The sequence below is a fragment of the Lynx rufus genome, unplaced genomic scaffold (assembly GCF_022079265.1).
Source record: "Lynx rufus isolate CCGP_SWC_20201006 ecotype Redwood Valley unplaced genomic scaffold, mLynRuf1.p SCAF_18, whole genome shotgun sequence".
NCBI lineage: Eukaryota > Metazoa > Chordata > Mammalia > Carnivora > Felidae > Lynx > Lynx rufus.
The window spans coordinates 23218362-23354786 of NW_025814832.1; the positions used below are offsets into that span (position 1 = coordinate 23218362).

Sequence of the window (136425 nt, forward strand, 5' to 3'; positions counted from 1 at the left end):
CTCCTGAAGTCGTAAATGTCGTGGGCTTTTTAGCACCGGAGCCTGGGGAAGGGGGAGGGCCCCCAGGCTTAGGTTTCTCAGCGGGGGCCCGGTCCAGGATCTGGGGCCCCCAGGGCCAGGGTCCGCCCCCCCCCCACCTCAGCTCCCTCTGCTGGTCCTGGCAGGCAGCCTCCTTCCCCCACCCACGCAAGCTTCCCCTTCTCCCCCAGGGCTCTCCCCTGGCCAAAAACGCTCCCCCCCAACGCAGCCCTTCTTTGCCGCTGACCAGTCCATCCGCGTGGCCTCCCCTCGGCCTCCCCCCGCCTCCCCCGTCACCCCTGGGAGGATGCCCAGCGCTCTTTGTCTCCGTGCTGTCCTCCATGTGGGGCCTGCTTCTGCCATCAGAAGGGGAGGTGACCAGAGACCAGAATCATGCCTTTCCCATCAGTCTGGGGGCTTCTTAGCGGTTGCTCTACACGGTTGGAAAATCTTCTCTAAAGGACAGAAGACGCTGAGGTTGGGTCTAAGGCAGGAGGGAGCGTGCAGAGCTTTGCTGTGCTGTTTGCACTGGGATGGCTCAGAGTGTGGGACAGACTGGAACCTCGGGCCCAGACCCCTGGGCAGCCTTCCCCGGGCATCTGGGTCCTCTCCACAGAACCAGGGCAGCAAGCGAATGGGGAGAGGTTGAGGTTTGCTGTAAAACCAAGAGACAGGCTCCCCCGGTCGGTGGTGAGTGACCTCGCTCGGGTCCTTCTAAGCTAGGAGGTCAGTTGAGCCCTGGGGTGCATGCTGGCGAGGGCAGGCGCATGCAGAAGGAGCCGGCTTCTGCCCCCAGAATCCTCCAGAACGTGTTGAGCTTCGTGGGTCTGTGGGTAGAAACGTCTTGCCCTGGAGATCCCTGCCCCAAGGGGATTGTGACAAGAGTCACGAGACAAGTCGAAAGGGGTTCCCACCTCTGCTGTATCTCCATGGTGTGACCTTGCGAGAGTCGCTCTACCTCCTGGAGCCTCAGTTTCCTCATCCGTACAGTGGGGCGGTTGTGCTAATGGTTGTCCATCAGGCACAGCGCTGGGTGTGGGGGACTAATCAGTAAGAGCCAGACCCTTGTTCCTGAGCTTACGGTTCGGGTGAAAGGCAGAAGGGACTTTACCAGAAGTCTAAGAGGGGTTGTGTGGGGGGATAGATGGAGGACAGCAGCCCAGAAAGCAGACAGGTGTCTGATGCATTAGTCTCCGGTCCCGTGTCAGCTGCGGCCAAACTCAGCCATCGTCCCCCTGACTTTCCTCCCCCCACCCCCCCCACCCACAGCCTTCCTTCCAGCTCCCGTCCGGAGGGCCAGGCTATGTCTGTCTTGCAGGCTGGTGTCTGTGGGTGGCTTCTCCTTCTCCACATCGTCAGCCAAGAACGGGGGAAGGCGAAAGCTGCCGGCCTGGCTGGAGCCAGAGGGACGACGGTGAATGGCTTTTGCCAAACCGTGTCAAGCTGGATTAAATCACAGGGCTGGCCTGCGTTAATCCGTTTCTCTTCCCCCCCCCCCCGCCCCCCGCCCCAAGCGCCATTCGGGTTTTCCCTGGAGTGGCAGTGTCCTCGCTGGGTGGTGTGAAGTCTCCATGTGGAAGTGCAGACCGGAGGGAGATGGGCTGGGCTCCCTCCAGGGAAAAGGGAGGCGATCAGCCTCCCACGGGCTTTTGAGAACCTAGTGGTCGCCCAGGTGCTGGAGACAGGGGAACATGGTAAGGATGGGAAAGGGTTGCAGAGAGGAATCAGCTTAGAATCTCATAGAAGAGTTCTTCGAAGCTATCAAGATAAAAATCTAATAAAAGATGTGAAGTGAGGACCCCCCCCCCCCAAGCGGAGTAGAGCCCTTTCTATGCAACGTGAGAGGCCGATCTGGGAGGGCTTCCTGGAGGAGCTGGAAAAGGGACGAGGCTACAGACGGGGCCCCACAGGCCGCAGGTGCAGCCGGAAAGACCTCAAATGGGGAGTCTGGCCTGTCCTCAGCAAACGCAAGCCACATCGTCTGGCTGCAGGGGGAGAGGCTGGAAAGGCAGGGCGGGGTTCCTATGGGATCTCCGATGCCAGGGTGGGGGTGACGACCACTCAGATATCCACCGTGACCCAGGGGTGTGCCAGCTCTAGCCTCCCATGTGTTAACTTTACGTTTCACAGCACACCTTCCGGGGAGCTTTGTCGATTCCCATTTTACAGCTGAGAAACAAAGGCTCGCCGGGCCTGAGACCCCAGAGCTAGGAAGCAGCAAGGCTGGGGTTTGAACCGAGCACGGCGTGACTCTAAACCTTACGCTCTCTCTACTTGCGTCCCTTGGGGGATGGAGGCGAAACACCCAGCAGGAAGGGTGGGAGGAGTGTTCTGGCAGGGCCGTGGAGCCTTCATTTTAGGGGTCCAGGGACGGTCCCCGTGGGGCTGCCCAGGGGGATCCAGCAAGAGCCCAGGGTAGACGGAGGACCGGGGTGTCTTGAAACGGCAGACTTAGCTGAACCCCAGATTGAGGTCTCGGACGGGCAGAGTGGTGGGCAGCTGAGGACGCGCAGAGGGGTCCGGGCACAGGGTTGCAGGCTGGCCACGGTGGTCTTCTTGCCCCCTCCACCAGGCCTGGCCTATGTGGCTCTGTGCCAGGCTCCCCGTGGCGCCAGCCTCCTGCCGCCTGGGTTGGGGGCTGGGAGCAGAGGGGAGGGGGGTGGCGGTGGCGGCATCGAGGTTAAGACACCGGGCTCTGAACTGGGATCCCCTTTCTTCTTCCCCTGGTGGGTTCCAGCTGTCCCTGCCACTCTGCGGGAGGGGGGCAGGGGATTCTAGAAGGGGAACGAGACTTCGAGACTTCGGAAGCATTTGAATGGGGTCGTCTTATTTTCACCCTCCATCCTTTTGTCTGAATTCCAGTCCCCGCTTCCGGCTCCCTGCCTCCCCAGCCCTGCCCCTTGCCCCAGCCCTTCCTCGACGGAGACTCTGCTGACGGAGGGTTGCCGGGCATCGGGGCACCCGCTCCGAGTGCGGGTCCGTCTGAAACGGCTTCCGTGCCAGTCTGCCGTGCCGGCTTGCCTGCTGTTAAGGGAAGCATGCTCCCAGATTGGGAGCTAAGCCCCCACCCCTGGCACCCTCCCTGCCCCCCTCGTCCCTTGAGCAGACTGCACCTGGTATTGTGGGCGGGGTGGGGGTGGGGGTGCCACAATCTGGCCTGGAGGCAGCCTTCCCACCCCAGGCCCCCGCCTCGCCTGAGTCACTGTTCGGGGGTTTGTCTTGCCCCGGGGTTTCTGGCGGCCTCCTTCGAGAGGCGTGAGGCAGGTCTCAGCCTGATAGGCGTGTGGCACTCTGTGGGCACGTGCTCAGCCCGTGTGTGGCCCCAGGAAGAGGCGGAACTTGGTGCCCAGAGCTGTCCAGGTGGCTTCTGCATGAATCTGACGTGATCCTGGAGCAGGTGGGGGACGAGAAGGGGAGGGCCCCGAGGACCCAAGCGCAGTCCCCTTTGCTGGCCTGGACTGTCGAGGGTGTGGAATATCACACAGAGGGGCTGGGCTGATGGAGCCGGGCCCAAGAGGGAGTCCAAGAGGAGAGGGATGGCTCAAGGTCCGCCCTCCTTGACCACGGAGATCCCCTCCTTCCTCCAGGCAAACCCCATCTCCTTCCCCTCCCAGCAAAGCTTCTAGGAGACTTACACGCGGGCTCCCTCATCTCACCTGCCACCTTTTCCTTGGGCCACTGCCATCTGTCTCCTGCACCCCCTCCTCCAGCCCAGAGGCTCATCCCAGCCCCCTCCCTCCCAGGCGTCCCCGTAGTTCTGGCATCGGGGATCACCTGTTCCTCCCGCACACTTAACAGTGAGTGAAAGCCCGCTCCTCCTCCAGGGCTCCCGACTCTACGAACGGCACCATCATGCCCTTGGCTGTCACAGCCGGAGACCGGGAGTCGTGTAGACTCCTCTCCGCTGTGCCGTTTCCCATCTGATCCGGTGCCAGAGCCGGCTCATTCCCCCCTCCTTAATATTTCCCGAGTTGCTTCCCTCTCTTCCTCCCCACTGCTAGTTTTCTTGCCTGAAGCACCAGCCTCCCAGCTGGGCTTCCTGCCTCTCCTTCCAGAACACTCTCCTGCTTAGATAGCTCCCCGGTCAGTCCAAATTCCTCAGCCCGGCATTGGGGTCCCCGCTAGACCCGGGACGATTTTCACCTTATTGCCACTGTTAATTCATGCCGGTCAAAGGGGACTCCTCCCTGTCCTTCATTCTTTTGTCTTTGTTCCACCCGGTTCCTCTGCCTGGAACATTCTTCCCACCTTTTTTCCCCCATCCCCCACGATCCGAATCCTGACCATGGTTCAAGGCTTGGGTCTCTGCAGGGGATCCTCCTCGGGTTCCTGCAGCCACGAGGACTCCCTCCATCTTCAGAACCCCAGTGCCTCTTGGTTGCCCTCGAATCTTGGCGCCCGTGGTGTTTCACGGCGATTCTTACTAGAAAGAACCACTTGGGTCTGGGGGTGCGGTCTCGCTCGGGTTACCTGGTGAGGAGGAAGGAACTCAAATGGTGGTCTAGGATGGGGGCTACGTTTGTCCTTTCGGGCCCCCTTTGGGTAACTGTACCTCAATGTCCCTCACTCTCGGTCCCCATGCTTCAAGTGGGGCGACCCTCCTGCCTCGGGGGTGGGGCGTGTGACCTCCACCGTAGCCCGTCAGTGGTGGCCACTCCACGGCCACAGGGATAGGCCAGTTAGAACCAAGGATGCCTGGAGACTTTCACAGAGCTTCTAGAACGGAGGCGTGTTCTCATTGCCACAGACCTGAAGCTGTGCAGCCATCGTCTCACCACCAGGGAATCGTCTGGGGAAGGAAGTCAAGGCAAGAGATAGAGACAGAGAAGCTAGGCCCTGGGATGCCATTGGAGCCTCTGAATCAAGCTGTGCCTAGAGCCGGCCCTACCCCAGGACCTTTGACTTCGGATGGACAGTGCATTCCCTTAAACCACCCGGGGCTGGGTTTTTGCCCTCTTGCAACACAGAGAATCTGAACCGGTACCCGGGGTGAGGAGAGGGGAGATCCCAGGTGGCTGGCTTCCCGGCCGTCAGCACCACTTTCCAGGAGGTCATCGTGTGACCTCCCTCGGCTCCGAGGTTGACCAATGGAAGCGTGGCTGCTCCGTGCCCCTGGCCCGCACATCCGGCGCGGACTGCTGCCATCCCAAGGTCCGTAGGAGTAGAATGAGAACCATCTGGACTGTCGATGGAAGCCTTAGGCCTCGGGGTAGGGCTGGGCCCCTGGAATGTGGACACTGAGCCCCAAGCCCAGGCCAGAGAACGTTGCGGACTTCTCAGGGGGGCGTCAGGCAGAAGGACGACCGGCTTCTATGAGTCACTAAAATATGGGAGGGGGGTGGGAGTATTCCCAGACTTTTCCAAAGAGAGCATCAGAGCAGGGAGGAGACCCGATTCTACCTTTCCCAGGAGCCCTTTGGGAATGTTGCCGGAAGCAGCCGGGAGCAGGGATTGCCGGGAAGGAAGCACAGGGATTGGGATGTGCCCAGATGCTGTGGGAAGAGGGCTGGACGCACGCAGTGCCCTGGGAGGGCTGGGGGGTGAGGGTTGGACTGTTCCTGAGTATTCTTCCATCAAAGAGCCCTAGGAGAACGTTCCTGGCATCCTCTAACACGGTTGGGGGACTGGAGCAGATAGCATTGGGGTGTGGAAGTGGGGAGTCCTGTGCAAAGCCCTAACTTTCAGTGGGGCCTGGGAGGACTCCCCCTGCCCGCAGGGACGCAGAGAGCCTCTCAGCGTCTCCCCCAGGGGGACAACCGGGTGCCTATATGATGAAGGCGCTGCCCCAGAGACTGGCCTGGGCATGTGCTGACAACTAGGGGGCTTTGCTGGAGGCTGGGGCAGGGCCGGGCAGGCAGATTGCTGCAGGGAGTCTGGTGTAGCTGGGAGGGTCGGCAGGAGGGCAGGGGTGTTGGGGGGAGTCAGAAAAGAGGGGGCAGGTCCCCCTCTTGCCTCTGTTCTTCTATGCCCCAGAAGCCCGGGGGGCTCAGTCTTGTCCCCTGGCCTTCTGCCCACCAGCTGCCACCAAGCTGGAGAGGAATCTGCTTTGCGTTATCAGAGGAGCCGCCTCCCCCAGGCATATGGTCAGCAGAACCCCCCCCCCAGCCTGGAGCATTATGGGAAATGTCTTCTCCTGACCCCAGCTCTGGCCCAGCCCCCTGGAGCACTGGGCTATGGGCTCTGTGGCCCCACCACACCCCTCCCCACTGGATGAAGAGGCCTTTCACATGGTTCTAATCTGATCTCAGCTTCGTGGAAAAGAGAGGAAGGAGGCACTGGGGGAAGACAAGGGGCCCCGATGGGTGGGCAAAGATGAAGGGTCTCATCCTCCAGCCCAGAGAATGAAAGAGATAAAGGGAGGTTTCCCAGCCTGAGCAGAGAACAGAGAGGCCGTGGGGATGGGCAGCGGGGGTGGGAGGGGGGAGCCCTAGGCTTCAGGCCTAAGGATACTGATGACACAAGAAGCAGCATCCATCTGTCCCCTGAGCCCACTGGGGGTTCCAAACGCATCCCTACTCTGGGGGGTATGACTCTCTAAAGCTGAGCTGCCCAACGTAATAACCACTAGCCACATACAGCTACGAGCACTTGAAATGGGACTAGTCCAAACTGAGGTATGCTGTAAGAAGAAAATACACACCGAATTTTGAAAACCACGTAAGGGGAAAAAAAAATGTATCCTGCTTCATTAATAATTAAAAAATATTGATTATATGGTGAAATAATGCTTTGGTTATATTGGGCTAAAGTTCATTTCACCCGGTCCTTTTCGCTCTTGTAATGTGGCTACTAGAAAATGTTTAAAAATCACATATGTTCCAATATTTCTATTGGACAGGGCTGTTTTAGAGCACATTCATTCATTCATTTATTCAACACATTTTTATTGGGTGCCAGCTATATGCCAGGCGAGGTGCTGAAGATTAGAAGGTGAGCAAAACCAGACCCTGTCTCTGGATTCCTGGCATTTACAACAATCAAAAAATCACTCAGGTGGTGCCCGATCGCAAAGAATTCTGAAGAAAAGGAGTGGAAGACGATGTCCTCTGGACGTGGAATCAAGAAACCTGATTTGTGTCCAGAGTACTTGAGAGCTTCCCCAGGGAAGCACTGGACTGCGAAGTAACTTAGGAAAGGAGAAAGGGTTCCAGACAGCAAGGACAGCATGTGCAAAGGCCCTGTGGCTAAAGGGAACATTGAAGCTTGAAGAATTGTAAAAAGGCTGGTTTGGGAGAACACAGAAGGCAGTGAATCTGGGGGAGTCGGCAGAGGCTTCACACAGCCCTCTGAGGGCGACATTAAAGATGGGAAGGTGATGAAGCATTTTTACCCTTGCGGTGGGGGGGGGGGGATTAGAGAAGGAGGGATGGAGATTAGGCGGAGGGCAGAGAGGGTTTCTCCACGATTGCTGAGGGAGAGGGTGCAAATGTCTGGTATGATGTCTGTAAGGCTCCCTGCTCCTATACCCAGGGAGCCTGGGCCAGCTTCCTCCCCACTCCCCAATCCTATGTGCTCTGGGCCTTGGCTGAGCTGCGTCCCTCTGCCAGGAATACTCTCCGCCCCCAGCTTGTTGACTCCACGCAAGGTCGCTTCAATGTCCCTTTTCTGGCAAGTCTTCCCTAACCCCTGGTAGGGGTGGGTCTGGGCTGGGGCGCCCCCACTCACGGCTCTGCACATCACGCAAGGCCTGTCTGCTGTCTCCCTTGTTCCCGCGGGCAGCATCTGGCTCTCCCCCCACCAAATTAGAGGCATTCCCCCCCCTCCTCCCCCCCCCCGCCCCGCCGCTGTCAGAATGGGGCTCTGTTAGGACAGGAATTGTGCCTCCCTCATCAGATTAGAGGCACCCAAAGTCCTGGACTGTGTTCTCTCCAGCAGACGAGAAGAGGCTCCCTTGAGACAGAGACGGTCTCCCCCCATCACCCTGGGGGTTATCCAAGCACCGGGACCATCCCTCTTACCTACTCCGAGCCACCCCTTTCCACATGCCCTCCCCACGGCCCTCACAGGCTGGGGGTGGGAATGGAAGACGGCCTCCCCCCCCCCCCCACACCCCTCTACTCGGCTGCCCCAGCCAGGATCTCGAGACCAGGAAGGCTTGTTTGCTGTCCTTTCTGGGAACAGCAAGCCTCCCGTGGCCCTCCCCAGCAACCACAAGCCAGCCCCGCCGGAAGACCTGGCCAAGTGACCAGCAGAGGCCAAGCAGCTCTGACCTGTTCCCGGGCCAGCCTCGGCGAGGAGCGCAGGCCCTGCAGCTCCTGGGCCAGGCACAGCTCGGAGCCAGGCTGCCAGGAGCCGAGGTTAGGACCTGCCCCGGAGAGCCGCCAAGGGAGGGGTCTGCCTAACTGCAGGCCATCTGGAGCCAGACCCTGTGTATGTGCATGTGTGTGGGTGTGAGTGTGTGTCTCCCAGGCCACGTGGGTGGCTGGGAGCTGCGGGGTGGTGACCCCGCCCGCTCCCCCCCCCCACCCCCCCGCAAGCCTCTGGCTCCCTTGTGGTCACTTTCACTTCTGACATCTGGTCAAGTTCACAGCGGTCGAGCTTCCTGCGTGGCTGTTTTCACTTTTCCTCTCCCAAATCTGGGGGCAAAGGGCCCCCACTCCTTCCCTGTCCCACTTAAATTTACTCCGTGGCTACCCAAGTGAATTTGCTTGATTTCTGCGAAAACTCCCCGTTTCGGGGGGGGGGGGGTGGTGGCGGGAACAATAGGACAGGAGTTCACGCAATTAGAAAAGGATACCCGGGTCCCCGCCGCACATGCAGCCCCCACTGGCTCAGATCACGTGCGTTTCCAGAAAAATCTCTTGGCGCGGTTTTTCTTTCTTTGCTATTTAATGCTCATCATTTATGTTTTATGTGTAGGTTTAGGAAGGCCCAAGAAATGATTACACAGGATGCAAGGGGGACAGGACAGGGAGTCTGGAGCTCACAGCCCCCAGCTGGTGGCGGAGGTTGGCGGGGGGGGGGGGGGGGCGCGGAGAAGGGCAAAAGGGTTTCATCTCAGCCCAAAGGGAGGCAGGAGGGGCCCCAGAACCAAACACATGCTAAAACATACTTGCGGTACCCCAACCCCCTCCCCAGCTGCTGGGGAGGAAAATAAATACACTCAGATTCTGTCCCGCTCTCCAGGTGCACAGGTGAGGGGCCAGCAGGTGAGTTTCCTCCTCCCATCAGGTTGAGGTCGGAGAAATGCCATCTACTTACAATGCCCCCAGTCCCTTACGCGGAGTCGGGAGAACCCTGGGCGGCAGAGGGGTGCCTGTCAGCGCACACCCTGCCTGGGGCTCGGGGATGGGTGGTGGGGGCTCGTTCATGCTAAATAGAGGGGGCGCCACACTCATTCCAACATCAAGCAAAACAGAACAGGCCAGGAGGGACCTCAGGAGACCTCATGGCCCCTTTCTGGCACCAAGCTAGGGAACAAACAGTCCTTTGCAGGGTCCTTTGAACTCGGGAGAGGCCCTGTGCGGGGCCACAGGCGACCTCTGTTCCCTTTTGCTGCATTCCCACCCGGGTCCACTCTTCTCCACTGCAACCTTCGGAGCCCAGCCAAACCCACACTTGCAGGAAAGGGGAGGATGGGGGTGCATTCCTCCACGTGCAGGCCCTCGGAAGGCAGACGCCAGCTCGGGCCTCAGCCGTCTTTGGCCCGCCAGAGCAGGGGCGAGGGAACGGAGCAAGCTGACTCCCAATTCCCCTCTCCCTGTGCTTCTGTGGCAGCTGCCCTGGGCAGGAGCTGGCCCCGGCCCAAGGGAAAGAACTTGTGGAGAAAAGCGGGATTTCTCATCCTCTCTGTGTCTCTGTATCTGTTTGTTGCAGGTGGGGGGGGTCCTTAGTCCCTGGCCCCCGGGGCCGGCTCTAGAAGACACTGCCTCCTTTGGCTTTGGTCTGTGCCCGCATGGAGGGCACCCGGCAGGCTGGGCCGCACCACGGGTGCCACACGGACGTGCCTGAGCGGGGGATCAGCAAAGGGAAGCACAAACCCCAAAGCACGCTCGATCAAATCCATCACTGATCGAGACGGATCAACGGGCCAGGCCTTGGGCACAGCATCCCATCTCCACGGGGGTTGGACGGGCCTGGAGATGGTGGAGGGCAGGCTGGATTTGGCTTTGAGACATTTCCCAGAGGGTCGCCTGCCCCCGGCTCTCAGGCTCACATAAACCTGAGGGCCACACCCCCTAATTCAGAGAGTGGGGTGGGGGGGCAGCCCACATTTGGCCTCTCCATTGCTGGGGCGCTTTGGACAAGCCACTCCCTCTCTGGGCCCGACTGTCCTGTATAAAAAACAAGGGGTGGGGGCGGACCAGATTTCAAAACCCCCCTTCCAGCTCTAACAAGCCTCTGACCATCTTCGTCTTGGGCCAGAGAGGGGAGTGAGGGGGCTGAGGGAGGATGTAGGCCACAATGATGGTCCCTCATTCCCCAAGTTCACAGTGTAGAGCCCATGGCTCTGGTTCCTCAGTCTCTCCCTTTGAGTCTCTGGGGCTTTGTCATCACCCCCAACACCGTCCTTGGTGTCAGCCCCCCAGGCCCGACACCTGCTGAGGTCGAGGTCAGGGGCGGCGGGGCAGCGGGGGGGGGGGGGGGACTGGCCCACCTATAGAAGTGCCAGGAGAAGAAGGGAGCAGAAGGTTTGAGAGGTGATGAGCAGGGGCAGGGCAGGAGAGGCGGCAGGGGCACTTCTGGCACTGGAGAGAGTGAGCAGAAGCGAGGGGGGCCCCACGGGAGCAAGGACAGGGCTGTGGTGGAGGGGTCCGGGCTCCGAGGCCCTGCCCAGAGGAGCTCAGCTCTGACGCTGGCCCGTGGGGGTTGGCTGGAGCATCAGTCGTCGGAATGTGGGGGCAGGGCGGGGGGGCTCCGGGTCGGCTCACACCGGGGACGTGGCCGTGGACTCGCTGCACAGGCTCTCGACGATGTCGGCCCGCTGGATGCGGCGCAGGGCGGCCAGGAGGGCGTCGAGCGTCGCGCTGTCCTGGGCGGCCCAGCTGGCGAGCAGGGCCCGGGCTGGGCAGGCCTCGCGGGTGAAGGAGTCTATGTGCTCAGGCTGGTAGCCCAGCTCGCCCGCCAGGTGCCGCCACGTGTCCCCCGCAGAGCCGTTGAGCAGTTTCTCTACCTCCTCCCGCTTGGCTGATGGCAGGCTGCTGTAGAGACCTCCGTCCCCCTTGAGGGCTGCCGAGAACCCGGGGTAGGGGTGGGGGTAGGGGGGGGAGTCAGGGGCTACCCTCCAGACCCCCTTTTCCCCAGTGGGCATGGGGGGCCTGGAGTAAGACCCAAGAAGGGCTGAGGCATTTCTCCTCCCAATGTAGGGAAGCCCCAAGGGCCCAGAGGCAGAGGAGTCCAAGATGAGGTCCTGGATGGAGGGGGGTGGGGCAGGGCTGCGGAGGGGCCCGGGGGTGCGGACTCACATCCCCTGTCGCCCCACAGCTTCGGCACCAACCCCACCGTGTAACCCCGTCCCTGCCCCTCGACGATGAGCTGGGACAGGGCTTAGCCCCAGACTCGACTGCAGCAAATATCTTGGAGCTGGGCTCTGGGCCACTAATTAGGGTCCATAATTAACTACGTGTTCCCCAGAAGTCCGGAGCAGGAGGCTAATTGCAGCCACTTTGGGGAGTAATTAGCCCTAGGAGGGACAATTAGCTTGATGAGTCTGCATGCTTAGTCTGTCAAAGCTCCCATCTCCCACATCTCTCCGCTGGAACGACCTCTCTTACCCGCGTCTCCCGTCCTCCGCAGAGGCCCTGCTCCCTGGGAACCAGCCCCTCGGGCGGTCCTTCCTGCGGTCTAACCTTCCTCCCGGCCTCACCCCGCCCAGCCTCACTGCTCACCCTGGCCGGCGGCCGTCTGCGTGTGGGACTGCTGGTCATGCAGGCTCTGGCTGTCCACAGAGATGCCACTGTCACTGTGGAGCTTTTCTCCCTCGGGCGGGGGCGTCTGGTTCGCGGGCCGGCTGTTGGCGCCTTGCTTGTCCTGCTTGCAGCTGTTCCACCTGCAGCCAGAGGACGGGCCCAGTGTCAGCGGGTGAGGGGCCACGCTGGCCGGGCGGCTAAGGGATCTGTGCTCTGATGCGTGGGGCGGGGGCCACGGTAGGTACCCAACTACAACCCCCCCCCACCATGGTACCTAAGGTTCTCCTTTCTCTCGATGTTCGCCCCCCACCCCCAACCTCCCCGCCCCCACCGGCCTCGCACTGAAAGCGCCAACGTCCAATGCACGTTCATGGAGGGGCACCTGGGCGGCTCAGTCGGTCGAGCGTCCGACTTCAGCTCAGGTCATGGGCTCGCAGTTCATGGCTTCGAGCCCTGCCTCAGGCTCTGGGCTGGCAGCTGGGAGCCTGGAGCCTACTTCGGATTCTGTGTCTCCCTCTCCCTCTGCCCCTCCCCCACTTGCGCTCTGTCTCTCTCTCTCTCTCTCTCTCTCTCAAAAACAAATAAACATTAGAAAAATTTAAAGAACGTTCATGGAATGGATGGTGGATCAATAGAAGACTGTTCCACTAAATTATGATCCACGCATATACCGAATGAGTGGTTACAAGCAATCAGATAATCCCTATGTCCTGTGAAAAGCTCTCCCAAGGGAGATTAAGTGAAAACGTAAGTTGTGGTGCATGTATAGTGTGATCCCGCTGATCCCTAAAAAAACAAAAAAAAAACCCCAAAAAACCCTCTGCGTGTTTACACATAACTATAAAAAGTTTCCCGTACGTGTGTTTACAAAGGCACACAAAACGGTTGGAAAGGATCCATTCCAAACAGATTCCAATGAGGAGAGAGGTGGGACTTGAGGAGATAAAAGAAGGCTTTTACTTTTTTCCTTTACAAGACCTTGGCCTTGTATTGCATTTACCCAAACAAGCATGTATTCCTTGGATGATTTTTTTTTTTTTCCACGAATGGAAAATGCACTTAAACATTTCAAGCACTTTCCAGAAGTGCTCGCACATCCTGAATTTCTGGGTGTGGGTGCCACAACTTCCCAGGTGTGCCATGGGAAGGAAGAGACACAGGCACACACAGGTGACTGTGGGTAAATGGGGTTTGAGGGATGAGGCACAGGTGGCTGGTGAAGAAAACTCTGTGTGCAGCGGGGGCCTGGGGAGTCAGGGAGGGGAGCGCCATGGGAGGGGGGGTGGGGCTGGTGGCAGAACAGGTCAGAGACCGTCCCCTGCCTGCGTCCTGCTGACCTGCCACACCCTGGCGTGGGGCAGCTGCTGGTGACGATGACCATGGTTTGGGGTTGAGTTTAAAAAGGGGATGAGGGGCGCCTGGGTGGCTCAGTCGGTTGAGCGTCCGACTTCAGCTCAGGTCATGATCTCGCAGCTCGTGAGTTCGAGACCTGCGTCGGGCTTGTGCTGACAGCTCAGAGCCTGGAGCCTGTTTCAGATTCGTCTCCCTCTCTCTCTGTCCCAACCCATTCGCATTCTGTCTGTCTCTCTCAAAAATAAATAGACATTAAAAAAAATTAAAAAAAAAATAAAAAAAATAAAAAGGGGATGAATTTTCAGGTCAAGGTCACAGTTAAGCCCTACTTGAGAGCAAAGACCCGGCTCTTTGTCCCCCATCCCCTCTCTCACCTCTTGAAGGCAATGTAGGCCACCAGGCCCACAACCACAGCGGCCAGGATGGAACAATAGACAGGGATGAGGTTGTCGGCGGTGCCTCGGGTCACCACGGGCTGAGAGCTGCCCATCACTGTGGTCACCACATCTGCCACCGTGCTGGCTATGAGGTCTTGCTCTGGAGGTACCTCTGGCTCCTCCGTGCTGGGGGCGGTGCTGTCCGCGCCCTCCGAAGGTGTAGACCGAGTAATCCAACGGCCAGGGATCTCTGGGAGAAGGAACTACAGAAGTGAGGGCCTGCCCCCCCCACCCAAACCCCTCCCCTCCACTTCTTCCCCAGCCCCGGCCGGCCTCCAGGTGCTAGGGTGCCCAGCTGCACACAGGGGTGAGAGCTGACATCGTGCGGATGAGTCATGACGGTGGAGAAGACGGACCGGGGTCCCCTTCAGCTCTGTCACTGACTTACTATGGGACTCTGCACACACCGCTCAGGACCTCAATTCCCCCATCTCTAGAAGGGGGATATTAAGAGAGATGGTCTCTAGGCGCCCGTCCATCTGAGCTGTAGCCGCGGTCCTAGGAATCTATTTTGCCTGCCCTGGGTACCCAAAAGCCTGGCAGGGAGGTAAACACACAAAGAAGAGAGAGTGAGCGCCAGGAAGCTTCTAGCGGGAAGCCCCGCTGGGGAAATGTTGGAACGTCTCCGGTCCCAGTTGGTCCCAGTGCCCCAGTCATCCCGGTCCTTGGGAAGGATGAAGATACCCAGGCCTGGACAGAGAGATACCTCCCTGCAAACCACCTCCCCAGGAGCTGGCACTCAGCCTCCCTCCCGGTCTCTGATGTCCTAGCTCTCAGCTTGGGCAGGGGAGGGGGTGCCCAGCTGGCTTGCTCCCCTCCAGCCAGTCCTTAAACCGCCCAGTGGCTAGCCTCCGTTTCCTGCCCTGTGCGGCCCCCAAACCAAACCTTCTGATCTCGCCACCCAGAGAAGATGGTATTGGGTAGCCCACCCCTTCCCTGGGCAGAAGCAGACTGTTGGCGGAGAAAAGACCTACAAAGAAGATACTGCCCGCTGCCGGGGGCGGGGGGGGGCACCTTACCCCCCACCTGGCCCGAACATGCCAGCAGGGCACTGCCAGCCTCCCTGACAGGGGACTTGGCACCTCCGGGCACTAGTGGGTGGGAGTTTCCATTCTGCCACCCAGCCAGGGCCAGGACCGGGGGCTGTGGGCTCCAGACCGCCCGGGGGGTACCTGTCTGGGCAGAGTTGCCTACCCTATCCGTCCTCGCTTCCTACGCCTGGGGCACGGAGGGAAACCAGACGGAACATGCCAGTGGGGTGAAGGAGAGGCACTTCGCTCCCTGGCTCTGGCTCTGCCCCCCCCAGCCCCCAGTTTGCCCACCCAAGTCGGAGCTGAGGCTGCCCACTGGTCCCTTGGGCCTCTTTGGCTCAAGATGTGGACGGTTCAAAGGCCCCCATTTTCAGCACCTTCTGAGGGGTAAGGCCCCCAGATGTGAATCTGGAATCCATCTGGCTGGCATTAGGGAGGGGGTTGCCATCTGTTGCCCCATCGTCCCCCTCCCCTAGCTCGGTCCGGGGAGGGGGGAGGGCGGGAAGTGGAAGAGACACGGCAGCCCCAGACAGGGTGTTGGGACTGGGGAGGGTCTTCTCTTGCCCTGCGAGGAGACTGGGCAAACTGGCGGGGCAGCCTGAGCCCTGAGGCTGAGATACAACTTGGCTAGGACCGACCCCACCCCAGAGGCTGAAGGTTTTGGCAGGGGGGGGGGGTGGGGGGGGGTGGTGAATCAGGCCATCACAGAGATTCGAGAAATCTCAAATGGGACCGGTTGATAGTGGCATTAAGGGGACAGACCGGGCTAAGACGGGGCTGTCCAGGGCACTTTCTCCTCATCTCTCTGATCCCCTCTAGCGGGGGTGGGGGGAGGACAGCAGGATCAAATCCAGATGTGGCCATGTCCACCAGCATTCCAACCCGCTAAGCCCCTGGCAAGTCCTGACAGCCATTTCCGGAATGGGAGCTGTCAGACTTGGGGGTGGAAAGAGGGAGCAGGTTACTCCTAAATCCAAATTTCACTGGAACAAGGGGGTGAAGGGGGGGTGTGTCCTTCTGCCCCAAGGCTGAGTGAGTCACCATGTTGACACCTGAAATGTATATGCAAGAAAGTACAATGCACTGGGGGGGGGGGGTGACCAAACCACAATCCGATTCCATTTCCTGAAATGTTCCTTCTGTTCCAAGCTGACACTTAACCCTTCAGAAACTCAGAGAAGGGAAGAGGGGCAGGGATAAACACAGCTCTCAGGGGCACCCTCTTCCTTCAGGCTGGCTGGGAAAGTAGGGTGGTATCTGGGAGGAATGCGTGAACGCCTCGGAAGGGAGAGCTTACCCCTCCCACAGCCACCACCTCTCTTTGCTGTCACCGCACCCCTAAGTCCCCCCACCGGCTGGTCCAGACTTGCCCCTGAATCGTGCTGCCCGCCTGCCTGCTGCCCGCTGCTGGAACCCCCTCCCTGCTCTGCCCTGTGCCTGACGCCACTTGCCTGTCTCCTGGCCGAGGGCAATCGCCACCGGAATCGCTCTGTTCTGCGCCCCACTCCTCCCCCCCCAACACCCCCTCCCAACCCCAGTGCGTGAAGCTTCACACACATACCTGGCCTCAGCCCATGTTTAACCACCCTCCCCACCGTGTGCTCCCCGAGCCAGGGATGACAGGATGTGGAAGGCAGGCGTGCTCCCCACGAGCAGGGGAATCTATCCCCCCCCCCACAAATGACTGGGGGCTGACTGAAGGCAGGGGCTGTGCTGCCTCCCCCAGAATGGGGGGGGGCTTCCTGGGAACTAAATCGTGGGACCCTATCTGTCCCATCGGAATGGGGCAAAGGCTGTCTCTCCCCCGTGAGACCTGGGGCTCCCCGAAGGAGGCTGTTCAGGGGAGAGCAGCCAAAGGCAAGTAGCTAACGAGGTACCCAGCCACAGGGCAATGGACGGAAAGGAAAGGCACTGACAACCTCTCCCCGGAGATGGATGTCACCAACCAGCAACCAAAATGGGTCTGCCCTGGCTGCCACAGCGCTTCCTCCTCCCATCCCGGGAACTGTCTCATCTCCACGGGGCGCCATGCCTGACCAAGGTGGGTGCACCCAGTTCCCAGCCACCCTGGAGACCCACAGCCCTCCGGGAGCGCTCTGTCTTGTCCCTGGGCCCCTGAGCCCCAGAGCTGCTTCCTCTGCTCCCACCACCTCCTTAGTGTCCCCTCAGTCCAACGTCCTCCTCGGCTAACGGTAACAATGACTGTTGACCCCTCCCCCAGACACCGCAAGTTAAAGAGGGCCAGCCACCTTCCCTAACCCACAGCATCCCTGGAAGCTGTATGACCAATGAGGAAACTGAGGTCCAGAGACAAGGGTGACCTCCCTACTGTCACTCCAAGAGCGACAGCGAAGATTCCATCCCCCAAGGCTATAAACCACTCTGGACTGAGACCAGGCCTCAGAGCCAAAGGGCCCCAACTCCTGAGGGTCCTCAAGCCCCTCGTCCAGGCCAGAGAGGCTGCTCAAGGACCAAACATGTCCCGCACTGGGCTCTGACCCACAGGCCATCTTTGAGTTGCTTGTCTGTTGCCCATCCGGTCCCACAGATGAATAAGCCGCGGGAACTGAGTTCCAGGGTAGTAGCTGCGGCCTCGGGGCCAGACGAGGGCTTTCTAAGCACTCAGCCCAAGGAAGGAAATAGTGGGAGGGGGTCCTTTGGGCCTGGGGGTTTCAGGGAGGGTGGCGGCGGCGGGCTCAAGGCCACCGAGCAGGCCCGGCCCGTCTCGACCCCCAGGGGGCGCCCTTGCCCGCGGCGCGCTCACCCTCGCACTCGGCGTCGGCCCAGCGCGTGCACTCGCGCAGCTGGCGCTCGGTGTCCTCGCACACGGTGCAGGGCAGGCACGGGTCCACGTGGTTGGCCTCGTCCGAGTACGTGCCGTCGGGACACTCCTCGCACACGGTGTTCTGCCGGTCCTGGCACGAGAACACCAGGCCGGAGCCCGCCTCGCACACGCGGCACGCCTCGCAGCGGCCCGTCGTCTCGTCCTGGTAGTAGCCGTAGGCGCAGCGACACACGGCGTCGTCGGCCTCCACGCACGGCGCCGACATGCTCTGCAGGCCCACGCACTCGGTGCACGGCTTGCACGGCTCCGTGGCGCTCACCACGTCCGAGAAGGTCACGCCTGAGGGCAGATGGAAGGGCAGGGTGGGGGCGGGTTGGGGGTGGGCACGGAAGTTCGGCACCTGCCCTCTGGGCGTCCGGGACGTGGGGGCTGGAGGCGCTCCCTCCCTCCCGTATCCTCCCGCAGGAGCCCCTCCCTGAGCCCCACCCTCCTCCTCGAGGGTCCCAGGCCTCCTGGGAAGGGCCCCTCCCCACCCCCCCCAGCCCAGTGCCCCAGGGCCGGAAGCACGGACCCCCCGAGGCTAGGCGGGGTAACCGCCTGGAGCCGGTAAATTTCTTGTTAAATTCTCTTAGAGAGTTCCCGGCCCAGGACCCTTGTTCCCAGCATGATTAAGGAATAATCTGAGCGTGGTTCCCATCCAGCCCTCCCCGCGGGCCAGAGCTGGACTGCGAACCCAACCCAGGCACGGGCGGGCCTTCGCTTAGGGAGCCTCCCGCCCCCGCTGCCCTTCCATTCCTCTGCGCGCAGATGGGGGCCCAGGTGTGGCCTGACTAGGGTGAGACCGCAGAATGTCCACCCGTGGCGCTACCCCACGCTGCTTAAGGGCTGGGCTCTTGAGGGTGGGGATGGTCTCCCTGACAAGGCAACAATAGGAGGGATTGACGCTAGACAGCAAGAAGGACTTGCCCGTAGAGTCCTCTCCTAATGGATGTGAGCTCTGATCACATAAGGGGAGGGACGCCAGGGGATGCCAGGGTCCTCTCCTCCGTGTGCGAGGAGCGGGGAAGGCACACATCCTTCACCCCTGCTCGCCCAGGTGCAGAACTCTGTGCCAGTCCGAATCCGAGAGGATTCATCCTGGCTTCAAGGGCAGAAAGAGCAGAATTTAGGAACCGCGAACCAGGGAAGGAGGGGGTGTTCAGAATGTGGAGGCGGAAGTAAAGTAGGGTTTCCCCACTGGGGGGAAATCGAGGCCTGCAATTCTGAGCTTAACCTTGTCTAAAGGAATCCAGAGTCCAGATGGAGCACAGGGTCACGATCTTTGGCAGAAGCAAAGAAAGAAAAGCAGAGCCGAATGAAAGGGAGAGAAACTGAGGGGGGAAGACAACACAGAAGACAAGACAAGCCTGAAAGGAGACCAGTGTCAAGTCTGTTCTGGCAGAGGAACTCCTGTGTTTCTCTTCCCGGGGATCAGGCAGACCTGGACCCAAAACCTGCGTCTGTCACTTATTAGCTGTGTGACTCCGGGTGTTTTACTTAACCTCTCTGAGCTTTTTTCTTTCTCTGTCAAATGGAGAATAATATCTCCGCTCACAGGGTTGTGGTGAGGAATACATGCAATTCTACCATAAAGCACTAGCCACACAGCAGGGACCCTGCAAAGGTTGGGCCCCCTGGGGTGGGCAGTGGTAAGCCCCGTGAACTTCAGTAGCAAGGATATAGTCAGCAGAAGGGACTTCCAAACATACACAGTCAAGCAGGATGTCCAGTTTATGCAAACAGAAGGATCCTGTCTGGTTGGCATGTGGCAGGGGGCGTGGGTTTCAATCACACTGGAGGGGGGAGGGGAAGGGGGGCCCTGCCCATGGGAAAATACAGAAAACGAGTAGTAGAAAACTCCTGGGAGGGGGTTTTAAGGGGTGGGGAAAATGTGGCCTTTTTTGGCAGAGAATGAAGGCGGGAGCTTAATGGGTTTCCTTGTGGAAACGTTTTGAGGACAGAGGGAAAGTCCGCTGGGGTCTCCATCCCATAAAGTGAGCTTATAAAGGCGGCCTGTTAACACAGCTGGAGCGGTGGGGGAGGGGGGGGAGGGGAACAGAGGAAGCAGACGTGAGGGAGGGACTCCTCCTGCCACCACCTCCTGGCTGGGCTCTGCTCCTGTCTCCCCTTCCCTGCAGATGCCAGAGCCTCCCTCTCTCCTAGGCTCCTCTCCCCTACCTCCTGCTCTGACTGAAGGGGGTAGGGTCCCATCCTGGGAGACTTAGGGTCCAGGGAGGAGAGGCACTAGGCAGGGGTCTAGGAAACGAGAGAGGCAAACTCGGGAGGTTCCAGGTAACCAATGGTTGGCCAACCCCCCCCCCACCCTGGGATGGAAACCCCGTTAGGCCAGGGCCAGTGGCCAGAAGGCAAGGTGGCAAAAGGCATTACAGCGTGCGTAGCCTCTCCACCTGAGGTCCAGGCATCTCTCTGCTGCAGGATAGAATTACAGGATCCACAGGCACAGAGAGAGGAAAACTGTATTTTGGGACACCAAGGAGTTGGTGTTGCCGATCGGCTGTGTGTGTGCACGCGCACGCGCTCGTGTGTGTGTGTGTGTGTGTGTGTGTGTGTGTGCACCTGCGTGGTGGTGGTGGAGAGGCATCCAGAGGTCAGACTAGGCGGGTGGGTTCAGGGTTCCCGGTTCCTATACTCTTGTTTCCATCACGATTGAAGAATAATCTGAGGGCACCTCGGTGGCTCAGTTGGTTAAGCCAACTCTGGATTTCGGCTCAGGTCATGGTCTCACAGTTCGTGAGATCGAGCCCCGTTGTTGGACTCCACGCTGACAGTGCAGAGCCTGTTGGGACTCTCTCTCCCTCTCTCTGCCTTCCTCTGCTCGCTCGCTCGCTCTCTCTCTCAAAATAAATACACTTTTTTTTAAAAGCCTAATCTAGGATGGTTCCCACCGGCCCTCCAGGCGGGCAGTGAGTGCCAGGTAGAAGGCAGGATGTGAATCTAGGCAGAGAGGAAAGGTTTCTGGGCAGGGAGAGAGCACTGAGCCCATGGCCTGAGGCAGCAACTGAGGCCGGGGGCATCCCGCAGGGACAGAGACTCCTGGGTCAAAAGCACCCAGAATTCAGACCCCAGACCTGCCATCCTTCTGTATCCCCTATCCAGCAGCCCTGGAAAATGGGGTTCTCCCCTCTCCCCAAGGAAATCCCGGGTAGGACAGGCCACAGCAGCCCTCTCCCTTCTGACACCAGCCCACAGCGAGGAGGACATCCTGACATTGATTCAGCCCCCATTCCCGCCCCCTCTGGAAAGCTACGCTTCCTTGGTCAGAGCTGGAGAACAGTTGGCCTGGGGGGGGAAGGGTAGCCACACCTTCCCAGGATCCCCCAAGGTCAGTTTCCAGGGCAGCCAGGATGTGATCCTCCCCCACTCCCCCCCCAAACCCGGTGAGGGTAAGTGGCAGCCATTGATTTTGCAGTGCGAATGATATTTTTAGCTGGTCTTAGCATCAGCTACTCCTCCCACCTGGCCACATTCTTCTACCAGGCCTCTCTGCCTGGGGGCTGGGAAGGGGCACCCCCTGGGGATCCCTCATCAGGTCCTCCACATACTTCCCCGCATCCCTTCTCCGCTTCCCCCCTGGCTTCCTCTATGGGGTCAGCCCCATGCCGGTGTCCATACGGAGGTGGGCCGGAGACCCTGCCTGGAGGCAGAAACGCGCATGAGGCTTCTAGCGGGCATGTTCCTCCCGGCCGATGTGCCCTTCCGCCCCTCCCCCTCCCCGCCACCCTGTACTCACTGTCCAGGCAGGGCTCACACACGGTCTGGTTGGCTCCGCAAGGCTGGGCTACGCCCTCTCCCAGGTTGCAGGCTTTACAGCACTCGCCGCTGTGGGTGAACAGGCCCGTGGGACATGCCTCCTTGGCACCTCCAAGGGACACCTGGGTGGGGGGAGATCAGAAGGTCAGACTGGCAAGAGAAGGGAGAGAGAGAGGGTCTTCCGGGGGATCCAACACCCCCCTCCTAGAGCCTTCTATTGGAACCACCTGGGCTGGGGATGAGCTCACCACGGAGGCATCAGGCACATCAAAGCTGGCGGGGAAGCAAGGCGGTGGGGGGGACAGTGCGCCCCTGCCGGCTGCTGGGGGTGTGAGGTCAGAGCCCCGGAGGCTGACTTTGTGCAGAGTTCATCTTGGGGTTACGGCAGCTTCTGGAATCCCAAGGATGCGCCACCTGGGGAAGGCGGCCTGAGACCCAGCAGCGGGCCTTTGGGCAGGTACAGGTTGCAGCTGGCACAGGGCTCCCAGCCAACGGGGCAACTGGAAGCTAAAATCTAGCCCACATGCCACTTGCTAAAGCTGTGCACCTGCACCCCATCTACCCAGAGGGGAGCCCTTTTCTAACAAAGGCTAGCAGAGCCCTGCTCCAGGGCCTTAATTCTACCTTTCCACATCCTGAATATTAGATGGGAGGTGTCTGTACCCAAGAACAGAAGGCAGAGGGGGTAGGGTCTTGGGTTCGAATCCTGACTCTGCACTGGAGTTCTGACCATCTCTGCCTTCCCTCTCGGAGTCTGCCTCTCCTCGTGGATGGCAACAGAGACCACTCAGGGCCAGAGCAGAGAACGGGCCAATTAGCAAGAGTCTGGAGCCAAGAAGGGAGAAAGGGACGCCTGTTATCAATGATGAAAACGGGGCTGCTCTCACCATCCGGCCACCCTGCTCCACCAGGGTTTGATTTCCAGCCACCAGCCCTCCCCTCTCCCTGCCCCCCATGCAGACAGTGGGAACGGCGCTGGAACCGGGGGAAAGGGGAGTCAGATTCCTGCCACGGAGGCATCTTTGCTCTTTGCTCATGGATGGAACGATTTAGCACCAGATTCCCTGGGGTGGGGGGAGGGGGGAGTGCTGGCCGCTTGCTTTATGTTTCTATTCCTTACCAAAAAAAAAAAAAAAATTCTTCATGTCTAATAAAACTCAAAGCCTGTTTCCCTGGCCTCAGACCATGCAGCCCTCCTTTGATGCCAAGAGGAAGTATGGGCTCTGGGGTCATGGGACCAGAGGGGAGTGTTAAAGGTCATTTTGGATATCCCTCTGCTTCCACACTGGCCAGATCAGAGCCAAGAATACTCCCTTTCCCTCCAGCCCTTTAAAATATTCTGAGGTCTAGGGGTGCCTGGGTGGCTCGGGCGGCTGAGCGGCCAACTCTTGATTTCCGCTCAGGTCATGATCTCCCGGTGCGTGAGTTCGAGTCCTTCATCGGGCTCGGTGCTGACAGTGCCTGGAATTCTCTGTCTCCCCCTCTCTCGGCCCCACCCCACTCGCTCGCTCTCAAACATAAATAAATAAAATACTCTGAGGTCTCCCTAGGGTTTGGTGGATGGAGGGGGATGGACAGGTGGGATCAGTCTGGGAGGGGGCTCGTGGTCCTCAAGTGACCAGCAGGGAGGGTGCAGGCAGCACAGGAGGGGGGCCTTGGGTATTGCCACCATCCCCTCCCAGGTGGTAGGAACACCGACCTGGGAACATCTCTGCAGACCGGAAGCCATGAGGGGTGGGAGTGGGTGGTGTCCCAGATGCAGGCTTTCCCCCAGGAGGAGAGCAAGATTCCAGAAAGGTCTGTTTGGATTTCTTTTCATCCTCTAGGGCTCTGCTTAAATGTCACTTCTTCAAGGAAGTGGTCCTGTGGCCCCCACCCCTCTCAGATCAGGTGGAGGTGCCCTGTTACAGTTCTCCCTGGTCACTGCTCTTGTCCGCAGAGTCCCCTACTGGACGGTCAGCTACCCGGGGGCAGCGCTGTGGTTGCCCCTGCACCTGGTACATAGTAGGGACTCAAAACATGTATGTTTATGGAATTTAAGAACATGAAAATACAGTATGAACTAGAGGATTTGCCGCTCTAATGCTTTTCGTTGTAAAGCATCATGGTTGCGCCCTTCTGACTCCAGAACATGCCTGCCCAGTTTCCCCAGGACTCAGGGACTCAGTGCTGAACCCCAGTGATTATTCTGGGCTGCCGTGCAGTGAAGCCCTTGTGTCTTTACCCCAAACTATCACACTCTTGTGTCTGAGTTCTTCTGTCAGCCCTTTTGTTTTTTTTTTTAAAGTGTTTCTGCCTCCCTCCTTCCTGTCAAGATATCAGTTGTCAATTTCGCTGCTACCAGAGTGTGACCTGAGCAGCCCCTCCCCCACCGCCCTAACTTATGAGACCTAATTGAATCTGTAGAAAGCATGTAACTAGCCTGGGTAGGGAGGGATAAAACGTGAGTGTAGGTAGGATCTGAACCAGGAGGGGGCCATTCTCCGGGGAAAAGGGGCAAGCTACACTGCCTTCCTCCTCAGAGGTGTCCATTGCTCTGAATCCTGGCTCATCACTTAGAGCTGGGTGACCTGGGCCAGGCTGAAGTGTCTCTGGGCTTCAGTTTCTTCATCTTTTGGTGATGGTGACATTACCTGTCTCATAACATTGCTGTAGGCATTAAGCGAAGAAGGTGTTTATACACTTCAAGATCCCTCTTCCCCCCCCCACCCCCCCCCCACCAAGGTCTTTCCTGCTGCTTTTGTGGCTTTTGGCTGGCTTCCAGTTGGTTGAGGTCAGCAGAGAGCTGGGCCCGCTGAGGGGGTCTGTCGATGGCAGTTGGGCATCCCGTACAAGCCCCCTCTTCCTCGAGGCCTGCCCTCCCTGCGATCCTCTCTCTTCTCCCAAGTCTTGCATTTGGACACCAGGCCACATAATTAGTACCCAGGCATTTCCTGTGCTTGTTTTATGTGTCCTATTTCAAAACACCCCAGATCTGCTACTTAACAGTATGCTACTCTGGGAACAAGCCGCAGTCTCTCTGAGCCCTCCATTTTCCCACCTAAAAGTCTGGCTTCGTAATATTTACGGCTCAGGGTCGCCATGAAAATTACAGGAAATAATTTATGCGAGTCCGTCCGGTGTGTAGAAGGAGTTCAATAGATGTTGGTCGTCAGAGAAGTGTCTTGTCTGAGGCTGAGCTGCTGAGCCCAAGTGGGAGGGGAGAGTTGTAGTCAGCCCCAGAGAGAGGAAACTATCTAAGAGGAGGGGGCGGGATAGGCACGAAGATAGACTTACCCACCAGGAAGAGTCTGAAGAGGGCACAGGGACCAAAGGAGGATGGGAGTTGTTCTCCTTACAGATAACTGATTAATTAACAACTATTCGCTAGTCAACAACTATTTACTGAGCGCTAAACTAAGAGTTTCCAATGTGACATGGTCACTGACCCCTGGGGGAAGTCACAGTCCCTTGAGGGAGAGAAAATACCACTCCAAACAGTGACATCAGAAGCCAAGATGCTGAAGGGGAAAGACTTGAGGGACTGCCTTCATCTCCTCTCTGACAGGTGGGGAAACTGAGGCTCACAGAGGCCGTTCTGCCAAGTGGCTTGACTCATGGCCTGTGTCACACCTTTGCTCGGTCCAAAGTGGGGCAATATCGGGAAGCAAGGAGGGATGACCAGGATTCAGGCTTCTTGCTCCAAAATGATCAATTTACCAAAATGATAGCCACATTGGCCTGAAATGTACATCGGCCTGAAATGTACATCTATTACACTCATTCACTTCCAACTTAATGGAGTGATTTCATCCCATGTTTTGAGAATGTTTTGCAATCTTGTCGCCATCTCAAGGCTTTCAAAAAACTAAGGTGGACCCATCCTCAGATGAACAGGCTTTTTAAAACGTTTTTTTTTTAATTGGACAAACTAGAAAACACACTAAATAGGTGAAAGAATTTGAAACTATATGACTGCTTCAGTGGGATGAGCCCTAACCATTCACAACAGTCTCCGCAAAGGGGTCCTTAGGTGAATGGAGCCATTAACCACCGCCAGGGGGCTGGAGAGTTTTCAAATACGTGGAGGGTCTTTTGAGGTCGATGCAAACCCAGGAGAGACACTGCCACATGCGCGCCACTCCTTTAGAGAGAGGTTGAATTTAGGGTAGGAGACAAGAGCTAATTACTGAGGATGATGCTGCATGAAGGCTACGGGAGGGGGCGGGAGGGGGAGACCATGGGTGGGGGGCAGGGGCTCAGTTCCAGATTTGTGGCGCCAAGGACATAGGACATAGATCTAATATTGAGGGCTAGTGATGGTCAAGGACCTCGTGTCCCTCCGTGATCTAGAAGGCTAGCGGGGGCGGGGGGGGGGGGCGGGGAGTGGGGTGGTGATGGCACACGGAGGACAGAATAAACTCGAAGCCAAGCATCCCGGGTTCCAACAGGGGCGCCACCCCTTCCGAACTGGGGGAGCCTGGTTTCATGCCTGAAAGTCTGGGAGGTTCAACTCCCTCAACGGTATGAGGGGATAACTAGATTTACTCTGCGGGGATTTTATAAGGATTAAATGACACAGTAGAAATTACCCAGGGCAGTGCGTGGCACACAGTAGGCACTCGCCCGATTTTATTATTCCCACCTCCCCACCCCACCCCCCACCCCCAGGGCGGAATCTAGGCGTGTGAATGGACCCCGGCGGGTACAGGGGAGAGGGGACCCCTTCCATCCCCGAGCCGCCTCCCCCGCCGCCCTGTCCTCTCATTTGCTGCGCTCGTTGCATCCCTATTAGGCGCATTAGCCAGCCCGGCGGCTCCGGTTACAGACGTCTGAATGACAAAGTGCCTCCATTACCGGCGCGGCCGGCCAGCCGAGCCGCCGGGACGCGCTCTGGTTTCAGCACTCTCTCGCCGCGGCCCAGGAAGAACCTCGGACCGCCGCGGCGCGCAGAGCGAGCGCATAGACAGCAGCCCCGCGGCGAGGCGGAGGCCAGAGCCGCAGGCGCTTGGGGGCCGCGTTCTGCGCGGGGTCCACCTTCCCGAGCTCCCAGGCGCTCCGCGCCCAGCTCCCCTCCTTCCTCGCCCCTTCTCTACTGGGGTGGTGGGGGGAGGACTCTCTCCAGCCTTGGTCTGGAGCCCACGCCCTCGCCCCTCTGAGCTCTGCACTCCTGGCCACCCCAGTCCCACCCCCCGAGTCAAGATGCCTCTCTAAGCCGCCGCGTTAGTCAGCAACCATGCCCACGGTCACTCCCAGATCTCCGGCGAAGCCACAGGTGCTGACAGCTCCAAGGGGCTGAGCTTCGGGGATGGGGCCAGTGCCCGGAGAGGGTCTCTGCCCACCCTGGCCCCCACATTCCACCGCCCGCCCACTCTGGGCATGGCCTCAAGCCCGCCCCCGCGGAGAAACGAGCTGGGACGCCGCGCTGCCTCCTTCCGAGGTATGGGGAGTACCGAGCTGGGAATCAGGTGAGGGACGGCCTAGCAAGCACTGGGGAGTTAACTTGCTTGTGAGATCTTGGCCAAGTCGTTTACACTCCCAGAGCCTCTGTCTCCCTTCCTGTAAGATGGGGGTTGGGGATGCAGTGGTCAGATGAGAGATGAAAATGGCAGGGAGAGTGATGACACCTCTTCCGTGCCGTTCAGGGGCCCCCACAGGTCACATCTCCTGAGTATCTTGGGACTACCGGACGGACTTAGATGCTCAAGAGGACCCGCAATCCTAGGCGGAGGCAGGATCCGAGGCACCTGAGCGCCTCCGTCTGGTTCGGTGCCCAGCGTCTTCCACCGAAAGCTGGGCGGGGCACGGGCGGTATCCAGACCCGCTTGGGCGCTGGAGCCCAGCGAACCGCGGGTGCGGCGCTCGGGTTGCTTAACTTGACGGGGTCGGAATGCGGGCGCGGCGCGCAGCCCTAGGCGCGCCCGAAGCTGCGGGTGGCACAGCCGTCGCATCTCAGCGCCCCCTGCCGGCCGCCTCGGCCAGCGCGACCCGGGGCTGCGCGCCGCCGGGACCTTCCCAGCTTTGCGAGTCCCAGCGCTCTGCGTCCTGAGACTTGGCTGTGGCCAGACCTGGTCGCGCGGTGTCTGCTCCATCCCTGTCGGTCCTAGGCGCTGCTTCAAACCGCGAACATCAGCGCGTCGGAGGAGCCCGCGGGTCGCGGGGGAACCAGGGAACGGGTTCGCCCCGGCGAAGTGGGCGCTCCCTTCCCAGCCTCGGATCCCCAGCCTCATTTCCCAGACTGGGCGAGGCCGCGAGAAAGAGCACGCGATAGGCGCGGGAAACGTCCGTCCCTCCGCTGTCTGCTGGTCCCACTGTCCCTCGGCGAGAAGGCGGGGCCCCGACCACTTCAGGGTCCGCTCTCCCTTCTCCGTCCTCTTTCAATTTGCTTGCATCTATCTCCCTCGCCGTCGTCCTTTTTCTGCCCTCCCTAGCCCACTTCTCTCTCTGCAACCGACCCCCGCTCCCCGAAGCTCTCCCTCCCACGCCCCTCCCCCCCATTGTCTGCCTGGCCCTCATTGTCCGATGCCCGGTCCCCTCTGCCTCCAATCCCTCCAACCTCCTCCCCCATTGTTCTATCTCCTCGTCTCCGGTTCCCCGCCCCAGCCCCGCTTGTCCCTCATATCTCCAATCCCCGTCCCATTCCTCTTCCTTCCGTCCCACGACCCTCCAGAGATCAAGATGCTCAGGGGGAAAGTCGCCTCGAGATCCCAGCATCCAAGCGTCCTCTTCAGAAGAACCCAGGCATCCGAGAGAGCCCCTCTCGGCTCTGCCGTACACACCCTCCGCGGTACCCGAGGACCCGCATCCCCGCGCCCCTGTCTCGCGCATCTCTATCCTCGGTCTCAGGGTCGCCTCTGCGCTCTGAGAACCCTAGACGCTCCTCCGTGGATCCTGGCATCGGAACTCCCCGCCCGCCATCCACCCCCAGCATCTGGGACCCCCTCGCTCTGTTCTGTTTTCCCTTGGCGGAACCTGAGCCCATTGGGGCTCCCGTCCGGGGAGAGGGCGCGGGCTCCCCTCCGGCTAGCACTCACCCCCAGGAGCAGCGGCAACAGCAGCAGCAGCGGGCGCGGCCCGTCCATGGCGCAGCCCGCGGCACCTGCCCCCATCGCCCGCCTCCCGCGGCAGCGCTCGGCTTCCAGTTGAGTCCGCTCCGCGGACGGATAGGGCTGCGCGGCGCTGCGCTCCAGCGCCCGCCCCCCAGAGCTGGCCGCGGCTCCGCTCGCTCTGGCTGCGGGCGGGAGGGGCCGGGAGAAGCCAGTGCGGCGGCCCCGCCTCCTCCCCGCCCAGCCCGCCCACCCCCGGAACCGCGCCCGCCCGCCCCGCCGCCTCCGGGAGGGGAGAGGAGGGGAAGGGAGGGCTTGCGGGGGGCTGCGCGCCCGCGCGCCCCGCGGCCGCTTTTCCGCGCCCGGGCCCTCAGAACCTCTCCCGACTCCGCCCCGGTACCCAGTGCCCGGTCCGCGCTACGGCGTGTCGCTCCCGGACGCTGTGGGCTCAGGGACCGGGGCGTCCCCACCGCGGCTCCCATTCCTCTGGGCTGCAGACCCCGCCGGGTTCACTCTCTAACCCGTCTTCCTCTGCCTCCAGCTTCGGCTTCTTTCCCCGGGGCTCTGCTCCCTTCCCAGCCGTTCTCAGCAGGAAGGCCCGCCCGGCCCCTCACCTCCTGGTCCACACCCGATCCCTACCTCTGTCCCTTCCCGGGGCAAAGGCGTAGGGGAAGGGGAGGGGAGGGGTAGCAAGGTGGTCTGAGCCCAACAGCGTGCAGCAGGGGCATTCAAGGTGGAGTCCATCCTGATGTTTCTGAATTCGCAAAAGATGGGTGGGGGGGGGTATCAGGTGTGCACACAAGATCACAGGAATACACACACCCTCAAGCTCACGTATACACGTGCTTATGCACGTGTCCACACCACCCTCCGGCACTCGTGTAAACCTGCGCATTCTACACATGCATGTGCACCTACCCACTCGTGCGCGGTGCACACTCATTGCACTTGTGGTCATAACGTGCAAACACACATGCTCACCTGCACACTCACACTTCCATGCAAGTCACCACACCAGCCCTCGCAGGTGCAGTCTTCCAGCTGGGTGCTCACACATTCATGAACACACATGCACACCCATACGCAAGCACACGTGTATCCTCACTACACTGTGAGTGTTTCCATTAGCTTATGAGCTGCCTGCCGGCGGGGACTTCGGTTTCTTATCTGAATGCCTGGTTCAGGAAAGGTCTGTAGAAGGGTTTGCAAGGAAAGGGGGTTGGATACGCTCACACCTACATACCACGGACTATGTAAGCAACCCCAGGACCACACTCACTGTGCCCTACAAACCATAGCGGGTCCCAATCGCAGCCCCCACCCCCAGCAACCCAGGGAGGGTGCCACCAGTCTTTTGAGGGGAAGCACCCCACCTCAATGCCTACTCCTTGCTTGTCCCCACGCATTCCTGATTCCCAGACAAGGAGGCCACCGAACAGAGAGCCTGTAAGGAGCAAATCTACAAAGCCCGTCCCCACACCCTGATCTTGGCCATGTGTCGACCTCAGTTTTGACTCAGAAAAAAAAAAAAAAATAGTTCTGCCCTCCCACATGACAGGAAGAGGGGGGAAGATCAAGTACACTTGGGAAGAGAGTATCTAAGCTGTTGGTAGGTGACTCCCTAGATCAGCTGAAGCTAATTTCTTCATCGGGGGGCTGAGGGGGGGCATCTGCCCTGGGAGCATCTTTCCCGTGTATCCAACAAAGTCCAGGGGACAGCCTCAGAAAGAACAGGTGGGCATCCCTGGGTCCTTGAGCACGAGTGTGGATAAGCCACCACCTCCATGGCTGGGCAGGAGAGGCCAGGCGGTTAGCCCATCTCCAGAGATCCCTGAGGAATCCCTCCTCCCCAACAGGGACCACCTCCAAACTGTCTCCTCCCGCTGGCAGCTTTTCACAGCCCTGCCTCTCCTTTCCAAGTTCATGGAAGGCAGGAAGGGGCCTGGATGCAGGAAGGGGCATCGAGCTGCTTGCTACCAAGGGTATCGACAATGTGGCATTAATTTAAATACTCCTGTTATTAATTTATGATCCCGGTTACTACTATTGCTAAGGTTATCCATCTCAACACGATTTAATATGACCCACACTACCATGGCTGGGCCCTGGGTTATTAATAATTTCCATGGTCTTGATCATTTAAGCCTTACTCGAACAATTACACACAGCAATTGTTACTATTATTAGCGGCATTTCTATGATTAAGCCTGAGCGCAAGACCGCAATGCAGTGCTGAGAACCCGCGGGGGGAGGGGCCGCAAAGTATGTAGATGGAAGAGCACTGAACTGAGAGTCAGGTAGGCCTGGCTGTACGCGCCTACGCACCCTATCCCATCCCCACCACACACTGCCGGGTGTCTTAGGTGGGTTATGTCATCTCTCTCGGCCTCAGTTTCCTCACCTATCAAGTGGGATTTTTTTTTTCTTTTTTTTTTTGTAAGTAGGCTTCATGCCCAGTGCGGAACCCAATGCGGGGCTTGAACTCATGACCCTGAGATCAAGAACTGAGCTGAGCTCAAGAGTCGGTTGCTTGGGGCGCCTGGGTGGCGCAGTCGGTTAAGCGTCCGACTTCAGCCAGGTCACGATCTCGCGGTCCGTGAGTTCGAGCCCCGCGTCGGGCTCTGGGCTGATGGCTCAGAGCCTGGAGCCTGTTTCCGATTCTGTGTCTCCCTCTCTCTCTGCCCCTCCCCCGTTCATGCTCTGTCTCTCTCTGTTCCAAAAATAAATAAACGTTGAAAAAAAAATTAAAAAAAAAAAAAAGAGTCGGTTGCTTAACCGACTGAGCCACCCAGGCACCCCTCAAGTGGGAATTTTTTTAAAAGCTCCGTGGGGGGCACCTGGGTGGTTCAGTCGGTTGAGCGTCGGACTTCGGCTCAGGTCATGATCTCGCGGTCCGTGAGTTCGAGCCCCGCGTCGGGCTCTGTGCTGACAGCTCAGAGCCTGGAGCCTGTTTCAGATTCTGTGTCTCCCTCTCTCTCTGCCCCTCCCCCACTCGCTCTCTCTCTCAAAAATAAACAAACATTAAAAAAATTTTTTTTTTAATAAAAATAAAAAAATAAAAAGCTCCGTGGGTGAGGGGGCTGGGGTGGCTCAGTCAGTTAAGCATCTGACTCTTGATTTCGCCTCAGGTCATGATGGTGTGTGTGGCTCATGAAATGGAGCTCTGCATGGGGCTCTGAGCTGAAGGCACAGAGCCTGCTTGAGATGCTCTCTCTCCATCTCTCTCTGCTCCTGCTCTGCTCAGGTTCTCTCTCTCTCTCTCTCTCTCTCTCTCTCTCTCTCTCTCAAAATGAATAAACACTTAAAAAAAGTCTGAAATGGGCTTGGTGAAGAATAAATGAGGTAATACAGTGTCCACCACAAGGAAAGACTTGATCTCATTTTACTCACTCAGCACATATTTATTGAGCACCTACTACGTGCCACACGCTTGTTGGAGGCCCTGGGGACACAGCGGTGAATAGCAGCTGCCCTCGTGGAGGCTTCCAGGTTCTAGGTATTTGATGTGAAGTACTATTCTATGAGGTGGCACCTTGACTCGACCATCCTGTAGATAGCGTGGCTGTGATCGGGACGTTCCTTCGCTGGGACCATGACCGTCACCGTGACTGTCACCATCACGGCCCCCTGTGCCAAAACCATCCCCGTACTATGACCACCATCCCCGTGACACCAGCACCACTACCAGAACCAGCACGGCCATCGCGGCCACCGCGGCCACACCCACAATCACCCCCATCACTACCATGACAGTGGGACAATCGCCACCACCGTCACCATCATCGCCATGACTGCTGGGCCAACCGCCTTCCTGCTTCTGTGCCCCCACGCCCACCACACACTCTTCGAGGTTTCCCGGACCTGATAGTGACCCTGAGGCGAGAAGGTGAGGATATCAGTGCACTCCTACGTGGAGCTGGGAGTAGCATCGGGGGTCAAGCGGCATCTTCAGAAGTCAACATGTGTGGCCCCCCCCGCATGCACCTGGCCACCCCTCCGTCACCCGGCCCCCACCACCGGGAGGCAAGCACCTAATACACACCCCCTGTCCTCCCGTCCCGCGGGGACCCCTCACCTCAGGCCCCCTGAAAGACGCCACTCACAGCTCCCTGTGCCCATCCCCAGCAGTCCCTGGGGAACCAGCCTGAAGCCCCAGCCAGACCATGAGAACTCGCATCTGTGGAGACGTCCTGTGGGCAGGGCGATCCACACATTACCTCCTCGAATCCTCACTGGGTCCCCCTGAAGGAGGTGCTGGGATTGACATTCTACAGATAAGAGATTGAGGCTCGAAGAGGGTAAGCCACTGGCCCAAGGAACCACCCCTGCCCCCACCCCAGGCAGGAAGCAGTGGGTAAGTGACCAGTGTAATACGCAAGGCCCCCACAGCCACACTTCTCCCTGTCATTCTTTCCCTCCATCCCTGCCCCTCCAGCCCTCACCCTGAGTTGGGGGGATGGAACCTGCCATGTCAGAGAGACTGTACTCTGTCCTTCCATGCTACCACTCAGGGGCCCCCTCCTGACACCCGTTCACGGAATCTGGGCTTGGGGGCCCAGGTGGGAGGAATGGAGGTAAGCCTGGGGACGATCTTTGTCATTTGCTCCAAGGCATGATTTTCAAGCTCTCTCAGTGAGCGCTCACTTTTCCTGCTTTGGGGGAATCGCCTCCCCTACCCACGCCCCCACCACCACCACCCCCGGTTCCAAAATCCAGCCAGGGAAGGGGTGAAGGGAGATGGGCAAGAAGACAACAATTTCTGCGGGGGAGGGGAGGGGAGAGGAGGTGCGGGGCCTCCCCCCACCCCCCCAGCTGCAGCCCATCTGCCCTGGGCAGGCGGCCAGGCAAGGTAAGTGAAACCCGCTGCCCCCCATCAGGAGCTGGCTCAGTGGTGGCTTTGAAGTGTGATGCAGTGATCACCTCTGAGCTGACTCCTTCTGGGCTGCAAGGGGGACCCTGACCCACAAAGGGGGAGGGTGGGGGCCCTGGGACTGGTTTGGGTCAGTGCAGTTGGATTCTGGAGCAGCGTCAGTAAATGCGAGGGGGTGGGAGAAATTAGCCAGTTTCCGAGTCCAGTTGGGTTAACCGGAGTGTCAAAGCGGGCCAGTTCACAGCGCCCTCCCTCACCTCCTGCCCCAGCCTCAGAGGCCTCCACTCGTCCCCCTGCAAGGGCGCCGCCTGACCCACATTCATCAGCCGCCCCCTACCCCCCACCCCAAGCCCTTGCCTGGGTTCCGCTTCCTTCAGAATGGTCTTCTCTTTTCCTTTGACATAACAGCGAAATTGGTCAAAGCTTCTACCTTCCCATCTGGAGTCTTTTCCTTCAGAAACCACCCTCTCTCCTGTGCCCTGTTTCGCATCCATATCTCTCATCAGGGAATCACAGATCCGATCCATTCATCAGACATCATCCGCAGTAGGGACTTAATTCCCCCAGACTTTGGGACTGGGAGAAGGGGTGCCCCGAGAGGGCAAGGCTCTACCTGAGTGCTTGGTGGAGTGTTCCAGGCCTTGTGGTAAGGGCACGGGGGAGAGATTCAGGTACCCCAAGCCCCAGGGAGGCGGTCTTTTTTGCTAACTCCAGGGCCCAAGCCTCCCTGGCCTTTTGTTCGAGCCTCTGCCGTCGTCTCTGCAGCACCCACTCCCCTGTGGGTGGCTATCTTCCAGAAAGTTCCTCCTTGCCAGCCCTCAAGGATCGCAGCGCTGTCCCGCAGTTCTGAAGGACTCAGTCGTCCGTCTCACTTTTTATCCTGCATCCAAAGACAGTCAAGACATTTTAAAGAAAAACTAAGCAGGCTTACACCATGGCTGGAGCCGGGCAAAGCCAGCAGGTGGGAAGGTAAGAGGATGGGGCATCAGAAGACCCAGGTACCAGTCTACCATTATTTGCCGGTGCCCTGGGCCCAGTCCCCTCCCACATCCCCTCCCCTCAGCCTCAGTTTCCTCATCTGTAAAAATGGGTGTGAGATCCCAGTCTCCCAGAGCTGCTGCAAGGAGTCAAAGCGGTGTTGAGTGAGGGTGCTCCGAAAGTCAAGGGGGCTTGTGAGATGTCAATTACTCTCGTTCTATTTGCTGCTGCTGCTGGTGGCTTCTGGCCTGCAGGCTGGGGACCGGATGAGGGGTGAGATGACATGTCAGCACTGGAGACCCAGGCTCCGGGGCCTTCCTGCTGCAGATAAGAGCCAGACCTGTGACAGGGCCTTGGGCTCCGCACAATTCCCACGGGAATCACTGGGGGGAGGAGCTATCCCAGGCTCGAGCTTATCTTCTCCCTGGCGCGTCTGGGAAGTAGGGTCAAGTGCAATTGTCTGGGTTGGTTCCTAGCAGGGGAGGGTAAAGGGGAGGAATGCACAGTCTGGCAAGTCTCTCAGCCAAGGGAAGACCCCCAAGAGGGCCCAGGAAGGGGGAGGAGCTGAAGCAGGAGTATCCCTTCTCTGTCCCACCCTTCCAAGGCTGGGGGGGGGGGCCCTGAGACGAGAGGCTGAACGTGTAAGAACAGAGGGCCCCGGGGAAGCCAGCTCTCCCTACACCCGCCTCCTCTCTCGGTCCTATCATATCCACTGGCCATGAGCACCCCCTCCCTCGGAGGAAAGAGAAGAGACCACCCTGCCCTGGGGACAGCTCCTGCTGAGGCAGGAGACCAGCCCTCGCCCTGGAAGTCCCCCTGCTCTAAAGAGAGAGAGACGTGGTCTCTAGGCTGCAATCTGCTGGCCCAAGGGAGCGGAGAGGTGGGTCTGGAACATGGAGAGGAACTTCAACGCCACTTTCCACTCCTATGCTGGGCTGGACAGGGGTGCGGCGGGCGGGGGCAACTCATGGCCTTAGGGATCTCCCAGTCTAAGGGGCTCCCAGTCAAACAGTGATTCACACCTGGAAGAACGCTCCTAGTTACACACTCTAGGCCAGGACTCGGATCTCAGGAGTGGAAGCCACCACCGCCCCCCCCCCCCAGGCCGTCTACAATTGGGGAAACTGAGGCCCCGAGAAGCGCACGATGTATTCCAAGTCGCTCAGTGGGTCCATTGCAAAGAAGGGGATTACGAACCCGTGTCGGCAGTTTCAGCTGAAGGAGGCAGGAGGTGAGGGCTGTCCCCTCCGCTTGCCCCTACTTCCGTGACCTGAGACCACTCCCAGGGCCTCTCCAGACCTGTTTCCCCACCTGCCATGAGAGGAAAGTGGTCCTTCCCAGACCACCCCTGCTCCCCCTCTCTAGGGAGTCTGAAGCCAGGTTCCTGTCCAGCCCCAGCCTTGTCCAGCCCACGGTGCCCGGAGGAGGGGAGGCAGGTGCGGGCGGTGCAGGGGGGACGAGGAGGGGGGATCTCCTGGAGGAGCCAGCAGGCGGAGGAAAGTGCTGAGTCGGCACTCAGAGCCTCAGCCACCTCCGCTCCTGTTCCATTATTCATCCGTGTAAGAGGCTCTCCCGCCTCCTTTCTGACCCAGGCCCAGTCTCCAGGAATGCCTTTGCCCACCCCCCAACGTCCCCCCTCAGCTGGAAACTCTTAAGCAAAAAGGTCGTCAAGATGATTAAATGCGAACAGATTTTCAGCTCTTTTTCCACTTTAATTAAAAATGGGCTCTCTGTTCAGAGGAAGCTGGAGACAGAACAGCAGCTCCCCGAAGGCCCCTGGGCTGAAAAAGTGAGGGAAAAACACTCAAGAGATGTCTGAAGGTTGGCCTGCGGTGGCCTGGGGTCAGGGGCCTGGCCTGCAGAGCCACCACGCGCCCACAGGCCCTGCCCGCAGAGGACAGAGGGGGGCCTGGAGTCCCCTAGGCCCAGCAACAGAGCAGGGACACAGGCAGGTGGGTGACCGAGCAGGGGAGCTGAGCTCCTCATGTCTAGGGTGGGGATGGGCTGGGAAGCAGAAGGGACTCCATTCCCACAAACCCTCACGATTGCCCCCCCCCCCCCACCGCCCGCCCCGGTCTGGGGTGGGAACATGCCTTCAAGAAGGGGTGGAGTCTGACCCAGAGAACACAGGATAGAAAATAAGAAATGGGTTCGGGGCGCCTGGGTGGCTCAGTCAGTTGAGCGTCTGACTTCGGCTCAGGTCATGATCTCACAGTTCACGAGTTCGAGCCCCGCATCGGGCTTCATGCTGACTGCTTGCTCGGAGCCTGCTGCTGCTTCTGTGTCTCCCTCTCTCTCTGCCCCTTCCCTGCTCATGCTCTGTCTCTCTCTGTCTCAAAAATAAATAAACATTAAAAAAAATTTTTTTTTTTAATAAAATAATAAAGAGAGAGAGAGATGGGTTAGTAGCTTCCCAACAACGCAGAGGCAAACGCAGCAGGGGCCCAGCATACAGAAAAGAACAACGGGGTGCACGCGCGTGGGAGGGGAGCCTACAGTGGTGGGAAGGCTGGGAAGGCTTCCGGAAGGGGAGCCAGACCAGGACACGGTGCATTTTGCTAAGAAGATGGGGAGATAGAGAGCAGGGAGAAGCCAGCAGAAGAACTCAACCCTTCTCTCTCTCTCTCTCTCTCTTCCTCCTATCAGGGATCAGGAGCTGGAGAGAAGGGAAGGAGTGGCAGAGGAAGGGATTTGGTAGAGACACCTGAGAACATCCGCAGGGGAGGAGGAAGGCGGGTGGGGGCGGGGGGAGCTGGCACAGGCTTCGGGAACAACAGGAGCCCACAGCCCTCGGTCACCGATCCCATTTCCGGTCTGGCCCCAGCCCCTGGCAAGCCCTGGAGCAGAGCTCCCCTCCGAGAGGACGGTTGCATTGAAGTTCCTCTCGTGTTCCAGACCGCCTCTGCGCTAAAGAGGCCAGGCTGCCGAAGGAGCCGCCAGGCCGGGGGAGGAAGGCCTCCCACCGCTTCCGGTACCTGTGCTGGGTGGTCCCACCTGCCCTCCACTCAGGGGACAGCCCTTGGTCCTCATCCCGGGGAAGAAAAGCGCTCTCTTCCTGGTGAACCCCCTGGGTGTCTGGGGGCAGCCCAGAACCCAACCCGCTGCTCAGCTCTGGTGAGAGGGTCCCAGCTGGGCGCTTCAGAGTCGCCCCCCCCCCCGTCTTTTGGCCCCAGCCCCCTGCCACCACCGAGGATGGCACCTGACGAAGTCAGGGGAGCAGGCGCAGCGAGAACCACCAACTCGGCGAAGGTGCCCCGGGGAGGTCCCGTGCACCATGAACCATGCCCAAGGAAAGGACCTTCCCCGGGCAGGGAGGGGAGGACATTCTGAACAGGGGGTATAGGGGGGTGACAGGGAGCGATCAGTGTGGGGGTTGTGCGAGGGATGGGGGAGCAAATGGGCCCAGATGGAGCTGGCCACACCGGTTGGGGGCACTCAGAAGTCCCATTTCCATTGTTAGTGATAGACCACCCTTCCTTGTTGAAATGCCCGTCCTGCTCCTGGCGGGGGGGGGGGGCAGTTGGCAGGATCATAGTCCAAACCTCCTGCTTCTCCAAAAATCTTCCTAATCCACCCTTTCTCTCCTTCCAAACCAGGCGGCTGGAGAATGGCTGTCTCTGTTTCGCCCTTGTCCCCCGGCTTCTCCCTCCCTGCCTGTTTTGGTAGAATGGGCGTCTTTGCCCAGCTCTTGGGCGCAGCCCTCCCCGCTCTCTCAGTTCCACGGGCTACCCTGCCGAATGCCACCCAGACCCTCAGCCTGGCACCTGCTCCTCCAGGAAGGACACGTGGCCGGGAGAGGATGGGGGGGAGGTGCTGGCCTGATGCCAGGTGGACAGGACGCCTGGATCCCCAACAGCCTGAGTCCCCCACTTCTCAGAGAGAGCTATTCACCCAAGCAGCCCCCCAGCTTTGGGCTTTGTCTCCTTCCTTCTACTTTTAGAAAACCCAGGGACTCCACGGCAGGGAGTAGCCTATTTAGACAGAGCCCAAATGGAGCAGCGTGGGGAGGGGAGCAGACGGGGCGGGAAGCGTGTCTCTGTTGGCGGGCCCCGCTTTGCCCGGAACTCGCTTTTCCTCCCCGGTGTTAATTATCAAAATTAACCGAACACTATAAATAACCCAACTCAGAGACTTGAAGAGCCTCGCTTCTAATTAATTCATTTCCAATCAAGACACTTCTAGGCCCCCCTACCCTAGAATCCGAGGCATGGGAATCTCGTTGTGCAGCCTTTTCAAATAACGAACCCAACCGTCCCCTCGCTCCTGAGACGCGAAAGCTCAAAGAGAAAAGAGAGGAGGAAAAACACTCTGCTTTCTTGGAAGGGGGTAGCCTATAAATAACCCCATATTGGTGCATTTGATGGACGACGTTCGCGTCTCGATTGGCTTTTGTTGGGATGAGGAGACGCAGACGGTGGGGGCCGGGTGATGGAGGCTTCCAAACTGCTGCCTCCTTTACTGGGCAATAAATTTAAAGCAAGACCGTGAGCACCATCCAAGGCCTCCGTGTTGGCTAGGGCCGGGGAGACTGATCGATAGAGGAGGAGGGGTGGGGAAGGGGGGAGAGAGAGAGAGAGAAAGAGAGAAAATGCAAGTCTAGGGAAAGTGTCAGGGAGGAGAAGGTGGGGGCGGGGCGGGGTGGGGGGAGAGGCATTTTCATCCCCACCTTGCAAGAGACCCTCGCCGGAGACCCACCGACCTGCTCCAGCCTTGTGTCCAGCTGCCTCCTGTCAAGACCCTCTGCGCCTCTTCTCCCTGGGTGTCGGTGACCTTTGTGGTCTGTGTGCCCCACCCGGGTCCCCCAGCAGCCCCCAGCAGCCTGGCTCCCTGCTGTAGGGGAAGGGGCAGGCTGCGCATGACCTTCCAGGACCAAATGCCCTGCTGGATAGGGCGGGGGGGGGGGGGGGGCGTAGGGGACAGAACTGAGAGGAGGAGAGACTCAGGGAAGGGGAAAGAGGCACTAAGTCAGTGAAGAGACAAGAGGAAGGAGTAAAAAGCAGGACTGAGAGACAGACAGAGAGAGGGACAGAGGTGGAAGGAGAGGGGGTGCTGAGGCCTGGGAGGCCAGGGCTGGGAGCACTGCATTTCGCTCCTCTTGAGCTCCGGCTTCCCTCCCCGCAAAATGGCCTTAAGGTCAGCCCTTCCCTCCCCGCAAGGTGGTTGTGAAGATTGAACGAGAGTAAATATGCATGAAACTCAGGGCACCTGGGTGGCTCCGTCGGTTGGACGCCGGGCTTCGGCTCAGGTCATGATCTCGCGGTGCGTGAGTTCGAGCCCCGCGTCGGGCTCTGTGCTGACAGCTCGGAGCCTGGAACCTGCTTTGGATTCTGTGTCTCTCTCTCTCTCTCTGACCCTCCCCCGTTCATGCTCTGTCTCTCTCTGTCTCAAAAATAAATAAACGTTAAAAAAAAATTAATATGCACGAAACTCTCACCCAGGGGCCTGGCGGGAAAGGAGTGCTCACCTCAAGATGGCTGCTGTTACTACCCTCATTAGGCTATGTCATTACTCCTAGTGGTACGAGGAGAGAGGGGTCCTGCAGTAGGGCTGATGTCCCCTTCCTTGTCTTGCCCCTGGTTGTGAGCGCCCCCCCCCCCGGGTGGACGCATGGTCTTCTCCCCCCCTTCCCCCCCCAGTGGAGCTTTGGCCCAGCCACCAGACTGGGGTCCAGAGAGCAGGGCTGTGGCCCGCCCCCCAGGCCGGGGGCTTTGCCGGACTGTGTCTCTTCCCTCAGACTGGGAATGCCTCGGGGGGGGGGGGGGCAGCCTGGGCTTTCTTCTCCCTCCAAGTGCCCTGCCCTGGTCGTTCCCAGCCAGAGGGCTCCACGTGTGGGGCAGGTGGTTGACCGAGTGGCCTGGGGAAACCACGGAACCCCAGGCCCTAGGGGGGTTGCCTTTGGCCGGCCTCTTTCCCCACCGCCGTGGCCTCCCCCGTCGGATGAGGCGGCCGCTCTCCCCACCTGGTCCTACTCCTCCAGCTTCGACCCCCTCCACTCCAGCTGAGATTAAGGGAGGGACCAGGTGGGGAGAGTGGCCCCTTTCCCACCTACATCCTGTCCCCGGGCCTCTCCTTTCCGCAGGCTGGGGAGGGGGCTGCTGGGAGCCAGCCCCGGGGCAATCTGATCTCCATTAGACCCTTCTCTGGTTCTCATTACTGCAGCCCCGGAGGCTTCGGAAACGTGTAATTTCCCGGCGGCTTTTCTCTCCTGCCTCTGCCTTTTGAGGTCCCTCTACCACCCCAGTCTTCTTCTTTTTTTAATGTTTATTTATGACAGAGAGAGAGAGAGAGCGCGCGCGCGCGCGCGCGCGCGCGCGCGCGAGCATGAGCGGGGGAGGGGCAGAGAGAGAGACACACATACACACAGAATCCGAAGCAGGCTCCAGGCTCTGAGCGGTCGGTACAGAGCCCGACTCGGGGCTTGAACTCACAGACGGCGAGATCATGACCTGAGCCGAAGTCGGACGCTCAACCGACTGAGCCACCCAGGTGCCCCATACCACCCCAGTCTTCTCTGGAGACCTCTCCTCTAGTGGACAGGCATTGGGAGCACAGAGTCACCGAAGCACTATGGGGAGGGGGTTACGATGTGACCTTCAATCTCAGCCCAGCTCCGGACCCTCAAGGAGCAGAATGCTGCCTTTCTTCCTAAATAAAAAATAACTCTGGAGAAGGGGTGGGGGGGTGCCTGGGTGGCTCGGTCTGTTAAGCGTCTCACTCTTGGTTTCGGCTCGGGTTACTTCTCATGTCGGTGGGTTCAAGCCCCACATGGGGCTCCGCGCTGACAGGGCAGGGCCCGCTTGTGCTCCCTCTCTGCCCCTCCCCCGCTCGCTCGCTCTCGAAGTAAATAAACAAACTTAAAAACATTAAAATAAAATAAGAAATCAATTTCAAAAATAACCCTGGGGTGCCTGGATGGCTCAGTCGGTTGAGCGTCTGACTTTCGGTTTCAGCTCAGGCCATGATCTCACGGTTCGTGGGTTCGAGCCCCGGGGCCAGCTGCACACTACTCTCGCAGAGCCTGCTTGGGACTCTCCGTCTCCCTCTCTCTCTCTGCCCCTCCCCCACTCGTGTGCATTCTCTGTCTCTCTCAAAATAAATAAATAAACTTAAAAAAAAAATAACTCCCTTCTCACCCCTTCCTTCTGCTTGGGCCCCCTGTCCTTCCCTCCCCCTCTTGCAGGATACACCCCAGAGTCCCGGGCAGGGTGAAGGGGTTGCTGCAGCCTAGGCCCTGTGCCTGGCACTGAGGGAGGCAGGCAGGAATACGTAAGCGGCACGAATGGTCAAGCTAACAAATGCACCGAGACGGGGCAGCAGGGGAGGGGAAAGAACTCAGCCAAAGAAAAAACCTGACGCCAATGACGTTCAGTTCATCACCCCTGGGTGTTTCTCCAGCCTCATCACCCCACCATGTCCCCTTCCGGAACTATCTCCCTCCTACTCGTCAGCACACGAAATCACCTCTTCTGGGAAGCCCTCCCTTTTATTCCAGTCTGAGTGACCCCCGCGTAGACCCCAGGCACCCTGCTTCCCTCCCGGCCACCAGCACAATGTGCCGCGGAGGCGGGGTTGGGGATTGCCTTTTCCCTCCATCTGGGCGCTGAGCCCCTTGGGGACGGCAGTGATTGTGTCTGTTATCCATCTGGTGTCCTCCTGGCCTGGGTGACAAGTATGCGATCACTGCCGATGAACGAATGCACACACAAAGGAATGAATGAAGGAAGGAGCAGATGTACTGACCGCCTAAACACCAGCTAGCAGAGGGTCGGGGAGGTCAAAGACACGCCCCTCTATGAACTTCAAGCGACTGTCAAACGCCGTGATTGGCAAGCAAGGGGCAGCCCAGGGAGAGGAGTAAGTGGGAAAAAGCAGAATCGCGACTCACGCGACCCAATATGCCACGCGCCCAAGGGCCAGAAGGGAGCAATTGTATTGTGTGTTTTTTTCCTTTTTTAAGAATCCTCCTTTCATGTCAGATTCTCGTGTTTACAATTCACAGATGGCTGTTTAAGGACTTTCCGATGCCGTCAGGGACAGGGAGAAACCCCCAGATGAACAGGAGAGATTGTGGGCAGGGGGTTCCCCATCATTCCCCGTCTTGTGTCTCTGGCTCCTCACTGTTCCCACCTGCTCGTCCAGGACTGGGTGGTGGCCTGGCCTAGCCCATATCTGCTGGAGGAGGAGGAGAGCACCCTGCTTGCAGGGGAGGGTGGCCACAGAGCCTAAACAGCCCTGATTAAGTGTCTCAACGGACAGGCCTGGGCAGTGCCCAGATGGAGTGTGGCGGACATCATGCCTGCCCTCTGGGGCTTCCAGAATGTTCCAAACACACAGATGGGAACAGACATGGATGGGCAGCCAGGAACAAAAATAAAAGAGAATGTTAAAGCAGGCTCTGTGCGTATACACACACATATAAGGTGACCCTCTCTCTTCTCACTGCTTGGTGAACTCCTATTCACCCTTCAAGGCCCAATTCATTTATCCAATCATTCATGTATTCATTCGTCATGGACACCTGTTGCCTAGCACCACTTTGCTCTTTTTAGCTTATGGGAAACTTCCTCTCCCCAACTCTCTTGTAGGGAGAGGGTTACTTTCGTTCTGCTTTTACCCCCCTGGCCACTCTGGGAGGGGTCCTAGGACCCAAACCTGGTAAATTAGTGTGTACAATGCCCCTGTCATGCGATTGGCTCAAGGATGAGCATATCAGTGAATCCACCCAGTGACAGTCAGTCCTGGGCTTCCTCTGGGACTACAGGGAAAGAAGTGCTTTCTTTGTGCTGGGGATGCTGACCTAGGCTACTGTAAACCTTCTTACCATCCCTTGGGGAGACCCTGACTAAGAACAAAAGCCTGACTAAGATGGTCTGAGAGAAGCTCACGCAAGAAGAAGACAGAAGCAAGAGGTGCTCAGTGACAACAGGTAGCACCTGCGCCTGGCTTTGCCGGACTTTGCCTCCTCCAGGAAATTTCCATGATGTTGAACAATATTCTCTCTCCCTTTTTTTTTTTCCCTTAAAAAGTTTGCGATGACTTTCTGTCACTTACAACCCAAGAGCTCCTGACTAACGCACCATTAATTTGTCACTGCGCTCCTGCTCTCTGCCAGGAGCTGGGTGGTGGAATCCAAGGGGCGGGGCGGGGGGGGGGGGACTGAGGCACAGCCCCCTGCCTTCAAGGGGCTCAGAGTCACCTGAGATCTTCCAAATGCTGCCCCTCTGTGCTATGGCCAGCTTCCACAGACAGTGAGTCCCCTCCTCCCCTCTGCTCCTGGAGGTAGGCTCATATTCCGTGGCCACCTATTACATACGGGGCTCTGTGGTTCTTCCTACCGTCCTAATGTCCTGAGCTATGTCTACATCTGTCCCTACCTCTGCCTCTTAAACCGTGAGCTCTTTGACGATGGGCGCCATGCTGGTGAATCCCCAGTACCTAGGGCAGCGCCCGACACCTGCTTCTTGTTTGCATTCGTTTTGAATGAATAAGCGAGTGCTTATCTCTCCGGTGTTTACGAGCGTTGAGGCAGCAGGCAGCCAAGGAAAGGTACAACAGGATGTAGAGCAGAGGGGCCTGGGGAGTCCTAGATCCAGAAAAGCCAGCCCACTGCCCCGCTCAGTCCCATGAGCCTTCCTGCAGAAGCATTCCACACAGTCGAACCACAGTCATCCCTGTCTCTGCACGAATGCCGGAAACTCTGCCCTGCCGCAAGCCCCGCCCATGGTGTCCCCCCCCCCCGGCCACTACCTGGACCTGTGCGAGGTGTCACTGCAGCCTGTCCCTCTGAGGCTCATTGGCCCATCTTGCACACAGCTCTCTCTCACCAACATGGCACCGGGACCGCCCGGAGTGATGAGGACTGCCTCACTCCGCCCCCAGACACCGTCCCTCCTTCCTTCTCCTCCTTGCATCCCTCTCCTCTGTTCTTCTCTACCCCTTCCCTTCCCATCTCTCCATCGTCCGCCGTTCCTTTCCCTGCTCCTCATCTGTTTCTCCAGCCCTCCTGCCTTCCCACTGGGCCAGTCTTCCCTGACCATGTCTGCAGCTGGGTAAATTTCTGTAAACAATTCAGTTCGTAATAGATTCAATTGTATTACATCCTTATTAGAAGCTTATAGCATTTGGGAAGAGGGACTCGGGCGGCTAAGAGGCTGATATCCTCCCTGACTGCTTGAGTGCCTGGGAGTGGAGTGCTCCCATTTTCAAATTAACTTGGGCTTCACATATTTCATTATCTCCCCACATTTCCCCCTGTCGAATCATCCGGAGCGTCTCCCTTTCCTTCCTCTCTGCTTGAGAGAGGTCCCCCCCCCACCTTTGTCCAGTCCCAGAAGATAGTCCCTGAGATCAGGAAAGATGTAGGCTATACAGCAAGAAGGACTTCCGGGTGGGTAGGGCATGAAAAGACTCCTTAGAAAGAAGGAGAGGAGCGGAGGAAGGTGAGAGAGACTCCGTCAGTGGAAAACTGTGGTCATGGGTGGGAGAGGAGGAGGCCAGCCCCCTCAGCCCAAAACCTGGGGCCCTGGGACCCACGGAGCAGCTGACATGGGTCTCCAATCCCAGACCCGGACGGGGAGTGGGAGAAAACAGCTGCACACATCTGGAAGATGCTTGCCCAGCTCCCTCCATTAGCCCAGGCACCAGCCGGCTGCGTTTGATGTTTGATCTTGCCTTCAGTGCAGGGAAGAAGCCAATGAGATGGCAGAGACCGCTCATGGAGACACCCCCTGCCACCAGCCTGGCTCCCCTCCCCAGATCCCCTGACAGCCCAAACCAACTTCCAAGGCATAAATGAAATGCCAGAAAACCAAACCCTGGCCCCACCCCCACTCCCCCTCCCCACAGCAATGGAGCCAAAGCCAATTCCCCATGAGTGGGGGGTGGGGTGCTGGAGCCTCTTAGCCACCCGCACCCCTCCCCATGCCTTTCTTGTCTGTCCCAGGCCCTAGGAGAGAGGCTCAGCGCCAGACCACAGTCATGCCTCATTTTGGTTCTTTTTGCGGAGGGCAGGTAATTGATCAAGATTTTGGAGGGCGGGGAGGCAGGGAGTGAATGCTAAAGACTCATCTGGAAGAGGAAGTGTCTGTGGAGAGCTAGGAAGGGCAGCAAACTGCTATTAAGTAGAACAGAGAGCAGGGAATGCAAAGCTAACGTGCACTTATTGAGCGCCTGCTGCATGCATATATACCAAGGTGAATGAGATGGTCCACTGGGGGAGGCAGACATACAAGCAGACATACGCATGGTGACAAGGACAGTAAAGGCACCCACGAATGCCGTGGATGGAAGGCATCAATCCCACCAGGGAGAGAAGCAGAGGGCTTCATGGAGGCGGAAACACTTGAGCTGGGCTGCGAAGGGTGACTATGAGCAAGCCAGGCAGAGAGAAAGGGGGAAGAGCCTTCCAGAACCTTCCAGGCAACAGAGCAACACAAGCACAGATTTGGGGGTGGGGGTGGGGGGGGACCAATGTAACCCCTGGACTGTAGCAAAGGCTGTGATAACGTGTGCAGGGTGGGGTGGGCAGAGGAGGTGTTGGAAAAAGCTCATACTTACCAACCCTTCGCGTTTACACAGCACTTTATAATCTGCAGGGTGCTCTCCAAAGTCACAATCTCATCAAACCTTCACCCCAAGCGGGGGGGGGGCAGGGGGGCAAGATGTCCAGTATACGAACGGGGAAGCGGAAGCTCAGAGAAGTCAAGCGATTGACCCCGAGTTCATCTGCTGCTAGGGGTCAGATTAACCGACTGCGTCTGAAGTGAGTAAGCCCAGTGAGGAGTCCCTGGCCCCTGTGAAAGACAGGGGTGGGGTGGGGCATCCAGACTGAGGCACCAGGTGGGCGTGGCAGCAACAGAGAAGCAGTGGGCAAGAAGGCAGGGGCAGCCCAGGCGGTCTTCCTGGTGGAGGGAGCCACGGAGTTTGGTTGGGATGCAGAGGAGGGGTGGAGGCAGGGAGTACCTGGCGGGGGCAGTCGCTGGCCGACAGGCTGAGCTCACCCGGCACAGGGGCGGTGGCCGCGCTGCCTATTGGCTGGAACAGAGCCGGAGCGGGGTGAACTGGTATGACAGCAAGGGAAGGGTCCGCAGGCACTCCTGAGGGACACCAGACACTTTGGGCTGGGCTTCACCCGGGAGAGTGGTTAGGGTCGGCTTCAGAGAGGGAAGGAGCCGGGTTCCCAGCTCTCTGGCACCCCCCACCCCCCCCCACCTCAGAGGAGTGAGAAGTAAGCAGGTTAACACGTAGCGTGTCCCCCGGCACGTGTGTTCACGATGGAGAACATGCGAACAGTAGAAACAACTTTTGAGAAGATACTTATTGAACCATTGCTATGGGCTGTATAAGAAGCTTCTACACAGCTTAGAGTTTTCCAGAGTTGCTGGGTCCTGAGGACTCTCTGGGGGTGACCCAGATCCGCTAGGGGGACAAAATGTTTTTAACAAGGGTCCCAGGGGCGCCTGGGTGGCTCAGTCGATTAGGGTCCGACTTCAGCTCGGGTCACGATCTCGCGGTTCGCGCGTTCGAGCCCCGCGTCGGGCTCCGTGCTGATGGCTCGGAGCCTGGAACCTGCTTCGGATTCTGTCTCCCTCTCTCTCTGCTCCTCCCCTGCTCACGCTCTGTCTCTCTCTGTCTCTCAATAATAAATAAACGTTAAAAAAAATTTAAAAAAAAAACAAGGGTCCCAGCTGATTGTTAATCTCACGGGAAACACTAACAGGGGACAAAAGCCAAAAGAAGGCCGGTTCTAACGCTGGGAGATCCACGCTTCCCAGTGGCAATACTGGGAGAGGGGCACCCAAGGCTCACAGATGAGGAAGGCAGCTGCTGGGGCGGCCCAAACCAGAAGGAAAAGGGACTGTTAGGCTACGTTAGTTATCTATTGCTGCGTCACAAAGTACCCCACAACTTAGAGGCCTAAAACAAGTCCAGCCACGTATTATTTCGCATCGTTTCTGCGGGTCAGGAAGTTGGGAGACGTTTAGCTGGGTAGTTCTGGCTCAAGGTCTCTTGAAAGGTCCCAGTCAGATGTCCTCTGGTAGCGGCAGTCATCCCAAGGCGTGACTGGCACTGAAGGACCGGCTTCCAAGATGGCGCACTCACCTGACGCCGGCTGTTGGCTGTAGGCCTCAGCCGCTCGACCCCTGGGCCTCTCCTTTGGGCTGCTTGAGTGTTCTCCCAACATGGCAGCGAATGTCCCGCCCCCCCCCCCAAAACTAAGTGATCTAGGAGAGAATAAGGAGGAAGTTACATGAAATCACACTCTGCCATTTCTAGGATATTCCATTGGTTACACCCCTCGCCCCCCCCCCCCCCCCCCCGCAGCAACTTTCTACCACCCTCAAGCTCCTGGAGAAGAAACCACGGACCGGGGAAACCTAAATCTTCATGCCCCCAGCTGGGTGGAGGGGAGGGGTGACAGGCCTCCCAGGCCTGTGAAATAAATATTATCACATGTTTGCCTCAGCAGAAATAAAGCTTCCAGCCGGGTGGGGGAGGGAGGGGGCTCGCTTCATCTAAACATGCTTCTGCCCTGATGGGCTGTGTTTTCCATTTAAAACCACACTTAGGATGGCTGGGGAAAATACGCGTGATCCTGGTGCGTTTTTCGGAAATTCAACCTTTTGGGTTTCTTGCCCCTTTCCTGGTGCCCCCCGAGAGTGGGCTTATCCTACCCTGCACAGCCTTAGTGGCTCACTCGCAGGGTGGTCTCAGACCCCTGACTCACCCTCTCTGAGCCCCCCCCCCCCGGGAGCTGGGGTGGGTGCCAAGTCCCTCCTGATGTTGGGGCAACATCAGCCTTCATGTCTTGATATCCGAAGACTTTGGGCAAGAGCTGTCTGAGATCGGGGACACCTCTCATTTCAAAAGGACCCGAGGGCAGGGGTTGTGCCTATGGATCCCAAAGCAAAGGGACAGGGACTGGGCGTCCCAACAAGTGGGAGCCCCCAGTACGGGACCGCGCCTCCTTCCTCCACTCCAGCTGACAGTGGTGAGGGAGAGAAGGTCACTGGCTGGCAGCTAGAGCAAGATGGGGGGTGATTTAGGGTCCTTCTGCCGCTTTCCTCCATAAGCCCTCTGCCTGGTTTCCTCTCCCGCTTAGCAGGGCGGGCCTGGAGAGGAGGGGGGTCAGTGAAGAAATGCAGCAAGGTAGGGCAGAGAGTGGCCACGGTGACAGGTCTCAGAACGGTAGGACAGTCTCCACCCCGCTCCCCTCTATGACTACTCCCCACCCCCTCGTCAAGCGCATCGACCTCCCTCTCCCAAACCGCAGTCACACGGACTTCACAAAAGGCAAACTCACTGCGCAAATGGAGAAACTGAGGCTCAGAGAAGGAACAACACTTGCCTCGGGGTGCCACTGAGTCAGCTACAGAGGCAAGGAGCCCTCCCTAGGTGCCAGCACTAGGCAGAGGCAGCAGTGGCCCTCATCGGGGTTAACAGTCACCACACTCCTTCAGGAAGGAGGAGAGAGGGAGGAGGAAGGGAAAAGGGAGCACAGAAATCTCAGGGGCTTCCCTTGTCAGGGCAGGGTCCCCAGTGGGGTCTGTGGTGGAAGCCTGAAGAAGGTGGAGTCCCCAGAGGAAGGGGGGTAGGAGCAGCAGGAGGAAACTGGCGCCCTGGCTTTAGACAGGTAGAGTGAACACTCCAGGCCTCAGTTTTTCCATCTGGAAAATGGGGCTGTGTTTTTCCGGTCTGGCCCCACTGCTAATTGTAAATCAGAGCTTTTCCCCGTGGACACCGGCTTCTAAGCACTGAGGACATGAACTTGGCCTCCTCTCTCCTGACCCCTGACCTCCAGTTTCCTCTGCAGCCGGGGTGGGGGGGGAGGGTAATAAATCCTACGTGAGGAGTAGAGGGTCACTCGAGAGCTCAAATTGCAGAGTGGATGGATGCTAGGTTAGAGGGACTTCCTGGCCTAGCGGCAGTGACCCTGCTGGGCATAGCCACCCCCCCATCCCCCCCACCCCCACCCCCCCTCCCGCTGGGATGGGGATCCTCTCTCGGGAGCACTAGCCTCGTTTTGTTCCTCCTCCCTGGGGGCAGGGGAGGCTGTGGTGTGGTGGAAGGTGCTAGACTCCCAGACGCTGCTGGGATGTCTCTCCTCACTACCTTCACAAACCCACAAGCCACCTGTGCCATTACAAAGCCACGGAGCCCTTCGGGGTGGGGGGAGGGGCAACCCCACCCTCCCGCGATCGCCCCTCCCCTCCCCTCCCGCCCCCCACCGCAGCTCTGACCCCAGACTTCCTGCCAAGGGGAGGCAGTGGGGTGAGATGAGTGGGGAGGGAGAAGGTGGCCCTGAGCAGGCTGGTGGAGAGGGGCAGCCGTCCAACTACCGGGGGAGGACATCGGGGCAGGGCAGACAATATCTCCACACAGAAAAAGAAAAATATTCCATTAGGAAAAGCTGGTGGCAAGGCCTGCCCTGTGAGTCCTTCCTTCGACCCTCGGAATGCTGGGAGAGACCCGGACATCCCGGGGACACAGCAGCCGGAGCAGGGAAGCCTCAGGAGACAGGACTCTCTGGGGGAGGACAGATTTTTTTTTTTAATGTTTATTTACTTTTGAGACAGAGAGCCCGCAAGCGGGGGAGGGGCAAAGAGGGGACAGAGGATCCTTCAGCTGCGAGCCTGATGCGGGACTCGAACTCACTAATCATGACCTGCGCCACCCCGGCACCCCGGGGAGGACAGATTTTCAAGCAGATAAATGAGAATTCATCAGGTAGTTTTAAGGGTTCGAAGACAAATGGATTGTCGTGATATGTAGGGAGTTCCTGGGGGCTGCGACAGATGGGATGGTCAGGGAGGGCCTCTTTGAGGCGGTGGCATTTCCGCTGACATCTGAAGGCCAAGAAGGAGTCAGCCACGTGCAGAACTGGGTGGGGGGGGGGAAGCCTTCTGGGCGGAAGGAACCCCAGTGCCACGGCGCTGAAATGGGAATGGTTTTGAGCCAGAGCAAGCAGGCCAGAACGAGTGTGGTCAGAGAAGTAGCCGGGGGCCAGATCACGTAGGGCCTTGTGAGGTAAAGCAAGGAGGCTGAATTTTCTGCTGAATGTGAGAGAAAACCACGAGAGAGTTTCGCGTAGGGGAGTGATGAGATCTGATTTATGTCTTTACAAGATCCCGCTGCTGAATGGAGAATGGATTACAGGTGCCAGCGCGGAGGCTGGGAGGGGAGACGGGACCCACTGCTGGCGGCAGCGTCCGGCCCACAGCCCGGACAGACAGAAGAGCCCGATCGGGGTCTGGCTGAGAAGTAGAGCCAACAGGCCCTGCCGACACCTGGATGTGGCTGCGGGTCAAAAGGAGGAGTGGAGACACGAGGCCGGTGGCGCCTCGCTGCGGACCGTTTTCCATTCATCTCCTGCTGCAAGGCCAGGCCTCCCTCTGCGGAGGCTGCGGGACGGTTGTTCATTCATGGATTCATCCCGCAGGAGGTATTCCTTCAGCTTCGGCTAGGCTCCTTCCAGCCCCCAGTCCCTGACCCTGAACTACCCCCGCCCCCTTTTCTGACAGTCAGGGCTGACAGCTGCTTCCCCGTCAGCCTGGTGGGTGTGGCCTTTTCTACTGCCTCAGCCCAGATGCGGCGGCGGCGTAGACATGAGGGGCCTTGGAGAGCTTGAAAAAACTCTTCTGTGCAGTGACACGCTCTGGCGGAGATCGTAGGGTGAGGGGAGGGTGGGGGGAGATGTCCCTGTTCAGGGAGCACAGCCCCCACCAATCCCTGTACCTGGGAGGGCAGGGACCAATGTATACTTTTTGTCATCGAGGTTATAATGAATGAAAGACACTACTCCTGGGGATCTTGGACGCCTAGACGAAGACCCTGCCAGAGGTTGCTTCCCATGAGTGCCCACGCCTGGGCATGTTTCTCTTCTAAAGGTCCTAAGACGTGGAGGCTCAGCCTGGTTAAGCGACTTGCCATAGGTCGTCCAGAAGGTCTCAAAGCCTCAGGTATCTTTAGTCTTCTTCCGGGCAGCCTCAGAGGAAGCTTCGGAGTCAGTACTGTTGCCACAGATCTCTGCTCGCAGTCACCAGACTCCTGTGTCGCGAGTCTCTGCTCTTCGAGCCCCGAGCCCGGCCCTCCCTCACCTGCCTCCGCGCCTTTTCTCCTGCCCCCAAAGTCCTTCCCACCTCCCACCGCATCCTCTCTCCCCTCCTCTAGAAACACCCCCCCCCCGCTCACACCTGCCTGAATACCCCGCGTGGCTCCCTAAGACCCAAGGCCAAGGGCCTGCTGCCCTCCGATGCCCCTCGGTGGCTGGGAGGTGGGGGGGGGGGGTCGGAAACATCAGATGGCAGCTCGGTGCCGGCGCCCCCGCCCCCCACCTTGGAGCCCCAGTCTGTCAGCGGTGATGGATGGCCGGGCAGCAGTCCCTTGGAACGGATCCTGGGTCTAAAAGCCTCACGCAGCCATCCTGCGCGGGAGGCGGGGGAGGGACACCGGGGTCCCCTAGAGCCCGGCTCCCTGCCATGAATCAGGCGGCCGGCAGAGCCAATTAGCGCAGACAAGAGCCCAGCGATGAATCATGAGCCCATTAGTCGGACCGGCTCGCCCCTCCCCCCACCCACCCAAGTGGGGTCCTGGCCGGGAGGGCGGGGGTCCTTCCTCCCTCCGGACGGGCCTCCTCCTCCCCAGAGACCCTCTGTCTTAGAACCGCTAAGACCCTCACGTCGTGGAAGCCGCGGGGGGGGGGGGGGGGGGGGAGGAGGCAGCGGGGCACGCCGGTCATTTGCATGGCATTTGCATGGCATTTGCATGGCACGAGGGCATTGGACGCTCCCAGACGCGCCCCCTCCACCCTTCCAGCCCACCTGGTCAGACCTGAGAAAAGACTTGGCGGGTGACCCCAGAGCCCGGCCCCTCTCTTCCATCCTCCGGGGACAGAGGGCTACATCCGGCGTTGTCTGCCCCGGACCCAGTTTCAGGGATGACCCAGGTCAGCCCCCATCACCAAACTCACCCCTCGGTGACAGAGGAGGAAGAGGAAGCCCACAGAAGATAAAGGTCTTATCAGGGGCCCAACTCAGCCTGTAGTGGACCACACACCCAGTCAGCCTTGCCAGGGCCTTAGAGCTGCCTCCCTGGGCTCTTGGGAGCCCAGCAGGCTGAATTGAAGCCCCAAAGCTGACCTCTGGCGATGGTTGGCCTGGAGTCCAGGCTGGGCAGCAGCAGAGGAGGAAGGGTGGGCCCTCTTTGGGGACACTCGGCATCACGGTCGGAGAACTGGAAGTTGCAGCGGGGGAGACAGAGCAGGCGGAGGGGGAAACATCCAGAACTTTGGGTGCCACGTGACAAGTGCGGGCCAACGACCGGGCCTCATCTGATCTTCACTACTCCTCTCTCTATTTTACAGATGAGACTACTAAGGTTTGGAGAGGTTCAGAGACTTGTCCACGGTCCCAGAACAAGAACACGGGAACGGGATTCGAACACCCGTCTGGCTGACTTCAGTGCGTGAGCAGATACGGCCTCTGAGCCGCCCGACTCTGATTCTGTCCCGAACGTAGCCTCATTTGGACGGCTGCCTAGTTGCTGTCGCCAACCAGCTGTGCCACAGGGCCCTCTAACTCAATGTGTCGAACTCAAAGCTCATTATCCGTCCCTCCCTCCCAGCCCAGCCCACTCTCCTGTAAAAGGTGCCTTCAGTCATTGGTTGCCCGAGCCAGCAACGTGGAGACATTGCCCCCTTTCTCCCCTTCGTCCTCCATATGTGACCAGGTCTGTGAGTGTAGAATCCATTCTGCATGAAATGGGCCCCCTCTGGGCCCTCACTTCCCAGCTGTCTGACACTTGTGTGGCTCGGGCCCTGGGCCTCTCTCCACCGGACAGTTCCAGAACTCTTCCAGCGGGTGTCCCGGTCAATTCCTTCTTCCATATTGCTGCCAGAGTGTGTTTCCCCAAATACACGCTAATCGCCACTTCCTACCTTCAACAGGTTAGCTCCTCATTGCTTTCAAGATAGAGCATCACAAGGCCTCTACCAGCGGGCCCAGCATACCTTTCTAAACCCACCTCTGGGTAAACCCACTTCCTTCTCAACAGCCAATGAGCTGGTGGCCACGTGGGGTGGCTCACGTCCCCAGGACGTACCCAGGTTTTCACTCCTCTTGGCCTTCGCTCCTGCTGTCCCTCTGTCAGGAATGCCCCCCATCTCCACCTGGCACGCTTGTGCTCCCCCTTCCAAGGTCAGGTACATGTCCTCCGAGAAGCCTCCCCTGCCCTGCCCCAGGAGGATGTGCTGTGCTCCCTCCTCTGTGCTCCCACAGCACTTTGCTCAAACTGCTAGCCTGGCGATTCCACACCAGCACCACGGTTAGCGGGGGTCTGCCCCTCCTTGTCTGAGAGGCAGAGGCCGTGGCTTGCTCACCTCTGCTTCCCCAACAGGGTCTGGTACATCAGAGACGGTCAATAAAGGTTTGATAGATGGGTGGACTGCCCTCTCTCTCCTCTTTCTCTATTCTCCAACTTCCTGTTTTTCTGGCCTGGCTCCCAAGCTGAAAAACCATCCAGTTAAAGGAGTCCTGTGGAAGGCAGGCGATCCTGGGAGTTGGCCAAGGTCTGTGTGACCCCTGTCACTGCAAGTACCCAATCTGGAGAACCACAGGGGCCAGAAAACACAGACTGGAGTCAGGCAGTCCAGATTCGGAACTGAAGGTCGTGACCTTGACAGGTCATTTCTCTTCTGCGTGCCTCTGGGTCCTTATGTTAAGTGAGGGTATGGGCAGAGACAGATGACATTTCTAAAACCCCTTCCAGGGGCGCCTGGGTGGCGCAGTCGGTTAAGCGGCCGACTTCAGCCAGGTCACGATCTCGCGGTCCGGGAGTTCGAGCCCCGCGTCAGGCTCTGGGCTGATGGCTCAGAGCCTGGAGCCTGTTTCCGATTCTGTGTCTCCCTCTCTCTCTGCCCCTCCCCCGCTCATGCTCTGTCTCTCTCTGTCCCAAAAATAAATAAACGTTGAAAAAAAAATAAAAAAAAAAATAAGAAAAAAAACAAAAACAAAAAAAAATAAAACCCCTTCCAGGGGCGCCTGGGTGGCTCAGCGGGCTGAGCGCCCGGCTCTTGGTTTCGGCTCAGGTCACGATCTCGTGGTTTGTGGATTCGAGCCTCCTGTCGGGGCCCGTGCTGACAGCGTGGAGCCTGCTTGGGGTTCTCTCTCTCTCCTCCAGCTCTGAGGCTGTGTAAACGTATTGCTTCATGAACCCATGGCCTGCGGAGGGCCCTGGAAAGGTGGTAGGTAGATGAGAAGCAAAAGCTGTACCTTGGGGGTGGGCTGCCCAGAGTAGACAAGCAACTGTCCCGGGAGGTGGCTCCTGGGAGAAGGGGAGTTGGAGAGAAGGCCCGACGGGCACACACTGAGAGGAGGGCGGGCACACACTGAGAGGAGGGCTTCAGGTCTTGCGATTTGGTTAATTGTGGAAATCAATGGTCTGGCCAGAGGCAGGGGACAGAAAAAGACCTGGGGCATGGAGAGTCCCCGGGAATGAATAGAGTGGGGCCCGGCAGCCTTCTGCGTCTCCTTTCATGGGGGGGGGGGAGGGCAATGAACATAGACCTCATAAGCAAACTAAAGAAAATTTCATTGCTGCGCCTTCAAGCGGACACATGGTTCTGGAGGCAAGGCCTCCCGCCCCACCAACCTCAAATCCTAACCTGGGGTCTGGTCCTGGCTTTGCCGCTGACTCAGGGGTGTGTGACCTTGAACAAGTCCCTGTTTGTCTTTGAGCGTCTCTTTCCTCATGTGCAAAACAATAGGTTGCTCTTGACTGGCTCAGAGGACCATGGGCCTGGCATGGGCTCATCCCGTGGTCCCACCAAGGCCTTGGCAGCCTCAGCCCCCCCGCACCCCACCTGTTTGCCACATCTGAGCCTCTGCCCGGGTGTCTACACTGGCTCTCCTGGGCTCCTCCCCAAAGCACCGTTTGTTTCCCTATTTCCTACTTTCAAGCAGGCCTTCCAGCTGCTCCCAGATCCCGGTTCTGAGTCAGTCAGCCAGCAGGACGGCCGACTGCTTTTGATTTTCATAGTCAGGCTGGTGGGGGGCACAGGTTGTGGTAAGCCGGCCCCACCTCCTATGCTTTCCCCTCCTCCTCTCCCAGCTGATACCACCGGAGCCCTCTCTCGCTCCTCAGGACCCACTGCTGGGTGTCCCCGGGGTGGGGGAGGGGAAGAGGTGGACCCCGGTGGGGGTAGTCGAGATCATGAAGACCCTGGCAGGAAGGAGGAATCGGAGACTGGAAGAAATCATTCTCCTTCAATCAGTAGCCTCCTAGGATGAGATACTCCATTTCCTGGGGCAGAAAGGAGGTGCCAGGGTTGACCCCCCCAACCTGGAAGGAGCCGTTCCCTCGTTCCCTCAGCAGTGAGCCCAGCACCCCCCACCCCCGCACACCCCTTTGATCGACCCTCGCCTGCTCCCTAAGAGGCCGTTAACATCCTTCTTTATGGGGCTGGGACACAGCCAAGGCTCTCACCTCATCTGGGGCCCCAGGCGGCTGCCTTTGTACTTCTCCTCTTGCCCGTCGCCTGCCATAGTGACCGGCCCGCCCCCCACCTCCAACCTGGACTGTAAGTGAGCCTCCCTCAACCTCAGAGGAGTTAGGTGATCCGATGGGAGGGGCAGTTGGAGTTCATAATGGGCTCCCAGTCTGATGGGGAGGGCGCAGGTGGGACACACATCTAGGCTGACAGATTGAAGGGACAGACAGTCCAGCGGGACAGAGCTGAGTGGAGGCCTCAGGTGGGCTTCCTGGAGGAGGAGGCAAGGTGAGGACAGAGCAGCCGGGCCAGAGGTAAAGAGGAAGGGTCTATGGTGAGACTAGGAGAGGGACAGGGGCCTTACAGGAGGGCCCTGAGTGCTTGATCCGTCTGAAGTGCGGACTCAGTGATAAGGGGTGGGGCGGGAAAGTGGGTCGTGCGGAGTCTCAGTTGACTCATCTGTAAAAACCGACCTGACACCTGCCTCCCCAGTTGTGGTGAGGATTAGCGGAGACCCCTGGCTAGAGATCACACTCCCTCCTCGCTCATTTCCTGTACCTCCTTCATTCCCCCCCACCCCTCCGAGCCCACAGGGGCCAACCCGCTCCCCGAGTCTCAGCATCTGGCCTCATCTGGAAACATCTGCCTCTCTTGCACAAGGTCCCGGTGAAGGCTGTGGAGGAAGGGCCGGGGGAGGCCAAGGCCGAAGCAGGGGCAACAGATGGGGAGAGTGGGAGGGGCATCTTCCTCATCCCCCGCCTCCCCCCAGGCCCCACGCAGCACAGATTTGCCCTTAGTCTCCTCTATTCGCTCACTCCCGGTTGTCCCGCAACATACACCTGTTTTCTCTCTCAACTCCTCCGCGGAGCCTCTCCAGGGCCCCCCAGTAGGGACCTCTGCCTTGCTTCCTCCAGCTTTTCCTCCAGTGGCTGTCCCGCGATGAGTTCTCCAGTTTTGTTTCCAAAATTCTAGCCAATTTTGTATTCTACACCGTAAGGCACCCGTGGCGTTCTATATGCAAATATTTCGTCTCCCAGTTAAATTTCTCTAACCTTTCCCTGAAAAAGCTGTGAGTGAGAAGCAGTGCCATTTTTAACCCTATGGCTTTGCCTGCTGAGGGCACCTGACTGGCCTGGGTGGGGGGGGGGCGCCTGCGTCCCCATTTGAGCCATGTGTCGGGGCCCCGTGGGTGCACAGAGCACCCAGACAGAGCCCTCCATCCCGTCCCAGGAAAAGAAGGCAAGGGCACCGGGGAAGGAGCGGTCCCTGGCACCAGCCATGGTCTCGGGAGCAGGCAGGTGGCGGGGGGGGAGGGTTTTGAGGATAGTCAGAGTCAAAGTTGGATGGGCAGATGTCACCTGTGCAGGAGGAAGTGTTCCCACCTCATCATCTCCTGCCGCAGAGGTAGAATCTTGGGCTCATAAAATGTCCCCAAGAGTACATCAGGGACCCTGTGGCACCATTCCTTTGATTACAAATGAGGAAACTCAGGCCAGACAGGGGTGTCATTTGAGACTCCAAACACTTTCCTTCTTCCCAAATTGACCCGTTCTCAGTTTCCAGCATGTAGCAGGCAGAACCATGGCACCGCCCCCTCACCCCCACCCCCCTGCCCAAGGATGTCCATGTTCTAATCCCTGGAACCTGTAAATGCATTACTTTACATGGCAAAAAGGACTTTGCAGATGGGATCAAATGAAGGATTTTGCTGGGGCGCCTGGGTGCCTCAGTCGGTTAAGCGTCCGACTTCAGCTCGGGTCACGATCTCACAGTTTATGAGTTCGAGCCCCGCGCCGGGCTCTGTGCTGACACCTCGGAGCCTGGAGCCTGCTTCCGATTCTGTGTCTCCCTCTCTCTCTGACCCTCCCCCACTCACACTCTGTCTCTGTCTGCCTCTCTCTCAAGAATAAATTAACATTAAAAAAAATTTTTTTAATAAAAAAAAAAATTAAGGATTTTGTTTTGGGGATGATCCAGGATGATCATATCGGAGCTCAGCGTAATCACGCGAGTCCTTATAAGGGAAAGAGGGAGGCAGGAGAGTCACAGAGATGTGGCAATGAGAGCAGCTATCAGAGGGGTGTGAGCGAGGACCCGGGAGCCAAGGCGTGCAGGCAACCTCTAGTCACTGGAAATGGCAAGGAAACGACTCTCCCCTTCAGAAGGAGCCAGTCCTGCTGACCCATTTCAGATTTCTGACCTCTGACCTGTGTATGTTTTCTAAGCCACGAGATCCGTGGTAATCAGTTACGGCAGCAATCGGTAACTAATTGCTAATGAATTACTAACTACACAGGGCTGGGGTGGCTCGGGTGGGGAACCCTGTGGAGCCCCCCCCCCCCGCCGCGTTCTTCCATCCTTCCTCCCCCAGCATTAACTGCCCACCTCAGTCCCCTGCCTTTGAGAAGCTGACAGTTCGGTGGGACGACAGACACGGAAGCACAGGAAAAATTAAATCGTGGTGCACAGAGAATGCTTGGCACAGGGGCCTGGCACATACATAGGAAATGCTCAGAGAACAGGAAAAGGCTTCACAGAGGAGTTAGAACTTGAGCCTAGAGCTGAAGGCCAGATAGGAACTTGCTGGGTAAACCAGTAGGAGGAAATTGTTCTAAGCAGAAAAAAAAAAAAGAAAAAAAAAAGCCAGGCACAGGGGTAGACCATGGAACTGTGGGGGGGGGGGGGGGCAATTGCAACGAGATTCAGGATTCAAACCCAGATCTCGATGCCTCTGAAGCCAAGAGTTCATTGGGTTCATTGCTCTTGTGGTTTGTCTCATCACCTCGGAGGTTCTAGAAGTTTCCAAGGGCAGGGTCAAGTCTCGTCATTCACTCATTCACTCAATCCAAATACCTGAAGCTTAAAGTGGCTGAGAAGGAGGAGAGACGCTTCAAGAGTAAGCAGGAGCTGAATGACCAAGGGCTTTTTATGTCATTCTAAGGATAATTTTATCCTGAAGCCAATAGGGAGCCACTGAAGGTTGTTGAAGAGGGGAGTGACCCAATCAGATTTTGCGCTGGAAAACAGACCTGTTTTCTGGGTTAGTGTCAAAGAGAGAGGAGAGCTTGGGGGAGGGATTCCATTCAAATTCAGCCTGTAGGCACAGAGTGGAAAAGGAGTTTCTAATGCTTCCAACTGTGAACCCACAGAAGACCTTCAAGGAGGAGGGGGCTCGAGGATTTCAGCAGATCGGAGGACAAGACCCAAGTACCCCTTGTCTACATGAGGTCCAGGGAACCCCAACCGCCACAACAGCTGGACAAATACCCAGGCTGGATCTGAGATTTAGGCGGAACTCCCAGTCCCCTATGCTGGCTCTTGGGAGGGATGGCGAAGGGAGTCTAGGCTTTTGTCCAGTTTTTCTGGGGACTTCGTAGCTGCCTGGGGAGCCGGAGTGGGTGTGGCATTAGCCCATTTCCCCATGAACTAGAGCTGCAGAGCAGGAGTCAGATAGAGCAGAGGCCGGGAGAGGGGAGGATGTTGGTGGTACTGCGCCCTGCGCCCCAGCCTGGCCTCATCTAAGCTGGCCTCGGTGCCAAGAGACGGGACCTTTGCCAGCAGGATAGACTAAAAATAAACTAGGCGTTGCCACTTACGCCGTAGACCTGAGTCTCATGACTTGGGTCTCTGTGTCCCAGTGAGCAGGTAGCATGACTCCATGGTACTTTGGGGGATGAAGGCGGAGACCATCAGCCCCCCCTCCCCCAGTAAAGGTGAAAAAACAGCAAAGGACCCCCTGAGCTCATCTCAAATAATTCACTGATTCTTGAAAAGAGACAGGAGAGGAGCGCGGCCAGAGCTCTGGGCTGCCAATTGAGGAAGTCACCAGGAAGTCTTCTTGGATCGGAGGTGCTTATAGCACTTAGCATCTTCTGCCCCGGAGGAGAATTCCTGGTAGGACCTTGGCCTCTCCCACATCACCCCGACTGCAAGCTCACTGGGGACAGAGACCTAAGTTTGGCACAGCAGGCGGACACGGACGAGGCTCCTCTTTCGAAGACTGTCAGTTCAGCCTCCTAAGGGCTTCCTCAGCCCCTGTCTTGGCTCCCGCGGTCCACCCAGTGGTCTTCCGAGAAACACCAATCGGATCCTCTAACTCTGCTTAAATGCCTTCAGGGACTCTTCACAGCCACAGCAATAATCCCCAAAGTGTGCCCAGGAGCACACCAATCCCACGAGATGCTCCTGAAGAAAGAGTTTGGGGGCTAGCACGCTTGGGAAAATGCTCTTTGTTGGAACTCCCCACCCCTCGGAGATTCACAGTCCAACATAAGCGCAATAAAGGCCCTGAGAAGTCCTGCAAGGTTCCGGCTTGTTTACAGCTTCCCAAACTTACGCCGTCACACACCATCTTTTTTGCAAGAAATACCTATCAACAGCCAAAATACAGCTCAATGAAACGTACCTGGGGAAGCAGGGAACTGAATGGTAAAGCCCCAAGTCCATGCAGGGAGGGGAAGGGCAGCTGTGACACGACCGGACCCTGCCTAAGGAAGCACTCAGGGAGCATTCAGGGAGCAGCACTGGCCCAGGGTGCCAGAGAGGAGGTGTGACTTTGAGGGGGTATGACAGAGACCCTGGGCCAGGAGAGCCCTCCAACAGCTCCCCTCCATATGTTGTCTCCGCATCTGAACACGGATGTCATGGGCAAAGTGTGTGCATTTCTGGACCTGGTACACCCTGAATAGATCTTGGCCTCTCATTGGTCCCGGCAGTCCCCAACAGGGGGGTCTCTGAGATGGTATGCGATTAAGAGAGCTCCCCCCAACAGAATATTCCAGCTTGTCAAGTAGACAGTCATAGAGGCCGTTGTCCCAACGGATCAGCTACAGCAAGAACCTTCTATGGTAGGAAAAAGCACAGGCTTTGGAGGCAGAATCCTGGGCCCCCATCCTGATCCCCTCACTTACTGGGAGCTGTGGGGCCTTGGGTAAGTCACATCATCTCTCTGAGCCTGTTTCCTCCTGCGTAAAATGGGGAAATAACAGCCGCTTTCAACCTTGTTGGTGAAGTCGGCGTTCAGACCGAGATCTTGATGCCTCCAAAGCCATTTGGGTTCATGGCCCTGTGGTTTGTCTCATCACCTCCAAAGTTCTAGAAGTTTCCCAGGGTAGGGTCAAGTCGTATCATTCATTCATTCATTCATTCACTCGATCCCAATATTTATTGGGCACCTACAGTGTGCCAGGCACTGGGGAAATAATGCCAAGGAAAAACAAGCCAGGTCTCTGCCTACGTGGAGCTCACATCTGGTGGAGATCGGGTCATTTGCTCATTTATTCAATACCGAGCCACCACCACCGCTGGCCAGGCATGGTGCTGGGCTGCGGCCTGTGTATCGTGTTCGCAGAACGCTTTTGCCATCGTTGTTCCATTTGTTCCCCGTGACAATGTGATGAGACAGGAAGTACTGGGGTTACTACTCCATCTTGTAGATAGGGAACTACAGGTTCAGGAAAAGCAAATGGGAAGCTGAGCCGGGAACCAAGATTCTCTTCTCTCGGCAGGAATTCACTGAAGGCCTCCTCTGGGCCAGGTGCTGTGTTCACGGTGCGGTGCAAACGTCCAGGCCAGCTGCATGGAGCTGACAGCCTTTGTTTGCCGGCCTGTCACTGTGATCCTTCGTCCTCTCTGAGACCCTGACCCTCCCCCGCCAGGCCCTCAGCCATGGACCTTTCACACAGCAGGGTGCACATGAACTGATTCCCCGAATTCCAGCTGCTCAACTGTCCCCCTTCACGGCCCAGGAAATCCTTCCTGCACTTGAACTTCTGTACCTTGTAGGCCAAGGCTGGTCCCTCGTGGGGGCTCTTTTGAGTGGAGCAGTGCTCAGGGAAGACCGGAACAATGCAGCCTCTCCCCAAATGCCAGTATATGAACCGAAGGCGCGGCAGACCTGCACCAGCAACCAAGCAGGTGTTCACTATGGGCCCCCCTGGGGCTGAGGGGAGGAGCAGGGAGCCAAGCGGATCTTCCAAAGCCAAGGAGGCTAACAGCTAGAGTAGGAGAGGAAGAAAGAGTAGTGAGGGGGCAGAGTGATGAGCCCATGACCATTTCACGGGGAACGGGGCTGGGGGGCTGGGAACTAAAGGCAAGATGGGATTCTGGACGGAGGAGCTGCATGGGAGGGGGGATAAGGGCACCAAACACCCAACTCTCATCAGCTTAAATGAGCATTTCCCAGCTGGGCCAGACGGGGCTGACGAATCCAGTCCCCAGACCCCTTCCGAGTACCTCGTCCTCCTCCCCTTTCCTTCCCCCTTCCCCCTCCTCCTCCCCCTCCTCCAGAAAGACCCCTCAGATCATCTGCACGACACCAGAGTGTTCCCTGTATGTCTGCCCAGCTCCTGTATCTACACCCTCCCGTGTCCTGAGCATGCTCTATCCCCTCCATCTCATGGGGGTGGGGGGACCTCCGGGAGGGGGGCCAACACCGATGAGACTGTGCAGGTTTCTGGAGAGCGCCCCTTCTGCAGGTACAGAGTACCGACGTCCTTCGAAGCTTCCTGCACCTGAGCTCCCCCGGGTCCCAGGCCAGCACCAGCTTCAGAGACCTTCAACTCCACCAGATCCTGACTGTTCCGCAGGTGTTTACAGCCTGTCTCCCGCGCTCCTGGCACATGGCCCTCTGCCTGGATCCTGTCTTCTCTTTCATCCCCTGCCTCTGGTTCTTACCCACATTATTGCTCTAGCCCTGCTGGCAGTGAGCAGTCTAATCGAAATCATGCTCACTGCAGTTTTGTGCAGGGTTGTGCAGGGTTGTGCAGGGGGGCGGGTAGCCTGAAGGACCCCGGGGTAGATCCAGGGGAGAACTATCTGGTCGAGGGGAGTATTCTTACGCTGTTCGTATAGTTCACTCCAGTGCCTTCCCGAGGAGGAGAAGTGTTGCCTCCACGAATTCACTCATTGCCAGGAGAACGTAGAGCCACGTCTTTCCTCTTTACAGGTGGGAAACCCTGACGGCAGGAATCCAGGACTCCCCCTCGACACACCGTCCTCGTCCCCTTACGAATCCTTTGCCAACGCTTAGTTCAAGCCAGCATCAGCCCTCTCCTGGACCCCTGCCGTCACCTCCTGACAGGTTTCCCCCACCTCTCCTCTCCTTACCCCCCAATCTACAGCCAACCTGAGATGCTCCTGTGTCCCCAACACAACCCTGCAATGCTAAGTGGGTGCCTCTGTCCTTAGATCTGGTTTCAAACATGACCTAGAAGACGCCACGCGGTCAGCCTCTGCCCACCTCTTACTCTACTCGTTCCCTTTGTTCTTTCTACTGTAGCATGTCTATTTCTTGCAGCTCCTTGGACATGCTCCCTCCTACCACAGGGCCTTTGCGTGTACTATTTTCTCTGCCTGGGCTATTCTTCTATTCCCTCAGGTTTCAGCTTGGACATCACCTCCCTGGGGCAAGCCCCTCAGCTTCCCTGCGGTCCTTCTGACCGCATCGGCGTGGCCATTTAACTGAGGTCTGCTCCCCACAAGATTGCGGGTTCCGTGGGGGCAAGAGCCAGGTTGTCTTTGCTCCCTCTGTATCCTCAGGCTAATGCAGTGGCTGACACATAGCAGGCTCTCAATAAACAGTTGCCGTTTGAACGAGTGAGGCCTGGATGAGGGAAGTACCTAGTGGAAAGCCACCTGGTAGGCGGTAGTCAAGCTAGGGACTCGGAGCCCTGGGGCTAACTCCCAGGGTCTAGCAGGGGAAGCCATGCCGTCTTCTCCATCGCTCTGCTCCGCCAGCAGAGTTTGCTACACAGCAGGCACTATCCAGGGACTGGGTACAGAGGAGGGTGCCAGCTAGAGCAATGAATCCCAGTGCTACCCGTGAAAGGGTGCTCCCCAGGCCCATGCCAAAGCAGAGGAGGGGGGGGACTTCAGTCCCTTGCCGAAAGGGCACAGACCCAGTGGGAAGGAGAAGGAAGAAAAGGAAGAAAAGAGAAGACGGAGCATCCGTGAAAAACCTGGGGTGACAGGAGCAGGGCTCATGGGAGGCAGGATAGTGGCCTTTTGAGGAGACACCTTGGGAAAGCGACTCACCCACTCTGGTCCTTGGGTTGCCCCAGGGAGGGGGGGGGCGGGATCACAATCTCTCTCTTTGGCATCTCTCTCATGGGAAGGGAAGAAATGAAGAAAAGGCCATCTACTGCCCAGACAGAGCCTGGCAGCCTCCCCTGGGCAATCCTGGAGGGCTCTCTGGAGCAGAGGAACTTTCTGGAAGCCACAGGCAGCCTGGCAGAGTAGCTGAGGAGCAGAAGGCAGCCGGCAAGGAGAAGTGGGGTGACCAGACTGTAAGGGAGGATACAAGGGGGTAGGAATCACCCCTCCACCTTGATCTGTCCGGTCATGTCGCTGTCCTCTCAGAACCCTCCAGAGACCCTGACTCCCACCGCTCCTCTCCAGTCTTCCAACACTTCACCATGCTCTCAGGCGGCTCCCTCCTCCTGGCCACCCTCCCCCCCCCCCCCCCCCCCCCCGCAAGGCTTTGCTCAGGTGTCACCTTCTCCAGGAAGCCTCCCCTGAGGGTGTTATTTAAAATCACAGCCCTCCCCCCACCCCAGTGCACTCTCCATTCCCTTTACCTTGCTTCTTCCTCCCCGGGGCACTTACAGCCCACTCGTTCTCTCCCGAGAAAGTGGACTCCACAGGGCAAGAATAAGGGACGACAGTCTGCTGCTGTCTCATCAGCACCTGGGACAGTGCCTGGCACGTAGTAGGTGCCCCATACTGATGGATGAAATGGCTAAGAGGAGGGCAGGGTCCAGGGGGGCAGGGAGCCTGAGAACAGAGCGGGAAATCACTTCTTCAAGCTCCTTGATCCGCTGGCTGGCGGTAAGGCGGCCCAGAGTGGTTGGTCAGCTCGGGAGTAGTCGCCCAGCACGCCTGCCCCACGCCCTGTGACGTCTGACCCAGCGCTCCCTCCTCTCTCTTCAGAGTCCTCCCTGGGTGCCAGTGCTCCTGGCATCTGGCATCCATCAGTCCTTTCCAGAAGTCCCTGTGAAAAAAGGGGGGGGGGCTAAAACAATCCCAGACTGGGGGCAGGCGGGAATGTGTGGGTGAGCTGCTCCTGTCCCCAAGCCCCCTCCTCCCCCCCACAGCTCTGCCCAGAGCTGCCAGCCCCCTGCCTTCACCGCCCCCCAACACCCACGGGCCAGGAGGAGGCTGTTACCAACCACACACAACTCCCGGCTCCGGATTTGAGGGAGGAGGGGGGGAGCTGGCAGGAGGGAAGCAGGCCCAGCAAATGGGACCTGACAGGGGCCGGGCACCTCGGGCAAAGAATGTAAATAAAAATCAGTAAATATTTAGGGGAAATGGAACGGGAAGTGGGAGAGGGAGGGGGGGAGGGGACGTGTTGGATTTCCAACAACATCTGGAGGGCAGCCCCCTCCGCCTCCTCCCCCACATCCCACCCCCCACCTCATGTGGGGGTTTGCAGCGTGAGAGAGGGCGCTGGCTCGCGGGTGCGTGTGTCCGCGCCGGGCTGTCTGGATGCGTGTGTGCTGGCGGGCGAGTTTGACGGTCTGGAGCGTTTGCTTGGCCGAGCGCACACAAGGCCACTCGCCCCCAGCCCCAAGCTGTGTGCTCCCCTCTGGGTCCTTCCTTCCACAGGGCCCTGCGGTGAGCCAGGAAGTGGACATTCCAGGACAAAAAGACAGGGTCCCTGTCCTCAAAAACGTTCCTAACTGAAAGGATGATGGCAGCTTGACAGCCGTCAGCTCAGGGGACTTTGCACCCAGGCCAGCGGGGAGTGACATGGAAGTGGAGATCAGGGAGGACTTCCAGGAGGAGGAGGATTATGAAAGTGCAGGGAGATCTGGATGAGAAAAGAATGCGTGTGGTGGGGGGAAGTTCATTCTCAGGGAGAGGTAGGACCACAGGCCCTATGGGCAAGGTGACAAAGGATGATGAGCATGGGGACAAAGGGAGTTGACATTTTGCCTAGCCCCGGGAGAAAATCTAAACCAAGAGCTGTGCAACCAAGGGCCCAAGAGGGGACCCTGCAGGATGGGCCAGGCTCTCTGTCACCATCCTTCTCTTCTATAACTTCCTGATGAACCTTTTCCGGGGCAAGGATTATGTCTCGCCCTTTCTCTGTAGCCTCCCCTTCCACCCTGCCAACCAACTCTGGGCCTTGTCCCCAGTTCCTGTCCCGCCGTGGGAGCACGGCTCAGCACCCTGGGGCCTGGGGCGTTCCATTAGTCCTACTCGCCCACTTTTACAAGGGAGGAAACTAAGGCCCAGAGAAGGGAAGTGACTTGCCCAAGGGTCCGTGGCAGTAAATGGTAGAGCCGGGGCTAGAATCCGGGGCCCCTGCCTCGCGGAGGAGGAAGGGGGATGGGTGGAGAGTTCCTCCGGTGCTTTGTGACGCTTCAGGCTCTGCCTTGGCGATTCATCGGGGTCCGGGCTGTTGGCAGATTGTGTGTGCTGACCGGGCGCATCTCTGCACACGTGTCCCCACTTCGCTTGCTACTTCCGCAGCCCCGGCTGATGTCTTTGGCTCTGGCCCTTCCCACCTGGGGACACTGGACAGCTCCAGGACCTCTAGGCACACCTAGAGCAGACACACGGGAGAGAGTCTTGCCCCAGCCCAGGCCCGGATGAGAACTGAGCACAAAACCTCACAGCACATAAGTGAGGGGACAGAGACATCCATTTGTCTATTTCTTTAACAATCAGATTTCAAACGCCTCCAGGAGCCTGGCCCCTGGATGCTTGGGGAGCAGGAAGGAACACAAGTGTTTAAAGCGGTGGTTTTCAAACAAGGCTTTGTGGCCTCCCCCCACCCCCACCCCACTTAGATGCCGCCATAGGCGGGGTGGACGGGATGAGGGATGGGAGGCCTCTGCCTCCTGCCCCACCCCTCCCACCCCCTCAGCCAAAGAAGTTTCCACTTTCATCTGCTTTCCTGATCAGACTTCTAGGAAGATTTCATGTGAAGGGTCCTGATACTATTGGGGGGAAAAAAAAATTGAAAACCACTGTTCTCCTGGGGAAGAGAAGAAAAGCCCCCCTTTCCTGCCCCCCAAAGAGAGGTCATTCCTGGGAAAAAAGGAAAGCAGAGAGTGTTTGCCTCTAACTTCAGAGCAGTGGACTCTGGCGTCTTGAGGTTGAGGTGAGATTCTAGGAAGGGCTTAACAGATACTCCAAACATTTCTCTTGCCATCCAGATCGGGCCCTCCTCCTGCCTCCCTGCACTGGCCCACCGCCCCCCACGCCGAGCCGAGAGTGCGAGGTCTCTAAAGAGGGTCCAAGGATTGAAGTGTCATCCTTCTACCTCCTGCCTCCAGGCTGGGGAACAACTGAGCCCTTTGTCCAGCAGGAGGATGCCCAAAGAGTGAGGTCACCCCCAACATGGCTCTCTTTGTCCCGCAGCCAAGGAGACACCGAGGCTGAGTCCAGGCCCTGCCCCAACCCCCTATCCCTAAGGCTTTGGGCACCTCCACACCAAAGAAGGACTTCCCTTTGTCCCTCAGACAAGGAGGGAGGCTGGTGTGGCGGGCACCGGTAGAGGTGGAGAAGTTTCGGGATGGGTACACCCAGAGAAGGGGGCCGAGAAAAAGTCCCCAGCTTACAGGGGGATCCTGCCTCACAAAGGTCTCCAGACTCTCATGCGGCTTGGCCTACAAAGATGGCTCCAAACCCAAAAGGAAAAACTAAGGAGTCTGGGTCTAGAGGCCCCAGTGGCTTGCTTCAACTTGTGACCAACAAGCCTTTGGGAAAAGGGGCTGAGCTGGAAGTCCCCACAGGCGCTGCCCCAGCAGCCCCTCCACAGAGGAAGAGTCTGGGGCCCAGAGGATGGAGGAAAACCTAGGGGTGCCGAAGGCAGGGAAAAGTGTCGATGGCCTGGAAAAGCAATAGAGCTCGAGTGTGAACCAGAGAGTTTCTGAGGAGCCCAGATAGGAAGCCTTCGGGGGCTCTGTTGTCGAGATGCGATGAAGGTAGACAGGAGGGGCCCGCTGGAGGAAGGGGTGGTCTAAGTGGAGTTTGAAGGAGAGGTCATCGCAGCGTCGCTAAGCACGAGGCTGAGAATTAACGGCACTGGGTTCTAGTCCTGGCTCTGCCTCTAACTCACCCAGGAAGCCTGGGCTTATTTTCTTTTCTCCGGGCCTCAGTGTCCCCCATCAGGGCAATAAGAGCCTTCTGGAGCCAACGTCCTAGCAGTCCTAAGAAGTTCGAGGAAGCAGGCTACGTTAATGTAGATCTGAGGCGCAGAAGGAGGGGGCCTTTGTAGTCACTGATGAGACGCGGTGCATGGTGGTCGCACAGGAAAAGGACCCCCCCCAGGACTCCCCCCCCCCCCCCCCAGAGCTTCAGCTATTGGAGCAGTTGCCTGTCGAGAGGGAGGGCGCAAAGCCCCGCAGGAGCCAACCCCGACTGGGGGCAGGCCAGGAAGACAGTGGTGCCATTGGTGGAGAGTGCGGCATCCAGAGGCCACCAGCATTGGGAGTGTGGACGGGTGGGTCCACCCTCAGAGCTGAATGAGTGGCCTGAGAGGGCCAAGAGCATGCCGGGAGCAGGGGCCAGTGACAGGGCATGGGATGGTCTGACCAGGTCAGCCTCTAAATATGGCTTCTCCGACTTGGGAGCTTCTCAGACTTTGGGAGCGCCCTGTCTCCCTGTCCCCCCACCCCCTCACCCGATTCATTCTGGACCAGGCCCCACCCCATCTTGGTGGAATGTTGTGTGAGCTGAGAATAGTCATCGCTGGGGTCAAGGAAGGGAGGGTCGCCAGGGACTAATTGCCCTAAATAAATGAGCAATTAAGGCTGTTACAGGAAGTATCCTTGCCCCCCCCCCACCCACCACCCCAAAGACCGCCATGGCAACCACTGCTGGCTCCGCCCCAGGAAAGGCGGAGCCACTTGGTTGGCTCACGTGATCGTCATTCAAACGGAGGTGGAGGGGGCGTGGCTTCATTCAAGGAAACCGGAAAGGGTCAAGGCAGAGACTGCACTGAAGGGGACGCAGGGGGGTGACTGGGGTGACCTCTGGCTGAGGATTCTGGGTAGTTGCTCCCAGTCAGTGGAGGAGAGGAAAAGCCTGGAGCCCCCTCCATGACGGCAGCGTGCAGGACAGCTGCCCCCGTGGTAGGGGCTGGGGGCGGCCACCCGGAGAAGTAAACCTTGCCGGGTCCCCATCTCCTCTCGGCACCCCGGCCCCTCCCCCTACACTTCCTGTAATGGCGTCTCCAATGGGGAGACCATTAGTCCTGCTCAGGGCAGCGCCTAAGTACCGTGGCTGATAAATATAACATGAGCCCATCGATTAGAATCCTCTAGTCCTGCAGCAACTCAGCTCCCTAATGGCTCCCCCTCCCCTCCACACACTGACTACCCACCCCCACCCCCCACAGGGGCGACTTTTCTGGCTTACTTGGGGCTGTGAGACAGGCATTGCCAGGGGAGCAGAGCTGGGGGGATGGAAGAAAGCACCCAGGGCCCAGCAGGCCGGCTAGTGGGAGACAGGCTGAACCAGTCTGGGCAAGTCTGGGCCCTAAGGGGGCCCCCCCGAAGGCCGTCTGTCAGTTGGGGGGGGACAAGGCCAGGAGCAGCCCTGGGCCAGGCAGAGCCCTCCCCGCCCCACCCTCCTGACCCCCCGGATGGACAGCACAGATCCTACCTTTGGGGCCCTCCTGGTGACTTCTAAAAGAAGTCTGCAGTGAAAGCCACTTAGACCCCGCCACGGGGCCCTCTTCTTCCCTGGCCTCTCTCAGCCACCCGCCTTCCCCCGCCGCTTCTGCCCCAGCCCAGCAGAGCCATCCCTTCTTTGCCTCCCCCAACCCTGATGTCCCCGCCTTCATTTCCACATCCCTGGTCAGAGTGGGAGCCCTGAGCGCAGGGGCCGCGTCTCCCCCGCCAGCCTGGGGCCCCCTGAGCGGTAGGGACTGTCTCCTCTAGGGCAGGGAACTCGAAGTCCTGAGGACTCAAGTCCTCCCCAACCCCCTAAATCCAGTCTGGGAACTGCATGCAGCCGGGTGGGCCATCCAGAAGGTAATCAGACCAATTAGCCCTTTAGACTGGGAAGCATCAGTCCTGGGAGCTGAGACAGCAGAGCAGGGGCAGCGCGCACACCTCCCCCCTACCCGAGGCCCCTCCAGGCTCTGGCCAGCTGCTCGAAGACACCCGGAAGGGCCTTGGCGAGAGGCGTAGGAACAGCTCCTGCCTGGGCGCCAGAGGGGGCTCCGGTGGCTGAAAGGGGAGGGCGGGGAGGGGCGGCCCAGGCCTGGGAGGGGGCTGCGGTTTTGCACAACCGTGTCTCTGGGCAGAGGCTGCCCACAGAATAGTCTAACAGGAAGGCTGAGCCAGGCTGGCTGCAGCCAGGAAGTTAATCCTTAATGTGCCTCTGGCCTCGCTGCTGTGCAAATTCACCACTTAAACACTCCAGGCCAGTGGGGACGAGCCACAGAGCCCACACTCCGCAGGGTGGGGTTTGGTACCAAGCTGAGTAGCAGGGATGCTGCGTGTGCTACAGGGGTACCTGGCCGCCTGAGTGGCTGTGTATAAGAGGAGCGGCTGGGCGAGAGGCCAGGGCTGGGTCTGCCCCCCCTCTCCATGGGGTGGACAGCTGTGTCCCCCACCCCTACCCGCACCTCTGTGCCTACCCAAAGTCTCTGGTAGGCATTTCAACAAAGGAAAGTGTTTGGGGGGGGGGGCGCCTGGGTGGCTCAGTCAGTTAAGCGTCCGGACTCTTGGTTTCGGCTCTCAGGTCATGATCTAGTGGTTTGTGAGTTCGAGTCCCACGTTGGGCTCTGTGTTGTCAGTGCAGAGCCTGCTTGGGATTCTCCCTCTCCCTCCCCCCCCCCCTCTCTCTGTCTCTCAAAATGAAGAAATGAAAATTTTAGAAAAAAAAGGAAAGAACTGTGTTTTTAGGGGTTGGGAAGTCCTGCCTTTAGACACACCTAGTCACAGCTGTAGAGATGGTGGCTAGACCGCAAGAAGAACTTCCTTGTGAGTGTTGAGTGGTCACCACAGTGACCATCCTTTAAGGAAGTGAAAGATTCCCCTTTAAAGAAGTCTCTGGAAGGGAAGCTGGCTCTGGGAGAGATGGCTGAAGGGTGGTAAGGGGGCCGGGCAAGCAGGTTACGCTTCTAAGATACCTCCGCTCTGGCCGCCATAACAAAATGCCACAGACTGGGTGCCTTAAACTGTAGAAATCTATTTTCTTGCAGTTTTGGAGGCCAGAAGTTCAAGAGCAAGGGTCTAGCCATTTCAGTTTCTGGTGAGCGCGCTCTTTCTGGCTTGCAGATGGACTTCCCTTTCATGAGCGCGTGCAAGGGGCAAGAGGGAGTTATTTGGGGTCTCTGTCTTTTTTTTTAATATTAATTTTGAGAGGGAGAGAGAGAGAAAGAGCATGAGCGAGGCAGGGGCAGAGAGAGAGAGAGAATCCCAAGCAGGCTCTGCACCATCAGTACCCAGCCCGACACGGGGCTCGAACCCACGAACCATGAGATCATGACCTGGGCTGAAACCAAGAGTCGGATGCTCAGCCAACTGAGCCACCCAGGCGCCTCTTTTTATCAGGGCACTAATCCTCTGGGATCGGGGCCCCGCTCTTATGACCTCATTCTACCTCGATTATCTCCTTATAGGCTAAGTAGAGATACTTCCAAGTGTAGTCACATTAGGGATTAGGGCTTCAACATACGAATGGGGGTGGGAGTGTTGCCGTTCAGCCCATAGCACCAGGTAAGGAACCCCCCCCCCCCATTTTCTCCATACTGCACCCTCGGCAGAGAGAGAGAGGGAGACACAGAATCCGAAACAGGCTGCAGGCTCTGAGCCGTCAACACAGAGCCCGACGCGGGGCTTGAACTCACGAACCATGAGATCATGACCTGAACCAAAGTCAGACGCGTAGCTGACGGAGACCCCCCAGGCACCCCTCATTTTCCCCTTTCAACTCCACAGGCCGACTATCTCCCACCCATCGCCGCCCTCTGGGGGGGCCCCCACTCTGTCTCCCCACCTCTACTCCCTCCTTTCCCAGCCTCCTCTTCTCCAGCTTTTCGCAGCCTGGGCCTGGGGCAGGGCAACAGAGAGGCCTGTTCCCTCAATAGGCTGAATTCAGCCCCTAGCCCGGGCTATATTTAGCCCTGCGCCTCAAACACTGGACAAAGCCACTTTCCAAGGGGCTGGCGGGGACAGAGTTGAGAGGGGGCTGCCCTTCCTGCCCCTTCCCCTTCCTGAAATGGATACCCCTCACTTGCCCTTCTGGGGTTACTAGGAAAGCCGTTCACGGGGCCATGGGCTAAGACTTTGTGTGGCTCGCATGCTATTTCTGGATTATCCGCTGGGAAGGGAGTTCTGAGCCCCCTGCCCCAGCCTGAATGAGCATATTCTGGAGTGGTTTTTCTTTCTCGGCCTGACTGCACACGAGGATCGGTGCAGGCCTTGTCCGCGGCAGACAAGACTCCAGGTCGGTACTTCCAAGTTGTGTGGGTAGCAAAAGATTCCCTCAGGTTCCAAAAGCAAGAGGTTCTGGTGCTCACCATCCCTGTCTCTGCTTTATTCTTAGGAGAGGATTCCGGTTTCTTGAGATTCACTTCCTGTGGAGCGATGGCCGGGTACGCCTCCTCCCTTCACCGCCCCACCTGTCCTCACCCTCGTACATGCGCACACACACGTCCCGGATCGCAGTCCGAGGTCGGCAGGATCAGTGTCCCAGAATGTGTCCCAAGTCCTATGGCTAAACTGTTCCCATCAGGAACAACTCTCAGTGCTCAGCTCTCATTTCCACCAGAGGAGCTGTGTCCACTGGCTCCTTCAACATCAACAACCGTCTCCCCGATTTCCGCTGTGAGAAATCCCCAGGGTCCCCCGTCATCAGAAATTCTTTCTCACGTCCAACCTAAATTCTTAGGATTCACTTCGCTGAGAGCATCTTATGTATAATTCAGTCCTTGCCTTTACTTAAAGCTCTTCGCCGGTTTCCCTCTGTCCATAAGAGAAAATGCCAGGTCCTTGGAGGGGCATCAAGGTCCAGCAGGATCTCCGAGGCTCTGCCCCTGTGTAAAGCCTCGCCTCCTGCTCTCGCTACCCCCCATCTAACACTAACACCAGACCCAGCACCTTCCCGCTACAAAAACACACACCACTTCCTTGATGTTGCTTCCTCTACACTAGAGCACTTTACATCTGCTGTTCCCTCGCTGGGATGGCTTTTTATCTTTTCTTTGCCCGTCTGCCTTACAGGCTCCTATTTAGCTTTCAAGTCCCAGATAAGGTCACCTCCTCCAGGAAACCCTCCTTAATCCTCCAGGCGCAGTAAATGTATCCAAAGCTGTTTGTACAGGCCCCTCCCCCGTGTCTATTACATGGTGTGTGTCTATTACATCATTGTGTGTGTCAATTACATCGTGTGTGTCCTGTCTACCTCTTCTACTGTGAGGAAGAGGCAGCCCATTAGATCTTTGTAACTTTGGTACCGGAACCAAGCACCCGGCAAGGGAGAGAAGGAATAGCGATAAATAACGTTTATTGTATTCCGGATGTTTTGTTGAAGGTATTTTTTAGATGCGATTTAACATTTAAATCAGTAGACTTTAGGGGCGCCTGGGTGGCTCTCAGTGGGTTAAGCATCTGACTCTTCATTTTGGCTCAGGTCACGGTCCCAGGGCCATCCATGTCTGCTTGGGAGTCTCTCCCTCTCTCTCTCTCTCTCTCTCTCTCTCTGCCCTCCCCCACTCATTCTCTCTCTCTCTGTCAATAAACACATACATTAAAAAAATAAAAAATAAATCAGTAGACTTTAGGTAAAGCAGGTTATCCTCCATAATGTGGGTGGGCCTCACCTAATTAGTTGAAGACCTTAATGGAACAAAGACTGACCTTCCCTGAGCAAAAAGGAATCCTGCCAACAAACTGCCTTCTGGACTCGAACGGCAAGTCCTCCCTGGGTCTCCAGCCAGCCAGCTTACCCTGCAGATTTCAGATTTACCACTTCCTTGACATAAATCTCAACCTTTCTCCTTCTCTGCCACACACACACACACACACACACACACACACACACAGTTCTGTTTCTCTGGAGAATCCTAACTAGTACAATGTGTCCGATAATACTCCAACAACCCTATAAGGTAAATGCTGTTGATAGTCTGGATTTACCAAGAGACTATTTAATTCAACTCAAGGTCGCAAAGTTTCAACTGAAGCCTGCCTTACCTCCAGAACCTAAATTTTGGCTGCTATACTATGTTGCAGAGGAAGCAAGTATGTATGTGAACATATGTGTACGTGTGTGTGTGTGCGCGCGTGTGTGTTGGGAGGGTGTTTTATTGATTAAGGGTCTGAGGCTCAGAGAAGTGAATCCACTTCCTCAGGATCACACAGCGAATCACGGCAGAGCCGGGGTTTGGACTCAGAGCTCCAGAGCTCGGGTTCTTTACCACTGTACTCTACTGAGCTCACTAGATGGAAGCATGGAATTAATGAATGGGCGACTTAATGACTCCTAGGAAGAAATTCCCTAGAATCACCTCTTCATCGACGCATCCTTTTTCTTTGGTATCAATCTCATCTTTCTATCATCTCAGTTACCTTTATCAGCTAGAATCCCTTCTAGGAGCCAAGCAACCATTGGTCCCGGCCCACATGGCCTCTTGCAGAGATGAGGAAATCACTCCCGGGGTTCTGCTTCAGATGAATGAATCTCGGGGGGCGGGGAGCAGTACTGCTTGGGTCCGGATCCCAGCTCTGCCCCTTCCTATTTATATGACCTTGAGAAGGTTGCTTCCTCTCTTCAAGCTTCGGTCTTCTATATTGGGGATAATCACGGCACCTCTCTCCTGGGACCATTAGAGGATGAAATGAGGAAATGCACGTTAAGACCTGACACAATAGTCGGGGCGCCTGGGTGGCTCAGTCGTCTGAGCGGCCGACTTCGGCTCAGGTCACGGTCTCACACTCTGTGAGTTCGAGCCCCGCGTCGGGCTCTGTGCTGACAGCTCGGACCCTGGAGCCTGCTTGGGATTCTGTCTCCCTCTCTCTCTGCCCCTCTGCTGCTCGTGCTCTGTCTCTCTCGGTCTCAAAAATAAATAAAAACATTAAAAAAAAAAGAGAGAGCTGGTACAACAGTAAAGGCTCAGTCAGTAGATGTTAGCTAGTGAGCCGGGGGCCCCCCCGGGGGAGCCAGTGCTATTAGGGCAAGTGAACTTCCTGGCTCCGACTTCTCTTCACCCTGCTGGAGGGTAAGGGACGTGGCTACCTGGACGCTGACCTTGATGAGGGGAGAGAGTTTTCCCACGTTACGGAATTTCTTTGCGAAAACTGAATCGAGCCTAGGGCAGCCAACCCCTCGGTCACTCCAGGAAGACCCGAGCGGGAGACAAGAACTCTGAGAAAGACGAGAACTCTGGGAAAGACGGAGATGGTGTCCAAGAGATGGTCCAGAGGCTGAGGATTGAGAACGCAGGGAAGGAGGCCAGGGCTTCCGGGCCTGTGGGGCCGCGACGAGAGCTCTGGCAGACCGTCCCCTGGACGGCTGAGCGCCCTGTCTCCACCTCCCTGCCATGGCGCCGTGGGTGCTGTGCTCCAACCTGGAGGTGACCCCTACCGCGTCCCAGCCTCGTGTCTTCCTCCTTGGCCCTGGGACAGACCCTTGATGGCACCATTCCCTGGTGGGTGCCAAGAGGACAGAGAGCGGGAAGAGGGGACCTTTGTCCAAGCCCCCAGCAGCAACCACTCCTCGGGTCAGGGCCAGGCCGAGGGACTGGTACGCGCAGCCCCCTCCCTTCGTCCTTCCCTGCCCCTTGAGGAATTCGTCCTGAGCTTGGCGCTCAGCTCCAGTTCACAGAGGGGGCTGTGTCCTGCCACCCGTCCCCTCTGAAGCCCCCATTGTCAGGCTGGGGGGCTGGGGGGCAGGCTGGGGCCATGTCTCAAAGGCCTAATGTTCTCAGAGGTGGGAAGGCCGAGGGGTCTCCCGGAAGCACTAGGCCATGGGACACCTGGCTCTCCGCCTCTGTGCCCAGAGCCCTGGCTGGCCGGAAAGAAGGCCTCCCAGGAAGCAGGACCGATTCGGGGACATCCTCTGCATTTGCCTGCCTTGTATCAAGCTGTTCCCTCAGCCTGGCAGATAGGCCAGAGAGAATTTTCAAAAACACAAAAACAAGCAGATGGTTAAAATAATACAAGCTAATTTTATAAAGTCCGACGGAGAGCCAGGCACCGGATGCTACGGGTTTTATCACCATCCCAGCCCAGCGGTGAAGTAGATGTGATTACTGTCATCATGCCGTTGCAGGTGAGAGGTTAGGTCACCCGCCCGGGGGCTACACAGGCAGTAAGGGGCAGAGGCGGGCCGAACCCAGGCAGCTTAGTTGGAGAGCCCGTGTGGGCAATGACTACGAGAGCCAGGAATGGAAGAAATTTACGGGGAGACTAAGGGAGTTGACGCCCATTTACCCCCTCGGCGCCTCCAAGGGCCCCAGAGGTCTCCTGATCGCAGCTGAAAACATTGTTGGAAATCTTTTCCCTGGATCCGGGTGTGGTCTCCAACCCATGGCTTTTAGGTTGCTTTCGTCTGGGGCCCCCTCGGGGCAAAGGACAGTGGGCTCTTCTCCCTTTACTGCAGCTCCACTGGCTTCTACCAAAGGTCCCTCCAGGCTGGGCGGAGTTGGAGGGGGGGGTGGGGAGCACTCGTGGATTGTTTTTCCTGGGGCACAAAGCCAGCACTGCTGGAGGAGCACCCACGTGTGGTCCTTTGCAGAGCGATCTTCCTAGCAGCCCCGCCCCCCACCATCGGGGGTGGGGGTGGGGGGGGACTCTGTTTGGAGCCAACCCCTCAGGCCTCTGGCTGTCCCGGAGGAAGGGAAAGCCTCCTGCTGGGAGGGATGAACTTGAGTTTGGGGGGCAGCCAGGAGCCACTTGGCTCAGGACACAGCCACCGAGCGGGTACTTACCTGGGGCGTGGTGCCAGGCTGGGGTGGTAGTGGGCGTGGCCCAAAGACGCCCAAGGGATCCAAGACACCATTCTGTGAGAAGGAAAAGACCCACCCCGGGCTGGAAGCAGCGGGGGGGGGGGGGGGGGTGCGCCTGGGTGGCTCAGTCGGTTGGGCATCCGACTTCCGCTCAGGTCCTGATCTCGCGGTCCGTGAGTTCGAGCCCCGCGTCGGGCTCTGTGCTGACAGCTCGGAGCCTGGAGCCTGCTTCGGATTCTGTGTCTCCCTCTCTCTCTGCCCCTCCCCTGCTCATGCTCATGCTCTGTCTCTCTCTGTCTCAAAAAGAAATAAGCCTTAGAAAAAGAAGAAGAAAAAAAGAAGAGAAGAAAAGACCCATCCCGGGCCGTCCAGGGCAACGTGGACAAACATTGTAGGGCCTTGTGCAGGGCAGGCCTGCCCCATATGGGGGACTCTAGGAACGGGGGGGGGGGAGCGCAGAGGGGAAGAAGTATTGCCTTGAGGTTCATCATCAAGTACACTCAGCGGATTATCTCCAGTGTGCGGAGAAGGCTTACAAAATCCAGGATGACCTCCCAGAAGAGGCAGGCATTGCCCCAGGCTCAAAAGGACGAGCAGGCTGGGGACAGAGTTGAAGAGGGAGAGGATTCCAGGTGGAAGAGGCCAACTGGTTGGCGCCATTTTGATGAAGATAAATCAATAAAACAAACCCTAGCCCCGCATAGTTGTCCCAGGAGGGTGGGAGGTACGCTCAGGTCAGCTTTCAGGTTCTGGCTGAGGAGTTAGGCCCGGGTCTGCATGCGGCCTTGGTCCTTTACCGGCTGTGTGGCCTTGGGCCAGTGACTTCACCTCTCCCAGCCTCAGTTTTGTCATCTGAGAAATGAAGAAAATAATAATGGCTTCCACGCATGAAGCAAGGTCAGCTCTGAGAAGTAGGTGTCCGGGATAGGGGCCCAGCCAGTGCCAGTTCTTTGTGACAATGGCACATTCTCCTTAAGAGGCCCCTAAAGAGATCGGGAGGAGTGGTTCTCGAAAAGAGGTCCCCCAGTGGGTGATGGGCATCGAGGAGGGCACCTGTTGGGATGAGCACGGGGCGTTGTATAGAAACCAATTCGAGGGGCGCCTGGGTGGCGCAGTCGGTTGAGCGTCCGACTTCAGCCGGGTCGCGATCTCGCGGTCCGTGAGTTCGAGCCCCGCATCGGGCTCTGGGCTGATGGCTCAGAGCCTGGAGCCTGTTTCCGATTCTGTGTCTCCCTCTCTCTCTGCCCCTCCCCCGTTCATGCTCTGTCTCTCTCTGTCCCAAAAATAAATAAACGTTGAAAAAAAAATTAAAAAAAAAAAAGAAACCAATTCGACAATAAATTTCATTAAAAAAAAAAAAAAAAAAGAGGTCCCCAAGCGACTCTTGAGTCATGAAAAACATAGGCCCTCTCCGCCATCTCCTCCTCCCTGGAGCCCTCCCAGACTCCACTGCGGAGCAGGGACCATGGCTTGCTCAGAGGGGTCTCCTTCCGCAAACGGGGTGGGGATATGGAGGAAAGCTGGGGGCCACGGTTCCCGGCTGCCCAGAGGACCGCTGGGGACCACGCTTGGGGCAGAGATGGCTGCTGGGAGAGGCTGGAGGAGAGCAGGGTGCGGCTGAAGAATCCTCCATGGAGGCTGGCACGGGTGCCCGCTGCCCGGATAGAGCCCAGGCGGCGCGGTGTTGGCACAGCTCCGCTGCCGGAGATGAGGGTGAGACAAACAGCAATTAGCCAAGCACAGGCTGGGCTCTCAAGGCTAATTACCAATTAGATGGGGCCGGGCGATTAGCGACATGAAAGAGACAGTCAGCAAATAGTCACTGGCGTGGCCTAGCGGAAGTGGGGGGGGGCGGGGGGGGGGGTTGTCTCTGTTCCTGCCAACAGGCCTGGGCTCCCGGTGGTTCGTGAGGTCCTGGTAGGAGGAGGGGGTTCCCAGCAAGGGAAGGGCTGAGCCTCCTGGGTTCCCTGGGCCAGATTCGCCTTCTTTTTCTTTTTTTGATTTCCAGAGTCACCTTCAGAGTGGGGCTCACGGCATCTCCTCCTGGCTTGTGTCGGGGTGACGGGTGATGAGGGCGCCCACACCCTTGGCCAGGTGAGCCCAGGAGGACCTCAGAGCAGTCAGGCACCAGACGCCCAGTGGGACGCATTTGTATCTTGAGCCGTGCCCGGCCCTGTCTCGGGGCTTTCTGTCTTTGTCTCTGCTTCTCTTTGGGTCTCATTCTCCCTCCCTCCCTGAACTCCACACTCCACGGTCCTCGCTGCACCGAGGGTGGGGCCTCCGCACCGCAGGGAGAGCTGAGATCAGACATACAGTGACTTCCTGACGACCAAGGCCTGGCCGCGCCGAAGGGGCGGGCCGTCCCTGAGTGAGAGAAGGTGGGAATGGGGAGCGGGCCCCTCGCTTTAGGAAGCCCGTGGGGGAAAATAGTCCTGTGTGTGAATGATCCCTGCGGTGGATCCTAGGACCCCCGCATCATCCACCTTCAGGGCCCAAATCAGTCAAAGTCAAGAGTTCGGTCACTAAACCGCCCCCGGGGCCATCCACTTCTCTCTCTCTCTCTCTCTCTCTCTCTCTCTCTCTCTCTCTCGTCCCTCATCTGGTTGAAGCAGGTGGCCCAACCTGCTGAGATACTGGTGACCAAATCTCCCCACCTTACAAAAGCCCAGATGAGCCTCCCCAGGCTGGTCGGGGCCAGGGTGGGGTGGTGTTGGGGACAGGCAGACCAATGTAACCTGTCTCAGCACCATCTAGGGGATCCCTACTGTAGACTAGACCCTCTGGGACCCCCAGAGCTTAGGAGGAAAAAAAATGCTGCTCTCCCAGAGAGGGGGATTCAGAGCTGGGTTTGGTTGTGGAGAGGCACTCCGTGAGGACAGAGAATTCAGTGAGACAGGGCGGATGGTTCCATAAGGCGAGGTGTTCAGTGAAGGGGAGAGAATTTCTCTGGGGGGGGCGGTTCTGGAGGAAGATGACAGCCCGGATCTGGAAACAAGTTTTAGGAATGCAGTCCCGGGCAAAAGACCTGGTTTGCCAATCTCTGCGTACCTTTGGCAGCCCCCACCACAAACACAGCCCGCACAGGAGATCAAAGCACCCTGGGCTCTCATCCCAGTGTGGGTGGGGCTCCAGGGGCGGCCCCTGCCCCCAGGGACAGGTGCCACAACCCTGCTTCCCCTTGCCGGCGCTACGTCCGGAGCCCCGGAAGGTGGGGAGATTCTGCCTCACCAGCTCTGGGAAGGAAAGAATGGAGCACCTGCCAGCAGGAACGCGGAAAGAGCGAGCGGAGGAGGGGCTGGTATTAATTCTGTTGGGCTGTCCTGAGGGCAGGTGTGTGTGTGTGTGTGTGTGTGTGTGTGTATGTGTGTGTGCGCCTGCGCACGCCGGGGAGCCTTGGGAGTGGATGCGTCTCTGTGAGGATGGCCGTGTCTGTTTGGGCTTGTGGGTTTACGGTTGTGTGTGTGCAGTTGTGTGAGCCAGCGCCGTTCCCCAAAAAGCGGCCCAGGGAGTTTCCCCTTCTCCCTCCTGCTGCGGTCAGAAGGCCAGTGGCCAGCCCAGTGGTCAACCGACATCTCTGGGCTCTGAACTCACCCTTCAGCTATGCCCCCCAGGACAATGGGGCTCTTTCTGCACAAGATGGGCATGAGGGACCCTGTCATAGACTTGTGACCTGAGCGACAGCGCTACCCTAGGGTACACCCCAGTCTTGGTCACACTTGAGGACACTGCCTGGCCCGGAGCCAGAGTAGACCAAAGACAAAGAGCGGGTCTCCTTCCCGCCTGTGTCAGGAAGGCTTCCTGGAGGAGGGGACCAGTGTTCTCCCCAAGCTCCCGGACACACCCCGGCCTCTAGCGTTCTGGTTGGCATGCATGCACGGGGGGTCCCCTCCGTGACGTCAGGAGCCTGAACAGGCACCGGACCTGGAGCTGACCTGTCTCCCGGCGTGCACACACTCAAGCGCCGGCAGGTCAAGCCCAAGTGGAGAGCTGGGAGGTTCAGCTAGAGGGAAAAAAAAATCAGCCAGGTCTGTTGGGAGACGGAAGGGAGCTGAGTTTGGAGGAAGGAGATGGAAGGAGATGCGTCCGCGGCCTCCCTGGAAGCCTTAAGCTAATGACTCAGCCCCTGTTCCCTTCCTCGCTAAATCTCCCACTCTGAAAGCACCCCTCCCCTCACTGAAGGTCCATCCGATGGGGGAGCTTGCCCTAGCTCATACCCTCTCCCCAAAACAGAGACCAAGGCAACCTGGTGAATAGCCTTTGAGGGGGAGGGGGCAGATCAGGAAAGGGTCCAACCCATCCAGAGAAGACTAGGCAGGCTTCCTGGAGCAGGGGAGGGTAGAGCTGGGCTGGAAGTGTGAGGGAGCTACCTTGCAGGGGCTCAGAGGAGGATGGGGGTGCAGAGAAGAGCTTCTGGGGTGATCTCCTTCCCCGTTATCTGGAGCCCCTCCAACACTGGCACAGAGAGGCCAGCCTCCGCCCAGAGGCAGCACAGCTCGGCAGGTGGCCTGGCACAAGGTTTTAGCCCAGGTTTCTGACTCGGCACCACAGCCCTTTCCCTTCCTCTTCCCCCTTCCCTTGCAGCCCACACCCCCCGGGCAGCCCCGGAGAGATCAGTGGGGGGCAGGAAGCGAGGTTCCAGCCGCTCTGCGCCCTCGGCCGGACAGCTGTTCTGCGCAGCTGCTGGGGGCTCTGGGGGCTGCGGCGGATTTGATTTGATTCAGGCCCCAAAATAGCCGTCCTAGCAGGAAGCAGCCCCCCTTCCACAGCCCCTCCAGGACTCTGCATCCGGGGGTTGAATTGACACCTTAGAGGTTCTGCCCCCTCCTCCTTCCCTGCGCTCACCCCCTGGTCTTCCGACCCACTCCATTTAACCCCCCTTAGCTCGGGACCATTCCCTCCTCCCGCTTCCCCTCCTCCAGGAAGCCCGCCCTGGTCACCCCTTCCCCCCCAACTGTGTGTGTAGCAGTCCTTTGCCCACACACGATCCTCAGCCCCTCCTCCGCTCCAGCCCGGCTCTTGGGGAGGGTGGGACAGTGTTGGGGGGGGGGCGGGGAGCAGTCTAGGGCTAGGGGCCTGTGGCCAGGCACGGGCGGGCTGCGGAGGGCATACAAAGACGCGGGCTGCCCTGGCCTTTGATGAGTAATGGCTGTTCCCTGGAGCCACGATTCCACTCGGCCGCCTAGGCCCCCAGCCCCCGCCCCCCTCGGACTCCTCAAATAAGACTCGTTTTTGTTCTGAGGACACAATGCGAGAAAATGTCACCCGGGGGGCGTGCCCCCTGGCCCCAGCCCTGACAACCGGAGCTCTTAATCACCCGGCCTCCTTCCTCCCCAGCTTCCCTCTCCAGCAGCTGGCTGAGCTGGGGGAGGGGGTGAGACTAGGGGTAGGGGGACAGTTACCACCTTCTGGGGCCCAGACTTCTTCCAGCTTGAAAGTCTAAGGCCTTCCTGTTTCTCCCTCCCTGGGGTGGGGCCCCTGCACCACCCTCTCCCAAAGGCTCAGTTCTTGGCTCCTCTCTCCATCAAAACCTGCCAAGGTCCCTGGAGGAGGAGAGGTGGAAAGGAGCCTCCGAAATGCACCAAAAGCTGTAGAAGGGGGCTGCCCTCCAGACACCCTAGGCCGACGCTTGGACAAGTGCAACAAAGAAAGTAAGAACACGGTAGCGAGTGACGGTGGGGGAGGAGGGAGCAGAAGTCATCTCTTTGGCAAGGCTCCCTGGAGGCGCCTGCAAGACCCCAGCAAGGCCCCGGCAGGGCAAGAGCCTTCCATGCAAAGGCCCTGTGGCCCGTGGTAGTGTTAGAGTGGTTTGCAGGGGCAGCATCCCCCCCCCCCCGCCCCCTCCCACACACTCCATTATCGCCCGAAGCATCTCTCTTCGCTTGTCTCATATAAACGCAGTCTAGGGGCGCCTGGGTGGCTCAGTCGGTTAAGCGTTCGACTTTGGCTCAGGTCATGATCTCACACTCCGTGAGTTCGAGCCCCGCGTTGGGCTCTGCGCTGACAGCCCGGAGCCTGGAGCCTGCTTTGGATTCTGTGTCTCCCTCTCTCTGCCCCTCCCCTGCTCATACTCTGTCTCTCTCTGTCTCAAAATAAAAAACATTTAAAAATTTTTTTTTAAATGCAGCCTAAATAAAAATGGTGTGCTTGCTATGGGTACAGCTTCTATACAAGTTCCCCGACCCTACTTCCGATAAAATGACTGCTCCCCCGCCCCCCTTCCAAGCCCTTCTATCTAGAAATTCTGGAATCTTCACCACGGAGGTCTTTTCCTTTCTTGATCCTCTCACATCTCATACACCAGCCAATCTGGTCTGCTCTCCTTGCCAAACCTATGCCAAATCACCCCCTTTCCTTCTCTCCGCCGCCACCCCTCCAGCTCACCCGGTCTGGTCATTTTTGCCTCGTCAGCAGCCTCTGTCTGGCCTCCCCGCCCCACTTTTGCCCCCTACAATGCATTCTCCGCAAAGCAGACACAGCGATGTTTAGAAAATGAAAATCATATTCTGTCACGCCCTTGCTTGAAAGTCTCCCAAGACTTCTCATTGCGTCGAGACTGCAACTCAAGCGCTCCTGTAAGTCGATGTAGGCAGAATGGAAGAACCGCACGAGATAAACGTTTGGGGTTGTCACCGTGCGAAGGGAGAGCCCCAGAACAAGGTCAGATGGTAACGACGACCATGAGAAGGATGACACTCCATCACTCTGAGGAGTCTGAGCTCATGGATGAACTTTGGGTACCTGAGATCCAGTAAAGGAAAAAAAAAAAAATCCAAACTCCTTATTTGGGTCCACAAGGCCCCGGCTGGTCTGGCCTCCCCGGCTTCTCCCCCTTCCCCCACCTCATCACCTGCCACTCTGGCCTTTCCCTTGCTCACTGGGCTCCAGCCGAGGAAGAGGGAAGATTTCAACCCAGTGCACAGTTTCCCAGGCCATTCATATGTTTATTCACTCGTTCAAACTCATATGTTGTATCCTACCGCCCATCGAGCATCGATCAGATGTGGAGATGGGAGCCACACAGGGGCTTAGAGTCCAGCGGGGGCGATAGAGGGATACAGAGAAGTGTGACAGGAGCCCCGCCTGGGGTACTTGGGAAAGGCTTCCCCCCCTTGAGCTGTGTCTTCAGGGAGGAGTCTAAGTTCACCAAGCGAACACCGGGGTCAGAATTCTTGGCTGAGGGGACGATGTCTGCAAAAGCAATAACCCTGAAACAACACACACTGATTGGGGGCGGGGGGTGGGGGTGGTGGTGGGGGATTGGGGAAAAGGGGGGGATGGGTGGATCGAGGACCGTGCTGGGAGATGCGCTTGGACTGGGAAGCAAGGGTCGGGCCATGAATGCGCGTGGAAACCTCATTAGGACTTTGGATTTATCTTCTCGGCCACAAGGCCACAGCCAAGATTTTGAAGCAGAGATGTGCATAATCAGATTTGCGTTTTAGAAAAAGCTCTCCGGCAGCAGCACAGATGGGTGATAGATTGGAGAGAGGACAGACTGGAGTCAGAGAGACCAACTGGTTCCGGAAAGAAATGATGCAGGCCCGAACTAGGGCAGGAGCAGCAAGAGGGCGAGAAGTGGGCACGCCCCTCGTGTACGTGTGGCTGGACTTTTGGTCACGTGGGAGGGAAGGGGGAAGGGCAAGAAGGCAGGTATTGATGGGAACACCCAGACCTCGGGCGTGGCTGATTGGGAGGGGGCTGGGACCCCTCCTGACATGCACAGTCCAAGCAGAAGAGCGGCCTGGAGTCGGGGCGTGTGTTAGGTGTGCAGGTGCCTGAGAGGTGTGCGGGCAGAGAGCCTGCTTAAGAGCAGGGAAACCCAATCTGTACTTGGGGACGAACTGTGGATTGAGGGGCCCAGGTGATGCCAAGAGCATCTGTCTTGACAGAGGTCACCAGTCTCCTGGAGATTCTGCCTCTTACCCCCCCCCCCCCGCCCCGCGCGCGCGCGCGCACACACACACACACACACACACACACACACAAAGGAATGTCTCTAAGTTGGAGCAGAGAGGGGGGAAAGGAGGCAGGGAGCTCTGCAGGGGGAAGGGCTGGTGTGCACCTGCAGAAGTCAGGGAAGGGCAAGGCTAGAGGGGAAAGGGGAGTCCTGGGAACCTGCGAACTGCAGGACCCCCATGCTGATGGAATCCTTGCTTTCACTGGAGCATGGGGCCTCAGAAATCATCTCACAGATGGGGAAACTGAGGCCCAGATGAGTAGAATGCATTGGCTAAAACTGCATCCCCCTAAGTCGCTTCATGCTCTGGGTTGGGAAATTGTAGTCGCTTGGTTTTGATTTATGCACAATCTGCCGATTTCCGTAGAGCCTGGAGGCTCACTCCCCCACCACACCCGCGTGTGTGACAGAGAAGGAGGTAGCCCAGGGTCAAAGGACAGGTGTTTGGGGGAGGCCCCAGACCTTTGAGGTCCTCCCTTCCCTATCCCTAGAAGAGCGCCACCCTGCAGTCCACTTGAGGACACTGGCTCCTCCTAGCGGCCATAAGGAGCACTGTTCTTGGTCCCAGGTCAGCCTGGAGTCCAAGTCCCTGGAGCATGGGACTCAATTCCCTCCGACCAATCTCCAAAATGGGCCCAGTACGGGTTACCAGTCCCTGACAGATACTCCTGCCTGCCTCTGTAGGAGACATTCATTCTTGAGGCCTGACCCCAGCAAGACACTGTCTTCTCCAGGCCACATTCCTTGGCCGTGACGGATGTGTTTCCACGGCTTATGACGAGGCGCGGGATACACATCCCACCCCGTCCTATCCAAGTGCTTTTCGCCAGACGAAGAGCCCCTGGAGGGCGGGAACTATCCTTACTTCTCCTTAGGGTCGGACACAGAGCCTCCTGTGTAGCAGGTGCTCAACAAACTTCAGCTGGAACTAAAGCCCACCGCCCACACAGCCGTCCTGGGACGTTAACACCCCCTGCCCCATCCACACATTCCCAGGATGGGGCTGTCTACACCTCTGAACCTCTCTCGGCTTCAGTTCATCGTCAAGTTCTCCCTCTGAAGAAGCTGGTCCCTGGTCCAGCTTGGCTGGTGCCAGCTCCCTCCAAGCTTCAGTGGAGATGGAAAGCGCTTCTAGAACTGCCTCCAGCTTTCTGTTGGGGTCTCTACCTGGCCCCCATCCCTCCAGGCTCTTCTCCTTCCTTCCCCGGCTCTCCACCCCACCTGGGAGGGCGGAGGTGAGTCTGAGCCCCCTCCCCACTCCCCCACCCAGGGCTTCCTCAGCACTTCCGGGAGCCCATCTGTCGCTTTTTTCCATACGGTCTTTTAGAAGCTGAAGATTTTTGCCTATTCCACAGTCCTGGGGCTGGGGAGCCGGTGCCATTTGTATGCCTTTCCCTCGCTCTTTCATGTGAAGGGTTGGCTGTGCGTGCCATCCAGTTAGGGTGGAGTCTTCTCATCGCTGCCAGCTGGGGCTGCATTTCTGAGGGAGCAAGAAGGGGCCCATCTGAGGAGGGTGTCCTGCCTGGGGACGGGGGTCGGATGAGGTTATAACGGCAGGTAACATCTGCACAGGCACGGAGGTCCTCTCGTGCACCCCTTCGCCGGGAGAGCCGTGCCCTCCCGCCGCCATCTAGCAGAGGAGAAACCTGCCGCAGAAGCCTTGCTCAAGGTCACAGCACTGGCGAGAGTGACAGAGCGGGGACCCAATCCGGGCCTTCTGATTCCCAAGAATCTCCCTCCCTTCCTGCCAACATATTCTGCACTCTATGTGTCAGGCATTAGACCCTGAGGTCCGGGAAAGCCTGGAAGGCAAGAACCACACACCTGTCACTGTCTCGAAGCACTGTGCCAGCATCAGGCTATGCATGGAGCCCCCGCCGTCCCCCGGACAGTAGCTGTGCCGAAGGAAGGGGGTGGGGACGACACACGATGACTGCTCTACCTGGGCCACTGCCAAGGAGGCTGCTGGGGACTTAAGCACAAGTTTGAGGTCCTGGGATGCTCAGGACAGTGTCTCCCCCATTCTGTGTGTGTCAGGCGGCAGGGGCACGGGGAGATGGGACAGGGGAGTAATGTCGCCAAAGTGCCTGGAGAGCTAGAACCACAAGCAGGAGGGACCTCCAGCGGCTGCAGTGGGGCCACGGCCAGAAACCCAGTCCAAAGCAGGAAGCGATGAAGAAATACTCCGATTTCTCTCCCCGTCTTCCACCAGTGCCTCCCAGGGGCCTCACCCACCCGGAAGTAGCTGGCAAACGGGTTGGGTTGACGCAGGCCCAAAAGACTGGCCTCCTCGCCTCCGGGGTGAGGGACAGAGAACGGGTCTGGGGATTTGGGGTTAAACCAAGCTGGAGTGTGCTAACGCTCATATGCACGTGGTATTCCCGGAGTCTAACACAGAGTCGGCTACACAGCGGGATATAAGCATCCTTGTTAAACGAATACGTAGAAGAGGATAGGTAATAAGGCCTATCCAGTGAGGTGTCAGGAGGAGGAAATAATAACCCCTAACATTCGCGGAGTGCCAGCGCTCCCCTAGGGAAACCGCAGACGTGACTAGCGTGGTCTAATGTATGCCTGGACACGGAAGCCACTCATTCAACGTGTTTCCTCCCCCTTTCCCCTCCTGAAGGATTCGGTTCCGTCAGGCATACGCCTGGAGAGCACCTGCCTTGAGCACAGCATGGGCTAAGCACAGGGGACTCAAAGCAATGTGGTCCTAGACTCCAGGATTTGGGGACCAGAAGCAAAGAGGTCAGGTGAAAGGGAGAGAAGGAGCAGGGGACAGAGTCTGGGCGCCCCCACCAGTGGGATCTGGGTGCTGTTGCCAAGGAAGGCCAAGCCACCGCGGGATGGAAGGGTGGAAGCCTCAGGACAGGAAGAGATTGGGCCCCCGCCCGTCCCAAAGGCCCCTGGGCCAGTTTCCTGGTGCCTCGTTTCCCTCTTCGCCTCCATCCCACCAGAAGTCCCCCCATGTCACTCTGACTGTTGTTGCTCCTGCCCTGCACACCTCCATTGCCACCTACCTCCCCCCAGCCCCAGCCCTCGTCCCCTGCAGCCCTCCCAACCTCCCCACTCCCAGGGCCTGCTACGCTCTGGACTATGACTGGCAACCCTCCCCCCCTTTATCTCCACCTCTGCCCGGAACACCCCACCCCTCGGGCAGCCTCTCCAGCAGCCTTTTCAGTGGAACCTTGTCTTCTCTCATACCTGAATACCATGGGCTTGGAGGGAAAAGAAGAGTCCTCCTTGATTCCCATTTCTTTCTCCTCCTTCCCTCCTTTAAAAATCCCAGATCCGGGGCGCCTGGGTGGCTCAGTCGGTTGAGCGTCCGACTTCGGCTCAGGTCACGATCTCGCGGTCTGTGAGTTCGAGCCCCGCGTCGGGCTCTGTGCTGACAGCTTGGAGCCTGGAGCCTGCTTCAGATTCTGTGTCTCTCCATCTCTCAGCGCCTCCCCTGCTCATGCTCTGTCTCTCTCTGTCTCAGAAATAAACATTAAAAAAACTTAAAAAAAAAAAAATCCCAGATCCTTTGAAGCCTCTGTGATCCATTTACCTTCTTCCCACTTGTCCCTAACTTCCTTGACCTACCTGCCTGAACCTCGTCCTCGCCAGAAACAATACCCCCGGGGAAAGCTCCAGTTCCAAAAACCACTTCCCAAACCACCACCTCCCGCCCTTCCAGCTGGCTCGCTCGGGTCCCCCTGCAGCCACGCTTCTGCAAGCTCCGTGAGAACTCTTGGTCAGTTACCGCTTTCCCCCTACCCAGCAGCTCTTCCCGACTTCCCCCTTCTTGCCCAGCCTACATTCTCAAGTTCCAGATGCTTCTAGCCACGCCCCTTCCCCTCCTGGTGTTACCATACCCCCCCCCCCCGGGAACCCCCTCAGCCTGGAGGCAGTCTGCCGTGCACACTCTCCATGCCTGGCCCTTGCTGGAGAGAACCACCCGGTTGAGCACTGTCGCTGGCACTTAATGTCCACAAACGTCACGTGGGCTGGATTCTGCCTGGAAGTCCTGCTCGGTTTCTCTGGTGGTCCTGCGTCTGCTCCACAGGACATCCCATGCCCTCTCGTCTCTCCTCCAGCCTCCCACCCGTCCTCCTCTGCCCTCCTCTCAACTGATGACCTTGCCACATACTTCACTGAGAAGCCATCTGACCCGGCGCTGCCATTTCCCGCCACCAAACCCTAACCCTCGTGCATGTGCGCTGTCCCTTCCTCTCCCTCCCCTCTTGCAATGGCGCCACCTGCACTTCCACCCCACCCCCCCTCACCTTTCCAGAGACTCTGCTCCCTCGGTGAACCACCCCGTTCCGAATCCTCATTCTCACCACCAGATCATTTCTGTCGGTCCGCAAACAGGATGGAGGGTCTCCCGTGGGTAGGAAGACCCTATTCTCCCACCTCGTCCTCCAGCCCCTACCCCAAAGAATTTCTCTTCTCCCCTTTCCAAAACCTTGTTGCCTCACTCGGTTTCCCCCTCCTCGCTTCCTGTTCTATTTTTCTTCCTCCGTGCTGACAAGGAGGACTTAATGACAACATGAGCACAAGAGAATACGACATGAAAAAAGATAGGACACAATGGTGCAAATTACTCTGACCCCAACTACTTATACATTAAAAATGAAGGGAAGACCAAAAAAATCTAACAGTGACTATTCAGTGAATGTTGACGTTAGAGGCGATTTCTAGTTGCTTTTGTAGGCTTTTCTCTTCTATTTTCTGCTGTGAACACATATTCCGTTGTTGTTGTTTTTTTTCATTCAAAAATTAAACAGTATACAAAAGAAGAGAAGTCTCCCTCCAGCTGAAAGTCGGTTGTGTTTCTGCCCAAGAATAGATGTCCTTATACCGGCTAATTATCATGACCTTCATCGTCTGTGGTTATTTGTAGCAGTTCAGGGGGCTAACTTTTGTCGTACTTGTGTATAGCCTTCCTCCTTTGTATTATCGTTCTTCTTTATTTAAATTGTATTTTTGAATCAAAGATACATTTGCACACAGCTAAAGAATTCAAGAGTTCCAGAAGGCTGCAAAAGACAAACAGAAGTCCCCATTCCTTCTCTTTCCCCCCAAATTCCTGCTTCCCCGAGGCCAACCCTTGCAATTCTTTGATCTATTTCTCTTGGTGTTTCCCTTTGTGTTTCTAAGTCCACATGCGTATACAACTGCTTGCTGCGTTTTTCAGCTGTAAATATTACTTGCTGTCTTCCTGGTATGGAAGAGGGAGATTTAGCTCACCCACATACACATCATCTTTCCCTTCTCCCATCTTCCCAGAGCTGCCACCTCGTATTTTATGAGATCATTAAGGGCTTATCTTATTATGACTATGAAAATGTTACTCACAGCTGAGCCGCGTACTATACTACGATACTATTTCCTATCTTAGCTCCATTCCCCCTGGGATTAAACTTGCCTCTTTTTTAACATGCTTACTTTTCTATGCACTCACTGCTAACTAATCCCTACATTGTCTGACAATAAATAAAGTCATCTTTCAGTATTTTTCAAACTAAATTTTTTTCTTTGCCACATCTTTCTCGGAACCCTGTTTCCTTCTGTTCCCATCTGGTCTGGGTGCCTTCTGGGGTCCTCTCTAAGCCCCCTTTTGCCTCCTACCTGATCTCCACTTGCTGAATCCTATGTCTCATCTTTAATTTTCTCTCTCTCTCTCTCTCTCTCTGTCTCTTTTTTTTTTTTTCTTCTCCTGCAACCCATCCTTACATAGCTTCCTGAGAAATAGTGCATGAAAGGTAAAGTTTTAGGGACCTTGTATCCTGAAAATGTCTTGATTCTAACATCTCACTTGATCAATTGGTTGGGTACAGAATACTAAGTAGGAAACCAGTTTCCCTTAGAATTTGAAAGCATTGCTTCTTTGTATCTAAATTCTAGCCGGGCTGGTGAGATGTCCATGCCATGTGATTCTAGTTCTCTGTGAGCATCTAGAATCTTTTTGTCTTCCTTGTTCTGAGTGTTCACGGTGATGACTTTGGGGTCAGTCTTTTTCATTCATTGTGCTCTACCTGGAGGGATCTTTTTTTTTTTTTTTAATTTTTTTTAACGTTTATTTATTTTTGAGACAGAGAGAGACAGAGCATGAACGGGGGAGGGCCAGGGAGAGGGAGACACAGAATCTGAAACAGGCTCCAGGCTCTGAGCTGTCAGCAAAGAGCCCGACGAGCCCCGCGTTGGCCAGCCCGACACGGGGCTCGAACTCAGGGACCGTGAAATCATGGCCTGAGCCGAAGTCGGCCGCTTAACCAACTGAGCCACCCAGGCGCCCCCTGGAGGGATCTTTTAATCTGAAATTCATGTCCTGAAGTTCATGATATTATTTGTTCGATTATATCATCCTGTTTTCTCCGTTCTTATTTAGTAGGATGTCAGGCCTGAATTGATTCTCTAATCTTTCCTCTCTTACTATACATCTCTTTATCTTTTTGTTCTATTTTCCGGGAGCAGTTTTGTCTCCCAGTCCCTCCACTGATTTATTTTATTTTATTTTATTTTATTTTATTTTATTTTATTTTTACCTCAAAAAAATTTTTTTTAATCTCCAAGAGTTTTTGTATGTCTCCAATAATTCCTTCAACAAATACTTGTGGAGAATCTGGTATGAGCCAGGCACTATTCTAGGTGATAGGGATATAGCCGTGAACAAAGACAAAAACTATTGCTCTCGGGGCACCTGGGTGGCTCAGTCAAACTTCAGCTCAGGTTACGATCTCGCGGTTCGTGAGTTCGAGCCCCACATGGGACTCTGTGCTGACAGCTCAGAGCCTGGAGCCTGCTTGGGATTCTGTGTCTCCCTCTCTCTCTCTGCCCCTCCCCTGCTTTCACTCTGTTTCTCTCGCTGTCTTTCTCTCTCAAAAATAAATAAACCTTAAAAAAACAAACAAACAACTTTTGCTCTCCAGACCTTATATTCTACTTCCTTTAACAAAATAAAATACTTATTGGGGCGCCTGGGTGGTTCAGTCGGGTAAGCAGCCAACTCTTGATTTCGGCTCAGGTTATGATCTCACGGTTCGTGAGTTTGAGCCCCACGTTTCGTATGAATGGAACCATTTAGTGATTCCATTATCACTCTCCTACGCATGGCTTCTTTTACTCAGAATGATGGGTTTTGAGATTCCTTCATACTGTTGCTTGTGTGAGTAATGTCTTCTCATTTCTAAGTAGTATTCCAATGCCTACCACACACTTCTATCTATTCACCTTTTGCCAGACATTTGACTTCCTACCAACTTGGGTTTATTAGGAAGAAAGCAGATATGAACACAGGTATACAAGTCTTTGGGTGGACCTAGGTTTTTATTTCTCTTGGGAGGATATCTAGGAATAAAGTTGCTGAATCGTGTAGTTTTAATCATTTTGGTGGATGTACAGTGGTATCTCATTATGGCTTTTTAAAAAAATATTATTTATTTATTTTGAGCGAGAGAGTGCACACACGTGCTCCCTGACACGGGGCTCAATCCCATGAACCGGGAGACCATGACCTGAGTCAAAATCAAGGGTCAGTCGCTTAACCAAATGAGCCACCCAAGCTCCCCTCATTATGGTTTTAACCCACATTTCCTTGATGACTAGTGATATTAAAAAAAAAAAATTATGCCTATTCATTTTTGAGAGAGAGAGAGAGAGAGACAGAGCACAAAGTGGGGGAGGGACAGAGAGAACAGGGAGACGCAGAATCTGAAGCAGGCTCCAGGCTCTGGGCTGTCAGCACAGAGCCCGATGTGGGGGGCTTGAACCCACGAAACGGGAGATCATGACCTGAGCCAAAGTCAGACACTTAACCACGCCACCCAGGTGTCCCTGATGACTAGCAATATTGAACGTGTTCTCATGTGTTTGTTAGCTGTGATGAAGTATTTGTTCAAATCTTTTGTCTATTAAAATTTTTTTTTAATTGAGTTTCATCGTTATTGAGTTGTAAGAGTTCTTTATATGTACTATATGCAAGTACTTTGTCACGTAAATACCTTGAGATATTTTCTCCCAGTTTGTGGCCTTAAAAAAGCTTCTTTTTTATTTTTAAAAAAAAAATTTTTTTTTCAACATTTATTTATTTTTGGGACAGAGAGAGACAGAGCATGAACGGGGGAGGGGCAGAGAGAGAGGGAGACACAGAATCAGAAACAGGCTCCAGGCTCTGAGCCATCAGCCCAGAGCCCGACGCGGGGCTCGAACTCACGGACCGCGAGATCGTGACCTGGCTGAAGTCGGACGCTTAACCGACTGCGCCACCCAGGTGCCCCAAAAAAGCTTCTTTTCATAACAGTGTGTTTTGGGGTGCCTGCATGGCTCAGTTGGTTGAGCGTCAGCCTTTGGTTCAGATCATGATCTCACGGTTTGTGAGTTTGAGTCCCACACCCGGCTGACTGCTGTCAGCGTGGAGCCTGCTTCGAATCCTCTGTCCCACTCTCTCTCTGCCCCTCCCCTGCTGTGTACTCTCTCTCAAAACTAAATAAAACATTAAAAAAATATATATGTTTTAGGGGCGCCTGGGTGGCGCAGACGGTTAAGCGTCCGACTTCAGCCAGGTCATGATCTCGCGGTCCGTGAGTTCAAGCCCCGCGTCGGGCTCTGGGCTGATGGCTCAGAGCCTGGAGCCTGTTTCAGATTCTGTGTCTCCCTCTCTCTCTGCCCCTCCCGCGTTCATGCTCTGTCTCTCTCTGTCCCCAAAATAAATAAAACGTTGAAAAAAAATTTAAAAAAAATATATATATGTTTTAAAGAGCATAAGTTTCCATTTTAACGAAGTTCAGTTTATCACATTTTTTTGGTCTATGGCTTGTGTTTTTCTGTTCTGTGTAATAAATTTGTACATAGTCATGCAGATTTTCTCTTGCTTTTCTTCTAGAAGTTTGATGGTTTTATTTTATTTTATTATGATTATTTTTCAGTAGTAGTAGAGCTTGAGCTCACAACTCCTAGATCAAGAGTTGCACACCCTACAGACTGAGCCAGCCAGGCGCCCCAGTTTGATGGTTTTAGCCTTTGTATCTGGGTCCATGATCCTTTTCAGGATAATGTTTGTGTACTGCATAAGATAAGGGTCAAATACTTTTTTTTTTTTTTTTTTTTTTTTCGTTTTTTTTTTTTTTTATTTATTTTTGGGACAGAGAGAGACAGAGCATGAACGGGGGAGGGGCAGAGAGAGAGGGAGACACAGAATCGGAAACAGGCTCCAGGCTCCGAGCCATCAGCCCAGAGCCCGACGCGGGGCTCGAACTCACGGACCGCGAGATCGCGACCTGGCTGAAGTCGGACGCTCAACCGACTGCGCCACCCAGGCGCCCCTACTTTTTTTTTTTTTAATGTTTTTATTTATTTTTGAGACAGAGAGAGACAGAGCATGAGCAGGGGAGGGTCAGAGAGAGAGAGGGAGACACAGAATCTGAAGCAGGCTCCAGGCTCCGAGCTGTCAGCACAGAGCCCGACGCGGGGCTCGAACTCACGGACCGTGAGATCATGACCTGAGCCGGACTTGGATGCTCAACCGACTGAGCCACCCGGGGGGCCCCAAGGGTCAGATACTTTTGCTTCCCCATACAGGTATTCAGTTGCTCCGGTGCCAGGTTTTGAAAAGACTATCTCCATTGAATAACACTGTTAGCTTTGTCAAAAATCAATTGACACAGATGTGTGGGTTTATTTCTAGATTCTCTATTCTGTTCTGTTGAGAGCCAACACCGCATAATTCTGTAGTTTTATGGGTAAATGGACACTCAGCTTCAAGTGCAGTAAACCTTTCAACTTTGTTCTCTTTTTCAAAATTGTTTGGCCAATTCTAGGTCCTCTGCAATTTCATACAAATTTTAGAATTAGCTTGTTAATTTCTACCACACACACAAAAAAAACTTGCTGGAATTTTGGTTAAGATTGCTATGAATCTATAGACCCATATAGAGAGAATTGACATTTTAACAATATTGAATTTTCCGTGAATGTGGTGGACATTTCTCCATTTATTTAGGTCTTCTTTAAGTTCTCTCAGCAATGTTTGTGGTTTTTACTGTATAGATGTTCTTAAATTTATCCCTAAGTATTTCATATTTTTGATGCTATTGTAAATAGCATTTTTAATTTTCAATTTCCAAATGTTTATTGCTGATTTTGCAAACTGACTTTATGTTTCACATCCTTGCTAAGCTCACTTATTGGTTCTAATAGTTATTTTCTTTTTTTAGGACTTTTTAAAAATTTAAATTCTCGGGGCGCCTGGGTGGCTCAGTCGGTTAAGCGGCCGACTTTGGCTCAGGTCACGATCTCGCGGTCCGTGAGTTCGAGCCCCGCGTCGGGCTCTGTGCTGACGGCTCAGAGCCTGGAGCCTGTTTCAGATTCTGTGTCTCCCTTTCTCTGACCCTCCCCCCGTTCATGCTCTGTCTCTCTCTGTCTCAAAAATAAATAAACGTTAAAAAAAAAAATTAAAAAAAAATTTAAATTCCAGTTAGTTAACATACAGTGAAATATTGGTTTCAGGAATAGAATTCAGTGATTCATCACTTACATACAACACCCAGTGCTCATCACAAGTGCCCTCCTTAGTGCCCATCCCCCGTCTAGCCCATCCCCCCACCCACCTCCCTCTGTCAACCCTGTTTGTTCCCTATTGTTAAGAGTCTCTTGTGGTTTGTTTTCCTCTCTCCTCTTGCCTCCCTCCTTCCCATATGTTCATGTTTTGTTTCTTAAATTCCACATACGAGTGAAATCAAATGGTATTTGTCTTTCTCTGACTTGTTTCACTTAGCATAATACACTCTAATTCCATCCACACTGTTGCAAATGGTAAGATTTCGTTCTTTTCGATGGCTGACTAATATTCCCTTGCATATATATACCACATCGTGTTTATCTATTCATCAGTCCATGGACAGTTGGGCTCTCTCCATAGTTTGGCTATTGTTGATAATGCTGCTATAAACATTGGGGTGCATGTGCCCCTTCGAATCTGTATTTTTGTATCCTTTGGGTAAATACCTAATAGTGCAATTGCTGGGGCGTGGGGTAGTTCTATTTTTAATTGTTGAGGAACCTCCATACCGTTCTCCGGAATGGCTGCATCAGTTTGAGGATTTTCTACATACACAATAAATAAAGACAGTTTTACTTCTTTCCCAGTCGAAATGCCCCTATTTATTTTTCTTGCCTATTATAGGCTAAGACCTCCTAGTGTTGATTAGAAGTGATGAGAGTGGGCATCTTTGCCTTATTCTTGACTTTGGGGGAAAACATTAATCCTTTCATCTCTACCTGTCTTTCCTAACAGCCATCTTGTTCTGCTTTTGTGGACAGTAGAACATTTCCCTTTATCTGGGGACAGCAATTCTAGGGTTGGATGGTTCGTTTAGATTTTCCATCCTCCCTGTGTCTCTGATTCGGCCAAGTATTTTGTTTGTGTTGCTTTTGTTTGTTTTTGTTTTGTTTTGCTTAGATGTTTTTGTTTTGATTTTCCCTTTCATGTTATGGCTTTTCTCAAATGGACTTACATCACTTTTCTGACTGTTCTATTTGAGAACGAGATATTGCAGGCTGCTGGTTAGCCCACAAAACTTTTCTTCCTGGGTACTTGGGTGCCCAGCTAAAGAATACATTTCCCAGCCTCTTTGGTGACTAGATGAGGTCATGTACTCAATTTTTCATCAATAAAGTAGAGTGGAATTTGTATGTGCTGCTTCTGACCCGTTTGCTTAGCAATTTTGTTGTTTTCCCTTCCTGCGAGCTGGAACATAGATGGCCCATGGTTAGGTAAAGACAATCTTTTCAGGGATGGCCAACCAATGAGATGAAAGGAAACTAGGCCTGTGAATGGCCCATGGAGCAAAAGAAATTAACTTCTATTTTCTTTAGCCCACTCACTGTATTTGGGGATCTCTTTGGTCCTGTAACTTAGACTTTGCTCTAACTAATATCCCAACTAATTCAAGCACTGAAGAGCTTGGTTAGAAGCTTCATGTGGATGAGGGCTCACTCAGTGGCGGGTTTCACTCTAAGGTAGTGACTCTCCAGGTGGCGAGCACTGTTGTACCTTCTGGGAAGAGAACAATGAAGACAGCTATCATAGAGCCTGCATTCTGACAGCCAGAGGAAACAACTGTGCTTGGTTAGGGCCAACCCATACCCACCTGAAGAGTGCTGTTGAGGGTATCTCTGGTCATTCGATTGTGCCAAGTGGGGACAGAGAAGAGGAGAGAAACGCAGGAAAAAGAAGTTGAAAGAACCCAATCCTACCAGACTCCAGAAATAGGCCTAGTTTTGTTAAAGTGAAGCGTCCATACAGTACTTAGGTAGGACCCTAGTTAAAAATGCAAAACCTGAGTCTAATCATGAGAAAAACAACAGACAAACCCAAAATGAGAAATAAGCTTTCTGTTTGTTTTAACCTAATAAAATACAAGGAAGGCTGAGGACACTTTTCAGATTAAAAGAGATGAGAGAGACATGAGAAATAAATACCGTACCTAATATTAGACTGCATCCTGTATGGGGGTGGGTGTGTGTGGAGATTCTACAAAGTTCATTATCGGGTCAATGGATAAAATTGGAACGCAGAGGATAAACTTACTTAAATCATGTAAGAGGAGGCCCCTATTCTTAGAAAATACAGAGAGAAGACGGGAGGAGACAGGGAGAGAAGAAATAAAAACAAATGGAGCAAAATGTTAGCAATAGATGAATTTGAATAAAGGGCTTATGTGTTCTTCGTATTATTCTTGCAACTTTTCCATATAAGTTTGTATTGTGTCCAAGAGGCCCCGACTCTAAAGCGGGCCCCTTGACTAAATCAGTGCATGACCTTGAATGTATCCCTTTCGGTCTCTAGTCCACGTTTTCTAGTCCAGATGGTTCTAAGTTTCTTTCTGGTTCTGGCAATTGACGTCCCACGACTCAGGGCATTTCCTGGAAGGACTTTGGAAAGACGGCCCCATTTGCCTCCCTCCAGGTCCCTCAGCCCGCCAGTTATCTCACCACAACTCTCTCCAAGGTGCTCACCCGTCCTCCTTCACGAGCTGTAAACTTGCCCCAGCCCATCCCTGCCACCGGCCGCGCGCCCAGCCACTCTTTCCGGGGCCCTAGGGCCCATCTCCTGGCAGGTTCTAGCATCGGTTCTAGACAGGCACGTGCATGTAACCCCAAGAAACTACAGCCCCCAAAAGGCTTTGCGACAACCCCTCCGTGTTTACCACCAGAGAGGAAAGGCTTTTCAGCGCGGGCCAGACACCGAATGGCATTTTGGGAATCGTAGTTCATTTGGGAAGAGCCGGGGAACAGGGGGTCAGGCCGAAAGCCACCCTTCCCAGAACGCACAGCGCTCTCCCCCACCAATCGGAGGCCCGGATCTTGGAAGGGGGGCGGGGAAGAGAAAGAGCTGAGCAGCGCATGCGTGGTACGTGTGGCTGGGGAATTCATGTGGAGGTCAGAGTGGAAGCAGGTGAGAATGGAGGGGAGCGGCTCCGGCCGCGATCCGGGCGTCTCTGCAGCTCCCCGCTGCGTTCTCGTTCACAATTTGGGCGGGTGGGGTGCGTGCATGGGTCCGTCTCGTGTTGGAGGGGAGAGGGTGTGACCCCGGGACCAGCGGGGGTTGCGTCGAGCGAGGAAGGTGTGTATGGGGGCGGGGTGAGGAACAATCCAGAAGCTGTATTAGAAATGGAAAGGTCGGGACTGGGTGTCTTGGCCTCGGGAAAGGAAAACGGAAATACGCGGGGAGCGATCAAGGAAGATTCGGGAGTTGAGGTCTTGCCGGGCGGGAGGGAGGATTTGAATCTGAAGTGGACGACGACGCTGGGGCGGGGCATTAAAAAGTTAAGTGCGGGGTGGGGGGAGGGCCCTGCCTGGGTGGCTCAGTCCGGTGGTTGTCCGACTTGAGCTCAGGTCATGATCTCGGGGTTCGTGGGTTCAAGCCCCACATGGGCTCTGTGCTGTCAGCGCAGAGCCTGGAGCCTGCTCTTGATTCTGTGTCTTCCTCTCTTTCTGCTTCCCCCTCAAATAAATAAGCATTAAAAAGAAATTAAGAAAAAAATTAAGTGCGGGAGTAGATTCCAGTTAGGTCAGTCGGGCTCCCGCCCACCCCGCCTCAGCCCCGCCCTCCCACTTCTTCCAGGGTTCTCCCTTGCAATGCAGCTATGGAGAGCGTTTTTGCTCCTTTGGTTCTTCTGGTATCTTGGTCCCAGAATGTCGCCCACCTCCCGCTTCCATATTAACAGTGAGGTGTTAAGCTGTGCCTGCCAGGATTAGACCTCCAGGTGCTAATCCTGGTTCCACCACTAAAGAGCTGTGTGATCTTAGTCTCCTCTTGTAACCTTGCTGTGTGCCTCAGTTTCCTCATCTGTAATAACCTACCTCATAGGGGTCGGTGTGAGGATTAAATAATTGCCATTCGAAGACTGCCTCCTGATATAAAAGCTAGCTGTTACTGTTACTTTTGCTGTTGGAATCACCATGTAGCGCATTCTGGGAGTTACTTTTCCAAACCAGAATTGCACAGAACCAACCACAAAGCAAGCCTTTGTCTTGGGGCTTGCTTGCCCAGGAAATGGGAGGGTGGTTTAGTGTGGTGCTGAGTTCTCCGTGGGTGTCAGGCCCACGTCTCATTCCCATTATTGAATCAAGTGCCCCAGTCCCCAAATGGGAAAAAAAATTTTTTTTTAATTTTATTTTTAATTTTTTAAAATTTACATCCAAATTAGTTAGCATATAGTGCAACAATGATTTCAGGAGTAGATCCCTTAGTGCCCCTTACCCATTTAGCCCATGCCGCCTCCCACACCCCCTCCCGTAACCCTCCGTTTGTTTTCCATATTTATGAGTCTCTTCTGTTTTGTCCCCCTCCCTGTTTTTATATTATTTTTGCTTCCCTTCCCTTAATGTTCATCTGTTTTGTCTCTTAAAGTCCTCATATGAGTGAATTCATATGATAATTGTCTTTCTCTGACTAATTTCACTTAGCATAATACCCTCCAGTTCCATCCACGTAGTTGCAAATGGCAAGATTTCATTCTTTTTGATTGCTGAGTAATACTCCATTGTGTATATATATATATACCACATCTTCTTTATCCATTCATCTCTCGATGGACATTTGGGTTCTTTCCATACTTTGGCTGTTGTCGATAGCGCTGCTATAAACATGGGGGGGCACGTGTCCCTTCAAAACAGCACACCTGTATCCCTTGGATAAATACCTAGTAGTGCTATTGCTGGGCCGTAGGGTAGTTCTATTTTTAGTTTTTTGAGGAACCTCCATACTGTTTTCCACAGTGGCTGCACCAGCTTGCATTCCCAAGAAATGGAAAAAATTTAAAATTTTTTTTTTAATGTTTTCATTTCTGAGACAGAGACAGAGCATGAGCAGGGGAGGGGCAGAGAGAGAGGGAGACACAGAATCCGAAGCAGGCTCCGGGCTCTGAGCTGTCAGCACAGAGCCCGACGCGGGGCTCGAACTCACGGACTGTGAGATCATGACCCGAGCTGAACAGTCGGCCGCCTAACTGCCTGAGCCACCCGGGCGCCCCAGAGATGGAAAAAATTTTAAAGCAGAAGAATTGATAGTACACTTCTCCAAGCTGTAGAGTTATTTATTAGGTGGCCTTCAGTGCGTGATTTTGAGCTCTCAAGAGTGGAGAAATAAATAGCGAGCCCGCCTGGGAAGTGAATATGGTGCCTCAGAGAGGGCTTTCTCTTACGGATTTCGGGATCAAGCTGTTTTGTTTTGTCCCCGCCCCCCGCCGTAGGTGTGAGTGGGGTCCAGCAGGAGGCGACATGGCTGCCAAAGTGTTTGAGTCCATCGGCAAGTTCGGCCTGGCCTTAGCCGTGGCAGGAGGAGTGGTGAACTCTGCCTTGTATAATGGTGAGGCTCCGAGGGGTGGTGGTGGGGCACTGCCTTTTGCCGGATTTCCATTGGCCTGCGTGGCCCGTGTCACACTTGTGATGGCAGCTGTTGACTGTGAACGTGTGTGAGACCAAGGGGGGGCTCACCTGCCATCCCACACCATACGGTTGCCTTGTCACTAGATCCTCTGCCCTCGTGGCCGCAGGTCCTCTGCGAGCCTTTGTTCACAAAGAGCCTCCCAGACCACGTGCCGGTCGGACATTTCCAGCTACTCTTGTTGGTTTGAAGTGACGCTGCGGCCGAGTGTCGGGGTCTCACGGGAGACCCCGTGGAGAGAGCTCATTGGATCCCTCGGCCGCGTGTGAAGTAACCCAGCGAGGGCTTTAGACCTTCGGTGACCTTGTCTGGAGCCGGATCTTTGGCTCTGCTGCAATTGGGTCGTTCCAGACAAAATACCTTTTGAGGCGCATCGCCCAGCTTTTAACAGCGCGACAGGGGCTCCTGCTGGCTTTTTGTCTGCTTTCCTGTGCGACCTTAGGCGAGCCATCCCCTCCCCCCCCAACTCCCGCCCCAGGCCTCAGCTTCTTCATTGGTCAAGCAATAGGACGAAACTGGTTTATGTCTAAGACTCCCTCCAACTCCGGTAGTCTCTAGCTTTCGTGATTGGAAAGCGGCGATAGATGGACCTCCCTCGTGCGTGACTATCTAGCAAGAGGAGGATAAGTCTAGAGCGAAGATCTTTGGAGCAACTCTGAAGTCTCCTGAGGCAGAGACACAGAGCCGCCGACGAGAAAAGCTTAACTTGGTTTAAACGGCGCTGCTTTATGCTCTGATGTCCGCAGCACAACTGGAGAGTAATCACCGTCACTGATTTCTCTCTGAACCCAGAAATCCTTAAAGCCTGAGAGAAACTGTGCCCTTGGAAAGAGTGGGACCTTCCAAATGTTAGGGGTTCCGTGGCTAGGTTAGGGTGCAGCTTCTGGGAGCACTGGCTTAAATTGGAACCAGGATGGGACGGTAAAGACCTTGGTGAGTTTGGGAACGAAGTTTGGGGAGGTGATTTCCTGGAAACGTGTTGGCGGGTGGGATGGTTAATCGGAACAGTGGCCGCCAGTTTCCAGGGAAAGGATGCTGAGGAATCGATCCTGTTACCAGAGCCCTTGGGAAGACCGTGGGGTGGGAAGGGATGGCTGAGTTCTGCAGCTGCGTGGAAGCCTCTAGAGGCAGAAGTGTGGCAAGATGGAGCCGGGAGAGGGGAGACTTAAAAAAAAAAAAAATAACAAGAAAGCGCCAAGGAGCTTTCAGAGGTAGCCTTTTTGGTTAAGAGGCGAAGGGATTTTTTTTTTTTCTGACTTGTTCTCCTTCACTCCTAGTGGACGCTGGGCACAGAGCTGTCATCTTTGACCGGTTCCGTGGAGTGCAGGACATTGTGGTGGGAGAAGGGACTCACTTCCTCATCCCTTGGGTACAGAAACCTATCATCTTTGATTGCCGCTCTCGACCGCGTAACGTGCCAGTTATCACTGGTAGCAAAGGTGAGTCTCGGGCGCCTGCGTGGCTCAGTCGGTTACGCGGCCGACTTCGGCTTAGGTCATGATCTCGCGGTCCGTGAGTTCGAGCCCCGCGTCGGGCTCTGTGCTGACAGCTCAGAGCCTGGAGCCTGTTTCAGATTCTGTGTCTCCCTCTCTCTGACCCTCCCCTGTTCATGCTCTGTCTCTCCCTGTCTCAAAAATAAATAAAACATTAAAAGAAGAAATTCAAAAAAAAAAAAAGAATGCTAAGCAGAGTATTTATAAAAAAAAAAAAAAAAAAAAAAAAAGGTGAGTCTTGCCCGTGGGTCCCGCGAGGTAGCATGTGGAAGGGTTACCGTAGGATCCAGAAGAGGCCGGACCTCCCCGGAGAACTCCCTTGTAAATTCCTCCTGGAGAGATTTTAACACGGATTCAGAGAAATATGTACAGCGCACAGACAGCTGTACAAATTTAGGGAGATCCACAAAGATAGGCTTCAAGAGTCTCGGAGCGCTCCAGTCTTAAAGAATATGCCGGATGTGCCTCTGTTCCATCAGTCACCCCTTCCGGTCAGTTCTCGTTCCCCAGGGTGACGATGTCAGCCGGTCTCCAGCCATCCCCTGTGCCTTCATAGCCGGCTTCCCCTTGGCCTTGTTCTCCAGGGCCTCTGTCTCCAGCAGTGCTGGCCTCCCACGGGCTGGGGCCGGGTCCCTGAGGGCGGTCTCCTGTGTCTGGCATGCCGCTGGGTTCCCGGCGAGCCCCAAACAAATTGCCCTCACTGCTCTCCTGCCATCCTACCCACAGGGGTGCCCAGGCAGTAAACAGAATAGCAGGGATCTTTCTGCACGGCGAAAGGTGAGGGTCGTGTGGCTGCTGGGTTTATTATCTGGGGAACACTCGAGGCCTTGGGTGCCATTCCCTGGCCGATGTGTGCTTACGGTGACCGTGCCAGGTGTCAGGCTGGGTCGCAGGGTGGGGGTGGTTCGGAGATTTCAGAGGTGACTAAAGCGGGGGCCCCTGGGGAGCTCAGTGTCGCTAGGGACGTAGACGTGTGGACAGACAGTTACGGTACGCGTGGCTTGTCCTGCAGGCAAGGGCGTGGGGTGGAGGCGAGTGGAGAAGAAAACAGCTCGCCCCCACAGGTGGCTGCGCAGGCTCCCGGGAGGACCTTAGCTTGAGCTGGGACTTTAGCGAGAGACCTGTGTCGGGCAGAGGAGAGGACAGGTCAGTTGGCATTTCGCAACCTGGCCTGTAGCTCGCGGCTACTGGGTCTGGCTCGCGTCCTACAAAAGGGAGATCAAAGGGTGGGGTTAATCGAGAAACATAAAATTTTAACTTAAAAGCGTAGCTCTCAACTTCCCACCTCTTAGGGATTGCGCTCGCTGTTGTGCGGCACCTGTTTGTAAGGATGCGTTGTAAGGACGTCTTCAGAACTGTTGATAGGAACTTCCAGAAATCAGGAGTGTGTGCATCTCCCGCTTCCCTGGGTGGCTGGGTCAAAACTTCCCCGTGCGTCCGTGTCATTGATGACCGCAAGCAAGCTGACCGTGCTTTAGCCTTGGGCAGGCCTGAGCTGTCAGGGGACGTTGTAATTAATGTTGTGCCCCCTGTTCCCCGCCCCCCCCCCCCCTTCGCCTGGATCAGGTCACGAGAAGCATGTTCCAGATGAGTCCGATAACCCCTTCCATCTGTTTGCATTTGACCCAGCGCTGTCCTGTCTGATTTCTCCTTCGCTTTCCCCTAGCGTTCCTGGAAGGCAGATGAAATCACCCCCCGTTCTTACAGACCAGGAGATAAGCTGAGATTGGCTAAGGCTGAGGTCACACAGTTAGTAAACAGGACGGGACTGCAGCCCAGGCCTTCGGACTGACTGCCGGTCCAGCCAGAGTGGACTGTCTCCGCTGGGCCCACGAGAACCTCTCCAGGGCAGACTCCTGAGTGGGGCCTTGGAAAGGCTTCACGCTAAAACTCTTGGCATTGGCCTGTTTCATTAAAACACGCACTGTTCCACTGTCCCGCGGTACCTGTCACGCACGTACTCGGAATTGCTTTTATCAGAGGACATTCATTCAGGACAGACTGAGAAGCTGTCCTCCCCAGGAACTTTTAAGAATTCCTGACTCCGGGGCTCTGCTGGGTTCGCTAACCAGGAAGCTGTGCGTAGGGGCCCCTGCCCTCTAGGGTCTTAAAATCAGCAACTTGACGCAGCAATTGTGGCACCCTTGGGGTAGGAGGGGTCACATAGGAGTGGTTTTGATCGCTAACTCCGGCCTTTGTCCCCTACCCTAAGATTTACAGAATGTCAACATCACCCTGCGCATCCTTTTCCGGCCAGTCGCCAGCCAGCTTCCCCGCATCTTCACCAGCATCGGGGAGGACTACGATGAACGGGTGCTACCGTCCATCACGACGGAGATCCTCAAGTCCGTGGTGGTGAGTGACGGGGCCTCAGCCTAGAGTGCGGTCCCCCAGAGATAGACAGGTGCCAGGAAGAGCGCGGTGGCGGGAGGCTTGGGATGTGGCTCCTCCTTTTCCCTCCTGCCCTCTCTGCTTCCTCATCGCCCTCCCTTGGAACCAGGCTCGCTTCGATGCCGGGGAACTGATCACCCAGAGAGAGTTGGTCTCCAGGCAGGTGAGCGATGACCTCACAGAGCGAGCAGCAACCTTTGGGCTCATCCTGGATGACGTGTCCTTGGTAAGATGCTTGTTGGGGGGGGAGCCTGCGAGGGAGGGGCTGCGGTTCTTGTTCAGGTGCTTGGCCCCATTTCCGGGTGGACGCTAGTAGGTCCTGCCTTCCACGTGCCCAGACAGGCGACTTGAAAACATGGAAACTTCTCGACTGTGAGACGGTCTCCGTGGGTTTGTTTTCAGATGAGAGTTGTTTTCCTTTCCCTCTGCCACACACATACTTCTTTTCCTTTTTTTTCTTCTTTTTCTTTTCTTTTCTTTTTTCTTTTCTTTTCTTTTCTTTTCTTGCCTTGCCTTTTCTTTCCTTGCCTTTCCTTTCCTTTTCTTCCTTTTCCTTTTCCTTTTCCTTTTCCTTTTCCTTTTCCTTTTCCTTTTCCTTTTCCTTTTCCTTTTCCTTTTCCTACTTATTTTTGAGAGAGAGCATGATGCCGGGGAGGCACAGAGAGACAGGGAGATAGAGAATCCCGAGTGGACTCCGCACCATCAGCGCAGAGCCCCATGAGGGGCTTGAACCCACGAACCGTGAGATCATGACCTTAGCTGAAGTTGGGACGTTCGCCCGGCTCAGCCACCCAGGCGCCCCCCCCCCCCCACATTTTTCTTTTGACTTCTAGCCCTACCCAATGGTAGGGTCCCTAACCACTAGATTTTTCACCTCCTCCAAACTGTGAGTGTTCCCCAGAGCTCCCTGAGAAGTAGTGTCTTGTTAACCCTGTTGGATGCCGGAAGAAGCTGCCTAGCGAGACTAGAGAAGGCTCACAGTTTTCCTCCCTAGTGCACACCTCCCAGCCTGACCCCTTGGGATGTCCTCACATTTAGGGTCTGAAGCTCAGTGAGGTGGGCTCTGGGAACCCCCGGTGAAAGGGGATAGAGTGTGAATGAATGGTTCTGTTCCCCAAAGCCCAGTATGGGGTGCAGGGGACATCTCTGAGGTGTAAGTTATCCTCTCGGGACCGTAGAGTGCGTGTATTTATATGACACCGAATGCCATGACTCAGAAAGCAATACAGGCAGGATAGCATTTCAGATCAAGGAGGGTGATGGGGAAGGGGTCGTGTTTCTAGATGCCCTGGGAAAAATCACTGGGAGTGATTTGTTCGGGTGGCGAGGTAGAGGGTTTCCTGTTCGTTCTCCTGTGCGTCGCTAGGGAAAGGCGCCGTTTCCCTCTCGGCGTCTGTGCAGCTGTTTAAACAGTCCTCTCCAGACACCCAGCACTGACCTCGGGGCGCCCCGCTCCCCCTTGTTTCAGTTGCGGGCTCCCTCTGCTGGCGGGATGCCAGGCTGCAGCCATTCCCCTCTAACCCCAGCAGCTCCCACCTACTGTTAACCTAAACGCCTCGCCTGTGAGGCAGTGCTAAGTCAAAACCTAAGGAGAAGCTTGGTGTTCTGCTAGACTTTTAACCACATACTCCATTCGGGGGAAATGCGAGCTGACCACAAGAAACCATATCTAAGAGGTGTGAGGAGAAAATTAGATTTCCGGGGGGGATTTGCTGCCCTCACCTGGCCCTTTTAGAAAGGAACTTTATTCCTTAGTTACACATTTCATTTTAAATTTCTCAGGACCGCGTTTTCTTCCCCGGGCTTTGAACACGAGTCCAGAAATGGAACAGGCAGAGTAGAACAGCTGCAGTTGGAAGAGTGAGGAGCGTTACAAGTTGTGGAAGGCAGCGGGACTAGGATTTACTCTCGAGGAGAAGTGTTGAGCTGCTTATGTTTCTCCCTTTTTTCTCTTTTTTTTTTTTTTTAATCTTTATTTATTTTTGAGAGAGAGAGAGAGACAGAATGCGAGCTGGGGAGGAACAGAGAGAGAGGGAGACACAGAATCCGAAGCAGGCTCCAGGCTCTGAGCCACCAGCACAGAGCCCGATGCGGGCCTCGAGCTCACGAACCGCAAGTTCGTGACCTGAGCCAAAGTCGGACACTCAACCGACTGAGCCACCCAGGCGCCCCTGCTTTTCCTTTTTTTTTTTTTTTTAATTAAAAAAAATTTTTTTTTTTGCATTTATTTTTTGAGAGACATAGAGAGACAGAGCACAAGTTGGGGAGGGGCAGAGAGAGAAGGAGACACAGATTCCGAAGCAGGCTCCAGGCTCCGAGCCGTCGGCACAGAGCCCGACGTGGGGCTCGAACTCACAAACCGTGAGATCATGACGGGAGCCGAAGTCAGACGTTCAACCGACCGAGCCCCCCCGGGCGCCCCTCCTTTTTTTAAAAGCAGAGGTTGGGAGGGTGGGGGGAGGGGATGAAGCAAATAGAATTTGGTAGCAAAACCAGTGCCATTCTTCCCTTTATTTCTTCCTTTTTAATAAAATGTGGCTTAAATAATAAGTAAGTCGCTCTAGTCTCGGCATTAAGAGTTGAGCTCTGTTCCCACTGTCTTCTGCCGTCATTGCAGACCGTCGCCTCAGCCAAGTCTCGGTTGTACGTGTTCTTAGGGAAGGTCTGTGGGTAGTCCACTGTAAGCCCTCACCCTAAGCAATAGCTTTACCTGCCTTCCCTCCTAAACCCTTTACCAGAAGCGCTCACACATAGGGAATGCCGTGATTCGCGTTCCACCATTTTTCACCCTCTTCCTGTTTGGTGGTGGGGCTTCCGTGAGAAAGACGGGGATGGTTAATCCATAAGCGGAGAGCATCACGCCCTTGAATCCCTGAGAACCGGCTGCCTCCTTCACTCTCAGGGGCTCAGTTTTCCATCTGGCCTCTCTGGGGGCTTCCAACAGGCCACCAAAGGATGGGCCCTAGTCGGAGGACGGGGGTCCTAGAACCCGCAGCCTCCTCCCCTTGGGAGGTGGTCACTTGAGTAGGTGCCTTCTGGTGCCCACGGGTGGTTGTCTGCTTCAGATCTCCTCGCCGAGGGTGACAGAATGACGTGCGGGAGCCGTCGAGGCAGCCGAGGCTTCCGGGGTGTGCCCTCGGTTTGGACCCGGATGTGGAGGTGGAAGGGCGTTCTGGCCTCACAGAGGCCTCCAGCTGCTAGAGCCATTCCTGGCCCCTTCCTTCCAGCGGCCATGGGGGCCTCGCGGCAGCGCTGCCTGAACAATTCCACCGCCTCATCTCGCGCTCCCTCTGTCCCCTTAGACGCATCTGACCTTCGGGAAGGAGTTCACAGAAGCAGTAGAGGCCAAACAGGTGGCCCAGCAGGAAGCGGAGAGGGCCAGATTTGTGGTGGAGAAGGTGAGTGTTCAACCAGATGGCAGGGGCCTCTCTCCCCTTTCTCCTGTGCTCAGCCTCCCCGTTTGCTGGGTGGCCTGGAAACTCATCATCTGTCATCTCTTTTTCCCGGATCCTCGGAAGGGGATTGAAGGAACCGCACTCCTACGATTGGTTCCAGAGTCTTTGGGGGCTAGTCAGGGATATGTGAACTTAGGTTCCGAAGTCACCGAAGGGTAATTTTTCTTCCACTTCCCCTAAGATCAAAAACGCTCCTCCTCCCAATAAAAATGTTTTCTCCTGGAATATTTTCAGCTTCACTGAGAAGTCGTTTTTAACCGTGGTCACACAAGTGAAAGCTGACAGCGAAAAGGATCAAATGTTGGGCCAGATGCACCATCGTCACTGAAGTGTTTTTCTGGCCCTGAGTCCATCCAGATGTGCCAGAGTGTGGTGGGACAGGAGATAGTTGCCTAGCAGCCTGCTTTTCTGGTCTTTGCAGACGTGTATTTATTTCTTGCTGTTGCTTCCCCCCCCCCCGCCGCTGCTGGTTTTTCTCGGGTTAGTCCTAATCCAAGAACCCTTCGTCCTTTGAATCAAGGTAGAGAGATGCATTGGTGGCCAGCGTTTGATTTTAGAGAGTGTAAACTCCACGTGGACGGGAACTTTGTTGCCCACCCCCCCCCCCCCCCCCACTAATCTCCAGAGCCTAGAACACGCCTAAGACCATGCCTGGAAATATTAGGTGCTCGTTTAACATTTGCTGACACGGTACCCGCCTCCCGTGACCTCGGACAGGTTGTGCCCCGCTGATCGACGTCACCCCCGCTAATAACGGGTGGGGAGAGCCTCGGAGATCTCATTCAGTTGGTTGCCTGGGCTCCCGGTCAGGATCCAGCTTAGCTCAGGGGCGACTCTAGGGCCCGTCACGCATACGTGCTGCTCCTCCCCAGCTGCCCTGTTTTCATCAAACGGATCTCATTTGTTTGATGAAAGTCCCTTCGACTTGGGGCTGGAGGGAAAGGTGAGCCTGAGGGTGGGTTCTGCCTTTTTTTTCTCCCTCCCGTCTTCCGCGGCTTGGATCCTCCTGGCTCAGAGTAAGGTGGCCGGACTGGATTGCCGTTGACGTTAACGAGAATTTTGAAATAAGACAGATACTTGCGCAGCCAACAGAAAGAGAGCCCTGCAACCATGAGAGGTGGCGCTGCATTGCAGGAAAGCGGAGGACTGGGTGCACGTGCCTGTTGACCCCACCTGGAGGGGGAGGAGGAGGAGGAGGAGGAGGGAGATTCCCAGAGTTCCTTCAGGAGCCGGTGAGGGTGCCTCGCCGAGTCCTTCTGAGGCCGCTGCCCGCCGTTCAGCACCCTCAAGTGTGATCCTGGTTCCCCCCCACCCCCCCACTCTCTTAGGCTGAGCAGCAGAAGAAGGCGGCCATCATCTCTGCCGAGGGCGACTCCAAGGCAGCCGAGCTGATCGCCAACTCGCTCGCCACCGCGGGCGACGGCCTCATCGAGCTGCGCAAGCTGGAGGCCGCGGAGGACATCGCCTACCAGCTCTCGCGCTCCCGGAACATCACCTACCTGCCGGCCGGGCAGTCCGTGCTCCTGCAGCTGCCCCAGTGAGGCCTGCCCGGCCCGCGCCTCCTCGGGCCGCCTGGGCCACAGCCCCGAGGATTCTGAACACCGCCGTCCTTCTGCCCCTGCCCCAGAAATCACTGTGAAATTTCATGATTGGCTTAAAGTGAAGGAAATAAAGTGGAATCACTTCAGATCTCTAATTACTCTAGCAGACGAAGCTTTCTCATTCTTCCCATTTCCACCCACTTTCTGAGCCACCTCCTTCCCCCAGATTGCCAAGTGCCTACGCAGCCCGGGGCAGAAGAAAGGGCTGTCGTGCACAGCACGGGTCTCCGTGTTTTCCGGCGGTTCCGACACAGGCCCGGCTGAAGAGGTGCCAGGGAGGGTCAGAGAGGAAGTAATCTGTCTCTTGCCGTAAGGCTGATGCTCTCGAACTGTGGGGCCGGCGGAAGCAGGTGTGAACAGCTTGAAGAATCTGCCCCTGTGACGGTGGGTGGGCCTGATTCGCTGCCTCCCCCCCACCCCCCCCAGGGTCCTGCAACTGGGACGGGCTTGGACAGCGAGCGAGCGGGCCTGGACTGAGATGTGAGTCCGGCCGAAGGCTTCCTGTCCACCCCCCACCTCGGTGTCTCAGGACACCCGACGGATTCCAGCTTGAAGGATTGCATCCTGCCGGGGGCCGAACGTGCCTGCCAAAGACGTGCATCCTGTGCTCCTGGCTCCCTCGTCCAGAGACTGCCCTTCTCGAGGGCTCTGTGCCTACGCTTTGAAGGAGGCGACCTTGGGAAGAAAGCGAATGTGTGTAAATTGCCGTCAATAAATGACACCCAGGCCTTCCAGCCCAGCCTTAAAAGGGTTCGTGGTTCTGTTTGTGGGAGCCGTGGGATCAGAACCGAGCATTCTAGAGCTGGCGTGTGCACGTGTGTGCGTCGCCAGCTGGGACAGACTCTCCAGCGAGGCAGAAAATGCTTCGGTTTCAGAAAGCACCACCTTGGGCTGTGTCCCAGATCCGTCCCCCGCCTGAAATGAAATGAATCTCAAGTCGTGCCAGGTGAGGGGTGGTCATGAGATGGGCTCTTCGGAGGCCACGTGGGTGCAGATCAGTTCACTTTTCCCCCGTGGCTTTTGGTACCACCCCCCCCCCCCATTTCTGACTGGGAGCCATAGGCCTGCCCACCAGCCTGTTGGCAGCGGACAGATGTCACATGCTACGCGCGTGCAGTTGCCTTCCTTGAGCGTGAGTTCGCTTTTTTATGTTTTTGTGTTCCGATGGCCCCAGGTTGCTCTGAGGTCGGTTTGTGTTGCTTACTCTGTTTTGCTTTGATGCGGAAAGGACTTGGCCTTTGAGGGGGCCAAGTCGGATGTATTTTGGATGGTGGGGAGGGAAAGCCGACCGACTGTTGAGAAACGAGCCAGTGACCCATCCGAAATCCTTCTAGGAACTAGACGCAGAAACAGCAGTGGTGGGGAGCACTCCCGTTCTCTGTGCTTTACCCTCTGCGCTCAGTTTAATCCCTGGGCTCACCACCTGGCCAAGGAGAGCTGCCCAAGAGACCTCGGCAGGCCAGTCTCTGACCTGAATTCTGCATTTCCTCTCCCCCTCCCACCGCCCCCCCCCCCTCCGCCGCCCCTGCACCTGCTCCCCCTCCTCCCAGGGCCTCCCAGCGGGGGTCTGGTCCTTTCCCGTTCCCCCAGAGCACTCAGACAAGTGTGATGGGCCGGGCTACACCTCTCACCTCCCACCAGAGCCTGGTGATAGCCGCGAAGCTCCCATCTAGCCCAGCTCCCTAGCCCCTGCCCCGGCACCCTCTATCTCAGGGTGTCTCTTCCTATTTCTTTGCTGTAAGAACAGTGAGGCCTGAGAACCATGTGCCCGGACTCAGCGCGACAGAGACGTGAGCAGAGAACGTAACTTCTCAATAGCTTCCAGAAGGGCTTCTACTCTGCCGCCTTCCTCCTTTCCTGCTGTTTATTGCTTTGGACACCCTTATGGGGGGTGGGGGGGGAGCGGCAGGGGCCAGGGGCGGGAGACTCCCTCCTCCCCAGGCCCTTTTTCTTTTTTTTTCTTTTTTTTTTTTTTTAATTTTTTTTTTCAACATTTATTTATTTTTGGGACAGAGAGAGACAGAGCATGAACGGGGCAGGGGCAGAGAGAGAGCGAGACACAGAATCGGAAACAGGCTCCAGGCTCTGAGCCATCAGCCCAGAGCCTGATGCGGGGCTCGAACTCCCGGACCGCGAGATCGTGACCTGGCTGCAGTCGGACGCTTAACCGACTGCGCCACCCAGGCGCCCCCCCCCAGGCCCTTTTTAAAAAGAACAGTTGTGTTTCTTGCCCCGGGCGGGAGATTCGGTTTCATCCTCCAGGTGTCTGCAGGGGAGCCCTCCACGGGTTTTGGGTCCCCTCTGCCTCGCAGGCCAGCCCTTCTAGCCACAGACAGGCCAGCTTCCTACTGGGTTTGCCTTTGGCCTGCTTGCCGCGGATGATGCCAGTGACAGCCCGGGGGCCTCGTTCCGCCCTGACTGCCACCAACTAATTCTTCCCACAAATGTTCAAGGGCTGTTAACCGGCTCCTTAGCCCCAGAGCCCCCCGACGGCCTCTGGGCTTCTCCAGATCTCTCCAGAAGCTGCCACAATGGGCCTTTATCAGTTCTGGGATTCTCTGGGCCTTGAATAAAAAGCCAAGTCCTGTCGTGGCCAGGGAAGAGCCAGAGTAGGGAGTGCCTTGCTCCCTCTCTCCTTGGGTCAGGCTGAATTGCTTCCTTGTTCGGGCCTGGAGAGGTCGCTTGCTAAGAAGGCAGTGGACCCTGGATAGGCAGCGGAGAGAAAACTTCTGTTAAAATACGTTCACGTTAAAAAATACCATGAAGTACGAGGCTCTCCGCGGTCTGGCTACCGCTGGCTACTTTTCTAGTCCAACATTACAGTTTACTGCTTGCCTCCCCAGACCAACCTAGCGGCTCCCGTGGGGTGGGGAGTGTTGTTTGACGACGCCATGATGGGCACTGGGGGAGGGGGAGGGTAGAGGGCAGTGAGCCTACAAGACCTACTTTGTATGGGACAGACTCCTACTCCGAAGAGTCGCCCCCAAAGTAATGCCAGTAACACCCCCTCCCCCGCGTTGAAAACGCACACCGGACTGACGTCTCTTTTCTGCGCCCCCCCCACATGTTCACCGCACCCCCCTTTGCTCAGCATCCCTTCAACCTGGAGAGCCCTCTCCCTACATTTCACAGGCCCCGGGAGCCCCATCCTCAAAGGCTTTCTCTCCCACAAAACGGCAAATCCCCTCTTCTAGTCATTACTTCTCCCTTGCCTGAATTTCCTCATCCACACTCTCATGAGGCATTTAGCGATCTCTTCATTGAGCTGGAGTGTGTGTGTGTGTGTGTGTGTATGTGTGTGTACTCTTCTACTCTATGTTTATAAAGGGCAGGATCTTCATAGGACTCAACATTCCTCCTTCCTCTTCTTTCCCCCGACCACTGCCTGGTCTTTTCCCCAAGTCAAGCACACCTGGCTCTTGGTGGGAGCGCCCGGGTGTCCGTCGAAGGAACCGATGAAGGAGCAGCCTTCATGAAGGAGCCTTGCGTCATGAAGGAGTCGGGTCCTTGCGTTCTACTCCCACGCCGTCGTGCTGTTACCCCCAAGCTCCCCTGAATCAGGCCCTCAGGGTCTAGCAGACCGACCCCTCCACTGCTGGGCTGCCCCGGCCGACCCCCCCTCCCCCCCCAGTGCCTTCACTCTCTTGCTTCAAACAGCCTCCGTGTGGGATTCTCCCCTCGCCGCCGCCTGCCCGCAGCTCAGTCTCTCCCGCTTCTGTCTGGAACTTCTCTCTCCCTCCCTCCTTCAATCCCCGTCCTTCTCAATATCTTGAGCCCGACTTAAAATGCCTCCGCTCCGGGAATGCGCCTCTGGCTAATGCGCCCCAGCTTTCCTAGCGGCTAAGGTCTCCCTTTATACAAAGGATGCTGACTCTAGACCGCCTGCAACACGGGGATTGAGAATTCGACAACAAAAGAGCCGTGAGGCCTGCCCGAGCCCGTAGAGGCCCGGATGCTTTGGCAAGGCCCGGCGCACAGAGCTGGAAGAGAGAATACGTGGCAAAGTGCTGGCCTGGGGAAACCACTTTAATACAGCCGAAAGAGAACGCCTTTGCAAGGAACGCTGAGTGGGTAGAGAGGAGGGTATCTTTCCAGCGCCCTCCAATCAAGCTACTTTGGAAGAGAGAGAGAAAAACCAAAAGGACAAGGCCACTTTGGGGGAGCTTAAAGCTGTCGTCATCCCTGCCGGCTAAGAGGAGCCGTCCAGATCAGCCAGAAAGGCCAGGATCACGCAGAGGCTTGGACCGTCTGAGTTCGGCTGAACCGGCTGCAAACACTTGGGTGAGGGACGGGCAAACCACGGCCGGCAGGCCGAGTGCAGTCCGACTCACGGGGTTTTTTTTACCAGCTCACAGTGGTGTTTACACTTCTACGTGGTTGGGAAAAATCAAAAGAAAAATACAATTTGGTGATACATGACAGCGATGTAAAATTCAGACTTCGTTGTCTGGGAGCGAAGTTTCGTCGGAACACATTCGCCTTGCACTTCAACGGCGGGGCTGAGTAGTTCCGGCAGACCCCACGTGGCCTGCAAAACCCACAGTATTTACTCTTTGCCCCTTTACGGGACAAGTTTGCTGAGCCCCGACTCGGGGGATTGGATAGCCTCGGAGAAGAAAAAAAAAGAAGCGTGGGATTTGGAAGTCTCAGGGACCAAGGGGGGTGAGGGCTTTAAGTCCGACACAGTGTAATTGCTACCAGAGTTCTCGATCGTGTCCCGGAGAGCAAAGTTCTGCTGGGGCCCTGGCACACACATTTATGATGCCCGCCGTTCTCCCTGGCTTGCACATGTTTCTGAACAGGACAGAAGACAGGAATGGCCGTAGCACACAGGTGGGAATTAGGAAGAAAGGAGGACCCGATGGTTCCTTAGAGATCTGAGGCTCTCCAGGCCTGGGATAAAAGTACTTCCTTTCCCTCCAGGAGGGATTTGCTGCTGGACAGTCCTTCCAAAGCTAGGAGAGGCCACAGTCAAGAAAGGGAGCCCAGTGCACAATAACTCCTAGAAATGGGGCCTCTGGGAGCGTCAGCCACTGGGTGGAGAAAGTCTCTTGGTCAAGGCCACATCTATCCTGGATAACCAGAGATCCCAAAAGAACCGCAGATGCTACTCATTGTGGATTGTGCCAAACCTGATCTCTACCAGGCGTCCGACAGCAGATGAGCTCGCCGTCTCTAGCTAGCAACTGCTTCCTGTCCTTGCTTGACTTTACCAACCTCTCAGTGTGAGCATTTCCCTCTCCCATGTCCCTAGCCCTCCCCTCTTCAAGATCCTGTCCCACACTCACTTCCTTCAGGGTCCCTTCCCTGTCTAACTCCGCCCCCACTGAAATCACAACAGTGTAGAACTGAGCAGGAGGCTTTCACATCCTCAGGGACAACCCCTTCATTTAGGTGAAGAGCATGAGGGGACTTGCCCAGCGTCCCACTGGATGCTGGTGGCAAAGCCAGGGGTGGGATCCAGGAATGCGGGCTCCCTGTCTAGTGCGGTTTCCATCCCATCTCTAGCTTCCAGATGTTCTCGATCTGAGGCTCCTTGTCCCGTCAATCCTTCTTGGCACTCACAAGTCAGTGAGTGCGTGTGAAATCTTCATCACTTTCACAAGCTTACTTTTATTCCCAGCTAGACTATCACAGGTGGGATGCAGAGACAATGTCTTCTCTTTTGTGAGGCTCTCCATGCCAGGGAACTGCAGTGATCCTGACTGACACAATGGAACTCTGGGCTGGGCCCGACTTCCTAGATCTCTTGCTCCAGGAAGCAACCCCCATTTACTGGAAAGAACGTGGGTTCTAGAATTAGAACGATTTGGGACTGGATTCTGACTCTGCCATTTACTAGCTTGGGAGACCTTGGGTAGCTTACCTAAATACATCAAGCATCCTGCCCCCCCCACCCCCCACTTATTAAAAACCTGAGGAAATGGGGACACCTGGCTGGCTCAGTCGGTAGAGCATGCGACTCTTGATCTCAGGGTCGTGAGTTGGAGCCCCGTGTTAGGTGTAGACATTACTTAAATGTATAAATAAGTAAAATATGAAAAAAAAAAAACCCTGAGGAAATGAATATGCACACTGCAGTGTTGTTGAGGAGTAAATGAAATGGCGGACGTGAAAATGCTTTGCACAGGGCTCTGAGCACAGATGCTCAAACTATTCTTGTTGCCTTTCCTATTTGTGTTCTAGGGGGCTGCCTGGCTCTCCCAATGTCAGGGACCAGGAAGCTTCTTTGGAATCCGGAGACAGCAATGGGCATCTCTGTGCCCTGATTCCATGCTGGCTATGGAGAAGGGGACATAGGGATCACCATGGGTCCGACCCCGATTTGATTCAAACAAGAAGACGCAGGAGGAATTGGGTTCTGGGCTTCTCCTCCCCAGGAGCCTAGATGTCTTGGAACAGGCGGCTTGGCTGAGCACTCAGGAAGCCGTGTGGAGCCCTTGTTTGAGGTTGACGGTACAGCTTGGCCGGGCAAATGCCAAAGCATGTTTGGCACAAGGGCTCTGTGTTTTAGTCTGCTGTGCCACTGTTTGCACAAGTAGCTTCTTTTTTTTTTTTATGTTTATTTCTTTATTTTCGAGAAAGAGAGAGTGCCTGCATGAATGGGGGAGGGGCAGAGAGCCAGGGAGAGAGTAGATCGTACGCAGGCTCCGTGCTGTCAGTGTAGAGCCCGGCTCGGGGCTTGAACCCATGAACGGTGAGATCATGACCTGAGCCGAAATCAAGACTTGGGACGCTCAACCGACGCAGCCACCCAGGCGCCCCTGCACGAGTAGCTTCTTATCTTCAAGGTCCCACTCTCCCATCCTTACAGTGACAGCGGAAGTGAATCCACCAGCTGAGCTTGGGGGAGTGTCTGGCAGGTCCAGTGGGGCTCCGAGTCCCTCCTTCCCCTGCTACAGCCACAGCAGCGCATTTGTCACCTTGGTCCTTGCTGTCGTTTGAAGGAAGGGTTCCGTGGCTGCAAAACTTTGACACCCACGGTCCTGGAAGCCGTGGTCAAAGGTTCCTTTCAGCTCCCGGGTTTCAGGCCAGCCTGGGAAGGCCATGGCCTCTCTTGTCCACCAGATGGCAGCAACCGGCCTGCTGCCGCAGACCCCAGGCTTTGTGGGCAAGTACAAGACATTCAGGAAAAGACCTCGGGGAAGGGACTAGGAGGCCAACAGTGGCAGGTCCGAGGATAAGTACACAGGTCGAGGTGACCCTTTGCAGACGGCTTCCTGATACGGAACCCCCAGGGGCATCTGTGGCTGTAAATATACCACGTGTCCCGGCCCAACCACCAGCCAAACGGCTGCTACCCCTCTTGGCCACGTGGGAGACAGCCACCCAGCTCAGCTTTACCTCTTTCTTAAACCCGGGAGGCTCCCGGGGAACTGGGTCCTCAGGCCTTGGCAGCCTGAGGTCAATTTGGGCAGCTCGCTCCGTTGTTGCTGAATTCATGAAACACAAGGGAGACCTCAGACAGGATCTCTTTCCGAGGTTCCGGGGGTTTCCTTTCAATTTCTCAAAACACTCATGAGGCGGAGCAGACAGACCTGCAAAGAGCAAGTTCTGAATTGACACACGAGCTGCTCCATTCGTTCACCCCCCCCCACCCCACCCTGGTGATTACTGAGTACCTACTGTGCGCAGTCCTGGGATCAGAAGATGAGTCAGATACGGGTCCTTTATCCAGAGGCTGCTGCCACTCGGTCCAGATGACAGACGATCAGGTCACGTGTATCAAAGTGCCTTATATTGCTTGTCTTCTCCCTCCAGAGTTCTCTTCCTTATTTTCCGCGTGGGTCAACAGCTAAATGAGGAGGCCGCGAAATGGGGGGCGAAGCTGGGAGAGGGAGGGGTTGGAAGGAAGCCCGAGACAGCTCAGACGTTTGCCGCAAGGAATCCACAAGGCGAAATGCAGAACGGGCGACACTGTCTGTCGCTGATGGGTACGGATCTTAAAGCAGAGCGTTTCCCACCCCCCCACGCCGCCCCCGCTTCTCCCATAAATTTTCCCGAAGAATCTGCCATCCAGGCTCTAACTGTTTCAGCTCGTAAATGCTCACTGCCAGATTCTTTCAGTTGCCTTAAAGATAAGACTTAGTGGTTCAATACTTCTTTTTTTTTTTAAGTTTATTTATTTTTTTAGTAATCTCTACACCCAACGTGGGGCTCGAACTCGCGACCCGGGGATCGAGACTGACATGCTCTCCCGACAGAGCCAGCCAGGCGCCCCAATTTTTTGAATGTAATTTCATTTAATTTGGTTAAAGTTTATTTATTTTGAGGGGCGCCTGGGTGGCTCAGTCGGTTAAGCGTCCGACTTCAGCTCAGGTCACGATCTCGCGGTCCGCGAGTTCGAGCCCCGCGTCGGGCTCTGGGCTGATGGCTCAGAGCCTGGATCCTGCTTCCGATTCTGTGTTTCCCTCTCTCTCTGCCCCTCCCCCGTTCATGCTGTGTCTCTCTCTGTTTCAAAAATAAATAAACGTTAAAAAAAATTTTTAAAAAAGTTTATTTATTTTGAGAAAGAGAGAGCACACACACGAGAAGAGGAGGCGCAGAAAGAGAGACCCTCGAGCAGGCTCCGCACTGTCAGCACAGAGCCCGACCCAGAGCTCGAACCCGTGAACCCGCACAATTAAGACCTGGCTGGAAATCGAGTCGGACCCTCGACCGACTGAGCCACCCAGGCGCCCCAGCACGTTTTATTCGAAACGATACAGAGACGTGTAAAGAGGGAAACGGAACGGACCCGAATTCCACTGCCCGAGGTAATCTTTTCGAAATATATAAACCTTACTGAAAAACGGAAACAGCACCGAAAGATAAATAATGAAAAAAGTGAAGCCTTCCCACCACTGTCCTCCCAGTTCCTCTCGCTCAAAATGGCCCCTGGTGCGGGTTGCTTAAATTTCTCTCCAGAAGGGAGACGGTGCATTCAGCAGCACATCTATCTGTCAGCCTGTGGGGACGTGCCCTCTGCTCTTCTCATTATTTGCACGAAAGGGATCACACGGTTTTCTGCAGCTTGCTGTTTTCATTCATGGAAATGTCTTGCCCTTCTCCCCGCAGTGGCATATACCGATCCACTCCGTTCTTTCGAATGGCTACGGCGTTTTCCCTGGCGTGGATCTACTAAGTTTTGCTGTCAACCAGTTGGCTTTTGGACAACTAGGTGGTGCTTTGCATGTGTTTTGCTGTTGCAAACAAAACCGCGGTGCGTGCTGCCCGATTTTTTTTTAAAGGACGTGGTGCTTGGTGATCTTTGCACGAGACTTCCCCAGAGGGCAACAGAGTTGTGCCCAGGGTCCTTGGGAGTAATTTGCGGTGGGGGTGGGGGTGGGTCGAGGGATAACGATGCTGGAGCCCCCCACGCCCACCCCCAAGCTGCTCAGAGGCCTCATATTATGAATGTGTGACTCTGGCTTTTTTTAGGGAAGTCATTACTCCACCTCCTGTCCCCGCCAAGCTGGCCTAACTGCTAACGGGGCTTGCCATCTGAGCATGGCTGTCCTGGGAGAGAGTCCCTGCATCTCCCAGCTGGCTGAGGGCTTGCTGGGTTGGCGGACGGGCTCCCTGGAGCTCTTGGCTCAGGCCAAGGTTGCTCTGCTTAGCTGGTGTTCATGACTGCACGGGGCTGCTCTGAGATTCACAAACAAACAGGAAGCCAGTCCACTTCCTCCTTGCTGGGGCTGGTCCCCCCGTCCTTATCACCCAGTTAGCCCGGAGGGGAAGGGGCAGCTCAGGATTCCTAAGGCAGCTTCCTGGCAGAGGTGGCCGGGGAATTCTGGGTCCCACGGCCAGGATGGGCTCACCATCTCTGTGCACCTATGTGCCCAGCTGGGACAGCCTTATTGACAGTCAAAGTTAGGCTGAGATCTCTCCCCTTCGGGAAGTTCTGATAAATCCCAGCGTGTTTGGGTTCCCCCTCCCTCACCCCCTTCGTTCTGAGATGGAGTTCTCTTGAATCTGTAGTGAGCAGCTGTCTAGGTTTGTGGTGGGAGAGTTTTCTCCCTGGAAGGAGCGTTGATATATATATATATATATATATATATATATATATATATATATATGTTTTTTGTTTTTTGTTTTTTGTTGTTGTTTTTTTTTTTTGCCTTTTCCCAGTACCCACCCAGCCTGTCTCTCTCTGCCCATGGGTGATGCCCAAGAACTGTTTATAGACTGAACGGGGGGACCAAATCCTAAAGAGGTGCCAGGGACAAAGGAGATGGAAAACAAGTTTGCAGCCACAGTTCAGTGGGGCCAGAAGGCATCGCTACTTGGGACCTTGGGCCGGCTCCACCGGAGGGAGGGGTGGGGACAGTCAGCAGAGTGTGAAGCAGAGGTGTGGCCTGGGGGGGGGCGGGTGCGGAGGCTGGAGATGAGAGGTACAGGTATTCTGTGTCATCAGCAAGGCCTCAAGGCCACGCGGAGAATTGGTTCTTTGACTTTCAATCAGTAGGTGTGTTACACAGGGGCGCTCTTTTTTTAAAGAATTAGAACTTTCAAGACGGCGGTCCACAGAAAAACAAAGCTGAAGCTATTTGATCCTTGGCGGTGACTCAGAGCCCAGTAGGACGTGGCGATGCCCCGGGCAATCATTAAGACGATCGCTTACTTTAGAGAACATTAGCTGTCGGCCCAGCAGCCTGTAGTGAGTCACTGTCAGTTGCTTTAAAAAAAAAAAAAAAATCTCAGGGGCACCTGGGTGGTTCAGTCGGTTAAACTTCTGACTTTGGCTCAGGTCATGATCTCACGGTCCGTGAGTTCGAGCCCCCCGTTGGGCTCTGTGCTGACAGCCCAGAGCCTGGAGCCTGCTTCAGATTCTGTGTCTCCCTCTCTCTCTGCCCCTTCCCTGTTCATGCTCTGTCTCAAAAATAAATAAAACATTAAAAAAAAATCTCTGATATTAATTTGTTTAGTTGCTGTCTAGCTGTTCTGTTTTGTTTTTTTTTTTTTTAAAGAAAGCCGGGTATAGACACTGAACTTCAAAACCAACAGCAATTACGACAAAACCCCGAAAGCCCAGTTATCTCCCCTTTGCAGTTACTGAAGCTTCAAAACAAAAGTTTCTCTGTTTCGCTCCTGGGGTGCAGAGAAGCATTGAGACGTTGAGAGGGGTGGGGGCTGGACAGCAGCGGGTGAGGACAGAGTGGAGGATGGTAGGTGGGCCAGGCTGAGGGCTGAGGTAAGGAGAACTAGAAGCACAAAGGGCTTCCTGGGAGCAGAGACCTTCGAGAAGTTTCGAGGAGGACAGGGAGGGAGTGGGGAGCTCTCTGCGCTGCACCTCCAAAACTGAGAGAATCCTTGAACGTCCCCTCAGGCCTCCAAAGGGCATCAATAATGCGGGTCACACAGGCGGACTGAGAGATGACCCTGGTGGCTGTTCCGGGGACATGCGACATTCTAGGCCTCCTTGACCTTTACCTGGCTCTGCATATGGTCTTCATGGCATTCCCCCCACCCCACAACACCTCGGGGCTGAGCTCAGCTCCCTGTGTGTCCTGTCCAGTTTCCAAAGCTTCAACCCGTGGCCGGTTCGCGGTGTTTCCTCCAGAAGCAGAGGAGGGAGAGCTTAACAGAGGTGGGGAAGGGTGAGGGCTAAGCCCGTAGCCAGCAGCGAGGGACGCAATCGCGGCCTCCAAGGTGGGCAAACCGCTCCCAGCCCTCCAGCTCGCCAGCAGCCCTGCCCGGTCCCAATGGGACAGTGAGAGGTGAGCAAAAACCTCAGGTTAAAAATACCCACTCTTGTAAAGAAAAAGAACAGGAAGGAAGCGTGGGGAGGCAGGCAGAGTAGACAAAGAGCCCCGGAGAAGGAGAATGAGCTGTTATTAATGGCCGGAAGCTGATCAGGTAGAAGAGGTGGGGAACCCCCTCCAGGTGCCCAAGGGGCTGGTGGGCAGGCGTTGGGGTCATGGGCATGGCTCCTGTGGGCCCTCCCGGAGAAGTGATGGCACCCCCGCTGATACCAATGTTCAGATCTCCCCAAAGAGCTCTGGTCCAGGAATGGAGTGAACCGGCAGAGGGCTTCCCCCAAGGACGGCGGGGAGATAGTCACGCCCGTTGTCTGTCTGGGGGAGGGGGGAGAGAGCTACCCGAGCCACCTGTCCCTCCGCCTTGCGCAGGGTGGAAGGGTGTTCAGCTGGCCTTGGGAACAGCAGCCACTCTTGTCGAGGAAAAGCGAGAACAGCGAGGTCAAGTGAGGTCTCACACAGCACTGACCCTAGGCCGTAGAGGTCACAGTCAGGGCTCTGGACCCAGGAGGCAGAGGTGGACTCCTGGCTCTGCTCCTTACTTGCCACGTGACCCTGGACTGCCTCATTTATGAAACAGGGATGCCGGAAGTGCCAACCTTATGGCCTTGCGGTCAGAATTCAGTGAGCTGATGTACTTAAGGATGCTAGAACAGTACCCGGCGCCTAGAAATTTGCTTTCTGAGTGTTGGGTGTTGGGGGTGCGGTAGGGGGCGGTCCAGGTGACAATAGGAAAAAAGTGCCTGACACCTCAGGTCAATGGGACAGCCCTTTCCAGAGAGACTGCCACCATCTCAGGCTGGGAGGGAGCAGGGGAAGGAGGGTATAGACAGAAATGAGATATGCGTCCAGGTGTTCAGGATCCACCATCATGGGGAGGATACAAACCGCCGAGCAATCACCTTCCAGCGTAATACAAGAGAGTTTCGCACCAAGCGCCAAGGTGCAGAGAGAGACGGAGTGCATTCTCTCTGCCTTCAGTGTTTGGAAGGTGCCCGGAGTGCTGGCCTTGAAGGTTAAGTCCTACAGTTCAGCAGGCCGAGAAGAGGGAACGCGCAAAGCTATGGTAAGAAGAAACACGGTATTCAAGATGGCAGCTCCCGGGTGGTTGGCGAGGTGACCAATTTGGAAAGGTCAGCAGGGCCTGCCTTGCAACCGTGTGCCAGGAGTTCATACTTGGTCCTATTGGCAGGAGGCAAAAGGAGAGGCTAGGAAGAGGGGAGGCCCAAATCAGACGTGTGTCGGGAAGATTCTCTGGCAGAAATGTGGAGGGCACAGAGGAAGGGAAGAGCACAGTGGCAAGGAGGCCGACTGGTTAGCAATGGTCAAGGCCCTTAGAAATTGGACTGGTTTGGAGCACGTGGGTGGCTCAGTCGGTTAAGCGTCTGACTCTTGACCTCGGGGTTGTGAGTTCAAGCCCTGCTTTGGGCTTCCATGCCCAGCAGGGAGCCTACTTAGGAGAAGGAGAGAAAGAAGGAAAGAAAGAAAGAAAGAAAGAAAGAAAGAAAGAAAGAAAGAAAGAAAGAAAGAAAGAAAGAAAGAAGAAAGAAAGAAGAAAGAAAGAAAGAAAGAAAGAGGAGGAAAGAAAGAAAGAAAGAAAGGAAGGAAGAAAGAAAGAAAGAAGGAAAGAAAGAAAAAGAAAGAAGGAAAGAAAGACAGAAGGAAAGAAAGAAAGACGGAAGGAAAGAAAGAAAGAAGGAAGGAAAGAAAGGAGGAAAGAAAGAAGGAAAGAAAGAAAGGAGGAAAGAAAGAAAGAAAGAAAAAGAAGGAAAGAAAGAAAGAAAGGAGGAAAGAAAGAAAGAAGGAAGGAAAGAAAGGAGGAAAGAAAGAGAAGGAAAGAAAGGAAAGAAAGAAAGGAGGAAAGAAAGAAAGAGAAAGAAAGAAAAGACACTGGACTGGTTTGTGGTTTCTAGTCGGTGCAACTGAGCATTTAGTGGGGCCCTTAATGGACTTAGGGAATAAATGGAGAGAAATGGGCTTTACAAAGAAGGTTTTGGAAGTGACCTTGAGGCGGCTGAGAGAGCCGGGGGGGGGGCACTGGAGATCGTAGAACTGGCACATGTACTGATAGAAATGAGGTGGGGGTCACAGAAGCCCCCTTTCAGACTGAGTCAAGGAAGCCTCACCGATATTCTAACATAGGGCTGGACACCGAGCCGTGGGCCATTCAGTGAGCTGATGTACTTAGGGATGCTAGAACAGTACAGGGTCTCCTGGGGGTGTGTCAGAGAGGGGGACAAGGCTCCCTCGCTGTTTACAGATCATGGTTGAACACCTGCAGAGCAGGGATGCCTGCGTGATTCAGTAGGTTGAGCGTCCGGCTCTCGATTTTGGCTCAGGTCGTGATCTCACAGTCGTGGGATCAAGCCTCGCATCAGGCTCCGTGCTGAGCGTGCAGTTTCCTTCAGATATTCTCTCTCTCTCTCCACCCCTCCCTCCTTCTGCCCCTCTCCCCTGCTGTGCTCTCTCTTCTCTGCAAAAACAAACAAAACAAAATCAAGCAAAAAACTACAGAGTATCCCAGTTTACATTACCTGGTTAAATGACACTAGGGATCATGTTATCTAACTTAAACTAAATTAACCTTCACAAGGGGCGCCTGGGCGGCTCAGTCAGTTAAGCGTCTGACCTCGGCTCAGGTCAGGATCTCACGGTTTGTGAGTTCGAGCCCCGAGTCAGGCTCTGTGCTGACAGCTCAGAGCCTGGATCCTGCTTCGGATTCTGTGTCTCCTTCTCTCTCTGCCCCTCCCCTGCTCACGCTCTGTCTCTCTCTGTCTCATAAAAATAAATAAAATGTTAAAAAAAATTTTTTAAATTAACCTTCACAAAATGAACTGGGGGGGGCGGTTAAAAAAGATTCCTGCAAAGAAACCTCAGGATAAAGATCTTCCTAAGTCAGCACAGAAGAAAATGACAAAGCTGAGGCTTCTCAAATGAGCTCTTTGTTAGGCCCCATCACGAGGTGGAAATGGCAAAGTCTGGATCAGGTCTAACATGAAGAGGGCCACAGAACGTACTTGTAATTTGTAATTATCAAGGTGACTATTTTTGGAAAAAAATATATATACATATATTTTAAGTTTATTTATTTTGAGAGAGAGAGAACGAGCCGGGGAGGGGCAGAGAGAGAGGGGGACAGAAGATCCAAAGCTGGCTCTGTGCTGACAGCAGAGAGCCCGATGTGGGGCTCGAACTCACGAGCCGTTGAGATCATGACCTGAGCCGAGGTCGGACCCTTAACCGACTGAGCCAGCCAGGCGCCCCTTTTAAATATATATGTTTTTAAAGATTTTATTAAGTAATCTCTACGCCCACTGTGGGGCTCGAACACACAAGCCAGAGATCAAGAGTCACCCGCTCCACTGACTGAGGCAGCCAGGTGCCCGCCCCACGAGGTGACTATTTGAAAGGTGAGCTAACCCGGGGCGCCCGGCTGGCCCTGTCGGTAGAGCCTATGACTCCTGATCTCGGGGTTGTGACTTCCAGCCCCACACTGGGCGTGGAGCTTCCTCAAAAAAAACGAGCAAATACATAAAAGAAACGTGAACTTACCCTTCCACCCTTGTTAAAAACGAACCTCGAAGCCACGGACCTCACACCTTCACGGGAGACTTGGGGTACCCGCGCCCCACGCAAGAAGAATCTGGCGGGAACACACAGGCGTCAACTTTTACGCTCAAATAATTATGTATATTTTTGCAAAGCACACATGCGTGGGGACGTTATTGGCGGGGGGCTGGGGGGATGATCACTGGCCACAGTTTATGTCCAACACTTACTTATTGAGCAGGTGCCCCGGGCGCACGGTGCTGTGCTGGACACATGGGGACACAGAGATGAATGAGACCTCAGCATGGTAATGATTCACGGGGTGAGTTAAGAAATGCACGCAAGCAACCCAGGAGGCGGGCACAGGAGTTGAGGGCTTCACGTGGAGAGGAACCAGCGTGCCAAGGTGGGATGGGGGTCAGGTGTACTCATGGAGGCAATGAACTCGGGCTTGGGCTTTGAAGGCTAGGAGGGTCTGGCCGGGTGTCGTGAAGGAAATGACATTCCCCAAGAGGGACTGGAGCCCCAAATGGAAAAGCGTGGGGTATGTATGACCGACTGTTAGTGGTCACTTCCGGCTGGCATCTGGAGGGTGAAGAGAGTAGGTAGGGTTGGAGAAGCGGATTCAGACCAGATTCGAAACAACCACATGCTGGCCCTACGAGATCCAGAGCTTAGCTTCAGCGAGCCACGGGGAGTCTTGGGAAGTTCGGGGGGCAGGTGAACCCAAAGAAGTCAAAACCAAAACAGAACTTGCCCATGGTCCTCTGCCGGCCGGCCAGGCCTTGAATTCAGAGCTGTACGGACACGGGCAAGGCTCCCGGACCTCACGGTGACCAGACGCAGGTGCGTCTGTGGGAAAGTGCTCCGGGCCAGGCGCGAGGAGGATGCTTCTCTGGGAAACCCGGAGCCCGAGTTTCCAAGTGGCTGGGCGTTCTACCAGGCTGCTGGCTTGGGTCTTGTTAAGCGGAATCTTCCCATGGAACCTGGGTGGTGGATGAGCCGGTGGCTGGACCGCGCTCCTTGGGAACCCAAATGGGTTGGGCTGGGAATGGGAGAGTGTGGGATCGCTGCAATAAAACGAAGGGAGAGGAGCCCTTCGAGTGTCCTGGGGTGTGAGGCGCACAGGGCGTGGGGCCTTGCATTCCTGGGTGGTTAAGCCGCCCGCAGCTGATGATTATCATTATTATTCCTGCTCTAGCTTCTCCACGCTTTCATCCTGCAGGACCCTGCCTTGCCGGCCCGGCGTCACCAACTAGCAAGGCCTTCTGGGGGAGGGCGGGGAGGGCGGCTCCTGGCTGCAAAGGAACACAAGACTGTGGGTTCTTCCCCCATGAGCTCAGGGAACGTTTTAGCACGGGGCGGCCTCCTCACTCTAGAAGCATGGGCAGAATGTCTCAAGGGAGAAACTGAGGCACAGAGCTGGGGCGTGATTTGATCCAGATCCTAGAGTTGAGACCCCCCCCCCCCCCACCATCCGCTACTCACTAGGCCACGCTTATCCTTCCCCAACTAGCGCAGATCTTGTCAGCCTGGAGGGGAGCCAGGGAAGGTGTGGATTCTAGAAGAGAGAACTGGACTGTGGCCAGGACAGAAGAGCTGGTACCTTACTTGCCAGACGCTGCGGGCATCATGAGGTCAGGCTCTTGGTTTCGCGTCTCCCTGGAAGGTCCTGCCATATGGGTGGATCTTCCCGAGTCCCCTGAGGGAGGCCAGTGTTTACAGACGTGCAAAATGCCCAGCTCTCTCACATCAGAGGCCACATTCAGCATCCGGGGAGAGGAAGAGGCATACAGATGGGCCAGGCCTAGAGGCAGAGGGACAGACAATGGCTCAGAGACAGGGAAAGTGGGGTGTGTGTGTGTGTGTGTGTGTGTGCGCTAACACCAGGCTCCCGTGGTGACACGTCCCTGCTTGCCAAGATAGGATCAAAGGGAGAAAGACTGCAAGGAAACGTGAATGGTGATCTGATGTTTGGGTGGGGGGCCGAGCGGGATCGTCCAAAATGCGTGGACCCCGTCTGGCAGCAGGAGCCCCGGGAGAACGGAGGGCACGGCCCACGAGGCTGCAGGCCGAGACGCAGCCCGTAGGTGCTAGAGTCCCCCTCTTTAGTATCGGCTGTCCACCTACAGAGTAGCAATCTTTGGGAACATCTTCTGGCTTAAAGCACAGGTGATATGACGCAGAAGATTAGACCAGGGAAGTCGGAGCCGAGAAGACAGTCAACAGAGCTCTGGTGGCCTCCACATGCCCGCAGATCCTCAGTGCCTCCCAGAGTCGGCCAACCAGCCAAGCATTCCTTTACGGAGTGTTAGTTGAGCAGCTACTACGGGCAAGGCACTCTGCTTCGATTGGCTGTAGATGCGTAAGACATAGCCCCCTGTCCTCAGAAAGCTCTCTCTGGAGAAAGTCAGATCTTGCCTTTGGGGCTTCCCTCCCACTCCACGCAAGACAACACCAGATTCCCAAGGCGTCTTCTTCCTCCCCGGGGCCATTTTTGGCCATGACTGCGCTGGCCCCTGCCTCTGCTCCAACCGCCACCTTCTCTGAGTTCGCCCAGGAGCAGCGTCCATCTTTGACACCCACCCGTCGGAACCATTCAGCCTTCAGCCACAGGAGTCATCCCTTGAGTTTGCCACCGTGACCAGGCCCCTCCAAGACGCCCTGCTCTTTGGTGCCCCTACCCTCTTCCGGATCAAATGCGGCCTGGTAAGCCTCCCACCGCTTGCCTTCTCCTATCGGTGACCCGAAGAGCCCCCAGTGGGCTTCCCTGTTGTTTACCAGATACAACTGGAACTTTGGGGCTGTTTTCCGGGGGCGGCCCACGTGCTTCTAGCTCTTATCGTCACCCAACGGTGTCCCTTCCCGTCCCCCAGCACACCAGGGTTTGTAACGTAACTCTACATCCGAACCGGAGCGAGGAGCGCTTTAAGGGAATCGCCTCCAAGTTTACAGTTGATTTTTTTCAGCAAACATTTACCGAGCGGCGGCTGTGTGCCAGGCACGGTGACGGGTACTGGGGACGGCTCTGGCGGCGACTAGGACAGACCTGCCTCCTGCTCGGGGGGAGCCCATGAACTCGCAGGGAAGATGGACACCGATGACCACCCGGGTCCCGAGAGTCTGGGGTCTACTTCTACTGTGGCTTTCGTCGATCTCCTTGACTTCCTGCCCGGTTTCTTCACAGAGCAGAGCGTATCTTGCTAAGGAGGAGGGGGGGGGGATGTTCCAAAAGGATGTCCCCCACTCTTCACCCCCACCCCCCAAGGTGAGGTCCCTCCCTTCCCGAATTCAGTCTCCTAGGGAAGTGATGCAGGAAGCAGGGACAGAATCAAGAGCCTAAGAATTCCACATGCAAACAAACTCATTGAGCAGCGGCACTGAGAAGGCCCTTCAGAATTTCACCGCGCCAGGAACTGTCCGATCCCTCCAGAAAGCAGCCGCCCCACCGCGTGTGAGATCCACTCGCCTCTATTCTCTGCATTGCCCGTGACAGGTTGTGCTGTCGTGTCTTGTTGTGAAACTTGTCTGGGAATGACGGCTCTGACGCCTCACCGAGTTGTTGGATGTTGAGTCAGGGTTTAACCACTGTTACTGGTAGAAACGTCTTCCTACTGTCTAACCCAGATGAGACAGACACTGTAAATGTCACCCTTCGTGCTCAGCGGCCGCCCTCTGTGGAATGGAGAAGGCAAGGAAGTTACGGAGTGTTCCCTACTCCGAATGCTCCCGAGAAACGTCAGCAAAGCTGACATAAGTAAAGGGCCGTTGGATCTGATGACCCCCCTTTCTCTCTAAGTGTGAATATCCCAGAAGGAATTGTTTTAGAGGGTATCGAAGGCCTGGGAAGGGGGGCGGTGCTTGCCAGGGGGCGCTCTCCCAGGGGCCATTCTCTCCCCAGTTGGCGCTTCTGTCACACGGGGTGACCGTGCATGGTCAAGGAACCGAAATGGACCCCACGAATGCGGGGTGGGAGGGTTGGGGGATGGGACTGTGAATGTGAATTGCAGCCGTAGAGAATTCTTTCTTAGGTGCGCCTGGTGGAAGTGAAAGTGTTTGGAGCTCTAAAACAAGAAAAGCATTAGAGAAATACAATTTTCAAAGGCTGCTGCGCTAAGTCTGCGGGAGTTTCCTAAATGGAGGAGCAACTCACTATACTGGAAAGAGTTTCCTTCCCTTCCCTTTCTTTCCTTCCCTTGCTCCCTCCCTCCTTCCTTCCTTCCCTTCTTCTTTCCTTCCTTCCTTCCTTCCTTCCTTCCTTCCTTCCTCCCTCCCTCTCTGCCTTCCCTCCCTCCCTCCCTCCTTCCTTCCTTCCCTCCCTCCCTCCTTCCTTCCTTCCCTCCTCCCTCCCTCCCTTCCCTCCTCCCTCCCTTCCCTCCTTCCTTCCTCCCTTCCCCTCTTCCCTCCTTCCTTCCTTCCCTTCTTCTTTCCCTCCCTCCTTCCTTCCTTCCTCCCTCCCTCTCTTCCTTCCCTCCCTCCCTTCCCTCCTCCCTCCCTTCCCTCCTTCCTTCCTCCCTTCCCCCCTTCCCTCCTTCCTTCCTTCCTCTCTTCCTTCCTTCCTCCCTCCCTCTCTTCCTTCCCTCCTTCCTTCCTCCCTCCCTTCCTTCCTTCCCTCCTTCCTTCCCTTCTTCCTTCCCTCCTTCCTCCCTTCCTTCCTTCCCTCCTTCCTCCCTTCCTTCCTTCCCTCCTTCCTTCCTTCCTTCCCTCCTTCCTTCCTTCCTCCCTTCCTTTTCCTTCCCTCCCTCCTTCCTTCCTTCCTCCCTCCCTCCCTCCTTCCTTCCCTCCTTCCTTCCTTCCTCTCTTCCTTCCTTCCTCCCTCCCTCTCTTCCTTCCCTCCTTCCTTCCTCCCTCCCTTCCTTCCTTCCCTCCTTCCTTCCCTTCTTCCTTCCCTCCTTCCTCCCTTCCTTCCTTCCCTCCTTCCTCCCTCCATTCCTTCCTTCCTTCCCTCCTTCCTCCCTTCCATCCTTCCCTCCTTCCTTCCTTCCTTCCCTCCTTCCTTCCTTCCTCCCTTCCTTTTCCTTCCCTCCCTCCTTCCTTCCTTCCTTCCCTCCTTCCTTCCTTCCTCCCTTCCTTTTCCTTCCCTCCCTCCTTCCTTCCTTCCTCCCTCCCTCCCTCCTTCCTTCCCTCCTTCCTTCCTTCCTCTCTTCCTTCCTTCCTCCCTCCCTCTCTTCCTTCCCTCCTTCCTTCCTCCCTCCCTTCCTTCCTTCCCTCCTTCCTTCCCTTCTTCCTTCCCTCCTTCCTCCCTTCCTTCCTTCCCTCCTTCCTCCCTCCATTCCTTCCTTCCTTCCCTCCTTCCTCCCTTCCATCCTTCCCTCCTTCCTTCCTTCCTTCCCTCCTTCCTTCCTTCCTCCCTTCCTTTTCCTTCCCTCCCTCCTTCCTTCCTTCCTCCCTCCCTCCCTCCTTCCTTCCTTCCTCTCTTCCTTCCTTCCTCTCTTCCTTCCTTCCTCCCTCCCTCTCTTCCTTCCCTCCCTCCCTCCCTCCTTCCTTCCTCCCTCCCTCCCTCCCTTCCCTCCTTCCTTCCTTCCTTCCTTTCTTCCTTCCTTCCTTCCCTCCCTCCTTCCTTCCTTCCCTCCTCCCTCCCTCCCCTCCTTCCTTCCCTCATTCCTCCCTTCCTTCCTTCCTTCCTTCCTTCCTTCCTTCCCTCCCTCCCTCCTTCCTTCCTTCCCTCCTTCCTCCCTCCCTTCCTTCCTTCCCTTCCTCCCTCCCTCCCTCCCTCCCTCCTTCCTTCCCTCCCTCCACCCCTTCCTTCCCTCCCTCCCTCCCTCCCTCCTTCCTTCCTCCCTCCCTTCCTTCCCTCCTTCCTTCCCTCCCTCCCTTCTTCCCTCCCTCCTCCCTTCCTTCCTTCCCTTCTTCCCCCACTCCCCCTCTCTCCTCCAGAATCGAAACCAGTGAGTTCCTCTACAAGGGCGTCTTTATCCCTCTACAGCCACATCCTGAACACCTTCCTCTCCTGTCTTCCAGCCTCAGCCCTACCATCCTTTCAGGTTGAGCCAAAGCCTGGCAGCCTTCCCGTCACCTTTCCCATCTAGTTAATCTCTGGGTGAATGCCTCTTTCTCTGAATTCTCACATAATGCCATTAAACTATGCAGCTTGGTGTGATTACACAACGTCTCGTGCTCCCCCACCGTTTCACGTCCACGACTCTTGTCTCTGTAACCAGGTTGTAAACTTCTAGAGGGCAGAGGCTGTTCCTTACATTTTGGGCTCCCTCCGAACACTGAGTACTGGGCACGTAATAAGCCTTTACTGAGAGCTCCAGTGGCCTTTCGCTTCTCATTAAACATCAGAGAATTCACACAGGGGACAAAATCCACATGTGCAATGAATGTGAATAAGCCTTTATTTGGGTGGGGTAACCATCTTCTACAACATCAGAAAATTCCTACTGGAAAGAAACTCTGTATCTGATGTGTCCATGGGAGAGCCCTCAGGTGAGTTTGGAGTCTCAAAAGGCACAGCTGACATCTGACTCAGTATTCTGGAACTCAGTTACATGAATGCAACGACTGTGGGGAAACCTTTGCTCAAGACGACACCTAGCATCGGTGTGCCTATTAGAAGACATGAATCCGAAGAATATGGGAAAGTCTCCCCCAAGATCTTCGGCAACCAACACCCAGGAATTCACTTAAGAGGAAAGAGCGCTGGTAGGCATGAGGGGATACAACCGGGTTCAAAGCCACCACAGCTCCTGTTTCTGTGTAGCTTGTCTCTAGACCCATTTCCCAGCTGAAGAAACCAAGACCTGAAGAATATTGTACACTGTAGGGAGGGGCGCCTGGGTGGCTGAGTCGGTTAAGCGCCCAACTTCAGCTCAGGTCGTGATCTCACGGTTTGTGAGTTCGAGCCCCGCGTCGGGCTCTGTGCTGACAGCTGGGAGCCTGGAGCCCGCTTTGGATTCTGTGTCTTCCTCTCTCCCTGCCCCTCCCCCACTCATGCTCGCACGCTCTCTCTCTCTCTCTCTCTCAAAACTGAATAAACGGTAAAAAAAAAATATTGTACACTGTGGACATAACTGCACTGTTACAAAACTTTGATTTGTGCCTTTTTCTCCTTTTTTTAAAAAGTTTATTTTGAGAGGGGCGCCTGGGTGGTGCAGTCGGTTAAGCGTCCGACTTCAGCCAGGTCACCATCTCGCGGTCCGTGAGTTCGAGCCCCGCGTCAGGCTCTGGGCTGATGGCTCAGAGCCTGGAGCCTGTTTCCCATTCTGTGTCTCCCTCTCTCTCTGCCCCTGCCCCGTTCATGCTCTGTCTCTCTCTGTCCCAAAAATAAATAAACGTTGAAAAAAGTTTATTTTGAGAGAGAGAAAGCACGAGTGGGGGAGGGGCAGAGAGAGAGAGAATCCCAAGCAGGCTCCGTAGGATCAGTGTGGAGCCCCATGCCGGGGCTCGAACCCACAAGCCGTGAGATCAGGACCTGATCTGAAGTCAGCGGCTGGCTTGACCGACTGAGCCACCCAGGGCGCCCTCACCTTTTTCTTCTTTGAACTTGAAACACTGCCTGCTTTCCTTTGTCTTCGTCTCTCACTAGGGAAGGAAAGGGAAGGGAAGGGAAAAGATGATTCCTCCCTTCCCCGTGTTTGTTATCGAAGGAGAGGTGGGGCCGGAAGGGCTGTATCACATCCAGGGCACAAGTCAGGACAAGAGCTCTAGTCTCTGGAGACCTTTATTTCACGAGTCGAGTCGGGGACTATGCTGGGGGCAAAGGGACATCAAAGAGACGTCCCGTGCCCTCAAGCAGCTTATAGTCCAGAGAGGGAACAGACAGGTCCTTTAACGGGAGCGCATATGAGATGCAGGAAAGGAACCCTAGGTCAGGCTTCACAGACAAAGTATTGTTTGAGCTGAGACGGAAAGGATGAGGACTTTGCCAGGCAAACAGGTGAGGAGACGGTGTTCCGGGGAGAAGAAAGAGCACGTGCAAATGCACGGGAGTAAGAGAGGGCACGGCCCATTAAGGATCCTGGAGAAGTTCAGTATTCAAAGCATGGCAGGCGGGGGGGGGGGGCGCACCGGGCAGATACCCCCAAGCCCTCGAATGCCCTGCAGAGCAGTTCAGTTTTCCCTTTAAGTAACGGGGAGCTGAATTCGTTTTTTTTTTTTTTTTTTTACTGTCGCCATAACAAGTTACCACCAGTTGAGTGGCTTAAAACCACCCGGATTTATTATCCTACAGTTCTGGAGGTCAGAGGTTTCGCTGGGCCAAAAATCAAAAGGGTTGGCAGGTTACTTATGTTCCTTCTGGAGGCTCTCAGGGAGATCAGTTCTTTGCCTCCTCATTTCTAGAGGCTGCCCACGCTCCTTGGTTCCCGTCTCTCTCCCATCTCCAGAGCTGGCGCTCACATCATTCTGGCCCTTGTTCCACATCGCATCTCCCTCTCTGACACTAAAGCCCCTGTGTCTCTCTTCCAAGGATCTTCATGATAACACTGGACCCATCAGATAATCCAAGATAAAGTCTGCATCTCAGGATTCTTAACTTAATCCCATCTGCCAAGTTCCCTTTACCAGGTAGGGTAATATAGTCACAGGTTCCAGGAATCAGGGTGTGGACATCTTGAGAATATGAACATCTCTGGGGGGGGGGGGGAGGGCATTGTTCTGCTCACCATAGAAACCATTGAAGAATTCTGAGTAGAAAGTTGGTGTGACCGAATTAAGGTGTTGTTAAAGCAGCAGGCTTAGAAGTCTAGCTACCTGGGTTCAACCCTGAGTCCACCATTTTCTTTTCTTTTTTTTTTTTTTTTTTAAATTTTTTTTTCAACGTTTATTTATTTTTGGGACAGAGAGAGACAGAGCATGAACGGGGGAGGGGCAGAGAGAGGGAGACACAGAATCGGAAACAGGCTCCAGGCTCTGAGCCATCAGCCCAGAGCCTGACGCGGGGCTCGAACTCACAGACCGCGAGATCGTGACCTGGCTGAAGTCGGACGCTTAACCGACTGCGCCACCCAGGCGCCCCGAGTCCACCATTTTCTACTTCAAGTCTCTCTGCCTTGGTTTTCTCGTCTGTACAATGGGACTATCTACCCCAAAGGGTAGTTGGAAGGGCTTTATGGGATTATAGAAGCGGAACACTCAGGACCGTGGAAAGCACTCAATACATTGGGAACATCTTGGTGCTTAGTAACTGCTAAAAATAGCAACCTGGTCAAGAAAAGGCCAGTCACGGTTGATGCCATGAAGGACGAAACCTAGCTTCCCAGGAGACCCATTTCCCCCACGACCATCAGTATGACAGGGAAGGAGGTATCCAAGCACCAGGGGGTTCTCTGGCCCAGAGGAAACATGCATGTGCCTCCGAATGGCACGTTGTTGCTCCGTGAGCATTTGCCTGCCTCCTCTCTGTTGGCATAAAGATATGAGGGATTGGGGCACCTGGGTGGCTCAGTCAGTTAAGCGTCTGACTCTTGATTTCGGCTCAGGTCACGATCTCGTGGTTCATGAGTTCAAGCCCCACATCAGGCTCCTCGCACTGACAGCGCAGAGCCTGCTTGGGATTCTCTTTCCTTCTCTCTCTGCCCCTCTCCCTCTCTCTGCCCCTCCCACGCACACACACTCTCTCAACACGAATAAACTTAAAAAAAAAAAAAAAGAAATGAGGGATGGAGGTTAAGCTTGATTCTCTGAGATCCCTGAAATAGGCAGTTAGTTTGATGTGGGGCCAAAGGCTTGGTGACATTTTACCCATGTACCCAGTATGATGATGAGTGTGTTTCTCAGTATCCCTTATGATTCCTTAACACATCTCTGGCCATCTTCTCTGTCCCCATTTCCTTGTACCAATAAATCTGAAGTGATCTCAAAGTATCTCTCTCCTTGTTTTCTTCTCTAAGGAACTCCAGAAGAGTGCATATGAATCTCCTAGTAGTTTACCTACAAGTAGCGTTGCCAGACAAAAGATCAGACAACCAGCGAATCTGAATTTCAGATAAACAGTGAAGAATTTTAGTGTTCAGTACTATATATTTAGTACTACTCTGTTAACCAGATTACCTTATTAACCAGAACATTCTGTTCCCAATGTCACCACAGAACACTTTACTGTATGTTCTTTGATACAATCTACAAGATGGATTGGTATTTAAGTCCTGAAAGTTCTAGTATCTTCTTACCGGTGACTTTTTCTGTAGTGACACAGGGAAGGGAAGGCAGGCTGTGGTTCTGGAGGGCTGGCAAGGGTCCGGATCGTGAGGTCTGGTCCCTCTCATTTCACTGTCATGAACTGTGACACAAATTCTTTTGCCGCTCGATGCTGAGATTCAGACAAGCTCAGCACCTGCTCTGGATCTCGTGTCCCCTTTATTAATAATTAGTGGGGAGAATCATCTTACCACTCCATGACCGAAGGACCCCCGGGATACCTTGCTTAAATAACTTGAGATTTTTTTTGTTTAAAACGTGCTTCTGTGTCTCTCTCTCTATCTGCCCCTCCCCTGCTCACACTCTGTCTCTCTCTCTCAAAAAGAAACATTAAATTTTTTGTTTAAAAAGGTGGGGGCGCCTGGGTGGCTCAGTTGGTTAAGCGTCGGACTTCAGCTTAAGTCATGATCTCATGGTCCGTGAGTTCGAGCCCCATGTTGGGTCTGTGCTGACAGCTCAGAGCCTGGAGCCTGCTTTGGATTCTGTGTCTCCCTCTCTCTCTGCCCCTCCCCTGCTCGCACTGTGTGTGTCTCTCTCTAAAAAATAAACATTAAAAAAAGTTTTTTTAATGTGCCATACATTGCATGCTCTATATCCTTATCTTTGATCTTGACTAGGATAACGACGAGGACTCTCACCATCTATGGGATGCGATCGAAAGCTTGTCATTGCATTGGGTGCGTACAGTCTGTGGTGCTCACTGTTATGGGAAACACACAAACAACGTGAAACAACAGTTGAAATCTACAAAGCTGGTCACCGATGGCACTCAGGTTTGCTCAAGGCTTTTGGCGCCCAGGCTCCATCCCACGTGATTTCCGCAACGCAGAATAATCCTCCTCCTCTTACTTGCCTTGAGTCTTCACTCTAAATTCCCCTCCTCGGTCTGAAGTCCTCCGATTTACCTTGTCTGCAGCAGACGCTCAGCCTTGCCACTAGCTAGGGCTTCACAGATGGTCGCTGTTCACTTCCAGGTCACTTCCGGGTCACCCCCAGGTCACTCTCCACTGTAGCACATTGTTCAACCTGGTGCTCTTTGGAGGGGGGGGGGGTAGGGACTGGAGCTTCCGCATCAAAGTTGTTAGGGCATCTGTGGTGACCGATTTCTACATTCCCCTACTCATCCCGTTTAAACATCACTTGTAAAGAAATGCAACAGCGTGTAACAGTTTATGAAACCTTAAAGAACCTTGCGTGTTCTCCCTCCGTAAATGAACCAACCCTCCCAGCCACCAGCAGCGGGCCTAACTGCCCAAGGATTGTCTGCGTCCTGTTGCACCCGCGTTACTTCCAGAAAAAGGTGGCCCGAGGGGCCGGGGGAATTAATGACTTAATGCCTACAAAGCTCTAGGAACAACTTGCTGCAGATAAGGTCTCATTATCCGTTAATTATTATTATTGTTATTATTGTTATTAGCTCGACTCATATGAAAAGCTGCCATGGCTTTGCTCACCACCTCAGGTCAGGGGTTTAATTAATACCTCCTCTGAATGCCAGAGGCCCCAGGCGCCATGCTCCCGCCCCCACATCCGGGCTGCACCTCCTGTGAGCTCCACCCACAGGGTCCTCTCCACCCCCAATCTCCGTGGTCCTTACCTGAGCAGGT

The 136425-nt window shown here is 55.8% G+C and overlaps 2 protein-coding genes across 3 annotated transcripts; one reads left to right on the plus strand and one right to left on the minus strand.

The window, feature by feature from the left end:
• Window positions 1-10637: 10637 nt before the first annotated feature.
• On the minus strand, window positions 10638-55695 carry NGFR (nerve growth factor receptor). Its single transcript, XM_047080414.1, has 12 exons — window positions 55637-55695; window positions 54424-54475; window positions 52294-52387; window positions 31994-32181; window positions 28948-29062; window positions 28297-28493; window positions 27010-27189; window positions 21264-21405; window positions 17453-17812; window positions 13595-13847; window positions 11847-12007; window positions 10638-11187 (listed from the first exon to the last, which is right to left on the minus strand). Exons 1-12 carry the CDS (start codon window positions 55693-55695, stop codon window positions 10886-10888), a joined length of 2103 nt encoding a protein of 700 aa, XP_046936370.1. The 3' UTR covers window positions 10638-10885.
• Window positions 55696-97880: 42185 nt separating this feature from the next.
• On the plus strand, window positions 97881-110136 carry PHB1 (prohibitin 1). Of its 2 annotated transcripts, none has more exons than XM_047081071.1 (7): window positions 97881-97955; window positions 100255-100370; window positions 101726-101887; window positions 104154-104296; window positions 104442-104558; window positions 107635-107730; window positions 109116-110136. In XM_047081071.1, exons 2-7 carry the CDS (start codon window positions 100283-100285, stop codon window positions 109326-109328), a joined length of 819 nt encoding a protein of 272 aa, XP_046937027.1. In that variant the 5' UTR covers window positions 97881-97955; window positions 100255-100282; the 3' UTR covers window positions 109329-110136. The 2 variants fall into 2 exon arrangements, with proteins under 2 accessions (XP_046937027.1, XP_046937028.1); XM_047081072.1 differs by lacking the exon at window positions 109116-110136 and adding an exon at window positions 108022-109109.
• Window positions 110137-136425: the final 26289 nt, after the last annotated feature.

Excerpts from the sequence above, each read along its gene's own strand:
- NGFR (XM_047080414.1), bottom strand. The coding sequence starts at position 55,695 with ATGGCAGGCGACGGGCAAGAGGAGAAGTACAAAGGCAGCCGCCTGGGG. Across the intron at positions 54,476-55,636 it reads CGCCTGGGGCCCCAGATGAG|GAGCCACCTCCCGGGACAGT; the intron begins GTGAGAGCCTTG and ends CCCTTCTCCCAG. Across the intron at positions 29,063-31,993 it reads CGATGGCCGTGCTGGTTCTG|AAACATCAGGATGGACTCCA; the intron begins GTAGTGGTGCTG and ends TTGCGAATTCAG.
- PHB1 (XM_047081071.1), top strand. The coding sequence starts at position 100,283 with ATGGCTGCCAAAGTGTTTGAGTCCATCGGCAAGTTCGGCCTGGCCTTA. Across the intron at positions 104,297-104,441 it reads AGATCCTCAAGTCCGTGGTG|GCTCGCTTCGATGCCGGGGA; the intron begins GTGAGTGACGGG and ends CCTTGGAACCAG. Across the intron at positions 104,559-107,634 it reads TCCTGGATGACGTGTCCTTG|ACGCATCTGACCTTCGGGAA; the intron begins GTAAGATGCTTG and ends CTGTCCCCTTAG.